The 131,361-nt window shown below is 47.2% G+C and overlaps 2 protein-coding genes across 2 annotated transcripts; one reads left to right on the forward strand and one right to left on the reverse strand.

Annotated features, from left to right (window-relative positions):
• Positions 1-64,591: 64,591 nt before the first annotated feature.
• THAP12 (THAP domain containing 12) lies at positions 64,592-88,885 on the reverse strand. Its single transcript, XM_037038436.1, has 5 exons — positions 88,498-88,885; positions 77,192-77,312; positions 72,804-72,911; positions 68,862-68,898; positions 64,592-67,440 (listed from the first exon to the last, which is right to left on the reverse strand). The coding sequence occupies exons 1-5, from the start codon at positions 88,584-88,586 to the stop codon at positions 65,507-65,509; spliced, it is 2,289 nt and encodes a 762-aa protein (XP_036894331.1). The 5' UTR covers positions 88,587-88,885; the 3' UTR covers positions 64,592-65,506.
• A 141-nt stretch (positions 88,886-89,026) lies between these two features.
• GVQW3 (GVQW motif containing 3) lies at positions 89,027-117,802 on the forward strand. The gene is given in 4 exon segments (XM_037038437.1): positions 89,027-90,064; positions 117,498-117,570; positions 117,573-117,703; positions 117,705-117,802. Coding segments are annotated over 4 exon segments (750 nt in total). The 5' UTR covers positions 89,027-89,599; the 3' UTR covers positions 117,786-117,802.
• Positions 117,803-131,361: the final 13,559 nt, after the last annotated feature.

Consider the following 131,361-nt stretch of genomic DNA (forward strand, 5'->3'; position numbering starts at 1 on the left):
GCTGTTCTGTGGAGACCAGGTCAGGTGAATTTCTGCTGATGGGAGAACTGATAGATAGTCCTGGGCTTTCCAGACCCAGAGTCACGTATTGGTCTGACCGAGTGCCCTCAGTGGGCCCTTGTCTGGCTGCATGGGATGGTTGGCTGGGGGAGGACTCACACTCACCAAGCTGAGTCCCTGCTCTGGGCCAGTCCTGATATCCCACAATGACGGGAATATCAGGGGAGCCAGACGGTCCCTAACCCCAGGGAGCCCCGAGTCTGATGGAGAAGGCAAACATGTCATTGGGTCATTGATGCCTCCCCAATCTTTTGGCTTGCCCACATCACTCCCAGTGACTTCCTATTACTAGATGCTAATGGCCACGCCTCAGTCCCCATCATCCATGACCTCTCGCTGGTGCTGTGACCTCCCTCCTCCTCGGCCCCTGGGACAGACGGCACACTTTCCCCGGGCCCAGGGCGCCTCCCTCAGAGGCAGGCTCCTGCACTCCTCCTTCGCATGACGCCACCTCAGGGAGGAGGGAATTGCCCCACTTCTCTGTCTTCCCCCAGCCCCAATACACTCCCCAGCCCCATGGCCTACAAAATAGCAAACAGCTGCTGTGACCATGGGCTGCCCAGACCCCAGGGGCCTGGGGGGAAGCGGGCCAAGGAAACTTGGAGAGAGAGCTCTTAATAACATACCTTCTCCAAGCTGCTTCCAAAGAAACTTCTCCTCACAAATCATTCCATAAACACTTAACAGGCTCTCAGGAAAGCGTGCATGGCTCTCACCCGGCTATTAGGAGGCTCCTCACAAGTAAATTGAGACCAGGCAGCAGAGACCTGTGCCAAATCCCCCTTCCTGCCCTCTTCCCACAAGATGTCCTCCTCCCCCACCCTGGGCTCTTCAGCTCCAAGGGCCTGGGTCTCCTTTCTTGCTGCTCCAGCCTCTCCTCAGGCTCTGGCCCTCTCTCCCTACTGACTAGAGGGTGCACTGTTTCCCTGGAAACCAGCCCCCTGCCCACCTCAGCCACTGGGTTTCCAGGGTGCCCTCCTGGCTGCTACGCAGGCCTAAATCCCAGTGAGACTTCTGAGGGCCATACCACCAGGCCGGGCATGGACAGAAGGGGCTGGCCCACACCCCACTCTGTCCCAGCCACCCTCAGCCGAGGCTGCTGGTGCCTCTCAGGCTGGGGCTACTCAATAGGGAAATAACTTCGGGTTCATCCAAGTCACGAGCTGGAAAATCCCTCCCATCCAACAATCCCCCTCCAGGGAGAGAGTTGAGCAACTCGCTCAGCTGGCTAATATCCAGAACTTGGCTAATATCCAGCAAGGATCGGGGGATTACTTGATTGTTCATAAGTTGACACGTTTGCTTACAGGTTAGCAGCTCACTCATGGAATGACTTCTGCGAGGGTCACTGAGAACAACAGTAGTGGCTGGCACCCCAATATCATCCTCCATCGTGGCTGGCTTTGGAAAATGCTTCAAGAATGACCGCCCCTTTTCCTAGGGTTGCCCAATATCATTTTGAAGAACAAAAAGCTCTATTGCAAACAGAAATGATTGGTGAAATAAATAAAACACTCAGATGAAAATAAACATGGGGACTTGTGGGCACTGAAATTAGCCTCAGATGGGCTTTGAGAGGCCCTCATCACAGATCTGGGGTCAAGCCAGGCCCGCCGCTTACTGGAAGGCAGATCTTGATCGAGCCTCTGTAAACCTTAGTTTCTTTGACTCTGAAATAGGGATAAATTCTCTCTCCCTCAGAGCTGCCAGGAGCAGCCACCTCCTCCCACTCTCCCTTTATGAATGTGAAGGTGTCCTCCAGGGGACTCGGAGGCTGGGGTCCTCGCCCACGGCACCAGGTGCTGCTGCTGTGCACTCCAAGGATTCGATTGTGCGCCATTCGTGCGTCCTCGCGTTCAGCAAACATTTCAAAGTCTCTTTTATGCATCAGCCTCTAAGCAAGACACTGACCAAGACAGACGTGGGCCCACCCCGTGAGGAGAACACGGAACAGGGCAGGCAAACACAGAAGGATGAGTGAGGAATTGCAACTGTGGTCAGAGCTGCAGTGACCCTGAGTCGAAAGGCTGAGCATTTCCTTCCGCAGGGTAGGAACCAGACTCCATGGAGGGCAGGCACCAGCTTCCCAAAGCTGCAGGGAAGTAGAAATCCAGGCCCAAAAGGCCCCAGGGAGAGGGATCAGCAGCCTGGTCTGGGAGAAAGAACGGAGGGAGACGTGAGTCCAGGCATGTAATGACAATGTCAATGATGATGTTGAGTACATAGTAGCTGCCATTCTCAGGGCACCTACGCAGTGACAAGCCCCATGCTTCACTTCCATTGTTGTGAACCCTCACCGCACCCCGTAACTTACAGATGAGCTATCAAGGTTCAGAAGGATGAACTGTCACACATTGTGGAAGCAGAAGGGCCCGAATGCAAGCCCAGGGCTTTCAACCTTCAGATAAGATAACGGCAGACCCCTGTCCCCAGTCTGAAACAGAGGGGTCACCTCTGGACACTGAGCAAAGTGGCGTCTCTCAGCAGTGTGTGGTCTGTGGGACTCGAGATGGACCCTCCTGCTCTCCCAAAGACGGTCTTCTCAAACACCAGAGGCCTGAATTTCCACCCGTGGTGCCTGCCCCAAATCAGGTGCCCGTCCTCAGTGGGTGCCAGATCACCCGTCCCTCACCATCACACCTGCCCATTTCCACCTCCAGGCTATTGGCTGTTTCTTGCCCCTAAATTCTCCTTCCCACTTTTTTTCTATTAGAATCCCACCTCTTCTTTGAGGCCCAGCTCAAACTCCGCTTTGTCCCAGAACTTTTTGGGATTCCTCATCTCTGGGAAGGTGTCACAGGAGGAGAGAAAAAGCCTAAGTTTTCATCTTAGGAAACAGCCAGCTCTGGAGTGGGGGGCTGGGGAGGGGCGGGGAGAAAGAATGGATGAGAGGAATGACTTCCCTAAGGCAAAATCAGATTGTTGTTACCTCAATAAAAGGGGAAAGCATGCTGATGGCAAAAAGAATAAGTGCCCCACACTGTCCACCCCTTTGATGGACCGATATCTATATACATCCTTAGTCACATACGAAAGAATGCCCTCCCATCTCCTCTGCTCCTCCCAAGGGAAGACAAACCAAAGGCTTATATCATTACTGAGTTCAGGCTAGGTGACTCCTATTCCTCTCCTTCCATTTGGAGTGTTCCGAAGGCCCTGCAGTCTGTGACCTGAATGATAGCCATCCCCACAGACCTTTACCCCACCATGGCCGACAGAGAGAATAGAGAATAGAGGAACTGCGACAACCACCATATCTGCAAGAGAAAAGAAGAGAAACAACCACAGGCTTTCAGTGCACAGCACTGACCAGGTCCTAATAGACAGTAATGGCAAGGGCTCCTGGTCCTGATGGAGGAACCAGTTACTTGAATGTGGCAATGAGCAGAAAGAATGCTCTCCCAAAGAGGTCCATCTTCTGACCTTCAGGGCTTGCAAATGTATTACACGGCAAAAGGAATTGAGATTGTAGATGAAATTAGGGTTGCTAATCAGCTGACTTGGAAATAGGGTGTTTACCATAGATTAGCTGGATGTGCCCCCTCGAATCACAGGGTCCTTGAAAGCAAAAGAAGGAGGCTGAAAAAGAACCAGTGTCAGAGTGATGGGATGCAAGGAAGACTTTCGGCCACTGCTGGCTTTGAAGAGAGAGGAGGCCATGAGCCAAGGAAGGCAGGCGGATTCTAGATGCTGGAAACGGCAAGGAAATGCATTCTCTCCCCAGAGCCTCCAGAAAGGAATGCAGCCCTGCCGGGACCTTGGTTTTAGCCCAGTGAAACCTATTTTGGACGCTTGGCCTACAAAACTGTACGAGAATAAATTTGTGTTGTTTTAAACCATGACATTTGTGGTGGTTTGTTATAGCAGCCATAGAAAATGAACGCAGACAGCAAAACAGCAAACGACACTGCCGCACTGTTCCTTCTGACCCTACTGTTTGTGCCTCTGGCCATCTTGGCAGAAGGGTGTGATCATCCTCATGTCACAGCTAGAGAAACTGAGACTCGGGTAACTGCCAGCTTGTCCAAAGCCAACCAGCTAGTGTGGAAGAGGAGGCCAAAGTCCGATCTCTCACCTGTCAGACCTTGAACCAGGCTCTGTTCCCCATATGACTTCTGGCCTAGCAGCCTCTCATCTCTCTGCCCAAACCGTCTGGTGACGAGCAGCTCGCCCCCTGCAGAGATGCCGTCCTGGCCCAGGCCGCCCCCTCCTTCCTGGCTTCACTCCCTGCATGGCCCTGATGTATGAGACAGCCCAATGGACGGCAGCTGGAAGGCCAGGCTCTGGGCCAGCCAGTGGGCAACAGATTGAGGATGAAGTTGCCTGGATAGTGGGCTGAGGGTGGTGGGCTCTTCCACGGCCAGCGGAGCAGTTCTCATCAAAATCTAGACCTCTGCTCCCCCCTCCTGTCTCCAGCCTCAGAGCTCCCCTACACTGCACCGAGAAGGGACCAGAATGCACCACTCCGTACCAAGTGGAGGAAGTGTGGAGCTTTGTCTTTCAGGATTTATTCTTCTCTCTGTTGTCACCTCCACTCTCATCTGATCCAGGAATGTCCCAGGGGTGGCCGAGGTGAGGAAGGGCAACTCCAGCTCCTCCAGTTTCTCCTTGACAAATGTGAAATGGGTCGGGGGCCACAGGGGAGGTAAACAGATTCCTAACAGTGCCGGGTGTACAATCTGGGGCTGAGAGTAAGTTCACGCACAGACAGAGCTCCGCGGGTGCGTCCCCAGGGGCTGGCGTGGCCGGCGGGGAGCCAGAAACCAGCTGCCTTTCCCCCCAACACGCCCCCTCTGGACTGTGTGGGCGCAATCAAGGGCCCCAGACCTCAGACCACAGAACCAAAACACAGACTCCAAACAGTCCGATGAGACCCAGGAGAGCATCTACTTTGACTCCTTCATTGGCCCAGAGAAGGGAGGTGACATTCTAAGGTAACGCAGCAAAGCCAGGGCTACTGCCTCATCAAGACTCAGTTTCCCCAGGGGTAAAGTACAAGCCTGTGGAGAAGCCAAATGAGGCAGAAATTGCTGAACGTGAGAGAGAAATAACAGCCCACGATGGACCGGGCACACACTGGGCACCAGACGTCGAGCCAGAAGGGTCGACGGGCTTCATCTCCTTTCACCGTCACAACGCTCTGCAGCTGTTTACCCCTTTTTGCAGATGAGGAAACTGAGACTCAACAAGGGAATTTTCTAGGGGGATGAAAATCTGTGTCTTAGTTTGGGTAATGGTTACATAGAGAAAAAGTAATTGAGATACACACTTAAGGCAGATGTACTTTATTCTGTCGGTTACCCTTTGGTATTTTTAAAAATATTTTTTATTTATTGATTTTAGAGAGAGAGCAGCAATTTGTTGTTCCACTTATTCATGCATTCATTGGTTGATTCTTGCCTGTGCCCTGACTAGAGATTGAACCCACAACCTTGGCGAATTGGGCTGATGTTTGAACCAACCTTGAGCTACCCTGCTGGGGCCACACTACAGTATTTTTAAATGATGTGTTAGGGAAAAAATACACTGGGGCTCGGGAAGGGTGAGCGATGTTTTCAAGGACATGGAGCTGGCAAGTGACAGAGCTGGGCCTTGAACTGGCTCCATTTGACCTCAGAGGCCACAGTCACTACGCTCCCCACGCCGTTGTCACACATCAGCAACGCAGAGACCCAGAATCAGAACGAGGCGGGGCAGGGCTGCAGCAAGCCAGGAGGTGCACCAGTGCACGCTAGGACAATGCGCCCGTGGCTGGCCGGATGCCTCACACCCAGGCCCAGGAGCATGGTAAGGACGGCAGCCCCAGGCCCTGGCTGGTCCTGCACACCGTGCACAACCTGGACTCCTGCACACAGCCCTGCCCGGGGTGCCTCGGGGAGGCGGAGGGGATATCACACACACTGTGGGCTTTGGAAAGGGGGAGTCACCCTTCCTGACCCACTGCCCTGTCCTTCCCGGGCATTTCTGATGTCCCTCCATCTGTCTGGAGCTTGAGGGTCTCTTCTTCAGGTTCAGGCCCTAACAGGGTGCTCAGCTGCAGGGCACACATGGGGGGTGGGGAGGGTCACTCGGTCACTCAGCAAATGCTTGGAAAGGGGCCTTTCTCTGCTGGGCTCTGGGGACAGAGATAATCAGTCCCTGTCAAGTGCAGGAGATGCGGGAAAAGACAGATGACAGGAAGCAGGGAGCTGGCACCTTTGCCTCTCCCTCTGCAGCCCATACCATTTCCTGTGCCTGCTCCTCCCCACCTGGGCTGGCAGTTTCCCACCCTGGCCTCTCTGCCTCCAGTGTATGGGTAGGGGCTAGGTGAGGGGTCCCCAAGGACCCCGCCTGCCTGGGATGGTGTGGGTTCTCTGTGTGGGAATGTGTGCAGATCTAGCCCTTGAGTCGGGGCAATGGTCCCTGAAGCTCGCAAGAGCATTCCTTCTCAATGTGAGGTGACCACAGGGATCACTTAGAGAAGGCAGGAGAAATGGGTCATGGGAGAGAGCACCGTAATGGGAACCCCTTCCCTCTGCACAGTGGTTTACCCTATGCAAAGCCTGTTTCCACACCTTGGTTCACTCAATCTGCAAAAGAATAGGGGAGGCAAGAGAGAATCAGAGTGCTCTGAGACTTGCCCAGGGTTGCACAGCCATGATGCAGCCCAGCTGAGTTGGAAATGCCAGCTGCCTCTTTGTCCCAGGCCTCCTTCCCATTGCCTGCCCTTCTCTGCCTCACACGGGTGGGCTCAGGGAGGCAGGGGGCTGAACCCTGGGGCTGGTTCCTGCCAAGCGCGCTGAGGCATTTTAGTTCCCAATGATGATGACAGAGCTGCTGTCTGCTGGGAGGGGGTCACGGTCTGCAGATGCTACGCTCTGTTGGCTTTGTGAGCAGGATGGGCTGGGGCCCACCTTGGGCTAGACAGGCCTGGCCCAGGGCTTTTACCTTGGCTAGGTTGGGGGGCTCTCCGCAGACATGGGAGACAGCAGTGCTGCCCAGGCCCTCCTGCTTCCCTCCTGTTGGAGTTGGGGGGGGGGGCAAATAGCCCATGAAAGCCTCTTTTGCTGTGGCAGATGGATGGAAAGTGAGCTGAAGAAAGGTAGAGGGAGGTGGGCTGGAGGGGACCAGGAAACTTCAGGCCAACAGCAGCATTTCCCCCGTCCCTTTGGAATGCGGCTTGCAAACCCAGAGTCAGTTCCAACCAGCTAGGACAGAGAAGCTAAGCTACTCTGGACCTCTGAAGCCACATTCTTAGGTTCAGATCCCATCTACCTCTGTATGTGACCTTGGGCCAGCCACTTCACCTTTCTGCATCTCAGCAGATATACAATGTCTTGATAGCTCAGTAGATACACAATATCTTGATAGCTGATACCGATGTTTCCCTCGTAAGATTGTCATGACAATCAGTGACTAACCCTTGTAATTGGGAGAGTCAAGGCCAGGGCTGGATAAGGACCTAGGTCCCCTTCCAACAAAGGAACAGTGTTTACATAAGAAGGGCTACCCCAGCATTGCCTCCAACACCCCTTCCCTTCTCTGAGCCACGGTCCTTCCATCTGCAAAGTAAGTGGGTCAGCCTAGTAAGTCTCCAAGTCCCTGCTATTTAGCCACACCAGACCTGTGTCCCCCTCAAGCTCTGCTGGGGAGGCAGTGGCAGCTAGAGCACACAGGTGACCAACAGTCCAGGGCCGAGGACAGCAGACCCTCCCTAGAGGGAAGGAAGGAAGGACAATCTCTTGAAGGCCATTGGGAGTGATGGCAGTGATGGAAGGGGTATTCTTGTGGGTGAGTGGGGGCCATTTCCACCATGTCACCTGCCCGGTTGACTGAGACCAAGCCCTTCCTGCCAGGGAACAGATCAGGATTGGGCACCCCATGTTGCTCCCCAGATCTACTTCCCTTTCAAAAACAAACACATGGCAGTCTTTCTCTCTGGGTGCGATTGACAAGGATTGCAGTATGGTTTGGGCCAGACACACAGAAGTTCCCACCACCTCTTCCACTAAGTGCTGTGTGAACTGGGATAAGACACTCAACCTCTCTGAGTGTCTGTTTCCCCATCTGTAAAATGGGAGTAGTGACCCCTCTCTCACAGGCAAATGTACACAGGAGCACTCCCCAACCAGGACTGGTGTTCAGAAGACAGTGGTTCTTCTTCCTCTTCTCATGATTCAATCCACCACCTGAACGCCATCTAAAATAAGCTGGACCCACACAGCCCAGCCTCGGGCCCTGTGTTTTGTGAGCCCAAGGGTCCTCAAAGTCCACGCTGTGGCCAATATGTTGGGGTGAGTGAAGGCTTCGTGCTGGGGGTGGAGGTGATTGGATGTTTATTCATATTGTTAAAGCTGGGAGTCCATTATACTACATAATTTTGTGTATGTTTTAAATTTTCCACCATTAAAGTTTAAAATTTTTTCATGAACTACCTAAAATGCTGTCAACCATGAGCTATATGCAACAACCTTCACGAAAAGCCAGCCAAGCGCACTGAGGCGTTTAGCTCCCGTGATGAAGGCGATCTCTCTTCCCCAATTCACTGCTCTTACCCTTCCATCCCGAGGTTGCCGGTCTACAGCCCTGAGCTGAATCCCACCTGCTGCCTGTTTTTGTAAAGTTTTGTTGGGACACAGCCAGACCCATTCATTTACAAGTCGAGGGTGGCTGCTCTCGCCCTACCAGAGGAGTATTGTAGTTGCGATCCAGACCTTAAGGACCACAAACTCTGAAACGTTTCCTCTTTGCCCTGTAGAGAGACGTTTGCTGACCCTGCACTAACCCCCAAACCGCCCTCCATCACTCGTCAGCAGCTTTGCTGTGGCGACTGCAATCCTCCTCTCGAGGACAAGCCCTGGGGGACCCCAGGTGAAGCCTGGACCATGTGGATGACTCCCCTTCAGCATTCACTCCCACCATCTCCTCTCAGACCCCACCCCACCCAGAAGGCTCCACCCTCAAAATTACTGATTCCCACCCCAGCTCTGCCTGCAAACACTTCCTTCCACTCGGTCTGGAGGACTAGTCCCACTGGCCAACTGTTCTCTGGCCTGGGTAGGCCTTTCTTTCCACCTTCTCCCAGTCTGGGAACTTTCTTCTCTCATTGTCTCACTCCTTATCCATAGTTCGTCATTTCCATTAGACTCTTGCTACTACCCCAAGCCCACTGATTTTTTTCTTTGTACCAAATCTTAAAAAAAAAATCCCACACTGGATGAACCCAAGTATGCACTTTTCAATGCCTAGACCCAAGCAGACAAGCTCTGTTGAAGAAAGCAAGCCACAGAGCAGGACAGACTGTTCCACTCCAGCCACACACCACAAAGGGACAGTCAGCATTAACCACAACTTCAAACACACTGACCTAATTACTCATTTCAAAGTAGCTACTTCAAACTTTCTCCAGTCTCTGGTGATGGGATTTTGACAGGCTGAGATGAGGTAGAAAGGGCATTGCAAGTGAAGGGAGCAAGGAGAGCGGGGACCAGAAGAAGGACCCTAGGAAGAAGGAGCTGTATGTGGCCAGAGGGCAGTGGGACTGAGGCTAGAGACGGAGGCCAGGCCCAGGAGACAGCTACGTCCTATAGATTTAAAAGAATGCTGTGGGCCCTGGGGAGCCACAGAAGGCTTTGGAGCAGGCAGGGGCCAGATGGGAGGTGTGCTTCAGCAAGAGCAGCACTGGGGAACTGGGGACGAGGTGTGGGGAAGGTGTGCTCCTCTGTCTCCTGCCCTGTATCCACCTGACAGGTTAAAGCTTCCTTCCAAGGACAGAGTGTGCCTGGAGGCACCCGCAGGCCCGAAAGCATGCCCATTCCCAGGGAGGCCCAGCCCACCGGCAGCACACAGCTCCCAGGTCCTTCATCGGGGGAGCACCGAGAACAGATCGCCAAACCTCTCTGAGTGTTGAAAAGCAAAAACAACATCTTCATGCATCCAGCTTTGCTGTGGGGTGAAGGAGAACTGACATTTCCAGAGCACCTACTGTGTGCTGAGCCCCATCTCATCTGCTGCCCTACAGTGTCAGAAGTAAGCAAGAAGTAAGCACCTGTCACACTTCCCGCCCAGAGCCCTTTCCTGACACCCAGCTGCACCCTGGGACTCACCAACCATGGAGATTCTATGCCCTGAGGCAGGAATTCACATTCGTGGCCTTGCATACCTTCCATGGAAGGAGCTCACCCTTTCAGGGCAGCCCCGTTCCCGCTGTGGGCCAGCTCTAGCTGGGAGAAAGTCGTTTCTCACGATTCATCCAGAGACACCTGGCAGTGCAGGCCTTCCAACTTCCTACCCTCACCTTGAAAACTGCCCTTCCCCAAGCAGGCACCCCGCCCCTCAGCCAGACTTCACAGGATGAACTTAGGACCTATCCCACTTTGCCTGTCTCCTCCGGACCAGTGTCTGCTTGTCTGTGGAGCCCTGAGGGGACAGTTCTCCAAAGCAGGACACCCCCTCCCTGGTCCTGGCCCCTGCCCCTCTCGGTGATGAACCAGAGAGGACACTGGCATCCTCTGCAGCCTCTCGCCCTTGGATCAAGACCACTCTCCCTCTGCTCCTGTCCTGGGTGGCCTGCAGGTGGGCTGAACCCCAGGTGGCAAATATTTGCTGACCGAGGGAATGCATTGTCACCCAAGACCACTCAGCAGGTGTCTGCACACCCAGAGGTGAAAGAGGGGGCAGTGGCTGGGGAAGGAATGGCCTGAAGCTCCACACCTGCGGGGAGGCCCAGACTGTGGGTGACCCAGCTGCAACCCTAGTCAAGTACAAAGGATGAGGGTGAAGACTGGGGCCAGATGGGACACCTAAACACAATGAGGCACAAGTGAAGTTGTCGTCAAAGGCTGAAATGACAGCTCGCAGCTGTGTCGTAGTGGGAATGAGCTGGGCATGAGAAGACAGCTCCAGAACAGGGCGAGAGGAGGATGCCAGCAGCTCCCAGGAAAGCCTGTGTATCCTGAGAGCCCCCAGGGGGCAGTGGTGAGCCTGAGGGGCTGCAGGGAGTGTGGGATACCAGGGTCCTCCTGGGGAAGGGGTGTGGCTCTCCTACCCCTCATCTGTGCAGCTGCAGCTGGACATGCCCTCTCTCTGAAGTCCCCCTCCCACTCCTACAAACAGGAGATCGTGCCAATCCCACGAGGTGTAGAACAGAGGTGATGAGGGACGGATGTGCAAGGGGTCCTCAGTGAGAGGAACTCAACCCTGTCTCTAAATCAGGCCCAGCTTTCAGGTCCGGGCTGCTCCTGTGTGAAGCTAGCCCTGCCCAATGCTTATTTAAAGGTATTCATGATAATACTGGCTATATCTTCCTAAGCATCTACCAAGTGCCGGCCACTTGCTAAGTGCTTTCTGAGCCCTCACACTTGACCCAAAGTCATGAAGTAGGTACTGCAACTATTGTCCCTTTAGAGATGAGGATGCTGACACTGGGAGCTGGTGGGACTTCCCAAGATGAAAAATGCGACAGGGGACTCTGGGGCCTACCGGCCAGGCTGCAGGACCCTGTCCGTCCTGTGGAAGGTCCTGCTCTGCTGCTTGCTGCCCGGGCCCAGAACCACCTACTGCCTTCTCTGTACTCAAGCAGTTCACAAAGAGGTCCTGGGGTTTGCGCTGGTCCTCTGAGTGGAGACTGTCCACTCTCCCCTGCCCTCCCACTCACAGCAGAGGGAGATGGCAGCCCTGAGCCCCTGTGAAGAAGTGAAGGCTGGGGTGTGGGAAGGGAGAATTCTGCCAGAGCCAGGGGTCCACGGAGCAGCCTAGAGTCTAAGACTCGCACAGCTTGCCGTGTCCAGGGGCTGGCGAGAGCCCTGGCCCCTTGCCTCCAGCTAGGCCACGGAGAAGCGATAGGCAGGGAGAAGAAACAGCCAAGACTTCAGCAATGGGGCTACGGCGGTGAGTAGGAAACTCCCCTGTTCAGCGTATGGGTTGGGGGCAGAGGAAGGGGTGCCAGGCAAGGGCCTTGGGACTTGACATTTGTGACTGGGCCTTGGGCCCAGTTACCTATTGGGTAACTGTTGGGACTGTTACCTATTGACAGCAACCAGAATATAAACAACAGGGGAGCCCCAACACAGGTGTTCACTCACATTGTCCCTCTGGACACTTCCAACGACGAAGGGGTCAGCAAACAGAAACTGAGTCTCCAAGAAGGTGAGAGGCTCCCTCCAGCCCACCCTCTGTGGCCTATTTCTTCACATGCCTCACGACGACTGCGCCACATGGCCTCCCAGGCTCCCTACCCCCTGCATCTGTCATACTCCCACCAGAGGGTATGGACCCTGCCCCTGACCCCAGACAGACAGGCCCACAAGGACAGGTGTCTGGGGGATCCTGTCACTGAAGAGGCACCAGGGCGATGTTCCCTGAGGGATGAACATGCGGGCAGAGGGGATGGCATGCGACATGCTCAGAGCCTGAGGAAACATGGCCCCATTGGGCCCCAGAGTGTCCCTGGTGTGGCTCAAGGACCAAGATTGGGTGGGGCCAGAAGTGGCAGGAGACAGGATTGCAGAGGGCATTTGGGGCAGACCGAGAGGGCCTTGAAGGCTGGGTTGAGGCCTGATGAGGAGGAGGCCCCTGGACAGGACACATCTGCCCCAGGAAGGAGCTCTGTGTCCCCAGCGTGGAGGGTGCAGCACAGAGCCATGAAATGAGGGAGAGACAGGGGTACAGCGCGCCTGAGAGGCAAGATCCCAGAGCCCTGACAGAGCGTCAGGATGGCCCAGAGACTAGGTGCCTGACCCTCTGGGCGGGGTCCTGCTGACCCAGGGCCTCCCACCACAGGGCAGCAATGGGGAGGGGGACCAGTGTTCAGTAGCCTAGGCATGCAAGGCCCACTGCAGCCTTGGGGGTATGGTCCGCAATCTAGGAGAGCCCACGAGGGTGGAGCCTGGGGTAGAATAGCCACCACCCACCCTGACTGGGCAGCATTCAACCTCTCTCAGCCAGAGGCTTCTCATCTCCCCAGTGCGGGCTGAGGGCTTCTGCCTCAGCTGGAGGCCAACACATCCATCTCCCCCACACCCAGTGCATACTATTTCTCCTGCCCCGAAGCTCCTGCCCACCAGTGAGCCTCCTCCCCAAGCTCCTGTGTGCTCATCTCTGTGCTTCAAGACCCCATCCATGCCATCTCTCCCAGGCAGCCTCCCTCATGCCTTCCCCACACACAGTTCCTGGGCCCCCAGCTCTGATCATGCTGTGCTGGCAACATCTGAGACTGGGCCCTTCCCCCTGTGCTCCTGGAGTTGCCTGAGGTCTGGGACCCCTGGGTGTGGCTGCATCAGGGTATGTGTCCCCTGCATGCACAGTGACTGTGGCGACCTGTGCCGCAGAGCTTAGTTTCTCAGTCTGTAGGCAGTGAGATGGTCAGCACCAAGCCTGTCCCACAGGTTGCCAGGGCCCTGCCGTGCCAGTAGGGGCAGGATATGTGGGGGGGCCCTAAACATCCTGCACAAGGAGGGAACCCACAGGGCCCGGGAGAACAGAGGCTGCTCTCTGTCTGGTCTGTGGTTACATCTGCACCACCTGCATCCCCAGGGCTTCGCCCGGCCCCAGCCCAGCCCAGCCCAGCCCTGCCCTGCCCTGCCCTGCCCTGCCCTGTCTGTTCCAAAAGCCCCCTTCTCAGGCTCCATTGTTATCAGAGACCTTCCTCCTGGGATCACTTCCCAGCCTGGTGCTTTGGAGAGAATGTGCATTCCAAGGATTCCGAAGCTCTCAGCCTCTTACAAAGAAGCCACAGGACCGGGGTCCTCCCTGCTCTACCAGCTCAGCACCTCTGAAGTTCTTCCAGTTCGCCCAGAGGTGGAGGGGACAGCTAGGGAGGCCTGGCCAAGATGGTTGAGCTCAACCCTGGCCTGAGGCCAGAAACTTCCTCAAAAATGCTGGGTGGCCCCAGTCAAGCCACTGTCTTCTTGGGAACCTCTACAAAGTGGGGCAGAGACAGCAGCAGGGTGCGATGGTCATGAGCCTGGAGTCAGAGACTTCTGGGCCCTGACCCCTGGCATTGACCTTCGAAGCTCATCAGGCCTCTACATGCCTCAGTTTTCTCCTCTACAAAGGGGGATAGTATCAGCACCTACCTCAGAGGGAGCTGTGTGGTTTGGGTGAGCTATGTAGATGATACTCCACCAAGTTCAGTGCCTGGCCGTGGTGACCTCAAAAGGGAAGAGCCATTTCTAAGGGGTCTTCCACATGTAACCCTCCTCCAAATGGGTCACCTCCTGTGCTCTTCGTACCCCATACCTGTCCATCCATGCAGTCCTATGCCCTGCTGTTCCCCACGATGTCCCCCTGCTTAACCTACCTCCCCACTCCCTGTCATAGCATTTGCCTCCCGGGAGCCTGGCCTGGCCAGCCCAGCCCACACTGACCTCTTTCACCCACCTCTGGGTGCCTGAGCGTCACACGTACTGTCTACCAGCCAGTTCCCCCGCCCCACACCAGGTCTGGGGCTCCACCTCCGAGCCCCCCACTCCCAGCAGGGCCCTCAGTTGGGTGGATGGAAGGACGGATGAACGAAGAGAGTGAAGGAACACTCTGCTCTCCGAGTGGCCTCCAGCCAGGCCTCCAGCCCCTGTGACACCCCTACTCCAGCCTCCCAGGTGGGACAGCAATGGGCCCCGCCCTCCCCTTGCTGGCCCTGATTTGTGGGGCCCTAGAGGTGCTGAAAGGAATCTGGGCCCCCTTCCCCTTCCAGCTCGGCCCACGTGCGCTTCTTCCAGTGGAGCCGAGTCTCCTTCGAGGAAAATCCCCTCTGCTGAGGCATCTCTCAACAGTGTCGGAAAGGGACGGGTCAGCTCATTTGTCAGCCCGATGGCCAACACCTGCCCGCCTTGTGGGGGAGGAGCTGGCTCTGGCCTCAGCCCCCCACCTTGCCCCACTCCATCCCATGGCTTGTTTCCCCTGGAGCCATCTCCCAGAGCTATCTGCTCCCAATGAGCAAAACTTGCTCATTTCCTTCTGAAAATACAAACCACTTCCTGGCTTTGAAGAGGACTGGGGGCCAGGGGAATGGGCGGTGGTCTCCATGAAGTCTGTGCACCCACATCTACCACCCTCTCCTCCCACCCCTACTCCCACTCACACACCATGTTGCAGGCACACGCACCCAGCTTGTCCACGGGCTTGATCCCAGGACTCCTGCCTGTTGGTTGAGCCCCACACAGAGGGCTAGGGCAGGTGCACAATGTTCTCTTATTCAGTCGACTTCCACCAAGCATCTTCCCCTGCCAGGGTCTGGGCTGGGCACGGGTGAGCATGCCCTGGCCCTACCCTAAGATTTTGCCAGTCTGGGTGGAGAAAAGCCAGATCCTGTAACCCCCAACCTGAGCTGGCATCCCAGCTTGGCCACTCGCAGTCCTGTATGGCCCTGGGCAAACCCCCGGTCCCCCTCCCTATACAGGCCTTAGTTAATATGCAGGCTACAGACAACAAATATTCAGTGCTAAGGGAACGGTTCACTCTGGGAAGGGCCAAAGGCGATGACATTGCCCAGAGCCCCCAGAGGCAGGAGCCTGGAGGTCTGCCTCTCACTACCTCCATGAGGTCCCCCAGGTCTCCCATTGTACAGAGGCAACACTGAGACCAGAGAGGGGCAGGACCTTGTCCTGGGGCCCATGCTGAGTCAGAGTGGTGACTGGTGGCTGGGCCAGGATGGGGCACAAAACCTAGGTTCACTGTGAGTAGCCACATAACTGAGATGAAGAGGAAGGGGGAGACGAGGAAGGAGGGGGAAATGCAGGGGATCAGGTCACAGGGAGGGGCGCTACTGTTTCTGTGCTGTAAATAACCCCATCATGGAGCTGACCTACCAATGTGATGTCACTGAATGCAGAGCAGGGAAGAGGCGTGCCACGGTTCCCCATCAGCCAACGCAGGCTGTGTCCCCCACACCGCTGGGCATGTCCTGCACAGATGGGCCGCAATGGCCATAGGTGCACTATGCCTCATTGCCCCAAACTGGGTGCCACTCAGTGGCCCACTAGCAGAAGGAAGTCAGCAAACTCTGCCTATCCACACAGCAGACTACCACTCAGCAGGGGCGGGAACGGGCCACCGCTGCTGAGGGAAACGCCTCAAATGACTCGTGCACATTTTGTGCTGAACCAAAGAAGCTGGACACAGAGGGGCACACACTGCCAAAAACAGCTGGCAGATCAGTCTGCAGTGACAGAAGGCGGGGGAGAGGTCACTTTGGAAGCAGGTCATGCCTGGGTGGAGCACAAGGTGCCGTTCTGTTCCTGACCTACAGGGCGGCTATTTCAGCGAGTCTACTTTCGACCGTTTCCTGAGCCGTGTATTTACGACATGTGCGCTTTTCTGTGTCATGTGGTACTGCAGTTAACACATTTTCATCAAGGGAAACAAAACAAAACACCGAAGCCTCTCGGCCGCCCCAGACCTCTCGTTCTCCAGCTCCATCCCACTCGTTTCTTCCCACGGCATGTCCGTGGTCGCAGCTTGTGTTCATTTACTTATATTGAGATATAATTGACATAGAATGTTACATCAGTTTCAGGCATGTGACTCAATATCTGTGTGTATTGTGAAGTGATCACACAATAGGTCTATTTTACATCCATCACCACACATAGTTATAGTTTTTTTCCTTGTGGTGAGAACTTTGAAGATCTCCTTTCTTAGCAACTTTCAGATATACAATGCAGTATTATTAACAACAGTGAGGCCAAACTTCTTGACATTCCTTTACTTATTCATTCATTCTGAAGATATTCCCCGAGTGTTTACTACACACCGTAAGTCACCCTCTACAAGGACTGTCATTTTGCACATGCCATTTCCTCTGCCTTATAGGCCTTCCCACAGTCCAGCTGCCCGATAACCTCATCTCCAAAATTCAGGGCAGGCCTCACCTCTCCCTCCTCCCGGGGGGCTCCCTGACCCTCCTACCCGAGGCTGTGTTAGGGACCCCTGCTCAGGGTTTCCACAGCCCCTGAGCTTCCCTTTGCCCCGGTACTAAGCATAGCTGTTTGTCATTGTCATCGCCTGTGTCCACACCTGTCTCCCCACCAGACTGTGATCCCATTCTGGACAAAGGCCAGGTCTGATTCATCTCAGGGTTCCCGGCCTCAGCTCGGAGCCTGAAGGGGAGCTGGCATCACAAATGGTGTGTGGAATGAGTGGAGGAATCGGGTAATAAATGAGCAAAGAGAGCGGAACCCAGGAGTTTTCTAGGCTGTTGCTCCCATAAGAACCCAGCTATTATCAGACCACGTATCTCAACTGATGGATTGAAAAGCACCATCCCCAGGGTGCAGGGCCTGCCTGGGTGGGTGGTGGTGGTGCACCGTGGGCTACGTGGTTGGGGTTAGGGATTGGAGCTCTGGCTCTGCTTCAGTGGGCCCCTGTTCCTTCCCCTCCCCAAGCCTCAGCCCCCAGTCTGTGAATGGAATCTGCAAGTGTCCAAGGGCCTTGCCATGCAGTCATTTCAGCCCTGGTCGTGTCTTCTCCAAGCTGCCTTGGGCCTCACACTCCAGCGCCTGCAGCTCTGGGAGGCGAGACTGACAGCAGCAGAGGTGGAACCCCCAGTGCATTAATGGGGCTTGTGTTTACTCAGGCTGGGCCCGTAAAATGCCTCAAGCAAAACTGAGCTGGCTTGGAGCAATCTGGCATTGTCCGTTCCGGCTTTGAACCTTGGAATGGACCACCTGCGTGGGCCTCTCACTCTCTAGACACCTTGGGAAACCCCAGAGGGAAACTTGGCAATGCCTCAAGAACAAAGGAGAGAACAAGAGTGAGTTTTCAGGGTGTGGGGGCCTGAGAGGTCTACTTGTCCAGCCTCCGGCCCCATGCAAGGATCCCCTGCAGGCTGCATTGTGGCCTGAAGGGAGAGAGACTCGGACTTCCCTGCACACTGTCTCTCAGCAGAACCCTACATGGGTTCCCAGCGGGCATGGCTCTCTGACACATCACCTCTGCCCACTCTGTGATTTTTTTCACACACAGTTGCTGAGCTCCTGACAGCAGGGATTTGAGCCAACTCATCCCTCTGTCCCTAACCTGGCCCTTTTCACCCTCTGGGCCCTGTCTTATGCTGAGCTCTAAAGACCAGGGAAGCATCAGACTCAATTTTTACTTTGGGGAGTTTATGTCTAGCAGGGAAAACAGCTGGGTACTCAGTGTGTCAGAGGATAAGGCAGGAATCCATCCATCCTTCCATTCATCCATCCTTCCCTCCCTCCCTCCATCCATCCATCCCTCCATCATCTCTCCCTCCCTCCATCATCTCTCCCTCCCTCCATCCATCTTTCCATCCTTCCCTCCCTCCCTCCCTCCCTCCCTCCATCCATCCTTCCCTCCCCCCATCCCTCCCTCCCTCCCTCCCTCCCTCTCTCCCTCCATCCACCCATCTCCCTCCATCCACCCTTCCATCCATCCATTTCTTGCACAGTCCTATAAGCTTCTGGAGAGCAAAGTTATCAGCGCAGGTTCTGGAGTCTCATGGTTCCAAGTTCAAGATTGTCCCCTGTTGCAGAACCTTTGGCTTCTCTCTCCATCTCTCTGGGCCTCAGTTTCCTCACCACACACACACCCTATTTCACATGGTAGTTATGAGATCCCCTGAGATAAGATGTGCAGACTGAGGAAAACACTGTCAGCACCAAGGCAAATTCACCTGGAAGAAAGTGTGCGTCTCTGAGCCTCTGTCTCCACATGAGTCCCATCTCTGAGAAATACTCCCAAAGCGAGTCCCAGTGGTCACGTATTTTTGTAAAACCCTGTAAAAAACAAGATATTTTAGCCACACAGGGTTGGTAGCACTGTCTCTTTCCACCCTGAAAAGCCTGCCTTCTTCCTGTCCTGTCAAGCGGTGTTGAGTGGCCGAGGCACTTTGGGGATCTAGCTGCAGGGCAGTTGCCTGGAAGGCAGGTTTATGGTAATTTGAGGTGAGTGCTGCGTGTGTATCCGCTTTGCCATCACTGATGGGGGTGGTTATTGCTAGTCCCCCTGGGGCAGGAACAACTTCCAGAGTAAAGACCGCTGCAGCCCGCTGTGCCGACCCCCTTGGCTCCAGCCCTGGAAGCAGCCCCAGGAGTTGGCGGCTGGCTAGTGGACAGGAAACGAGGCTGAAATGTCTGGAGCCGGAAGTGAGTCTGTGGACTATCTTTTCAAGCATCAAATGTGCCAGAGTGTAGGCAAAGAACTGGCCCTAATCAAATCGGGAACTCTCCCCTGTGGCCACTGTCACTGCTAATGAAGTCACTATAATTCAAAATTACGAATACATCTTTTTTTTCTGGATGAGAATGACGTGAAATAGAACTTACCACAAGGCCTGTATTTGTAGGGCACAGTCTTAGCAGTACTATAAACAGAAAGTACATTTCTGTGGAAAGTTGCATATTCTCTGTCTCTCAACCATCAGTAATGATAATAAACTGTTTTCAGTCCATCATACAAGAGGAAAGACTGAATTATCTTTCTATTCATTCCACAGAAAGTGTTACAAAAGTTATTGTAATATAAGCAGACAAATAAAGAGTATGTAGTCCAAAATTATAAGAAAAAATTGTTATATAATTATTTCTGGCACTTAAAAAATATTATCTTATTTTCCTGATTTGGTGATGTTTATGAAATTACTCTGCTTTAAAATTTTTTTAGTGATTGTGATTCATTTTCTTATTTTAAATAAATATAGAATTTATTCTATATTTATACTTTTCTACTTAATTTCGTATTTCTTTGTATTTTTCTTTCTTAAAGAAATTATACAAGTTTCGGGGCCTGCCCCCTAACTGGATTGGACCTGCCCTGGCATGGGGTAAGTGCTCGGGGCATTGGACATTCCCGACTTGGTCCTCCGGCTCTAGCCAGACCCCAGTCAGGGGTCCCCCTCCCCCTCCCCGCAGTGTCCTACCCAATCTACACTTACAAACAGGGCTATGGAGGCAGACATGGGGCAGATGCAAGGTCCGTGCCGGCTTAGCCCCCCAGTGTCCCTGCTACACATCTGTCTCTCCCACCTGAGGGGAGGCACCCGGGCAAGGATGTGTCTGACTCGTGTGTATCCCAGTGCCCAGCACAGGCCTGGCATGGAGGAGGCTTCCAACCCACAAGAGGAATCTGTCTTGGACTCAGTGCCAGCCCCAGCTGGGTCCCCCTAGCTTCCTTCGCTTTTCATGTGACAAAGGGGGGCGTAGCTTGATGGTGCTAACTGAGCCCTCTGGATCCTGAGAGGGGCCCCACGAGGGGCCAAGAGGGTCGAGGGAAGGCTGAGCCATTAAGCTCCCAAGTCCCCTCACCTCCCGTCAACTAGCGCACTTTCCCTTTATTGGAGATACTCACTGGGGTTCTGCACAAGAGTTCGTCTGGAAAATGTCATGTAACGCGAAAAGTGAGGTGAAAAACCGCTGGAACCACGGGTGTGTTTGCTGCCTCGTATGCATCCTAGGATGCCCAGAGCTTCTTTACACTCATGTTTGGTGAGTAGAGAGAACCTCCCAGGGGCCAGCTTGTGGTTGACCTCATCCTTTGCATCCTTGTATTGTTTCTGTCCTTACTGTCCCTTCTTTCTTTAAAAATTAGTGAACTCCATATATGTCTGCAGGCCATCTCCCTTTCAGAATGAAGTGTGCTAGACACAAATTAACCTAAAGGTTTAACAAAAGTGTGTTGAATGGAGGGTCCTCCAAACACATGTCCTCTACCCTAGCCCAGTCCTTCTCACGCTCCACCCTCCCCCGTGGAATAACGAACAGCTGCCTGCTTTTCCCACTGGATGAGGAACTCCTCCAGGGCAGGGGCCTTAGGGACCCAGCCAGGCCCCTCCCCAGCCAGTGCATGTTCTCACTTCGTGATGACAGCTGGAGGGAGCCAGGGAGGTAAGGACGTCCTCACTGCTGGGACAGCAGTAGAAGCAAGCTCGCATTCCGGAATCACACAACCAGCTTCGAATCCTGACTCCGCAGCCTGCCAACTCCGTAACCTCGGGCAAGTCCCTTCCCTCCTCTGAGCCTCGCCTCTACAATGAGAACAAACAAAACTATATCTTGCAGGTCAGTGACAAGTCAATGAGAGAACATGCGCGAAGCCCCCACTGGGGCCGGGCACACATTAGGGGCTCAGGAAAGGGCTGAAGAGTGAACTGAACAGCTTGGAAAGGGAGGGATGCTCTGCATGCAGCACCTGTCCCAAGCTGGGGCCTCCCCTCTCCCACAAGCTCTTTAGCCCGGGGGGCTCCAAGTCCAGGGGGACAGGCCCTCTTAATTGGGCCAAGCCTGGAGAGAGGGTGGAGGCAGTCAAGCCTGTCCGCCCTTGGCAGTCAATCTGGCCCCCCAAGCCTGCCTGTGTGGGTGCCAGGCCTCCAACAACTGGGCGTTACAAGGCCTGTCTGCCACCACCAGCCAGCCACTGGCTACACAACCTACTCGGCCCCCACCCTGTGGAGACCCTGAGGCTTGGTGTGCACGGGTAGGAGCCCGATGTGACAGAGTGGGCAGAGAGTGGGTCCCCAGCCAATGCCAAGTGAGGTGAACAGTCACATTCTATGGGCTATGGGCACGTCCTCATAGAACACACCGTGCCTTTGTAAAATGCAGAAACCTCTGGGCCTGCAGGGGGAAAATGAAATACAACCCCAACCACCTTTTGAGTGCCTGTAATAATGAGACAGTTTTATTCTCTCTTTCTCTCTCCCTCTACCATTTCACAGGTGAAGAAATAGAGGTTCAGGGAGGGCAAAACTTGCTCAGGGCCACAGAGTGGTGGTCAGGGTTCTAGCACCACCACCCAGTGCAGGAGCGTGGGCTGCCGCCCTACCCAGGGCCACTGCCTCCCAGTTTACCCTCACGCTGAAGCCTCCTCCACCCGGGCTGACAGTGGGGCTGGGGGTGCAGGTGAACTGCAGGGCCTGCCAGGGCAGGTTAGACCCACCCGTGCTGGGAAGAGGTAGCCATCCCCAAAGAAGGAACCAAAAGCATCTGAGCTGGGCCGTTAGAGGACTAGAAGTGGCCTTCGTGCCGCAATTTGAGGGGGAGGGAGGAACGACCATCTTCAAATCCCCCGTTATGCAGAAGGGAGGCGCGTGTGTGCCACAGAGGGAGCAGGAACAGAGCTGCACCTGTACCCGGGCCCTTCGCGCCCTGCCCGAGGCTCTGCCTGTACTCTGCCCACAGCTTCCTGTGGGTCCTCGATAAATGTTCAGAGGCGGCAAGAAGTCGGCAGCAGAGAAAGAACTGACTGGTGACCCCAGGGGAAGCCTCGGGAGGACCTTGTCAGAACGCTCATATTCCAAAGAGGCCATGAGAGCAGAGGGAATGGCAGACGCAGGCTCTGCCTGGGCTGGGTTTGCAAATATTTGCTGAAGAATGAATGAATGAATGAATGAATGAATAATGAATGAAGTCTCAATGGACAAAGCCAACAGAAAGTCAGCTCAGGGAGATAAACATTTGAACCAGGGCCTGCAAGAACCTTCTCCCAGGCAGAACAGCCCCACGCAAAGGTGCTGCCCTGGGAGGCGTGAGCTCCCTATCAGGGTAGTGGGAGAGAGGCGCTTTCTGCAGGACACTGTCCAGCACTGCAGACTTCCCTCCTGAGGACCTGGTGTCTCTGATCCTGAGACTCTTTCCATAGAGCTGCTGGGGACATGACCTGTTCCCATCTGGGAACAGGAGGAAAGTGCTTGCCAGCCAGAGATCGAGACAGCGAAAGGGTGACCCCTCTTGTGGTCCAGAGAAGGCGGGGCCTGCTGAGAGCTTGAGACCTCCACACCAGAGGCCTCGTTGCCTGAACTACCCAGGCCAGCCTGCCACCAGCTCACCGGGTGGCCTCTTGTAGGGCCTGTCCCCTCAGTGCCCTCACAGGCCCCATCTGCCTGACTCTGAAGCCTGAAAACATGTTTACATTATTCCTTGTATATCTGGTGGAGGAAAAACCCACCTCAGCTTTGGCTACAGTTCCTTAGGTACAAGCATCTCCCCCTATAGTTGGGGGTGGGGTGACCCCCAGAACAAGCTCATTCTCATCCTCATCTTCCTCAGGGCCACCCTGTCCTTCAAGTCTTCTTCCTTCTCTGAGCATTGGTTTCATATATTATAAAATGAGAGTGTAAGGTCTGTTTTACAAAACCAAAACAAATAAAAAAAAACCACTCTTAAAAAACAGGTGGCCCACCTGCCAGGGGACTTGAGAGCTGTTAAGATGCCTGGAAGGCGCCTGCACTGAAGCTGGCTCCCGTGGACGCCCAGCCTGCGCCCTGGGGCAGGCGCCAGTGTGGGGAGCTGCCCCACCAAGTGCAGCTTCCTGAGTCTCTTCGCTCCCCCCACTTTGGCCCTGGGCCGGGGAGACATGGAAACTCTGAGGGTTTCAGACTTAAGATGTGTTTTATGGGCCCTGCGAACACGGCCGCCCCATAAAGTCAGTACACACAGCCTACGAGCCCTGAGACCGCCCAGCATCCTCTGACCCCGGACCCCTGAGCTCACCAAGGAGCAACCAGGCCCCAAAACCAAAGAACAAGCTGCCAGGTTCCCAAAACAAATGGAACTAGGCCACTGAGATAAATCCCCCCCCGGCCTGCCTTGCTGCCTCAGGGGCCTGACAGACTCAAGGACTGGCTTTCATCCCAAGCAGGTCCAACCAGAAGGCACTGCGAGATTGGTCCCCTGCATGCTAGGTGAGCTGAAGGGCTGGCCTCATCCCCAGAGCCAGCTGACCCCCGTGTGGTTCTCAGAGAGGAGTAATGGGGGGCGGGATCCAGAAGCCCTCCCTCTACTTCCCCCTGTAGGGAAGCTGCAGCCAGAGGCAAAGGCCTTACCGTCAGCCCGGGTTCCATGCTGCTTCTGTCACGAGCCCTGAGACCTTCGGCAAGGCAGTTCAGCAAGCCAGCTCCCAACGCCCTCATTTCTATAGTGAGAGTAATCACAGCAGCTGTTTCTCCCTCATGTGGTGGCTGTGAGGACCAAGCAAGAGCAAGGTGCCTGGCAGGTGCTACTATTTTATCCCCATTGGCCTGCCTGATTTCCAAGGCCCTCCTCCACCTGGCCCATGTAGACCAGGGCCCAGTGTGTTTCACGACATACACAACACCACCACGACTATGAATATTAATAATAACAATAAGAACAACTGGCATATCACCAAGTTCCGTATACCAGCTCAGTTCCACGTACCGTCTCAGGTCACAGACACCAGCCTTCTCTGGTCGGTGCCCAGGTCAGCCCATGTTACAGATGGGCGCACTGAGGCGTGGGGAGAAGAAACTTGCCCACAGGTCACACAACTAAGAAGCAGCAGCACTGGGCTTCCAGCTTGTGCAGTCTGGCTGCAGAGTCCCACGTGACCATTCGTGGCACGTGCTCTCTGGACCACCTCCCTGTACCAGAAGCTCCAGGCTGTGAAAATGCAGAGTCCTGGGCCCCCGTTCCTGAACAGAATCTCTGGGGATTGAGCTTGAAGGCGAGAAGAGATGTGGGGCTAGAAAGTTCTGCCCAGACCCTGGAATCCATTCAGAGCCTGAACCAAGGACCCCTGGGCCAGTCATTGGATTTCTATGAACGTCCATTTTCTCACCTGTATTTTGGAAATGATAAAACTGACCCCTGAAAATGGCTGAGAGTCAATGACATAAAGTATGTATGACTGTCATGTGGGACAGCTGGATTCTGTGGTGCACACGTAAAAACGTTTTAATTTTTCTCTACGTCTCTCAAACCTGCTCTGCTGGCCCTTCCTCTCCAGGCCAGAAAGGGACCCAGAGTGGACCTCAGTCTTCCCACTCTGCAGGGGTCTGGCACAAAGAACACCACTTTTTATTACAAAATCTTTCATTAGAAAGTCATAAGCATGTAATTGTGTAACATAACAATATCACATTCAAGCACACCGTATGACATGTTAGGTGAAAAGTTCAAATAAAACTAGAGATTATCACACCCATGTTATTACCCCCCCAACCACACTTAAGCAGGCGTTACTTCTGCCAGACCCTGTATGTTCGCTGTTAAGGGACAGTCTCATTTTCAGGAAGTATCGGCTGCACCTGAGTAGGTCACTTTCCCACATGATTCAAAGTTCCTCCCCCCTCAGCTCGGGCCCATTTCCAGAGTTAGCCCCCGAGAAGAGGAAGGGGGCCAGTGGGTTTCCTCCACTGGGGCGCCCTCGCCTTTAGAATTGCATCTGGAATGGACAGAAGGGGAAGAGTAGACATAAAATGAGGCCAGCAGGACTTCCCTGGGACGGCCAGAATCTGGCATGGGGGTGCTCTCACCATGGCAATGTCTAAAACCCCACTTTCTCTCTGGGGGGGGTGCTGTGGATTTTTCAGTGATCCTCTCTCCTGGCAAAGAAACAATTTGTGGACATGGGTGATGCCCCCTCTTCCAGCTGCTGTCTCCCACTCCCCCTCAACCCCTGGCAGACACTGTTGGGGTCACTTGACCATGGCAGGCAGCAGCCCTGGCACTAGCCCTTGCTGAGTGATCTGCCCCATTCCTTCCAGAGCGTCCATGGGGTGCACAGAAAGCTCGGTTCTCCCTCTGCCTGCCACACTCGGGTAGGGCAGTGTTGACCCTCGCTCCAGCCTCCAGGCTTCGGGCAGTGTTTCAGGGGAGAATCCGACACACCTCCTTCTGCCCCCCAAACTCTGGGACTGGCCACGAAGCAGGAGCACAGTCCTTGCACCCCAAGCCTGTCCTGCCAGCCCCCGCCACATCTCATACTTGGGCTGGAGGTGAATGCCAGTCACAAAACTGGTTTGGGGCCACCCCTATTTCCTGTCCTGCTCGGATGGCTTCCAATGTGGAGTGCTGGGCATCTGTGGTAGGCAATTAGGAGCCTCCGCACCTGACTCAAAGAATAGTCAGGCTCAGAGTCCATAAAGAATTCCAGACACTTCTCTTCCTAAAACAAGGGGAGCTGGAGATTCCAGGGAGGAAACAGAGAGCAGAGAGCAGGGCTACAGCAAGCATCAGCAGAGCGGAACCTCTGTAGGCTCCCAGAGATGCATGTAAACCCAGGGATTGGGAAGGATTCGTTTTTAATTAAAAAGCAATCAAGGCCCAGATATAAAGTATTATGACACTAATGGTCCAGGAAATCTGGAACCTTAAATCACATCAATTTCTCCCTGGAGGGCAGGCCTAGGATCCCAGCATTAGATGGGGGCCTTGGCGTGTGCCAAGGCAGGAAATGCTGCAGGTGAGGGCAGATTCCCCATTAAAGCACTCAGATGAACAGCAGGTGAGGGCTCAGAGGCCTCGAGTCCAGTTCGGCATCATCATTTCTCAGATGGGGAAACTGAGGCTCAGCAGAGGGGATGGGACCTGCTTAGGATCACAGGGAACAGGGCCGAAGTCCGACCTGGAAGTTGAACTGGAGGCCCTCCCCCTGCGCCAGCCTTGTGATCCAACCCGACACAGGCTTTCCCATGGTCCCCTGCCAGTGAGGTCTGAGGTCTGGGACTCTGCCAGGGTCTCTGAACTCAGAGACGTTTTGGGTTTCTGCAGGGCTTGTGGGTAGTGGCGGATGGGGTTAACCGGGAGACCTTGCAAATAGGTTGAGCAAGCTGTGCCACCAGAGCCAGGGGCCACCCATACTTACATCATCCAACATGTTCCTCACTACCTGCCTGCATTGCCTTCCATCCCGGACTCCCTGGGTGACTCTGGGAAACTTTGCTGGCCTTTCTCTACTCTGGCCTTAGTTGAACTGGACCTCTGTAGAGACCCCTCAGTGCTGACAGCCTGCAATTCTATGAGTCTATTAGCCTGCCCTTCCACCCTCCACAGAGGTGTACTGTGAAGACAGAAAGCAGCCAGCAGGGTGGGGTGATGATGAATGGGGAGACAGGAAGTATTCTGAGCTCCCAAGGAAAAACTGCAACGCAGCCCCCAGCTGTGAAGATCCCTTTGTGCCCTCTAATTCTCTGGATTTCCATTCTCAGTGTTGGCCTGAGCCAGAAGTCAGACACTTCATTCATTTACCCTACAAGGATTTATTGTTTTTTCTGGAATGCTCTGTGCTAAAAATCTTGAGATGTCTGAGAACATTTAGCCAAGTGGGCGGGTCTCCCTGCTGCAGCGGAATGGAAGGCGGGCTGCCAAACAACCACTCACCTCTTTGGTCACATCAATAAAGATATTGTGCCCAAATCAAGGAAGGTGATTTTCTCAGTCTACTTCATATTGACTAGATTCCTAGGGAGTGGTAACCAGTGTGGGAGCGAAACTTTGAGGCCAGAGGAAGTGACCAGGAAGGTGAGAGTTCTGAAACCCAGCACGTTTGGAGAAGGTAGAAGTTTCTGGACCAGGCCAGCCTGGAGAAGAACAAACTCAGGGGACAAGGATGCTAGTTTCAAACCTCTACAAGGACAGCTTGGGACAGATGGCCATATGTGCTTGGTGGAATTGTAACTGGAGAGCTAGAAGATCTCAGAGGTTTCTGGTTCAAACTCTCCCCCTATAGCTTCCCTGACTGATAAAGCTAATCCATCCAGCTTGCATACCTCCTGTGATAGGGACCTTACTCACCGCCTAGGAGCTGCTTCTATAGTAAGATTTTGGCTGATAGGAAAGTCTGCTGGTTTGTGGTGCCCCCACTGGGTACATCTGCTGACCTCTGCCAGATGCTGGGCTGGGTGCTGTGCCCACCTTCTTTCACCTAATTCTTACAACCCCAGGAAGTAAAAATTACATCACATTCTCTACAAACTCGGACAAGTCAAACAACTTCCACAAAGTCCCACAGCCAGGAAGAGCAGAGCTGGGACAGATATTGGGTCTCTCTGATTCCAAAGCCATTCACTCCAGGAAGCATTCACCCCTCCCCCTCCTCCACCACACGTCCCTATCCAAAGCCACGATGCTCTTTCAGGAGTCACTTCCTTCCCTAGTGCTCCTTCTGCTTGGAATGCCTTCCCTCCAGGTCCAACATCTTTCTTCATTCTTGTTTCACACGTGTGACACCCCCAACATCCAGTAGACTTTTCTGACACACAGTAGACTCCAGTGTTTGTCCAATCAATACAGGAATGTGTCAGTAATTCCAGTCCTCAGTCCAGTCTCACCCTGCAGGCAGTCTTCCCTGCTTCAGCATAAGCGAGCTCGTGCTAGGCTCCCTGGATTTCACCCTCTGGCCCCCACCCTCCCCAAAACCACCCACACCCACTCACCCCCACACACCAGTAGGTCCCTGGCGGCTCTCTTGACCCTGGCATTGGCACAGAGGAGGGGCCCAGAAAAGAATATGAAATGCAATGGAGCATTAGACCCCCAATGAAACTTAAAGGTAACATTAATGCCCTGCTGTTACAGAAGAGGAAACTGAGGCCCAAAGAAGGGATTCCAAGCTCTGAGTCCCCATCCCATTAGATGTCCTGACCAAAGAAAGATGAAGAGGAGATCTGTGGTGGGGTAGGGCCTGAGCAGCCCAGGCTCCCCCCGCAAGGCAGACGTTTCTACGGCTCAGTTAGCAAGGCCTATCTCTGGGGCCTGGAGGGGTGAGCTGGGGGTCAGGGGGAGTCACCCAGGTCCTGCCCCTACTCCATGAAGGCCTTTCATTTTCTGGCCGTGGGCCTGCTCCTCCGGCTGGCTGGAGGAAAGGCCCTGGGTGGGTGCTGAGTGTGAGGCTGAGGTTCAAAGGCTGCCTGCAGCAGGCGCCAGCCCTCGGCTTCCGCAATAAATTTACAACCCCAAAAAGGCCCTGCCTCCTCAAGGATGGGGCGCATGGTGGGGAGGTTTTTCCACGGTTGGCCCCACACTGCCCTACAGAGCCAATGACTTGTTGGAAAGTCTGAGGGAGACAAAGTGGTTCTTCCACGCAGGGAAAGAGATGGGCCTGGCCCAGGGGTGCCAGAGCAGGAACCCCACGTGGAGGCATCTCAGGACAGGCTTACTGCCTACAGCCCCATTTGACCAGGCCATTCCTGTTTTGCCTTGACCCCTACATTTCTTGGTGGAGTCCAAGCTCCTTAATCTGGATTCAATACATGGGTGGCGTTTGGGGGTCAGAGGAGAATGGAGGTTGACTCCTAACCCCCAGGACTGTTGAGGGTTTCTCTGGGGCTCAGAGCCAAGCAGGCCTGGCAGACGTCCCCATTCCTGCAGATGGCAGCTGGAACCCCGGAGTGGAGTATCTTGGGCAGAAGTGGAGTTGGGGCCTGACCACCTGACAAACATCAGTGCAATGAGCCCCACCCACCCAGGAGAAGACAGCTCCCGGGAAATCCCTCCTGCAGCCTGCAGGCTGGCCCTCCATTCAGAGAGCCCGCCTCTGCCATCCCCAGCTTCAGGGCCTCAGCGCTGGCCTTGGCTCAGCTCAGTTATACCAGAAAATGCTGGAATCTCGAGCACCAGATGCAAGTCCCACTTTTTGCAGAATGGAAAACTGAAACTGAGGGAAAGGAAGTCACTTGTCGCAGGCCAGTGGCGGAGCCACGCAAATGAGGCACCATGCTCTTCACCCAGTGCAACCCATACAGTGGGGCCATCAGCCTGAACTGGGTTAGAGACTGTGACAGAGTCACAGCATTAGTGCTGCAGATGACGCTCCAGATTATCTAACCTCCCCCGATGCAGCCCCTGTGCCAGGCTCTCTGGTCCCCAGGCAACAAGGGTGATCGGATCTGCCCTCCTGCGGGCAAGACAAGCGACAGCCCGCCCACCACATCGGAATGTTAAGGGTGGGGATAGAGAAAGGTTAGCGCTCTCTAGGGAAAGCATGGGAAATGGATCTCTTGGGCCCAGAAACAGCTAGGGCAAAGGCCCGGGAAGGTGGGGAGGGGCAGCAAAGCATACCAGCCAAGAAACCGCAGGGTGGGAGTCAGGTGGAAGGAAGGAAGAAGGCCAGGAGATGAGGCAGACAAGGCCAGCAGGGGCTGGGTCATGAGGGCTTTCTGAGTCTGTGAGGGAGGGCTTCATCCTAAACCCAGACGGGTTCAAGTACATCCTTCACCCAGCAAGTTGCTGGGTAGCCCAGGTGCCCAGCCTCCCGCCAACCCACTCACCACGGAGAGCTACCTGTCCCCTTGCCTCAGGGAGTGAGGGGCAGAGGTCTGGGCACGGGCTGACGACCTCCCTAAATGCCCTCTCCGGGGTCTTTCCCTAGGACCTTGGGAGTCTGTCCTCAGCCAGACCCGCCAGCCCTCACCTTGTCTAACCAGGAATTCACTTCCTGCAGTCTTTGTTTAATTAGGGTAATTTTCTCTAACCTGCACATCAGACTGAAAAAAAATTAAAAAAACAAAACAGCAATCCTGGCTTCTCCCTCCATAGTGGCACCCACACCATCTCTATCAGGGTGGACTGGGCCTGGGGGCCAGGGAGCGGTGGGTCAGGCCTGCCCCACCACCAAGGGAGGGGCCCAGATCACAGAGTCCATATAAATTAATTTAATTGGGCCCTATTATCACTTTGCTTGAAGCCTGCAAGTCTAATCTAGCGTTGAAGTAATTCATTGGGTGTGAATGTTCTGGAGCCAAGACTTCCCTCTGCTCTCGGAATAAACCTCTCCATGCTTGGCCCCAGCCCCGGGCCACTGCAGCCTGGCTCAGCAGAGGGGCTGTGTGGGGAGCGGGGCAGGCAGGGGAGGGCTTAAAATAGCTCTTTGCCTTGGCTGCTTCCCCTGACTTTCCCAGAATGAGGCCGCAGTCCACACCCCCAATACATACACACTTAGCTGTACAGTCTCATGTGGGGGTGACCCTCAGACCCTCATAGACTCGAAACAGCTGGAGAGTCCCAGGGCAGCTGGGTGAACCCCAAATTACTATGAAGCATTGGACAAATCTTTTTTAAAAAAACCATTCTTTCTGTGCCTCAGTTTCCCTTCCCGAAGAATTTCCCAACTTCTCACTTTAGTAGCTGTGTCATGTAAGGCAAGTTATTAAATCTCTCTGAGACTCTCTCCCCTCATCTGTGAAACAGAGGAGCCAATAACGGTTCTCTCACAGAGTTATTGGGAGAATTCAGCGACTTAACACAGGTAAAATGACCAGAACGATGCCTGGCATACTGTGAGGGTCCGTAACTGTTCCCTCATTACTACTGTGAGACTCAGGTGGAGGCAGGAAGGAGCCGTGCGAGCAACTGTAATCGCTGAGGCCGAGGTCCACGCAGCAGTTAGAATTTCAGAAAGGTACGAGAGCTGGGCTGCGGTTCCCACAAAAGCTTTGTCCCGGGATCAGGGCACCTGAGACCTGAGAGAATGCGAGTGGCCCAGCATAGTGCTGCTGTGATTAGATTTACATACTTGATGGTGCAATTATTCACACCCTGGTGCCAGGCTCACTAAGCAATCAGGCACCATGAACAGAATGGCCAAGGTTGAGCCCTCATCTGAAGGGAAGGCATGGTCTTGTGGCCTGTGGGGACCCTGGTTCAAGGGCAGAAGCAGCACGAGCATGCGTGGATGCAAGTGTGCACACCACACACCCACAGCGGCACCCACATGCTGCTGAGGACCTTGTCAGGAAGAGGCAAGGGGTGCTAAAGGAGGCGGGGAGGCTGAGGATTCAGTGGTCCTCCTCCCCTTCCCTTTGCCGTNGTTGAGCCCTCATCTGAAGGGAAGGCATGGTCTTGTGGCCTGTGGGGACCCTGGTTCAAGGGCAGAAGCAGCACGAGCATGCGTGGATGCAAGTGTGCACACCACACACCCACAGCGGCACCCACATGCTGCTGAGGACCTTGTCAGGAAGAGGCAAGGGGTGCTAAAGGAGGCGGGGAGGCTGAGGATTCAGTGGTCCGCCTGCTCCTTCCCTTTGCCGTCCTGAAACACCAACCAACCTGGGCAGGGCCCCTCCTGGGCTCCAGGCCCTGGGCGTGCTCTAACAACACGAGAGCCATACTGCATCCTGCCAGGCAGAATTTCTTTATTAGCACTACTCCTGGTACTAATACCCATTCCATGAATGGGGAAAGTGAGGGCTAGTGGGTCCAACTAAAATCTCTCTCTCAAAAAACAAAATCTCTCTTCAAAAAGCATGAAAGCCAAACCAGAGGCTCCTGCCCACTGACACTTGCTCCCTGGCTCAGAGATTATAAGGGATGGACGTTATCTTTTGGAGAAGGAGCTAGGAAAATGCCAGAGAACCCTGGGCTGGGAGCTAGCAGATCGGAGTGAGTCCTTTGCCTCTCTGTGCTTCGGTCTCCCCATCAGATCAATGGGAGTGATCAGTTCTCTCCCCCTGGGCTGCTGTGCCGATTGGATGAGCCCATTGAGGTACAAGCTCCCAGGGGGCTGGCACACACCAGGTGCACCTGAGATAAAACAGCATCCGAACTCAGTCCCGGAGCTGCCAAGCCAGGACCACACCCAACGGGCTCCTGACCAGTCCAAACCCAGGTCAAAGGAGGCTTCTGGTAATAAGCCCCCTTCCTGCACCCAGCCCTAGAAGGAGACTCTCCACATGGGAGATCAGGCCCCAGCCTCGTTATCCAAGGTGGACCGTCCCCGGCTCTGTAGCCAGTGGCCACGCTGGGTGGTTGGGGGCCGGGGCTCTATTCCCCCGCATGCTCTTCCCTAAACTCCCAGGCTCAGGGGAAGCCAAGCTGACATGTTCAGACAAGTCCCACTTTGAACTCTGGCTGAGGCAGCTTTCACCTGCCCACCTCCAAGTGTGGACTAGAGGTGACCTGGCCGGGCCTGGGCTCCGTGGGCTTCCCCTCCAGCCTCCCCGAGCGCTGCCAGGGCTCTGGGAAAGTGGTGGCGGCGCCAGCCAGGGACTGTCCAGGCTCCCACTCCCACCCTCCACTTCGAACTCTCTTCCTCCTGCCTAGGTCCCACCCTTTGTTAGCTGGACACCCCTTGTGCGGGTCACTGGAGCCATCCAAGCCTCAGTGTCTTCATCTTTAAAATGGGCTGATGGGTTGTAACTGCTCACAGAGTTGGGAGAACTCCCCACGATACACACTGAGCACAAGTGACGCACTTGATAAACATTTCCAGGTGGCTGAGGAGTTGGGTGTTCTGTTTGTTTTGTTTTGTTGTTTAGCCTCTCTCTCCCACGATCCTGGGAACGGCAGGGCCCAGCTCTGGCTCACCTGTCTTTCCTCTGAAACGTATTACTGCATCACCTGCTGGCTGTCAGCCAGAGCCCAGGCTGTGCCTCTGCAGGGTACACGGGAGGGGGGCAGGGCAGAGATGCCACCAAGGGGCAAGTGAGGTTCTGAGGCTGTGAAACACCAGAAGGAGGCCTGAGAGTCCCCTTCTGTTTTGTCCCCCATAGGCAGCTTCTGTCACTCCCCTCCAAGCACGAGGTGAGGCCCCTCGGCAGAAGAGCCCACACACACAGCAGCCTCCATGGGTCCCCAAGGGCAAAGCAGTTGCGGGGGACAGAGAAAAAGTTGGGGAGTAGATAGATAAGCTGAGGCCAAAAAGACACACAACCATGAGAAAATCTTTGATTGTCTGTGAGCCTCAGTTTCCCCACATGTCACATGCGGGTAATGACATATATCTCATCTGTGCTGGGCCAGGCCCCCTTCGGGAGTGAAGTGCTGGGCTGCTCCCAGGAGACAGCCCCCCCGCTGTCAGCCCACGGGGGCCCTGCGCTGCTGAAGGGAACAGCCCTCTCCCACACCACAGCCCGTCCTGGGGCTGCCCGCATCCACTGACAGACTGGTGGGGGGAGGAGGCCTGGCCAGCCCTCACCCCAGATGGGGACAACTCCGAGCCCCAGTCCCAGCACTCCCCGCAGGGCCAGCTGAGGCCTCCAGGAGACGGTGTCCCAACTGCCTTCTCCCTCTGACCATCCTGTTCCTGCTTCCCTTCCACAGATGGGGACTCCCAAGGCACTCACAGCACACTTCCCGTGTGTCTTTCTGCATCTCAGAGGCCATTTCCCAAGGAGGCTGGTGTGACAGGTGCCATGTGAGGAGGGACAAATGCTTGTCCGGATTTGTCCTTATTTATTAGGTGTTTCTTTGTTTAACGAAGGCTACCTCATCACACTCCAAGTCCATAGTCATCCTTGTCCCTCACTGTATTTGTGTGTTTGCCTGGCACACAGCAGGTACTTAATAAATACGGGCAGAGAGAAGGAAGGGGGAAATGGAGAAGATGGGACCGTCCTCAGGGAGGGAGGGAAGCGGTCAGGGGTACACAGGGGGACCTAGCCCGACTCAGAGGTCAGCCAGCACAGCTCCGGGAAGCTGCTTACACTGAGGCCTCAGGCAGGAGGGAAACTGGGCCGCAGTGAACACCAGGAGATGAAGGAGGGGGACGCAAAGTGTACTCTTCAGGGCAAAGACAGCATAGGCAAAGGCTCTGAGGGGCTGCAAAAAGTCTGGGTGTGAAGGGCAGGGGGGCTCGGGGTGAGGCCAGATAGGAGGGCGTGGCCGGACACTGATGCAGAGAACACAGCTTTAGTCTGCGGGTCACGGGGAGCCCATGGGAGTTTTCAGCAGAGTGACACAGTCAGGTGTGCTTTGGAAAGACACCTGCTGTCAGGTGGAGGAGGGTAACAGAGACCTACAGGGTAGCAGTCACGCTCTAGGTGACCCGGGTGACGAGGGTTCAGTGAGCACAGGGGCTGTGGCGATGGGGAAACTGGGAATGGCAGGAGCTGGTTTGGAGGTCAGATCCTCAGAGTTTGCCGGTTGCTCATTTGCGTGTCAGAGGTGAATGAGAGGCAGAGGGTAGTCCAGAAACGTGCCGAGATTTGAGGGCTCATTAATTGACCCGAGGAAAACTGGAAAGAAAAGAAGCGGGATGTGGGTGATGGTGCTCAAGTGTTCTAGTCCGAGGAGATGCCCAAGGGGCAAGCCTCGGGCATCTGCAATCATCAATCAGAATGTGGACCGGGAAGAAATGCCCAGGCTGGGACTGGAATGTGGGGGCAGCGGGCGGCTTGGGGATCCCCTGTTGGGGTCTGCTTTGCAGTCTCAGCATAGCCTAGGACTGGGACAGGGACACTGTGGGTAAACATTTGCTGGGTGGGTGGGTGGGTGGATGGATGGATGGACTGACAGATACATTTTCCCCTGGAGAAACTCAGCTCTCTGAGGATGGGCACTGAACTGCCTCTTGATGCCCACGGCCCAGCCCAGGCCTGAAAAGTAACCCAGGACGTTGCTGTGGCCACCACCTCGCTGTGAGGCTGATGGAGAGAGAGTGAGGGGAAGGGTGTGAAACAGAACCAGGGCCCCTCTTTGCACAGATGAGGGGCCAAGTAGTTGCCAAGCAGTCCCTCTATCTCTCCGGCCACCTTCAGGAACACTGGGCAACAGTTAGCTTCCTGAAACAGATAAAGAAATGTGGCCCAGAGGACATCGCCCCCTTGCCCAGATCCACACCTCAGGCAGCACTGGGGATTACAATAAGTCAGTTTGGAGTGTAAGGCTTGATTTCAGACTTCCAGGAGAGCCACTGGGCACCGAGTGGTCAGTCCAGTCCCTCCCTCCATGGGTTGCACTTTCCTTGGTGACCAAGTGAAGATGGAAAGCCAACTGCCGGGGGTGTGGGGAGATGGCAGGCAGTGACTCAGGCTTGCTAACCTGAAGAGCATTGCAGACGCTGTCTGACCCTGAGGGTGGAATGTGGGGCCTGCCCCCAGCAAGCCTGGCTGATGTCAGTGGGACTGCTGCCCAAGCAGTTTCGTTCCGGGCGCAGATCGGAGCTGAGATGGAGTGTCTCTGTGATGACGTGATGGGAAGCTTCCATGGGGCTAAAGCAACTTGACAGGCCCTTCCCCCACCCTCCCTTGGTGGGACTTAGGGCTGAGTGGACAGGGCACCTGCCTATACACTGACCCCACTGTCACTACCAGTTTCTGACGGACAGCTGGAGGGTCCCGTAACCCCAGGAGACAAATGGGACATTTGAAACCAGAGTGGAACAGGGCTTTGCCCACATCACCCAGCTAGCTGATGGCAAAACCGAGGCTCAAGGCTTGCCAACCGGGGGTATTTGTGCTGCCTGTGTCTTGGTCAGGTGCTCATCCACTGATTCAACAACCTTCCTTCCCGCTGTGTCCTGGGAGCAGCAGACTCAGAGAAAGATCAGACAAGCCCTGCCCTCAGGGAGCACAGGGACTGATGGGGAAACAGCCACATAACTAGCCCATGACAACACAGAACTACGTGGCTACAATTCACTGCAGTGGGGTGCCCAGAGCCAGGCCCAGTCCAGGCTCAGGGGCAAGGAGGCGTCCTGGAGCCTATCGAAAAGGGACTCCCAGGGCTGTGTCCCCAGCAGAACAGGGAGCACGGAGGACTGAGAGCCTCCAGGGGAGGGTAGGCTGGGTGGGACACCCCACGGTTAATTCAGCACCACCCACATGATGGTTGTCTTCCCCACATCAGACCTGCCTGCCTACCGCTCGGTGGTGGGGGTGAGGGCAAGGAAAGGACAGCCCAGCCCGGTGGAAGGAGCCAGGGCAGCTTCGCCCTCAGGTCCCTGGGGGGCGGCTCCTCTCTGGGCTGGGGTGGAGTGCAAGTAAGGGCAGATCCTCTCACCCAGCCCTCCAGGCCCTGAGAACTAGCTCATTCATTCATTCATTCATTCATTCATTCAACAAATATTTACTGAGCCCCGACCACATGCTACCAGAAATCTACAGTTATTCTCACCAGTTACCATCACTTTAAGAAAAAAAACAATGAATGGCCTTTCCCTATCTAGCAGTGGGGACAGCCTGGGAAAGGAGCAGATCTGGATTCTGAAAGACATCCATTCATGTACTGGTTCCCGCACTTCACGGCTTGGCAGTTTGGGGGTCTCAGCTAGTCATCGGGGATGGTGACACCCACACTGCCTGGAATGACACAGGAGACATTTACACTGAGCACCAGCACAAGCTCGGTAAATCTTTGTCCCTTCTCGTCCTGACCAGCGGGGTGCACCCTCCGCGTGCCCTTCCTGGGAAGAGTGGGTGTTTCAGAGATGAGGCAGGGCCTGCAGCAGAGGCTCAGGGCCCCGCCAAGACTCCCCCAATTTCCCACTTGGGGTGGGATGATGCTTTACCCCTCTTGTCCCCTGTGGCCAGCCCCACCCCAGGGGCTGATCTGACTTTTCCCACCAGGAAACCAGCAGGCACTTCCCCGCATCCCTAAGCTGGGGGCAGGGGCCAGAGCTGGGGGGCTGGAAGAGGCGCCCACTCTAAGACCCTGACGTGGCCAACCGAGGGGAAGAGCTGCCTTCCAAACGCAGCCAGACCCCTTGCTGGGGGAGGACCTGACTAGGACCCATGGGCGCCCCTGGGAGCCAGCCTCCCAGGGAAGGATGACCTCCCCAACTGAAGGGATGCTGGAGGGCGGGCAGGCAGGCGCCACGCTGAGCCCTGTCGTCTCCTCACCAGCAACTCCTCGTAATGCCCTGCCCCAAACACACCCCCAGGCAGGATGGCTGAAGCTGGAGAGAGTGAGGAAGACTCAAGGAAGTCGCCCAGCACTGCCTGGACGGGATTTAGACTAGGAAGGCTCTGTGAACACTCCCTCCTGTGGGGTGGGGGTTGGGGGGTTGCCCAGCCACAGGGGTACACTACATGACCCCCAAATGTTTGCCCAAAGAATGACTGTAAGTCTTGGAAGATTAGGAGGGAATGTGCTTCATCCAGTCACCATTTTAGACGGGATCAGGAGACCTGGGCTCCGGGCCGGCGTGTGGGACTGGGCAGGTGCAGTTCTTCTCCAGGCCTCAGTTTCTCCTTCAGAAAATGAAGGGCCCAGGCTTAGGCACTGAATGTCCTTCTAGCTTGGACTTCTGTGTAAGTTCAAGACTGGGCACCTGGAAACAGAGGCGATTTGGGGAACTCCAGGCTAGAATTTTCCTTCTTGGTGCCTAGACACAGAGAGTTGGCATCATTGATACTGTGACCCAGAAGCCTGAGACACTCTCTGGGCCCCTTTTTCTGCCCATTCCCAGCCCTGGGTTTCTCTGCAGCAAGTATTTGCCTCTCATTACCACGTCCTGCCCGCCTGTCACATGTGGGCAGTCTTACCTCTGGCTCCCCCACATTCAGCCTGCTGACCACAGGGTTCCTTGGAAAGTCTTTGGTCTTTTGGGCCAGCCTGACCCCGCACCAAAAGCCATCTGTCCTACTGGGCCTCACCTGTCCCTGGATCACCAAGTCAGCCTCTTTCCAGGCCTGCAGCTGCTGTCTCTGCCTCACGGTCACCGAAGGAACACCCTGGCACTCAGACACAGGTCCCTGCCTGGCTCAGAACAGCTGGGGGCTCCCTAATCCCAAGACAGGAAGGGAGCTCTGCTTCTTGAGGGCCTCTTCTCCAGGCACCCCAAACAGCCTCTTGATAGCCCCACACTAGTCTTACTAGACCCTTGGGTACTGGCGGCTCCTGCTCCCTGGCAGCCCCCCTCAGCTGTGGCCTGCGGCCTTGCTGCGCCTGCAGCCTGGTGGGCTAGGTTCAACTCACTCACTCACTGGCCATGGACCTGCAGTTCTGTCCCCTCTCTCACAAAGCAAGGGTGGTAACTGCAGTCTCCAACCGCCCAGGTTTCAGTGAGGATCGAGAGGCTGTTCATGTGCAAAAGCACCTAGCACGCTGCCTGGCCCAGTGTGGAATGGTCTCCCAGAGGGTGCTTATCCTTCTGTCATTCGCCCAGAAAAGCTGTGCTGAGCTCCAACCGGTGGCCAAACATTATGTTAGGGTGCCTAGCCAGAGGCTCTGTGGCCACCCAACAGAGGAGATGGGCCCAGGGGTGCCCAGTAATACAGTGCAGTCACAGCTATGGGAGCCCAAGAGGGTGACCTGAACCCCCATGTCTCAGAAGCCACACTGAGTCACAGAGGATGAGTTAGGAGTTTGACAATACAGCAGGGAAGGGAGGATCAGCGTGGGCAAAGGCATGAGGTGCCCAGAGCAAATCTGTGTGGCTGAGGCCTGTGAGTGGGAGAGGGGTCTTGTTCCGAGGGCCTAGACTGACAGGCGAAGGCGCCCCAGGGGGTGACGGCCAGGGAAGGGCTTCATCAGGGGAGGAAAATGGTTGGATCTGTGTGCGAGAAAAGTCCTTGGGCGGGTGGGGGCTGGGTGGGGTGGGGAGAGATGCAGGCAGGCATGGCAGAGGCCCACAGTGCAGGGACGGGTGAGGAGCCTGGGACAATGGTCCAGGCCAGGCAGCTGGTGGAGAACTGAGTGGGGAAACAGCGGTGGGGTTGGCAAGGAGGAAGTGAGCCGGGGAGCAACTTAAGGGAGGAAGGGACAGGAAGACATCTGGCACGCAGGAACTACTCCTGCGTTACTAATCCACTTCATGACTCAGGCAAGCCCCCCCCTCTCTAGGCCTTAGATTTCTGGGGGGTGTAATGGGCCAGAAGAGCCCTGAGGCACTCCCTGTTCATACATCCTGTGGCTCTGTCAAGCACAGCAAGTGACCTTCCTGGCTTCTGGAGGAGGGGGAACAGGGCCCACCCCACCCCATTCCTTCTTGGAGCCTCATCAGAGATAGGGCCTCAGCACCAAGGCCAAGTAGGACATGGGGTCTTCCCCACCTAGGTAACAGGCAGGTAGCCCCACCCCTTAGGCTAGATGCACAGAGCTGCAGCGCCACCTACTGTCCACCTGGGAAGGGGCTTCCAGTCCCTGGAGCCCTGATCTGACCTACCATGTCCCAGTGGACTGAAGCATACACATAGCAAGGGGGTCCTACTGGACAGTCTACCCTGGTTTCCCCTCCCCCCGTGTCTCTCCAGGTGGCCTACTGAACACAGGGATGTGTCCATCCCTTGCTCTTCCTAGGCTCTGAGGTCCTTGAAAAACAGATGGTGTGTGACCCATTGCTTCCCAGCTTAGGATGTGACAGTGTTACATTAACTAGCATTTGTTAAGCATCTACTATGTGCCATTGAACTAGATGCTTTCTCATGCCTTACTGCACTGTGGTGACTCAGTTTACCTGTGATGAACACAGGAGCCTTGCCCACTTTACTCCAGTTCATCCTGCCAGCCCAAATTCCCTGCCAGAAGCGGGCTGCATGACCGTGGTGGCTCACCTGATTTTCACCTGGGCCAAGAGAAGGGTGAGATCAACTGGGACCTGCTCAAACCCCATAGCCCTGCCCACACATCTCACTCTACTGCTCCCAAGATGCTCACTTCCTCATCCTTGATACCTGACTCCCCTCCTCCAAGCCAGGTTCTTGCCAGTCTGTTATCTTAGATCTGCTTCTCTGGACTTGTCTTCCAGGTGCCTCTGCCTCCTAAGGAGAACCAGACCCAAGCCCACTGGACTCCAAGCCTTACTGGAAGATGAGCCCCAGGTCTGGTCTCTGGAAGTCTGTAGGAAGGCAATACTCTTGCTCTCCTTTAGGGTGGCCCTAGGAGGAAGCCAGACTCGGTGGCTAAAGGGAGGAGGCTGTGGTAGCCTGGATATAGCAGGCACTGCTCTCCCACAGTGTTCAGGGCCTTCTGGGAGCTGTGACATGCTACTGGGAACTGGATGACTGACAGGCAGCCAGGGGAACTTCAAGGACCATTCTGCCCACTCCCTGCTCACCAAGGTGGACAAGGGTTCCTGACTTGCCTGAAGTCACATAGGAAGTCCACGGTGGGCCCATGGCTTCTAACCCCTGACCTTAAAATCTTTGTTTCCCCACTTTATAGTTCTATCCAAAAGCCCCAGAGAAGTTTCAGGAGACACTCTAGAGGCCCTTGTTTGACTTCCAGGCTGACCAAATCTAGCGGGGGGGGGTGGGGTGGGGGGAGCTCACTCACTGAGCACACATCATATGCCAAGAGAGGTTATTATCTCCATCATACAGACAACAAAAGTGAGGCCAGAGCGACAGATGACTTTTCCAAGTCATAGAGCAAGCCTGTGGTAGAACCAGCATTCTATACATGATCTTAACCACCATGCTGGGCTCCCTTGAAGACGGATGCACACAGATGAGTTCTGGAACAATGCAAGACAGCAGATATTCAATATAAGCTTCGACATCTAAGATCCATAAGGGAGCCAGGAAGGCTTCCTAGAGAGGGTAGGGTGGGGCACTGTGTGAAACTCGGATCTCAGCTGAAGGACAGGGAAGGAGGATTTCCAAGGATGGACAAATAGTAGAAGGAAGCACCAGCTTCCTTCCCCTTGCTTCATTTGGGAAAGGCGGGGCCACCCCCCCATTGCCACATCCAGTGTCCCATGGAGCCCTGCCCAGTTCACTCGGAGATCTCCAGTGCTTCCACTCTCCTCCGTTCGTTCCCCTGGCGGCGACCTCGGCTCAGGTGCCATGACCTCTGTGCACAGACTCCTCGCCACATCCCTGCAAAGCCTCTACTACTCCAACGTGAAGCCAGAGTGCTCGTTCTTAAAAGCAACTGTGTCAAACCTTGGTTCTTGGACATCTTGGTTCTTGACCAGTTTGGTTCTTGACCAAGTTGTTCACAGAAAAAACTGTGTCGGTTTTATGACAAAACTTCGGGTCTCGATTCTCTACCCAACAACTCTTTCGGGCTAACGCCTATATGGTCAGTCACACATTTCCCAGGTGACAAAGAAGACTTGGTTTTCAAACAAACTGCTTCTCGAACAGTTTTCTGGAGCGAATTAAGTTGGAGAATCCAGGTTCCACTGTACTCTGGCCGTGTCGGGCCTCCTGTTTAGACCAACACTAGAGTGCCTGCCCTGAGTGGCTCACAAGGCCCTGCGTGGATTGCCCCTTGCTATGCTCTCCAAGTCCATCCTGTGACACTTCACCTTGAACTCTCAGTGACACAATACTGGTAATTTCCCCAAACGCCACCTTCTTGGCCTTTGCATATTCTGCTTCCTCAGTCCTTGGTATTCTTTCATCTTTCAGAGAGCTTAGCCTAAATATCTCCAGGAAGCCTTGTCTGATCCTTAGGTGAGTGCAGGGCAGGGAGGGTGGGAGCCCCCTGCAGATCCCTCTCCTAACCACTCTCCCCTCCCCCCCGCACCCCTCCCCCAAGCCTGTCTCCCTCAGCAGCCCGCCCCCCTGCACCTGAAGCACCTGTCTCCAGGGTTAGCCACCTGGTCCAGGACCTCAAAGGCACCCTTTGGGCTGCACGTGGAGAGCGGAGGTGCTGACTCACCTCCTGGTTTCTCTGTGCGCGTTTCTGCACAGGGAAAGGTGGGTCAAGGCCAGAGGCGCCCTACGAAGTCCATTTCTGCCCGCTTTGGGCCCACGGAATATTTGTGGCCTTCCAGGAGGCAGGGGAGCCAGGGAGGATGGGGGCGGGGCCCGACTGCTACGTGCATTGATGGGGGGGTGGGGGGGGGAGAGACGGGGAGGGGGAGGGACGGGGGAGGGGCGGGGGTGGCCCAGATCCCCCAATCTCAGGGCGCGACCACAGCTGATTAGAAGGCACCTGCAGCCTGGAAGCAGACAGTGAACCTCCAACAGTTTCCTTCCACTCCGGACAGGGCTGAGCAGAGGGAGGCAGGAGGGAGCCAGGACAGCAGACAGGGGTGGAGCTCACCGGTGCTACACCCGTGCATTTCTACCCACAGAGCCTCGAGAGACTCCGTGCACTTCACTGGCAGTAAACTGAAGCCGTGAACCTGAACCCTGTGAACTGAACCTTGGGGTCCTGCTCCCCGGCGCCATTTAACATCACTCATACAGGTGTGTCCGACCTTTTGGCGTCTCTGGACCACACTGGACGAAGAGTTGCCTTGGGCCACACATTAAACACATGACCGCCAGTGAAAACACAAACATAAACATCTCATAACATTTTAAGTAAACTTAGGATTTTGTGTTGGGCCATGTTCATAGCCATTCTGGGCCTGCATGCCACCCGCGGCTGTGGGTTGGACACCCCGCTAGACTCTGGGCAGCTCACTGTTAGGGGAGCATGGGAAGCACTAAGAAGACGTACAAGAGAAAACTATCATTAATGTCCTAAGAGATCGGGCATTGCATCCATGAGCAAGAACGGGTGCTGCAAAAGAGAAGACTCCTAGAAATTAAATATATGCTAGTAGAAAATGGAAAACTCAAAGGAATATTTGGAATGTAAATTTCAGAAAGAGAGCAAGAAGGCTAGAGAAATAAGAAATGGAAAAGACAAGAAAATTAGAGGGCTCATCAAAGGAACCTGACATGTCAATAACAGGAGTTCTGGAAAGCGGGACTGGAGAAGGTGTCCTAGAGCTGACACACTGACTTTCATATGGAAATGACCATGGAGGACTCTGCACAATGGGCGGAAGGAGACTGATTCCACCCACGCCAGCGTTTCAGAACCCTAAGAATAGAGCGATCACAAAAGCTTCCAGACAGAAGAAGAAAAAAGAAGCAGCCTTCACAAAAAGGGTGAAGAATCACATTTACATTGGATTCATCAAGAGCAAGATGGGAACCAGGAGACAACGGCAAAGAGCCTTTAAAATCCCGAAGGGCATTATTTCCATCCCAGAATTCTATGCCCGGCCAAGTGATTACCAAGGGTGAAGATAGAATAAAGACATATTTAGTCACGTAAGGTCTCTTTGCATGCTTTCTCAGGAAGCTTCTGGAGGATGTGCTTCTGCAGAAATCAGTGAGTGGACCAAGAAAGAGGAGGACGTGGCGTCTGAGGGAGAGCAGATGCCACAAAGGAGGGCAGAGGACCCCCTAGGCCGATGTTCGGCAGCAGAAAGCGACTAATCCTGATGAAATAGGATGGGAGACTCCAGCAGAGATTCTTTCAGGAAGATGAAATCAATAGATCATCCAATGGGCTTAAACCCATTGAAGAGGAGATAACTGTAATTGTCGTGTGGGAAAGCAAATGTAATCACAGACTGTTACGTGGCTCACTGTGAACAGCGTTTGTATGGACTAATAATGCAAACGGGAAATGCTGTTCCAACCAAACTTTTGATGTAATTAAACTGGGAAGATGTTGGGGGACACAAAACGGACATGTGGGTATGAAAAGAACAAGGGGGAGAGAGAGAAAGAAAGACATCTAAAATTAAAAAATCAAGAAGTAGCACTCTAAGCGAATAATTTAGACTTGAAAGCAGTTGCCTCTGTAGAGTGGTTGTGTGTGGGTATCTATGCTTTCCATTACAAGCCTCGAAAACTTTTAAAACTACGCATGTACAACTAAAGTTGTTTTTCTAAAAATATTAAGTAATGACAAGCTCCGAAGCCAAGGCCACTCGCGGCAGGTGGACATTTTTAGCAGAAGGTTTAGTCTAACACTGACCAGATCTAAAACATTAGCATGGAACATTCTCGTGACTCTGGGGAGCTTGGCTGATTAAGGGGAATGCAGTTCATCTTTTGAGGGCAGATTAAGATGCCATGCCTCGCAGCAGCCTCCCGTGGTCTCTGCAACCTCACGTGGTGCTTCCTCACCCCTCCCCTTCATTCCCCTCTTCATCGCAGTGATCACTGGCTAACTTCAACTGACGATACCTGACCTCACCTCTCCCACGAGGCTGTGAACCCAGCCACGTGGCACCGAGAGCCTGCTCAAGAAATCTTTGTTGAATGCATTCATGGTTACTGCCTAGTGGGGGCCGGGCACATCGCTTATATCCTTATCAGACGGAAAGGATCTTCCTCCTTAGAATCAGCCTCACCTCTGTTTCTGGTACAAAGCGAGTCTTGGATAAATGTGCATGGCCTTGGTGGGGCGGAGGGGGCCTCCTGGACTCCCAGCCTACTGTGTGGTTTTAAACAAATTTCGTAACCCTTCAGAGAGGTGCCAGGATTTCCTCATCAGTAAAGAGAATGAGCTCCTGGGTCTGGGAGGCATGACCTGGAAATTGAGTGAGGGGAGATGGGGTGGGGATGATGGTGCACGAAAGACATCCCAAGGATGTGTAGGTGTCCGCCAGGAGGGTGGGTTGGTGGAGGGAAGAGTAATGGCTAATGAAAAGCAGCTGGAGAGAGGCCTGGGTGGGAGGAACGATCCGTCCTTGGCACCTCTCTCCCAAAGCCATGCCTTCTCACTCTTCCTTGGCCTTGGCTTCCAGTGAGTGGCGGGTGTCCAGGCCTGCTTCCTTCCGGCCAGTGCATCACCAAAGACACCAGTTCCCAGGTCTCTGCAGCACTGCAGGGTGCTCACACCTAGACGGCACATCCGGTCATCTAGCCCTGAGGTCCCCAGTTTTAGGTTTTACAGATGAGTAGATTTTCAATGAAGAGGGGGGCAGACAAAAAGTTGCCAACTTTTTTTATCCTCACCTGAGGGCATGCTCATTGATGTTAGGGAGAGGGGAGGAGGAGGAGAGAGAGAAAGAGAGACATGGATGCAAGAGAGAAATATCAACTGGTTGTCTCCCGTACACGCCCAACTGAGTCCGAACCCACAACCCAGGCATGTGCCCTGACCAGGAATGGAATGGGTGAACTTTTGGTTTACAGAACAATGCTCCAACCAACTGAACCACACCAGCCAAGGCAAAAATTGCCAACTTTCTATTTTGCTCCAAAAGAACCATCACCCTGGCTGGAGTGGCTCATGGATGGGGCGCTGGCCTGCGAACTGAAGGGGCAGTTCGTTCGGCTCCTGGTGGGGGCACATGCCTGGGTTGCGGGACAGTTTCCCAGATGGAGGTGCGCAAGAGGCAACCAGTCAATGTTTCTCTCCCTCTCTCTCTCTCCCTAAAAAAATTGAATAAATAAAATCTTTTTTTAAAAAAGGACCATCATGACGTTTTATTTCTTGACCTGAGTGGTCCAGTGTGTTCACTGAGCGGAAAGGCAGCAGACGGACCCGTGTGAGCATGACTGCTCCATCTCCGTGCTGCGCTTTGTAGAAAACCCGCTCTGAGAACTACCACGCGTGCCCCACTTCCCCTTTAAGAAAGACATTTTAATGCTACAAATGGGAAAGGCGCAGTTTCAGTAAAGGACAATCCATGGACACTCACAACAGGAAGGTGCGCGCTCCGGCTGGGAGGGGAGGTGGGAGGGCGCTCCGAAGCTGGCCCATTCCACGGCACCGAGATCTTCTCAGATGCATCTGTGGGAGAGTGGGGCCTCCACTGACGCATTCATGGCAGATTGCATAAAAATGTTAAAAAGGGGGGCGTGCTGACTTTACAACAGCATATTTCACGTGTATAATAGTATAACAATAATAATCGTTCCGGAGGAGAAATCAAAGCTTTATTTCACAATATCACGCACACGCTGGTTTCGTCAGGGTGGGGATTCAGAGGTGACACGGAGTTCTGTTTCCAGCCAGTTCTTAAGCTTTGTCCCAGTTGCAGAGGAAGAGCCTGTTTCACTTGGTCATCTTGAGGCAAATGGAAGCCATGGAATAAGAACGCTCCGCGGGAGCTAAGGAGGCTGAGGATGAAGATGGACGTCACCAGCTCCTGCTCTTGAAGGGGCAGCAGGCGGGTGGTGGGACACGGAGGCAGCACACATCTGGTCACCCGGCACAGAGTAGTCAGACCTTTACCCGAAAGGGATGCTTCGGACCAAGGGGACTTCCGTCAGAGACCCTGGCCAGTCAGTCCATCCACAAGCTCTTAGGCCCCACCCCTCTGTCAGACTCATCTGTGTGAAACCTGAGGACCAAAAGGAGGAGGTGACTTACCCAAAGTCACACGGCAGGTCAATGAGGACTTGGGGCTGGAGCCTGGGTCTCTCGCCACCCACCCTGGCTCTGGGGCTCCTGGTCGCCGCCTCTTCAGAACCCAAAAGCTGCTCACAAGTGCTGCCGACTCACCAGGAAGCCCTCAGGGTTCCCAGGCCAAGGCCAGAGCTGGGCTGGTGCTGGGAGGCAGAGGATCGAGTTACCTGCCTGGAGAGGGTCCCCCTCAGGAGCCAGCCACTCTCCAGCTTGGCAGGAGGACAACTCAGCAAGGCTGGGCTCACGGAAGATGCCAGAGCTTCCACAATGGAGGGCTTCAGCCACCTAACACCTCCTTCAGGGCTGGGTCACCAAAACCAGGCTGACACCCTGGCTCTGGGCAGAGGGTGGGGGCGGGCGGAGGGGCGCTGTTACTTGGAAGGCTCTGCCAGGCAGCAGGGGAAAGGGTGGGGCCTCCACAAGAGGCCCCTTCCCACGTGGGGGGCTGCACTCAGGCCGCCCTCCTCCCTGCTGCTCTCTCATCAAAAACGTGCCCAGTCTCTTCAGATTCCACCAAGCCTCTTTGATGAATGACCCCACAGAGAGACGACTTTGGGAACCGTGGCCTGGTCTGCTCTTTGGGACTTTGTCACCTAACCCGTGAAATGGCCAGTTGTACATGAGTATCTCTAAGGCCCGTATCAGCACAGACACTGAGCCCTTTGGGTCAGCCCTGTGGGGGCCGGTGCCCCCGTGAGGCAGTGGACCCCTGGCAGCCCAGGTGGCCGATTCCTCCCCCGAGCAGAGGGTTAGGGACCCCGAATTTCTCTACCACACGTCAGAGTGCCACAAAGCAGAAAGGAAAATCCAGTCGACCATAGGTTCCAGGCACTGGGAAGGTCTCACAGATATTTGTTGAATGGGTGAAAGACTATTAAGGTTCAAGTTTAAGATAATTTTAAAGAAAGGTACCAGTGCTTAGAAAGAAATTCAAAGACCTGGTCTGGCTGCCTTCGTCTGACAGAAGAGGAAATAGGGTCAACAAAGGCCCTTTCTTGCTGAAGGTCGCATGTGGAGTGCGCCTGGCCAGGCAGGCCAGGGCCTAGCTTGTGAGAGCTGCTCTTCCGACGGGTGAGGGGCCACCGGAAGGGCAGGGCTGAGTATCCGGGGACCACCCTCGGGCTCAGCCCTCACATCTGTAGCTTCCAGGGACACTCCTGATCTTCAGTCCTGCACCCTGGGCTTCTTGAAAATTCCTGTTGTTCCTTGGGCTAGCTCCCTCCATCATGCCCACCCTATCCCACCCTCTGCCATAAGCTGTGTGACCTTGGGCAAGTTATTCAGCTTCTTTGGGCTTCCATGATTAAAGTGAGAGGAACATTACTGACCCTCAAGGGTTGCTGTGAGGGTCATAAGCTCTAGCACAGAAAGTGCATGATAAGGTCAGCATTTGTGAGACCACCCACCCCCACCCCAGCCAACTCTGCTGAACATGTGTAAGACACTGGGTCATTCCCCACACAGAGCGGTGTAGAGGCTAAGTAGAAATCAGCTTCTTAGGCAGGGCTGAGCTGGGTTAGAATTCTGGCGCTACCACGGAGTCACTACATGACCCTGGGCAAGTTGCTTAGCCTTTCTAGAACTCCCCTTTCTCACCTGTAAAGTGGAGATGATAATACCTACCTTGCTGGGAGGGTTAAATGTGAAGTCTATAGATGCCCAGTGCTTAGCTCCCACACATTTCTTTCTCCTCAAAGTGCCCTCTGGGCCAGTCCTGCGGCTCCCTGCTGGCCCTCAGAGGAGCACTAGCCCTTGGTATCTGGTAAGTCTGTAATTCGAGACTGTGGAATCCTACTTGGGTCTAACCGGAAGCACCAAAACAACAAGGAATGAGGAGGCCCTGGGATGGGAAGCATGGAGCAGGGTGCTGGGCTGGGCTGGCAGCCAGCAGGCCTGGCCCTGAGCCCCAGCAGCCACCTTCCTAAATCAGATCCTTCCCTCCAGGCAAGCAAGCAAGCAGGCCCTGGAGGAGGCTTGGCCAAGCACAGCGGAATCTTTGTGAGCTCTTGGCTTTCAGCACCACTCCCCCATCATCCTTGCCATTGCATGCGAGGAGCCTTGGGGGTAGGGCTTCAGGCTGGGAAGCAGCTCCGGGGCTCCTGGCCCCCATCACCTCCAGCAATCTCTGGCAGCCTTAGCCTGACACTCAAGGCCCAAGGTTTGGTCTCAGTTCCTCTTTCCCGTCACATCTCCTTCCAGCCCCTCCTCCCCTCCTAGGCTGCCACCTTCTTTACACTTTTGGTTCTCTGCCCCTTTGACACTCTGGAGAGGTGTGAAGAGGGCCAGGGCTGGGGAAAGGCTGGGAGAGGCCTTCACTCCAGGAGGGGTCAAGCTGTCCTCTTGCCCTCTCCAGCTGTTAGAGTGACACTTCACGTCCACCCTGGCCAGCCTGAACCACTCAGACTCCTAAGTGTCCACTGCCTGCTAGCTTCACCTCAAGAGTCACTTTCTTCCTCTGTTTCAAGAGACAAATTCCCTGCCTTGGGAAGGCCCTAGTAGAGCAGCTTTCTGTCTCATCAAGGACTAAAGGAGACTCCTTGGACTCTGTCCTTGCCCTGCTGTCCCCTGACACATCTGTGCCAGGTGCCTCACAGCCACCCAGGACAGCTTGGGCTTCAGGAACCAGAACTCTGAAACCTCCATCTCTCTGAGGTGCAGCCTTGCATGAGTCACTACTCAGAACTCTGTCCCTGCAGCCAGACCCTGGGTCATCCCCCTCATTCCTCAAGTCCAGCGGGGGGAGGTGGCCCTGTGACATCCTCGCTGAGCACTGCCCCACTCGTTCATCACTGGTACCCTGGCAGAGTCTCTGCCTCTCTCGTTGACCACGGGATTCCCAGTGCCCGCCCAGGGCCTGGTAGGGGCCTGAAAACAAAACTGCGGGCCTGGGTCCCCCTACCCTCCTTCCTGTTGGTGCCTGAACCCACCTTCACTTCACTAGGAAGTAAGTATTTCTGCATGAAAATAAGATGCAATAAACAAAGTCAGACAAATGACAAATGGAGGCAACACATATACAGGTCAGACAAAATGTGAATTCCTTTAATATTTTTATAAAGCAATAAAATACCTTTGCTCATCTTCTTTACCCACTTGGGAAAAAACAAAATTTACAAAAAAGAGCAAAACATTTTTACACCTGTGAAAAGACGCTTAACCTCACTCAAAACTGAAGCAAGGCCGACTAAAATAACAGTGAAATGTACTTTTTTGAGCTATGGCCCTCAGATGGGCTTAGATCAAACAGGATGATATTTATGAGAGATCTACCACACGTGTTTGCGATAACGGGTGGGGATTTTCACTGCAGCGCTGTTTAGAGTTATAAGGGTCCAGAGAGTAACTATTTTAAGCCTGAAGACCATATGAGCTCATTACTACAAAAACAGGCAGTGGGCTGGATGTAGCCAGCAGGCCACGGTTTGCCAGCCTCTGCTCTGGATGAAGAAAAGACGAGAACCACCTGCATACCCATCACCAGAGGAACGGCCAGACACAGAGGCCCTGTCCCCAGGATGGAGCACACGTGTGCAAGAGCCGTGCTGACCAGCTGCATCCATCTGCATTTTGAAAAGCAAGCACACACAGGCATCCCGCGGAGCCTAGAATCCCCGGGAGGGCACAGGAGTTGACTGCCTGTGGGAGGAGGGACGGGCCTCAGGGCATCAAGGGCGGGAGGGAAACCTGACACGCACACCCCCATTGCCCAGTCTGAAATGTATTCATACCATAAGCACATGCTAACTTAAAAAATATTCATCCCCTAGACCCCCAAATAAAGATGTTCCCTGAAACAAAGGGTCTGTGGTGAAATGAGTTTGGTCCATGCAGGGTTAAGCAAAGTTAAAGTGCCTTGGTTGCAGGATTTGGGGACTTTAATAGGCTGCTGTGCCTCCTGAATCCCGAGGAGGACACTGTACATGGTGCTTCCCATGCTGATTGAGGGACCGTGTTTCCCCCAGAGCCCCTCTGGGGGCTTGCATTCTGGAATCACCACCTCTAGGAACAAGTGCAAATGTCTTCCCCCTCATATTCCCCCCCACACACACCACACTGCAGCATTTCCTGAAGTACCCTCCTCAGGCCGCTGATTCCTTGAGATGCTCTGTGGTCAAATATTCTTGGGAGACACTGTCCTGCCAAAGTGGATGACAAGTTATTGGTCACACTTCTCCCAGATTTTACAGCTTCTCTGCCTTTGCTCACACCATTCCTTCCATCTGGACTGGTCTTTGCTTTAACACATTTCTGCTGGCCCAAGTTCTAGCTCATCTGTCAAGGCTTGGGCCTCGTGCTTTCTGGACCATGATGAAGTCTTCTTAGATGCTGGCAAAATTCTGGAGATGCCTGGCAAGTGTCCCCAGACACTTGTTGAAAGGAAGAAGATACCCCTGGCTGCAGTTGAGGGATGATGGAGGGAAGGAGGAGGGAGGGCTAGAGGGACAGTTAGGCGGAGGATCAGATTAACCAAGATTAGTGGGGGTGGCTGTGGTCGGGTCAGTGATGGGCGATGCGGTGACTTGTGTTGTGTGCCTGTGTCCACCATTCCAGTCATTGCAGGTGGCGCAGGCAGAACCTCAGCTCCACCCAGAGGGTCCCAGAGCAGCTTGTTGGCCCACTCTTGGGCAGTCCCAGGGACAGACAGGTCCCTCTCTCCTAAGCCTCTTCCTTGGGCTCTCATCCCTGCCCAAAGCCCCACCCCCCAAAATGACCTCTTCTGAATGTGGATCTGGGGGTTTCTTGCCACATCACGTGTCTTCGCCCTTTGGACCAGCTTGCAGCCCTCCAGGGGAAGCAGGCAGCCTCTCCCTGAAGTGTTTTAACTGAAGAACTGTGGGGCTCTGCACAAACTGGGCTGTCCTCAGTCTCCAGCCGGACACTGCAGCAAACCGGACAATCAACACAGCTCCACTCAGGGGCTGTATGCGGGGGGACCTGCACAGGGATCCAAAATGGAATGAGGCCAATCGACCTGTTTCTCCTTACAGGCAATTTCCTCTGGAACCTTCAGCAAATTGCCCAGCCTCTTTAAATGTCCTTTTCCCTGACTGTACAATGGATACATCTATCTTTACGGCTATTTAACAGTATTAAGTTAAACAAAGTACCTATAGATGAAAATACTGGGCACAAAATAGGTACATAGCAGCATTATCTTAATCTTGTTTTCCCAGTGCCGACTCTGAGCTGCTAGAGAAAGATGACCCCTTAGTTTTATATATGTATATAAATTATTGATTATGTTATTACAGTTGTCCCATTTTCCTCCTTCACTCCCTTCCACTTTACACGCCCCCTCCCACCCACATTCCCACCCCTTTAGTTCATGTCCATGTGTCATACTTATAAGTTCTTTAGCTTCTACATTTCTCATACTATTCTTGCCCTCCCCCTGTCTATTTTCTACCTACAGTCTATGCTACTTATTCTCTGTACCTTTTCTCCCTCTCTCCTCCTCCCATTCCCCTGTTGCTAACCCTCCATGTGATCTCCATTTCTGTGATTCTGTTCCTCTTTTAGTTATCTGCTTAGTTTTTGTTTTTATTTTAGGTGTGGTTGTTAATAATTGTGAGTTTGCTGTCATTTTACTGTACATGTTCTTTACTGTACAAGCCCCTTTAACATTTCATATAATAAGGGCTTGGTGATGATGAACTCCTTGAACTTGACCTTATCTGGGAAGTGCTTTATCTGCCCTTCCATTCTAAATGAAAGCTTTGCTGGATAAAGCGATCTTGGATGTAGGTCTTTGGATTTCATGACTTGGAATACTTCTTTCCAGCCCCTTCTTGCCTGTAAGGTCTCTTTTGAGAAATCAGCTGACAGTCTGATGGGAACTCCTTTGTAGGTAACTGTCTCCTTTTCTCTTGCTGCTTTTAAGCTTCTCTATCTTTCATCTTGGCTAATGTAATTATGATGTGCCTTGGTGTGTTCCTCTTTGGGTCCAACTTCTTTGGGACTCTCTCAGTTCCTTGGACTTCCTGGAAGTCTATTTCCTTTGCCAGATTGGGGAAGTTCTCCATTATTTGTTCAAATAAATTTTCCACTTGTTGTTCTTCCTCTTCCCCATCTGGTACCCCTATAATTAGGATGTTGGAACATTTAAAGATGTCCTGGAGGTTCCTGAGCCTCTCCTCATTTTTTTGAAATTCTTGTTTCTTCATTCTTTTCTGTTTGGTTGTTTCTTCCTTCTGGTCCACACAGTTGATTTGAGAGCCAGTTTCCTTCCCATCACTATTGGTTCCCTGTACATTTTCCTTTATTTCACTCAATGTAGTTTTCATCTAATTTGTGACCAAATTCAACCAATTCTGTGAGCATCCTGATCACCAGTATTTTGAACTGTGCATCTGATGGGTTGGCTATCTCTTCATTGCTTAGTTGTATTTGTTGGAGCTTTGATCTGTTCTTTCATTTGGGCCATTTTTTTGGTCTCAGCGTGTCTGTTACATAGGGAGGGGAAGAGTCTTAGGTATTCACCAGGGCGGGGCAACCCAGTTTCTGGGTTGTGACGCTGTATGTGGGGGCGGGGTCAGAGAGGAAACAATGGCACTTGCTCTGCTCTCTGTCAGATTTCAGTCCCTTCTGCCACTTCCCCCAAGCAAACTGGGCCTTTCTGGTGCTGATTCCCATGTGGGTGGGTTTGTGTACATTCTAGGACCCTGTGGGTCTCTCCAACGAACACTCCTGTGAGGCTGGGAGTCTCTCCTGGCACCTCAAGCCCCCACAGGTATTCTCAATCAGTGTTCTGAGGCTTTATTTCCCTTTGCCGGAGGCCTGAGTTTTGCGGTCTGTCTCACTCTCCACTTTCGCCTGGCTTATCTGCACGCGAATGTGGCACCGCCCAGTCCGCCAGCCACCTTGTACACTGAGCCCTTCCACAATTCACCACCTTGCTGGGTCCACCGCTGCTGCCTTGCAAACCTGGGGTCCACCAGCCACCACTTTGCTCCAAGCACTCTCCGCCTGGCCATCTGACTCCACCCCTCCGAGGTCTGGATGAATATGTCCACTTTAACTCCTTGGTTGTCGGACTTCCATACGGTTCAATTTTCTGTTGGTACTGCTTGTTTTTTGTTTCTAAATTGTTGTTGTCTTTATTTTGGTTTTGCAAGGAGGCACAGTGTATCTTCCCATGGCTCCATCTTGGCCAGGAGTCACGCACCCTTAGTTTTCTGTTGTGTGGAGTCAGGACACTGAATGAAGGACACATCAGGATGGATGGGAAAAGGCAGCTGTGGCCCCATCTATGCCAAATATAGGTATGCAAATTTCAAAAGCAGCCCCACCCCCGGAGAAGGTTCCCCTGAGTCTTCAAAGGTTGCTTAATTTTTTTTTACTTTTTAAAATTGATTTTAGAGAGGGGGAGGGAAGGAGAAAGGGAGAAACTGATCAGCTGCCTTCTGTACTCGATCCAGGACTGAACCTGCAAACTAGGCATGTGCCCTGACCAACTGAGCCAAACCAACCAGGGCGAAGGCTGCACTTATCATTGCCTGTGAGCTAGCTGGTGTTCTTGGCAGCTTCCCCTCTCACTGCCCTGCCCCGCCTCCCACAGATGTGGGCCCACCTCGGATCAGGTGCTGAAGATGACTCAGCTCTGTGTCCCCAACCCCTCCTCAGGCCTTGGCAGAGCAGGCTCCCCAGATGCAACAGTGGGAAAGGCTGGTCTCTGCAGCTGTCACTGAACGTCTCTTAAAACAGTTTCACTTGCTGCTAAGAGGGTGCTGGGCTGTTGGCAAGAGTGAGCTGGCTCTGGGAGCCCAGACCAGGAGAGGGGATGAATCGGTGAGAGACCTGGGTGGACAGAGCTGGAGGAGGGGCAAGCTACTTTGCGATTTGCCCTTGGGCATTCACTCACTAAACCCAATGAACAAATATTAACTGCCTAGTGTTTGCCGGGCTCTTCTCATTCTGGCTTGCAGTAATGCAGTGTGCTGGCCAAGTGATGTGGGTCTGGCTCTGTGCATTTTTGGACAAGTTACTTAACATCTCTGAGCCTCGGTGATCTTATCAGCAACATGGGCAAAATACTCAAAGTTTCACAAGGTTGTTCTGAGAATTACATGAGCTTATTTACATAACTTGCTTGACACAATCCTTCTAGATAACTGTTCCCTAGCATAATTGTTAAAGATAATAATACTCCTCACTCAGTCCTGTGTGGTTAAAGCTAGGGCTCTATCCAGCCTTGGAGTCCCAGCCAGCAATTCACATTTTCTACCTGAGAGGTAAAAAGACTGGGGCCAGAGAAGACAGAAGTAGAGCAGGATACTCTCTTTCCTTCTAAGCTGTTGTTCCGCCCCCCTCCCCCCCTCCCCCCCCCCCCNCCCCCCCCCCCCCCCCCCCCCCCCCCCCCCCCCCGGAAGGTTAGAGCCTGCCGAGCAGGCATGTACGCTGATTGGCCAAGCGCTCCTCCGGGGGAAGTGGTATGTGAAGCCTGGCGCAGTTTGCACATAACAGCGCAATAAAGGCAACTTCCTGACTCACAGCTGAGGATGTACTTAAGGCAAAACCCACTGCTGGGCCTGCAGCACGCAGCTCCGAGCACCGCCTCTCTCCCTGGCTGCCCCTGCAGCGAGCGATAGCGTGGCCCCGGGGAGTTGACTGCTTCGACCCAGATCATTCTCTTACCGCTGTCTGAGGCGGTAAGAGATCATGATCACACTTGATCATGATACAAGTGTGTTTGTAAGATTTCCTACTGTTCCCTTGATTTCATTTGATCTCCACAATGTTTTTTTGTGGAGCCACAAGAAACTGAGGCACGAAGAGTTAAGTCATTTATGAGTTCCTGGTACGGGTCATCAGTGATTTTCACGAAGCCTAGTGCTCCGTCAATGACTGAAAATCTGACACTTAACTGGGCACCTCCTCGAAGTCAGTCTCCACGGGAAATGCTCTGCCTACATTAAGTTCTAGCTACCCCCACAGCCACCCTATGTGGCGGAAACTTTATTATCCCCGTCTCAGATGACAGAGGTCAAGTAATTGATCCGAGGATACACAGCTAGGGTTCGAAACCAGAGAACTGGGCTCTATAACCAATGCTCCTAATTTCTATGTCAGGGTTTCTTAGCCTCAAGTCGTAAACATTTGGGGCGAGAGAAGCCTTTTGTTCTGGGGGCTGCCCCATACACTGCAGTAGCTTCCCCTCCCCTCCCCCCAGCTGAGAAGTTGCAACCACCAAAAAGGCCTCCAAGCATTGCCAAATGTCATGGGGGGTTAAGGGTGCCCCAGGTTGAGCCCTGGCCAGGGTGGCCCAGTTGGCTGGGTGTCTTCCTGCCGACCGAGAGGGAAAGGTCGGGGCTTGACTCCCAGGAGAGGCGCAGGCCTGCCCTGGGCATTCTTCCCCAGTTGGGCGCATGTGAAAGGCAACCAGTTGGCGTTTCTCTCACACACTGATGTTCCGCTCCTGCTCTCTCCCTCCCTTCCCCTCTCTCTAAAAGCAATAAAAAATGTCCTTGGGTAAGCATTAAAAAAAAGGTGCCCTTGGTTGAAAATCACTGCTCTGTGTTATATGATCCTAAAATGACAATACATAGGGTTTTAAAAACCTATGGCAACCCTTAATTTTAGACAAAATGTATTCTGTAGGTCTCTTTCCAAAATGAATCAATGTTCAGATTCAAACAATCTTAACTGCTCACCTTCTATGTCCGGGCACTTCATGGACCATTTAGAAAAGGAACCGATGCTCAGGGAAGCCGAGGGAGCACCAGAGCCACAGAGCTGGTGTGCGGGAGAGCAGGGACAGGAATGCCAGTCTCACGGTCCACAAGGAGCACTTGTCTTTGGGTAGTATTCATTCTGAAGTGACATATGTATTTCCCAACTCTAAGATACACTTTTGCCCCTCAATTTAATAATTTTGAAACTGAGATGCAACTTAACACAACTGTGTGCTGACAGTAGCAATGTCTTTTATTCCCCTAAAGGCTGCTATTTAATTACTAATTGAGGGTCAGAGCTCTGACTGGGGGAGATGCTGACAGAGTCGGATGCGCAGGAAAGAGAGCAGCTGCCCTCCCTGTTCTGGGACGGTGCCCAGGCCTCTGCCCCAGCCAAGCACCGAACTCTGCACCCTTCCCCAGTGCTGGCCCCTCTCCAGCCTTCCTGACCTAGCTTGCACCACACTCCTCTAAGAAGCCTTGCCAGGTCCTTTGGTGTGAAGTTCATCCTTCTTTAACTTCATCTAGAAGCTTTTTCCTATCAGAGCACTTCAGTGACATGGCAGAATATAGAGCCGACTAAACACTCTGTCTACAATTGTGGGCGACATTGGCATCCTCGCTTTACAGATGAGAAGACTGAGGCCCAGAGAGAGGCAACAACTGACCTAACCTCTTTCTCAAGCACAGGAAAGAGAAGTGTCTCCAGGTTCTTTACATCAGTGCTGCTGCTTGTGTGGGACAGTCGACCACATCCACGGCCTTGGAGAAAGTGGCATTCTGCGCCGTGGTGAGGTCTGCCATGGTTGCACCATGCGCACTGTGACATCCGAGCTCAGAGAGGTGGAGTGCTTCACCCAGGGCCCCACAGCCCCACGTGGCGGAGCTCAGATGGGGCCTCCTCATAGCAGACCTCTGCTCTTCCCCTGCTCCCTGCTGCTGGTGGGTCCAACTCTGCACCTTCTCTCTGATGCTTCCAGGTCCTACCAGGCCTGCTTCTACGCTCCCCGGCAGGAAGGGGACAGCAGCCTCTTCCAAGCTCCCCGAGAGAGAGTACCCACGTCCCTGCTCTCACTGATGTCACAGGGGTTGTGGTCTGGACCCCCAGGATAGCCACCCGTGTTCTAACTCTTCTGGAGCTGGACTCAAGTCCCCCATCCACACGTGACGTGTGATGCACACAGGCCCCTGCCCCAAGCACCAGACTCTGACTCAGAGCCATGGAGCTGCAGGAACGTTGAGTTCCAGCGGTGCGGCACTTTGGCAAGTCAGCGGGGGACGACACCACCGGTCTCACGGCTTGTTATGAAGACTGAAATGACGTAACGTCTGTGAAGACCCTAGGTGCTGCGGCGAGGGTGAGGCTGGCCTTGCGGGTAGTGCAAAGACACGGGCTCTGGTAAGTAATTTCTCAGAAACTCAGCTCTCTCCTGGAAATAACGTATCAACCTCACCCCAATGAGTCTTAAATGAGATTATACACATAACCTCACAGTGGCTGCACACTGGAGGCACTCAGTAAGTATTTAATTCCTTTCCAAGTATAAGCATCGTTATACGAAGCATAATAGAAATCAGTATCTTAGTCTATTACTCAAGCTACGGGTAGGGACTTTCATGTCACATGAGCACCGAGGTCGCTAATGATTTAAAGCACCAGCAGTCACCTTTGTGTTCCACCACCTACCTTCCAGGGGGCCTTCGAAGCCAGGAAAGGGACTGCAGTCCAGGGGAAATGCGCGGGTGCCGGAGGCGCACACATTCTTAGGGACAGTGGGAGTGCGCATCCCTGCCTCCACGCTGGCTCAGGTCCGCTCCCCTTCTCTACAAAAAGGCTGGAGCTGAGACACAAGCAGTTTCTAAAGAGGGCAACGAAAATGACATGGGTTGTGGTTTGAGAAAGGAAGAGAAGAAAAAGAAAATGATGGAATTACTTGACTTGGAAAGGAAGAGGTAAAACGGTGAGAAAAAGGAGGGCATTACATGGCAGGGGAGGGTGGTGAGTCACCTGCCAAGGTCATTACTGTGGCAGGACCTGGGGGGACCAAAGGGATCATGTCTCAAGACTTGGAATACTTCGGAAGAAGGACCATACAAATCACAGATGTTATTAGTCATAATTAACAGTGACCAATGTGGGTTTTGCTTTTTAGTTCAACCATGTTCTCATTTTCTAAATATGCCCGGAAACTTCGGCTGGACTTTGCCATACACGTCACCCTATGAAGAGCTCTGCTCCTATGGCCAGTTCGCTCAGGGAAGAGGCCAAGGCTCAGCACCTCTTGGAGCAGCCCCCGACCGCGGGTGGTGGCCAGCTCCTGAGCAGGAATTTCGAGGGTTTTCATGGGCTGGCCCCCTAAATACCTTTCCATCCTCGTCTCTAGTTGCTTTCCCCTCCTCTCAATCTGCCTGCCACTCTGAATTTCCCTTTATCCTCGAACACATCATTCGTCCATTCGCTCAACAAAGATGGAGCGCCTACTGCACGGCGGGCATCGTTAAAGGAACACAACCTCAGGGAGCAAAAGGTCTCAGCCTTCGCAGAAGAGCTTGTGCACCAGCACAGAGACAAGTCATTTCTAGTAAAGGCAGTGAAAGGCTGGTTGTGAAAGGGTGGTCAGAGGAGCTTCTCTGTGGTTAAGCACAGATCTCAGTGATACAAAAAATGAGCTATGAGCTACCCGGGTTAACATCTTTCAAGGCACAGCAAGTGTGAAGGTCTTGAACAAGGTTCTGTGGATGAGCTTGGTGAGTGGAAGAAACTAAACGACCATAACGACTGGTCGGAGAGAACAAGACCAGAGCAGATGAGGCCAGAGGCTGGCATGGACCAGATCCGATCCCACAGGGCCTCAAGAGTCACGGTTGGATCCTGGATTCTGGTCTAACACCACTGAATGGGTCTGAAAGGAAGTCAGTGTTCACTCTGCCTGTATGGTGGAAAATAAACTGGGAGGGAAACATAAAATAGGATATGGCAGTGGTCTAAACTAGGGTGGCAGCAGAAGTGGTGAGAAATAACGGGGAGAGGTGAGGGTGCGCTAGTGAAAAACACTTGAGCTGGGCTTGAAGAATCAGCAACTTAACCACTTGCCACTAAGGTCAATGGCTTATTATCTGTAGTCCCAAGACATGGGATAGTGCCTGGCATGATATGTTAAGTGGAATGGGCAAAAGTAACAAATATTCTGGAAGAAAAATATTTTCATGCAACTAATCTTGAATTTTTTAAATTTCAGAATGTTATTCTTTCCAAGATGGAAAGAATATCTACACTATAGAAAATCTGGACAACATAAATGTCAAAGGAAAATTGATAACTTGTCATTCTCCCACCACTTAGAGACAAACATTGGTATTTTGGTATACTTTCTCCCATTTTTTTCATACACATTACTTAAAAGGTAGGTATTTCCACTCCTGGTCTACCGGGATCTATTGGCCAGGGTTTGAATCCCACTCCATCCCTGAATGGCCTAGGACAAATCACTTTTGGATCTATAAAATGAAGACAGCCACACCTACTGGGTCAGGCAATTGTGAGCTTAAGTAAAATGATTCATACAAAGTACATAACGTGACACTTGGTACTTAGTAAGTACTCAACGTATAGTAGTTGCCATTAAGAAAAGGAAGTCTAAATCCCACAAGATGCGATTATATGGAAAGCTTTCAACATCTCATTTTTTAGGAAAACAGCTTTGCAAATCCACAATCTAACCGCATGTACTCTTCCAAAGAAAAATAATCATACCAAGACTAGGAATTCACCAAATAAGATGTAAGCAATACCAAATATTTTTAAAACCAAAATGTTACGGTAACTCAAAACAGAAATGTGCCAAGAACCCCAGGCCCTGGCCTGTTTAATAAATCTCTCTCCTATAAAGCTGACATAGTTATGGGATTACCGTTTACATTAATAAGTTTTAAGGGTGAACACTGCTCACTTGCCAAGAAATGATTCTTTCAGGCTTTCCATCTGCAGCTACATCTGTGAGGTTTGACAGAGCACTGTCGGGACACTTCTGCTCTCCCTGGCCACCGCCACCAGCGCGTGGTGTGGCTGAGAGCAAGCTGTCCTGATCAGCCCTCTCAAATGAGGACCTACCTACGGAACTCTACTGCTGTAAAACTCCGGTACCACGCAGGTTTTAGTTTAACATCTGTAATACTGGTTTGAAAAGGAAGTACTATGTTGAATGTTGTAATAACCATCTGGTCTTCTGCGGGGAGGAAATGAATCACATTATTCGGATATATTTCTAATACTAAGATAACAGTCACATTTTCATTGAGAAGTGAGAGACTTACTTCAAAATGTATGGGAGTGTGAAATCCACATACCATTTAAAGGTGTCAATTTCTCAGCAACTATCCCACTAGACCTCTCACTGGCAATGCTGGTGGTGAACTATATCATTCATTCATTAAATGAGTTCATATATATGAATACAAATATTGTTTTCTAGGTCTCTGCACAGGCTGCTGCCTACCCTTTGAACTCTTCTATTCAACACTGACCGTTTTAGCTACCAGCTGGGAGATGTCTCAGAACCACACAGGGTGTCACGGAGCTTACCTCTAGCAGAATAGCGAAGCAAACTTGGGAGTACATGGAAGACCACTCAACTCAGATTTCAGGGACAGGGCAGCCCCCAGAGAATGGGACACCTAGGCTGAGGTATGAAGGTGTAAGGGAAGGAAAGCACGTCTCACTTCGCAACTCTGGGTGCTGTAAGTTCTGGTTTATGTGTTGTTCTGGCACAACCAGCGTGCCTCCTTACATTCTCGAAGTACTCTGGTTGAGACGAACAATTACATGATTACCGTACCTTTACTCCTGCCCCTGGCAGATCCCGCTGCGTGTCTGGCTTCCCCTCGTGACTCAGTTCACTGAGGTATAGGCTCTCTTACCTTTGCATCCTCATATGGGCTTCATCTCATCCACCTTTGTATCTGTAACACCACCTCGTGCCTGCAGGATGCTCAACTGAACTTTAATTGAGCACCAGAGGTGTTCAATGCAGTATTTGAATTCAGAATGAAAAGCAAATGAGACAAGAAACTAGACTTGTAAATCTTTACACCACATTGGAATCAAGGTTCCCCCTTTCACTAGCTGTGTGACTTGATTCTTAGGTTTTTACATGAGAAAACAGGGATCTGAGTATGTTTCTCACAGGGTGAAGAAGTTTGAATGAGTGCACTCTGTAAGTTAGCAGCTACTCCGCAGTGATGACCATCCCTGCTGCTGTAACCCTGCTTTGCTGAAAGAAAATTAAGCAACCACCTAACAAGTATCCAGTAGGGACTCAATAAGTGCCTACTGCATTAATGCTTGGTCTCACACCAGATGCTGGCTGCAGACCAGATTCTTGGATTACCAATGCCTTAATCAAAATTACAGTTTAGAAGTCAAGGTTTGACTCTTCGAAGTCCAGTTTTAATAACATTTTTTAAAAGCCTACCTTATATTCTTAAGTAAAAAAAGCACAGAACAAAGAACACAAGAGCACTGTCTGGTAGCATCCTAGATGTGTTTGTTAACAGCATTTAAACCTCATCCATTATAATGGCAGCCTCTTTTAAAAGCTACCCTTCTATAAGCGTGCCAACTTAGATATTTGGGCCCATCTCGTCTCTTTTTGAACTGTCAGCCTCTTAAGTTTTATATGATTAATGTATAGAGAGAAAATTAGAAAGGCTTCAGATTGAGTCAACGGTAGTTCTCCGGATCCTGCAATTACAATATCCTCTTTGCGGTATATCCTCGTTGCACATTTGGAATGAATTAAGACTTTAAACTTCCAGATGTTTAAACTCCTACTGTAAATTCAAACTCATTAAAGAGGGCAAATTTACTACCTCTCTTTAGTTTTGAAGTGTTGTTCACCCTGTCTAAATAATTTATGAAACCAAATACAGTGGCAGGTAGTGTATCCTATTTATATAGTATTCATGGTGAGAAGGGGCATTTCAAAAAGTCTAGAAATTAACTGCCATTTTAGCCAACCTGTAGATCATCCTTATTGTTTCTAAGGTAATAATTGTTTCCTGAAACTGATCTAGTAGAGATTTTTATGCTAATCTGTACTAAAAATTATTTTGCTTTTTCTGGCCACCAAAAGCTGGCTACGGAGCATTTGACTGGAGCAAGACAGCTGCACCCACTCTGAAGAAAGAAAGAAACGGACTCCTTTGTGGTGGTGCCTTGGCAGCCGAACAAAGGTGGCAGCATTGCAATGCCCAGTTTGTAAAGTCTCAGAAGTTTCAGGCTTCAGTTTTATTTTTTTTTAAGGAACCCACGTGGACTATAATGAGCACGTTTCAGAGATGCTGTGCTGAAAGCTGGCATTGGATAAAGCAAGAACATAAAAGGAGCCTATCTCTTTTACAAACTTCAGAATGAAGTGGCTTTCACAATCGATTTTAAGATTGAAGGACTGAAGTACCTGGCTCTGGCACTTACTAGCTATGTAATTTGGGGCAGTTCATTTACCTCTGTGAGTCTGATTTCTCAACTGAAAGATGGGGATACTTGCCTGAGTTTCTCTGAGAACTTGAATGATACATTCAAAATGCTTTGCAGGCCCTCAACTATAACTATTAATAAACACTGCAAGTCCAATTTTCCTGTCCTATGAATTTCTCACTTTAAATAGCACCTAAAAAGTGGCTGCCCCGAATATGAAACCAAAACCACATCCAAATGTTCCTGCAAGGGAACTGCCTCAAGGAAGGTCTCTTTCAACTACTACTTACCTTACAGGGTTATTGTTAAGAATGACAATTGCAAAAAATAATTAATAAAGCATTTGAAGTTCTTGTTTATTTTACAAGTAACAAATTCTATGTTAGACTTCAACTGTGCAACTTTGTTTTCCTAAAAATGAGTGGATATGTCAAAATCAGATTCTTTCAATTAGATATGCTAAATCTTGAATATATTTCCTAGTGTATTTTGTGTTTAGGTATAAAATTTTCTTAAACTGCACAAGGTTTTTATGGATACCTATATGGTATTTTCTCTTCCTTTAATACCAATAATCTGACTCACTTAACTTTATATAGTGTGTGTGTAGTTACAAACAATCATAGTTCCAACTCTGAGTATAAGTATATCTGTCATTGCCAGCACTTAACCCAGAGGCCTGGCACACAGTAAGCATGCAACTAAAATTTGTGAAATAAACAGCCACTATACACCTACCACGTTCTAACTAATTTTGCAAAAATGACAGCCTCTGTTTCTTCTGTGAGGAGACTATCACTGGCTCAATCTACCCTCCAAGGTCAGAGTTTGTGAATATGCCTCTTAACAAATTAGGGTTTTTAAGCTTTTAAAAAGCATACAGGGATCATAAAGACAAATGATGTGCACCTTAAAATGTGCTTGCTAACCAATGACTGTTGCATGGATGTTTTGGGTACATTATTACAGAAGACTGAAAATGGGGCCGTATTTGGCAGCTCCTCCAATCAAGATGAGGAGTCTGTTTCCTCATGCTTTAAATCTGGACCAGCCTTGTGACTTGCTTTGACCAAAAGAATGTGGAGAGAGCAATGTTCTGTCAGTCCTTGAGCAGAGGCTTTGACACGACTGCCTCCGCGGTACTGAGACCGTCACACCATAAGCCCAAGTAAAGGACCACATGGAGAGGGCCAGCTGTCCCACCCAGCTGACTGTTCCACCCAATCTGCTGGCTGAATGAGGAGAGGCCAGATGCACTGAACCAAGCTGCAAAACTCTGAGAAATGATAAGCTGTTTTTCAAAGTCACTAAGCTTTAGAATGTCGTAAAGCAGTAACAAGTAACTAACGAAAAAGGCCAGCTGTGTCTCCTCCACTGTCATCCTGCCATCATAAACCTGATCAGTTCTTTCTGCTAATGACAAAGATACCTCTCAGAGCTCTGGCTACAAGATAAACGCTGACATCTTTATGACCGGCACTGGTAATGTGTCCTGATCTGACGTATCTGCCAGGCTTGTCAATGACAGGGAAATGCACCGCTAGGTATCATTAAGATGCTGCACTCAACAAATACACCCGATTCTGCTTTCTGAAACTCAGTTATCCCGACATGAAAGACCTGGGTGACATCCCTGCTGCCATCACATTCATTCATTTACATTTCAGCCAGCAGCAACCGCACAAACCCTGACAATTGGTATCAGGGGTTGTATAGCATATATATATATATATATATATATATATATATATATATATTATTTTTAAATAAGTTAGATAAACCTTATATTTAATAATTTCTTAATTAAAATGTCCCCAAGTAATAACCCATAAACCAAAAAATAAACAAATAAACTTATCTTATTGTGAAGGTACTAAATATTTGTAAAAAGGGAATTTACCAGAAGAATCTGTTTTGTCCCCACCAAAAATAAAATACTTGAACTTTAAACAAAATTCACATTTTATTTATGGTGAAATAAACTATACAAAATTGATTTTCTTCACCAAAAATAACAGCAATATTTTCTCTATTATTCCTAGATAACCACAAAATACATTTTTGTAGGTCTTCCAGGTTTTCCTTATAAATCAAGACAAGGCAGTAGATATAGTCATGGAAACAGAATAAAACAGACAAATCATTTGTCAGTCCCCATGGCCTCCAATCCTGTCTTGACCGTAAAACAGAAGTGTTCAGCATGTTTCTGCTAAAAAGCTTATGAAGACATAGGCTCAACAAAGGAATGTAAACAGCAACAACCAGATGTGGAACAATGGCAGGCTCTTCCGTTCAGTCTTTACCTGTATCTCGTCCCTTTTCAGATCATTGAATAACACCAAGATCTACACTGAAATCCTTGTTTGGCAAGCTCACTTTCACTCTGGTAATTCCCTGTCTATTGCAGTTTTTAACAGCATACTTAAAACTCCTGCTCTTCAAATGTTAGTTGTGCGCTTCACTGTAAGATTTTATAAAATGTACTCCTTCCTTCCACACTTCCTCAAAATTTACTTCTTCAAAGAACTGATAACTCACTACCAGACAACTGGATCCACAGTTGGATCCAGTAAATGGATCCAGTAAATGATAAATGTTACGTCTAAGTGACTTAATGGAAACAACTGCAAAGCGCCTCGAGCAGAGATCTGCAGGTCTGTCATGTGGCACTTTCAATGCGATCTTCTAGAACAGTTAGTTCTTCAAAGCATGAGTTCAAACGGGGGCCATTTAAATAGACTAATGTACTCAAGATACTCGGTGATTAAGTAGCCTACATACACCTTATAGCTTTTGTATAAGATGTTTTCAAATTTCTTACAGATTTTTTCAACATCAAATATAAGAGAAAACCTGGTTTGTAAAGTCTCTCAGGTATTTTCGATGGTTTCTGAATTATCTGCAGGAAGCTCTGATTTGGTTGTATATAGTTTGATGTATGTGTCCACCATTAGATCTAAATCATGTTTTATATCAAAATTTATGTTAAGCAGAGCTAAGTTACTTGACCTTTGGTCTGTCAGAGTGTTCCTCAGATAAGCTTTGAGACGCTTCCGCCCATTCTCATAGCGTTCATTCTCAACCTTCATCACAGGAAGAATACACAGGACCTTCAGCAATGCATAAACATTAGGAAAAAACTTGATGTCTGGCAGGTGGAGGGCTTCATAGATGGTGGATGGAAGCTCTATATCTTTTCCTCTGTGTTTCCACTTGATTCTCCAACAGTGCAGCTCAGCTGAGAGTGTATCAGGATTGGGTAAGTCGCTTCTGTACATGTCAGCATGGTGCTCCTCTGAAGTATTGAATTTGAGCTGTCCCATGACAGAAGGTACCAGAGATAAGCATTTAAGAGCTTTGAGATGCTGTTCTGAGAATATATCTTTCAGTTCCTGAATAATGTGTTCTACTGTTGGAACACTTAGAGCTTCTTTATAGTAACTTTCAGATGTCAGCTGAGATTCCAGGTTCCCTTGGTGAGCTCTGCGAAATTTCCCAGGGAGCTTCATCTGAATATCAAGTTTGGTTGCCAAATTGGTGGCTTCCTCAAACCAAAATTCATGATAAACTTCAATATTTTCCATCACTTCATTTAGGGAATGCAGCACTGCCGTCAAGCTACTGGCTGCAAAGAAGACATCAGAAGTTTGCCCCTGGAGATTTTTCCCAAAGGCTCTTGTAAAAGATAGAACATTTTTAAGAACAACAATAGTAACAACGAAATCAAAATCTGTTACCGCACTACAGAGTACAAACGCTCGGCCCGCTATACAGTTATTCCATCTCACATTTGTGTCACTGTTTATTCCATCTAAGCATAAAACAAGTGCTTGCAGGAGGTCTACTAAAATTTCAAAAGCATCATGCCTGCCTGTCCACTGAGAATGGCAAATTTCCTTTAGTTCCTTACCCCTTTCTTCGTTGTTCTGAAAGAGGACAGAAATGACACTGTCGAGCTCTAAAAGCAGTTGTGGTGATCGATGGAAAAAAGAACAAACTTCCTCAATTGTTCCCAATGCAACAGACACCCCCGTAACAGGGACCGATTTTGCCAACCACATATTTAAGGCACAGGAGGAGCAGAGTGTATAGACAGCTTGGGGATATTTCTCTAAAAGTCTAGAAGCAACAACTTTCATCTTGGAAGAAAATCCACTCGACACAATGTAAGCCTGGCCGCGACAATACTCCATGTTTAACCCCCACTTCTCAGTAATCGTAGTGTGAAATTTCATCGCCAAAATTTCGGCATCGGCTTCGTAAGGCAGGAAGCCCACAAATTCCTCTCTCAGGTTATGAGCGTCGTCAACAAACCGCACCAACACGGGCAGGTGCTCTTCGCCTGCTATGTCCACTACGTCGTCAGTGATGATGGAGAAGAAGTGCGAGTCTCTCACTTCCCTGAGGGTTTCTTCCCGAATGCAGCTCTCGCAGATCTCCAGCATCTGTTTCTGCTGCGTTTTTGAACAGAACAACGTGTTGACTGCTGTGGCCTCAAAGCGCTTCCTCAGAACCTCTTCGCCAGAATTTATCCGGCACTCCAGCAGTGCCTGAAAGTTATCTGGAGTGAAGAGACCTTCTGGGACCGCATCAGCTTCGTGTCCATCCAGAGGTATGTTTTGTTTTCCCATAAGGATCAAAATTTCAAATAGAGATTTTAAATACTCTTTGTTTTCCTTCTCTTCAAGGGTTAGAGGTAAAATATCTTCGTCGTGTTCTTCAGCCCCTTCTTCTGCACTGGGATTCTGAGCATTGCTGTTGTTTATTTCTTTATGTTTTTGTTCCTGTTCAGAAGTTTCCTCAACTGGAAAACAAAGAATTAATTTTATAAACACGCTTATAAGGAACTATACAAACAAAAAAACTCATTCTTGATTGGCTAAATATTTAAAATCTACAAACTAATTTATTTAACATTCAGAGCACAGACTAGAACAGAGATTAAATAAGACACATCAGTGCTGTTGTAACAGAAGAACACTTTCTTACACACCTAACAACAAGGCACATCACATACAGGGTAGTGAGACAGTCCCTGCCCCCAGGAAAAGGGACAGGAAGAGAATCAGTTTGTACGAGGTACTGTGTTGACCTTCCCTGTGTATCCCATTACCCTTCTATAGACAGGTGGTACCAACCCCATTTGACAAATAACTGCTCAAGGTCACAGATGCAGTTGGAATGATGGAGGTGAAATTTAAATCCAATCTTGTCTGGCTCCAAGGCCCATGCTGATGCTGTTTCTATAAAATCATTAAGCTATATTTTTATATGGGAGATAAGATACCTTTTAAAAACAAATATAGTATCAGGTATATTCATGCATTTTTTCACAAATCTTAGTCTAATCTCTCCCATTCGGATGGGCAAACTGAGGTCCTGCCCAGTCGTGCACACATCCTGCAAGTCCTGCCTCTGCGACCCCTCTGGGTCCATTCCTAACGATCACGAGTTATTAGAGGCTCTGACAACAAAGTTAATGTAGTTCCTCAAACCTGGCACCCTGTTTCAAGCCACTCACTTCTGCACAGGATACCCTTCCCTCCTTTCTCTGCCTGAGTCATGTCTCCTCATCTATAAAGGGGGAAAATCACAGTACTTACTTCAGGGTTATTGTGAGAATTAAACGAATTGATACAAGTAAGGCAATTAGAATCACGACTCGGTACACAGTCAGCACTCAATAAAAAGTTATGTTAGTGATACTAGGAGGAGAAGGAAGTAGAGGAGGAAGAGTAACAGTAATAACCAACAAGAACAAAAACAACTTCTAGTCCTCAGCCCTTAGTGACACAGCTCGGGCATCAGGACCTGCAGAAAGGCTACTCGATTCCCACCCTCTGTAAGGCTGGGTGTCCCCACAGCATTTATTCCTTAAACAATTACCAAGAACTACTACGCACATCAGATGGACAGAGCTTCTGCTTCTGTCCTGACTGCTGCCTTTCCTTCCCTATCCTGGGACACTGTCTGTGAACCTGCCACCCCCACCACGCCGAGAGCACCTCGTGAGCCAAGTGCAGGGCATAGCGGCACTCAATCAAAATGAACTAAACTAAGGGTTTAGTTGACAAACAATTCCAAACCGCAGGACAATGCCTACCACACTCCTATATCTTTCTCACAGTAGGTTTTGGACATAAAACATACTTACTTGTCCTTACCAGGTTAAGGCCTTTTTAAAAGGCATTCAGAAATTGAGTCATTAACACTACTAGCACTTACTTTTTTTCTGTTTCAGTGTCCTGATTTCGTCTTCACTCTAAATGACAAGTAAAAAGAAAAAAACATCTTTAAGAAAACTAAACTCTGGTATATCATGTAGACTCACAAGTAGAAAGCAAACTTGGAGTCATATTTAGTTCTGCCAAAAGCAAAAATTTTTTTATAACAAAACATTCTTTAAACAGATAGATGTGGGTTGCAGGCCAGTTCCTGGCAGGGGACACATGATACATTGTGTGTCCCTGGGAGAGGCAACCATACATTGATATTTCTCTCCCTCTCTCCTTCCCTTCCCCTCTAAAAATAAATAAATAAAATCTTTAAAAAAACAACCAAAATAGATGATGGGAAAACCGGAACAATTAATTTGCTTAATGACTCTAATTTTACAATAAAATAACAGAAAAAAAGAATACATCACCTAACTTACTTTATACCTAAATCATCTTAAGTTTGGGTTATAAGTGTTTACTGGCTAACAGAAGGCACAAATTATACCACGGCACTTGAGACCAAACCCAAAGGGACAAATCATGCACCCACTGCCTGCCCCATTCTAACCCAGGGAGATGACGCATGACAGGGAACTGCTGGATTCCAGAACATAACACAGTTGCTACAAGAAATCCCCGGGAAGCAGAAAGCGACACAGCGCCAGTGTGGAAAAGAAGTGAATGCCTACAGCACAGACAGCCAAGCACACGAGGGTTAGAATGAGGAAGAACTTTCTAGTTGTGTCCTTTTCTCTCCCTCTTTACTCCATTACAATGATTAGATCACAACACACCCCATTACTATTTCAGGGGACAAAAGCAGCAGTATCAGTGACAGCTGGAAACAGCAGGGTACCTGCTGGGCAGCATGGGACATGATTCGATATGAAGAAATATTTCAGCAGGCTAGCCAACCTGAAACTATCCCTCCTTATCCTACGGGCTGCGGAGTCACATGGATGGCAGATCGGGAACAGCGTGCCTCCTGTGAGGCGCGTGAGGTTCCCTGGGGGGGCAGAGCACAGAGAAACCACAGCTGCAGGAAGGGAAGCGTTGCGCTCCTCCCCGCTGGGACACAGTACTAAGAAAACAGAGTGGTGTCATGTCGGCATTCATCTGCAAGAAGTCCCAGAAAAACAAACGGCACAGAAATGTAGCAAGAAATAAAAACTGAGGACCTCTCAGAACTTAACAATGTTCAAGTCTGAATAAGAAAAAACCCTCCCATCTAGATCTAGTTTAGCAAAACTTAAAATGTTAAAAATTAAAAAAATACTAAAGATTCTGAGGAAGAAAAGGCAAGTCACCTAAAAATGAACAAGAATCAGGCTAACAACAGATTTCAACAGCAATAATAAATGCAAAAAAAAAAACCCCTAAAAAATCAACATCACATACACTGTATATATTCTCTATGTATCATCTAATAACATTTGAAATAAAAAATACAAAATGATTTTTAAAAACATACTCATGTCTGGAAACTAAAAACAAGAATTATGCTATGTTAGCCCCAGCTAGTGTGGCTCAGTGGATTGAGTGCTGGCCTGTGAACAAAAGGGTCGTGAGTTCGATTCCCAGTCAGGGCACATGCCCAGACTGCGGGCCAGGTCCCCAGAAGGAGGCACACGAGAGGCAACCACACACTGATGTTTCTCTCCCTCTCTTTCTCCCCCCGAACCTTCTCTCTAAAAATAAATAAATAAAATCTTTAAAAATTATCCTGTTTAAGAAATATGGGAAATTACAAAATAACTCACAGCTAACTGACCAATGAAAACAGTACATGTCTAAAATTGAGATATAGCAAACAGACACTTACAGAGACATTTATAACTTTGATATACATAAATTTCAGCTAAATATTCAAGAAGCTGGAAAAAAGAGCCAAAAAGTAAATCCCTCAACTCAAAGAAGAAACCAATAAAATAGCTCACAAGTACTGCATTTGCTGATAAAACTAAGCACTATTTCTTTGAAAAGACTATTAAAATAATTTTAGGAGCAGAGAAAGGTAATCATTCCAAATCCTAAATAAAGTTCATAAACTTTTGGGAACATAAAAACACAGAAGAAAGAGAAAACCAGTAAATAAGCTGAAATGGCAGTCAACACATCTCCCACCCACATAAGCCCTCTAATGGTTTTACAACATTCGATCTAATTTTCAAGAGCAGACAGTATCTACCTTATACAAGTTTTACTAGAAAAATTAAGAGATTTTTAAAAAAGGAAAGCTATTCAACTCATTAGTCTAACAGAATCTTGATATTGTAACTGAATAAACAGAGTGCATAAAAAAACTACAGGCCAACATTTCATGGGAATGTTAAGATGGTCCAACATTAAAAACCCATCAATGCTGGTCACCCCATTAAAGAATGAAAAAAAATCGTAAACTTTTCTATACAACAGATGCAATGAAAGAATTTAATGTTTAATGAGTTCAGAAAGTTAGGACAAAACCTCTGACTATAAAGGGAATTGTGTTAGCTTGACAAAAACCGCCTGACACCACGGCAAACATCAGACTCATGGGACGAGGCAAGAGTACCAGCTGCAAAACCACCGGGCTGTTCGACACAGCAGTAGGATCTCAACCAAACACAGAACAGAAATGATAAAGTTAAAAGAAAGAACTGGAATGAGAGGAAAATTTGCCCTTATTTGTAGCTGATATAATCACCTAAATAGAAAACCAAGGAGGCTATTAGGATTAATAAAAAAAGGGTCTTCCAACTTGCTGGAAACAATTTCATACAGAATACATAATAGTCTTTTCAAAGAACTAGTACTTACTTAGTTTTATCAATGATTAGTGTTACTTGATAGCCATTTTATACACACACACACACTTTTTTAAAATCCTGTTGATGACTAGGACCACAACTTTGAAAAAGGAGAGTTAAAAAATAACCCCGTCTGCAATTAAGATAGGTTATAAAGTCACAGCTATAAAATCAGTGTGGTACAGCTGCAAACAACCGCTCAGACAGGACAGAACAGAGGCCCCAGAAACAGCCCTGCATGTACGTAAACTTGTAAATGACAGAGGTGGCATGTTAAACCAGTGGAAGGAAGAAAGGATGGAGTAACAGACCATGTTGGGAAAACTGATTCTATAAAAAGAAAAGTAAAATTCTGTCTCTATTGGACACCATACATAAAATTCCAAATGGACGAAAGATCTAAATGTGAAAGGAAAACAGAGGAAAATTACATAAATGTTAACTGAAAAAAGCACATAACAGGTAGACTGAAAAGACAGATATTAAAAGACACTAGCATGGATACCAACAGGGAGGGGAGGAATGGCAACAGAAACAGAGTGAGGGCCCTACTGGCAGTAACGATAAGAGAAAGCCATGCACTAGGAGTCTGAGTAGTTTAATTTTGTTGGCCTAAGGTCAACAAAAGGCAGACAGGTTTCAAAGATCAGAACTAAAGGATATCAAAGGAATATAAAAACACGCATAAATGATGCCATATACAAAGATTTAAAAGCTTTTTCTAAACCTTGTCAGTACTTAACAGGTAAAACTACCCATGTCTTTACTTTTACATTTTCCCTCTCTGTATCCATTCGCACTGAATTCTGGAAACATACCTCAGTTCCACTTCCTTTACTACAAAATAAAAAGTAGTATTTTGTGTTTTGTTTTTGTTTTCTTCCCAGGAAGGGAATAAGCTAGTGGCCTGTAATTAACAGCACACTTTTGCCCAAGTCAATGAGTATCAAGTGGCTAAATTTGAGAGATCTTCCAATTTAAATACTAAAACAAACTAATCATTTGACATGCCAGCTACTTCAACAAGAGCCATAGCATTCACCTCCCATACTAGTATCTTTGAAATAGAGAACAACTTGGTCCAACTTTAACATGAATACATCTATATTTGATTTCACAGTATAATGGGGAGGGGGAAAGCTGAAAGCACATTGACATACCAATTCTTTTATTCGTTTTCTGTGTCTACTATGTGGATTGTTCAAATGACTGGTAAGATCGAATATTGTTGGTATTGCATTATCTCGAAGAACTGTCCTATAAGGACTCTGAAAAAGAAAAATGTGTTAATCCAGAGCTAGTCTTTAAGAATGTATTACACATAAGTAAAATTCTACGTTAATGATTTCCCCAGTACTCCTCCAATCCAGCTCTACCATGTAGAGACAGACTTGAAGAACTGAGGATGTCAATCCAGATCAGCTTATTATTTATAACTTTTTATATTTGCTCTTTTGGCAATATTACTATTATAAATTAAGAAACGGAACTAATGATAGGCATAAAAAACAAAATGTATTTTCATTCTGCACATATATTTTTAATTCAGACTCCCAGCTGCTTTATTTATTCTGCCCTTCCATGAGCCCACCAAATCTATGGCAGGCACAAATTTCTCAAATAATCGATCTAGCCTCTCGCATTTTCTATAATAATTCTTCTTTCCTTTACCGGCTGTTCAGTCCACATTTGCCACTATTTTTGAGAGGCATCAAGGCACAATGAAATAACATTGGACTGGGACCCATGAGACTTAGAAACTAGTCCAAACTGTATCAGTGACTCGCTGTAAGACCCTAGTCAAATAATTTCCCTTCTGGACCTCAGTTCCTCTTCTGAATAAAATTCAGGTATTAAACTAAAACAGCAATTTTCACCCGTTTACTTCTCTTATGGCACACACAAGCTAGCTGCTAAAATTTTACAGCACCCCCAAAAACAGATTACAGTTTTTGTTGGTCTGACAAAAAATAGCTATAACTTTGATTCATTCACACCAGATGGCTACTGTTGTGTTGGCTGTTTTATTTCATTTTAGAATGTAAGGGACAAAGAGGTCCTGGCCCCAACTAAAGAGTCAGGCATCGCCTGTTTTAAAAAACCCTTGCGGCACACGGGCTGAACGCCGCTGAACCAGACCCGCATTCCCTCACGGCCGCCAGGCTTGCCGTTTCAGTGTTGCCATCCGCACTTTTACACGACCCACCCACTGTTTTAGTTGCCATTGTCTCAAGCAAGAAAAATGACAAAATTATGGTTTGATGGGCTGGTTATATTTTTAACACATATTACAAAACTTGTCAAATAAAAATTGATTCATGTGCCACCTGAAATCACTCATACCGCAAGTGATATACATAATCACACTTTTGCAAACACTGAACTAGGTATCTTTCTAAATCCCCTTCTAATTCTAATGTTCTTAGCACTGAAGGATGATTACATGCTCTATCCTAATTCCTGTTAACCCAATCCAACCTGGCTAAAAGGTCGATGCACACTTAGTGACAGTTTGGCCGAGTGCCTCAGCTGTTGGCTTTGTCCGGTATAACAAAAGGTTGCGGGTCTGATACCTGGTCAAGGCACATACCTTGGTTGTGGGTTCAATCTCCTAGTTAATAAACATACCCTCGGGTGAGGATTAAAAAAAAAAGGAGGTGGAGTAGCAGATGAGTAACAGCTACTACATTCCTCCCTCCCCTGCCACCTGGCTCATCCAAAGTAGTAGTGCTGTTCATTTCTTCCCCAATTTGTACTGATAAAGACTAAACATACTTCATTTTTTAAAGCTTTCTTGGGGGCAGTGATTGTGTGAAAACTGACTATTAAAGCCTGGTCAAAATATATGCCAAAGAAAAATAACGACTTCCACATTTTTTCACCCATGGAAGGTTGGTTCAGAAGATATGAAGGAAGATAACAGTTTATCCTTGAACAACATCGGAGTGAACTGCGCAGGTACACTTACATGTGGATTTTTTCAATAAATTCTGTAAATGAATTTTCTCTTCCTTATGATTTTCTTTGGAAAATTTTTTCTATAGTTTACTTTATTGTAAGAATACAGTATATAATACATATACACCACAAACTATGTGTTGTTTATGTTATCAGAAAGGATTCTGGTCAACATTAGGCTACTAGTAGTTAAGTTTTTGGAGAGTCAAAGTTATATGCAGATTTTCGATTGCAAGGGGTAACAGCACCCTTGACCTCTGTGTTGTTCAAGGGTCAACTCTATAAAACTAAAGGAAACACACTACCTTAGGTTTTATCCAAAGAGCTGTTAAACACATCGGGGAAGAATTTCTATTCAGATTCAGTACTTTTTAGTTCAATCCAATGCCTCATAGAAAACACAAAGAAAAAAATCTATTTCTTAGTGATACCCAACTTATAACGCTGGGCCAATTATTCTGACTACTAGGGAGTTTGAATCAAGGATTGATTCAGGACACAATCTCTGAAGAGAGCAAAAACTGTGTAATACCCACAAAGTGCCCCATCTTTCCCACTTAGCAAACATCTCAAAAAAGCAAACATACACACATACACAGTCAACTCTTGGTATCCTACCGGTTATTAAACAAGGAGGCAAAGGATAAAGCATTCTAATGAATTTTTAAAATTCAAAACAAACTAATTTTCTATTAAAAATATTCCAGACCAGAAAACAGAATATAAGAATGAAAAACATGCAACTTTTAAAAAATATTTCTTTATAAGTATGCATGCCAAAAAGGGCTATATTCAATTCATGTGCATGATAATTTTAACTCAGTATCAAGATTTAATCTTTAATTGCTGAACTAAGGTTTGAGCATAAAGCAGTAACCCTATATACTCTAGCATTAAAAATAACATGTGGTTTTGGCCAAACTAACCACAAATGTTTACTGATGAGATTTTATCAGGTAATCCAGCTTTTAATAGCCTATCTTCTATATGAGCAGAAAAAACATTTTCTCACATTTGCATTAATTTATTCAAGACTGAAGAATCATGTGGAAATTTAAAAAGCAAAAATAACTCATCATCCTGTTCTATGCTCTGACTAAACAAGAATATGAAAGTGAACTATATTTTAAGTTTCTCTTTAATTAAGTTTCTCTTTAAGTTTACTTAAGTTTCTTTAATTAACTTTACTGGAATTATATAATTAAGAAACCATATTTATTACTAAAATAAAAATATAAAAATGTACATGGCTTATGTATTTAAAATAATAATTTGGGATATTTTTACTTATTGTCAAAACAAAGAAGTAGTTTGCCTTTTAACATATGAAACCTCTTATGTTGGTTGATCATTATTCCCCTCTTAACAAAGCAAGGCAAAATTATCCCTCAAATATTTGTGATTAAACTGTTGAACCGGAATTGGCTCACCTCCCAATGACTTCACAAGTATCTGCTTCAATTAATTTTGAGAAATAAAATAACCCAATCATTCTTTAGTTTTCTGATGCCTCTGCAAAATGTATCTGAAAAAAATATCAAAATAAATTGCTGCATAACAATATACAGTGTACCTTCACATCAATTTTATGTCTATTCTAATATCTGGGATGATATAGTAGTTACACCTAAACAATCTTGTTCAACAAAACTGTCTTCCTAACCAGTTTCTAGTGTTTCAAGTCTGCTCCATTTCAACCAAATCTGCCACATGTGTGCCTTTTATGAATCCCAGCAATAACAAAACAAAGACGGTTAAAAACTTAGCCATTAAGAATAACAATGTCTGATTTCATTCAAAATTAGGGCCTAAGAGGGGAAGTGACTCGGCTAAATTCAGTTAATAGTCGTAAGAGACATCCAGTTCTTGATATGAAATTTCAAATTATTGATGGAAATATTTTCTTACATTAATTGTGTGTGATCTGCTTCCCGCTGTACCTAGCACATAAAAAGTAAGGGTTGGTTCTAACTGTTACACACAAAAGCAAAAACATGGAAACAAAGAGCTCCATTCCTCAATGAAGATTTCACTCATAAAAAAGCTCTAGTGAAGCTGCACCAAAGAAAAACATCAACTTTACCTTAAACAAATACACACTTCCATAATAGTGTAAATTTTCTGAAGGCTACACAGGTTTAAAAGTGGCCACCTCAGACCTGGCTGCTGTGGCTCAGTGGATTAAGCGCCAGCCTGTGAAGTGAAAGGTCCCTGGTGCAACTGCAGTCAGGACACATGTCTGGGTTGCGGGCCAGGTCCCCTGTTGGGGGCGTGCAGGAGGCAACCATTGGATGTTTCTCTCCCTCTCTTCCTCTCTCCCCTTTCTCTGAAAATAAATAAGTGAAACCTTAAAAAAAAAAGTGGCTACCTCTGGTGAGTAGGAATGGGGCATCAGAAACGGGGTTTAAAAAAAAAAAGCATCAACAGCTTCTTAAGAACAAAATAGATACTATTCAGCTCCAAATTTGTCTTCAATTTAAAAAAAGTGCCAGGGCATAAAGATACCCCATGACATTAACAGAGAAAGGTTCACACCTCTAACCAAATACTGAGTGAGAAAACAAAGAACCCAAGCCCTCCTCTTACTTACAGTTCTACAGATCATAGAGGTCTCAAAGTGCTTGGCACACAATCGATAATGTTTATTTAGTTGATCAGGTGTTTTATCTTCTAAGTCTGCTCTCCTACAATTTTCCACCCACTTCTGGCATCTACAAATAAAACCAAAATACAATATGGAATATGAGTTCAACGTTTAAATTTCAGCATTCAGTTTCAAAGCAAACACATACTGTGGACCACGGATTCCCGCTCCCTACTACTCACAGAACATAATTCAGTGAAGTTGATTACTAACAAAATGAGAGCTGGAAGATACCTTACATATCATTTAGTACATTCAATTACAGGCAAGATTAAGAAGTAACTTGCTCAGTCATGTACAAAATCAGCAGCAAAATTAGAAGTTAAACTTGAATCAGAGGAGACTCCATCACCAGCAGTACAAGGAAAAAGCTGCACGCCCATGAGGCCAATGGCCTAACACTCCCCTCGGATTTCAACTTAAAGAATATAAAGCAGCACTGTCACTGTAGGGAATTAGTAAGTAGGTGTTCTATGAACTAACTCCAGTTTCTTATGGAAGCACGACAGTCTTATTACACACGTGATTTAGTGTTTACAATGACATGTACAGACTAGATTTCGAGCTCCACGAATGCAGCGATTGGTGCCTACACAATCTAGTTGAACACTGAACAAGACAAGATCCATGTCCTCTTGGTGCCTAAATATCTGCAGAAAAACAAATAATAAGCACTGATTATGAGCCAGACACTATTCTAAGCCCTTTCCAAAGGGGTTACTATTCTTATCCCCTTTGTGCAGATGAAGAAATGAAAGCACAAAATTGTTAAGTAATTTGCTAAAGGTTTTAACTAGATCTTCCTCTCATTCCTCAAGTTTCTAAGAATAAAATTCTGCCATGAGTAAGTGCTACAACTTTGAAAGCATTTATCTTATAGTTATTTATTTTATATTTTCTTACGTCTCAACACTACACTTCACCCCTCCACACTCTCTCTAATATGTAACATAAAACCATGGTGAAATGTTATCTAACCTAAACTAAAACCATACCTACATTGTACAGCATTTCATTGGGCCAAGAAGCACTGCTACATACAGTAAAGATGCCTAAAGTGTCTGTATTCTAATCATATATTTACATGGTTGTGCAATACCATATGCGTCTTTCATATTTCAACACCCAAATATTTGGTATAAAAACTGTCTCACACAGGCTGGTACACTGAATTCCAAAGATATCAATTCTCCCCAAACCGATTTACTCACTCAATACAATCACAATCCCAAACAAGCTCCTTTTTGCATAGTTTTGTGTGTGTGTGTATGTGTATATGAAATGACAAGATGATTCTAAATTTTTTTAATACAAAAATTCAAAGGACCAAAACAATACTGAAAAAAGAAAAAAAACAAAACATTGAGCCCTGGCTGGTGTGGCTTAGTGGATTGAGCGTGGGCCCGTGAACCACATAATTGCGGTTCGATTCCCAGTCAGGGCACATGCCTGGGTTGCAGGCTAGTTCCCAACAGGGGACTCATGAGTGGCAACCATACATTGAAATTTCTCTCCTTCTCTCCTTCCCTTCCCCTCTAAAAATAAATAAATAAATAAATCTTAAAAAATAAAAAAATTATTTAAAAAAAACATCGAAAGACTTCTACCACCAGACATTAAGCTGTATTATACCATTTATTAATGAGAGAATGTGGTATTAGCATAGGACTTAACAATGGAACAAAATGCAGAGGTATGGACACTTAAGATAAAGACACCATTTCACAGCAATAAAGACAATTTTTTATAGTGCTCAGTCAAGTTGGATATTAATATGAAAAAGAGAATCTTGACCCCTATTTATTTTTTAACCCTCATCTAAGGACATTTTTTCACTGCTTTTATAGAGAGAGGAAGAAAGAGAGAGAAACACCAATGTGAGAGAGAAACACTGACTGGCTGCCTTGCCTCCTTATGTACCTGGACTGAGGATCAAACCTGCAACCTTTCAGTTATGGGATGATGCCCCAACCAATGGAGCCACACACTGGCTGGGGCTCTTGCCCCCTATTTTTACACCATATATACAAAAATAAATTTCAAATGCACTGTAGATATAAATAGGAAAGGTAAAACAATAAAGCTTCTAAAAGACAATCTTGAAACAGACAAAGATCTCTTAAAGATGACAGCACACACACAGGTCAAGAGGAAAAGGTGAATTAATTAGGCTACTTTAAAGTTAGTAACTTTTATTTTATTAAAAGAAGCCATTTAAAATGAAATGGCAATCCACAAAATGGAAGAAAGTACCTGAAACACATATATCCAACAATGGACTCATAGTCAAGATACATATGAAGAACCCCTACAAAAAACCAGACAACCCAATGCAAAAATGAACAAGGGACTTGAACAGGCATTTTGCAATTATTCAGATGGCCAATACACATTTAAAAATGCTCAAAAAATGTTAAGAAAAAAAAGCTCAATCTCATTAGGCATTAGGGAAATATTAATTAAAACTGTAACAAAATATTACTACATACTCGGAAGAATGACTACAATGTAAAAGAGATTATACCAAATGTTGATGAGCGGCGGGACAACTCTGCCTATCAACAGTAGAAGGAATTAACTGTGGTGCACTGTTCTATACGAATGTTTGGCAATGGGAATGAATGAACTTTGTGGTTCTCACAAACATAATGATGAGAAAACAAGCCAGACGTGCACACTATGTGATTCCTTTTATATTAAATTCAAAATAGGCAAAATTTCATCAATGGTGATTGTGCAGAGAATTAACAGAGCAGGCCTGTGATTGCTATCCTTAGAAAGACTTGTTTATAAGATTGGCCTTTTGGTTGGTGTCTGGCAACTTGTCTAGTAAATAGTTTCCTATGCTGACATAAAACTTGCCCTAGCTGATAAGGTGGCTCACTGTACCTAGACTGTGCAAACAACAGGATTTATACAGAACACCTGCCTTCCTCCCAAGAGTCTGAAATCTTAGTACATGCTAGGCAGGAATGCTATGTGATCAGACTCCCAACAAAATGTTCAGGTGCTGGGTGTCTCTAATGGTTCTCTCCAGGAAAGACATAGCACACATGTTGCTGCATTTTCACTGCTGAGGAAAGTGGGCTCTGGGTGACCCCTAACCCCGGCCCCTGAGAAGGAGAGAACATAAGGCAGCCTACAGACGGATGCCTCCATACTTCACCTGTGTTTTCTCCCTTTATGATCTGATGTGTGTTCTTACTACACCGCTGTAATATATCTTAGCTGTGAGTCCTTCTAGTCAAATCTTTGAATATGGGGATGGCCTTGGAGACCCCCAACACAGTGATGATAGAATAGTAGATACATTTGGGAAGGGGTAACAAGTAGGAGTGAACACAGAGAAGACTTCTGAGGTGCTGGTAATGTTCCATATTTTGAACATTATCTGGACATGTTCATTCTATAAAAAGTCAAGTTCTAGACTATCATTTCTATACTTTTCTCCATGTATGTCATATAGCAATAAAACAGCTTCCCCTCACCCTTCTCCTTCTCCTCAATAACTAACTAATCTAATGTGCGTGAAGTCTGACAATGAAGTCAGACAACTGGGGAGATAAGAGTTAGGATGTTAATATTCTTCATTTTTTTTTTAAATCAGGAATTAGTTTCATGGACATGTCAATCTGAAAATCCAACAGATCATGCACTTATAATTTGTGTTCTTCTGTGTATACGTTTTATAGTAATACAGTTATAAAAATTATATATATGATCACAGTGTCTTTTTTACATGTGAGGTCTGTCCAGAAAAGTCTAGCCATTTATAATATAGCGAGAATAGTTTGTGCAAAATCAGTACAACCTAGCAGCCATGGAGAGTGGACTGGAATGTGTATGCGTGAACAATGATGGCTTCACTGGACTAGTCAGTGGGGACGGTAGATGGAACTGAATGAGCATGTGTACTATGTGGCTGTCATATTAAAAATGACTGAGCAAGTAGAGCAACGAATCTGTTGCTGATTTCAGATGATTCGGAAAGCCACAGCTACGAGCAACTGGTGATTGGCAGCTTCATTACGACAATGGGCCTGCTCATGCATCACATTGTGTGCAGAGTTTTTTAGCAAAACATCTAATCACCCTATTGACTCAACTCCCCTACAACCCAGATGTGGTGCCCTGCAACTTCTGGATTTTCCCAAAACTAAAATCACCTTTGAAAGGGAAAAGATTTCAGACTATCAATGAGATTCAGGAAAATACAATGGGGTAGCTGATGGCAACTGGGAGAACTGTGTGAGATCCCAAGGTGCCTATTTTGAAGGGGACTGAGGCGTCACTGTCCTATTACAATGTTTCTTGTATCTTCCTTCCTCAATAAATGTCTTTGTTTTTTCATTAATTTGTGGCTGGATACTTTCTGGACAGTCCTTATATTTATATACATGTATATGAATATATACATACTTAAACAATTACCTCTTTCTTTCTTTTTTTTTTTTTTACCAATGTTACCCCTTTCCTAGCTTCTCCTGTTGCTGTTCTGTCCTGTCCTCCAGATTCTGTAGCCTTTTCCTTTAGCAGAACAGAATGACTTCCCAAATTTATCTACTTCCCAAATACCTTTTGTCCTTCTCTAACCCCTTCTCCTTGCTGCAGAGTAAACTTTTTAAAAAGCTAATTTGAGAATATCTTTCTCTGCTTTGCAGAGTAGACAGTGGTTTCCCACTACTCTTAGGATTAAAAACCAACTCCTCATATGTCGTAGACCCTGCACAGTCCGGTCCTTATCCACCACTCCACCTTCATATGACACCACCTTTCCCCTCTGCCATCCTCACAGGCCTTACTTCATTTTCGTGAGTGCGCTCTGATCACTTCCACTCTAGGGCTGTTCTCCATGCTGTTTACTCAGCCTAGTATCCTCCTGTATTGCTTTTTCACTTCTTTTGCACAAAAAAGCCTATGTAGAGATCAGCCTTCAGATCTTAGCTCAAATGTCAACTTCTTTAGGGAAACATCTGATTTAGGTGCGTATGTGTATACCAGTATTTACACACACATCCAAGGAGATAAGCCTTCCCCCACATTTCTCTGTATATGGTCTCTCAACATCCTACACTTATCCTACCAGTTTATCACCATCAGTATAAACATGTCCTAGTATCTCCCGTCTTAAAAACTTCCGTAATCCATTCTCTACATAGTGAAAGCAGTTGAGTCCATTTTCACTGTACCCACTTTCTCATCTCACAGTTTCGACCCAAAGCTTCCACTTATCCCTTTTCCACTGAAATGCTCAAGATTATTAATGACTTCCATTCTGCCAAATCCAATGGTCACTCTCTATCCTCATCTTAATCACACTTCAGCACTATTCAACTAAAGCTGACTATTCCTTTTTAAGTTTTGTTTGAAATTTTTTCCTTCAATGGTCTCACAAATACACAAAAATTCTAAAAACATATTCCAAGGACCATTTAAAAAAAAAGGTTTAATGGTCAAAAAAGTTTGTCTAATGTTATATAATTATCCTACTCTTGGGGTTTTAGATATTCCTGTGGGACTTTGAACAAATTAGCTAACCTTTCTGTGCCTGCTTTGGTTATCTAAAAGCAAGGGCTATCTCAAAATTTACTGCAAGTGTTATATGTTTGGAGGATTAAGAGATGATATAAAAGTATTTTAAGATCCTATTTTATACAAGTAATTCTCAAACTTTATAATCTTAGGACCTTTTTACATTCTTAAATTATTGAGGACCTGAAGAGCTTTTTTGTTTGTGTGGGTTTTATCTATCAACACTTTACAATTACAGAAACTAAAACTGAGAAAAACTTTTAATACTTATTAAATAGTAATCCCATTACATGTTAACACAGACAACAGTTTAATAAAAAATAACTACATTCTGCCCTGGCTGGTATGGTTCAGTGGACTGAGCACCAGCCTGCAAACCAGAGTGGCCAGTTCGATTCCCAGTCAGAGCACATGCCTGGGTTGTGGGCCAGATCCCCAGTAGGGGGCGTGAGAGGCACAACCACACATTGATGTTTCTCTCTCTTTCTCCCTGCCTTCCTCTCTGTCTAAAAATAAATAAATAAAATCTTTACAAAAAATAAGCACATTCTCCAAAACAAACACAAAATATTTACCGAAAATGTTTAGCTTAGTGAAAAGAATGGCATTGTTTTCCACCTTTCCAAAACTCTTTTAATGTCTAGTTTAATAGAAGGCTGCTAGATTCTCACAACATAAGTTGTATGTTGGATTCTGCTTTTAATCTGTTGTCATGTTGAAATATATTAAGAAAATCTGCTGTTGCACTGACATACAACTTAAAAGTTCATTAAAATTTTCTTCCTTTTTCACAAAATTGTGGATATTTTTCTTTGATACTACACCAAAACTCCACCAAAAATCTTTCTTAAAATTTAGGTGCAATGTGAAAACAGACCAATGAACTTTTTCACACTCTAGTGGTTACATTAAAGTCCATTTGTCTATCTTGTACTCTGAATAGAGCTTGTATCCATTTATGTCTTTGTAAAATCAATGATTGGTCAATTTGGAAAATATTAGTTCAATGAGTTATGCAAACCATCGAAATGGTAACACATTTCATTAGTCAATGTATTTAAAAAGTCAGAGCTATCAGAATCACCACTGACCTTGTCAAAAAAATCTGTATTATAATAGAGAGCTGCCAAATTCAAGGTCATGCATATGTTTTCCAAAATTCTAATTTTTGCTTGAATGCTCGATGTCAGTTTTCCTTGGAGTGGCAGGCTTACTGCACTCATTTCTGAGAAACCACCATAGCTGAACACCTGAATCTGAATAATAATACTTAGAAAATTTTAGAAAATACAATATACAACTTATCAGAGCAATGATGTTATTATATAGGATATAGCCCTGAAATACTCCACTGTATACTTCTGAGGGAATGAGCATGAAAAAGGCAAGTAATGTCAGAGTGTTACTATAAAAATAGGTTTTACCTTGTAGATTCTTTGAAAGGGTCTTGGGGACCCTCATTAGTCCCTGGAAAACCACTGTTTTACATTTTACAAGGTAGAACACATTAACTCTGAATTATCTTTAATTAAATTGGTAAGAATCTTGGAAGATTTCACTACTTCTGGGATGAACTAGTACTAACTGTCTGAGGAGGCAGAGGAGGCTTCAACTGCCCAACTCACTCTAAGAGGAGCAACTCCTTAGGTCTACTTACACCTTCTCATCTGGTCTAGGGGTGAGCCGCTGCAGACCGTCCCAGGTTCCTGCCAAGTCTTGGCATTAGTCAAGCCATTCTGCAGCAACCAAAATTTGGGCAGTTTTTCTTTTTTTTTTTTACTTAAATTTTAGGTAATCTATGACTTTCATGCTACTTCACTGAGCTGATTCTATTATTTTATATTAAAAGAAAAAAAGAGCACATTAATGCCACTTTTTTTAAACCAGTAAGAGATATTATGGTATGAAAGTAGTGTGTCTTTTATTGATTATACTCTTGAATTTTAAATTACTTCTAACCAGCTGTTTCTAAAAGTATGCTTGGAATTTATAAATGACAAATGGGAAATGTATTAATAATAACATTAAATATATTTATCATTATTACTAGTTAAAAAATGTTAGTTAACCTTCAAATAGGTTACCAATGTCACCTTTCATCCCTACAACTCATCTATAGAAAAAACCTAATTATAACTGATAACCCTAAAATACTATTATTAATTTAATAAACATCTCTAGAAACTACTTCTTTATCATAATTAATTCTAGGCATGGTAAAAAAAAGAAATCCTGTTAAATGCAGTAGAATTTGAAGTCCTGTAGTATGAGGAGATTTGGTCTAGATAAAAAGTTAAGACCTTGAAGCCATTGTGTTAAGTAAAATGAGCATGACATAGAAAAACTATTATTGTATCGTTCCACTTACACGAAATGCATAAGACAAATTCATGGAGGGAGACTGAAAGTAGATCAGAAGAATGGGGGGGGCAGTTATTGCTTAATGGTTACAGAATTTTTGCTTGGGGTAATGAAAAAGCTTTGGCAATATACAGTGGTGATGGTCATGCAACAATATGAATGCAATTAATGTCCCTGACTTACCCACTTAGAATGGTTAAAATGGCAAATTTTATGTTATGTGTGTGTGTATATATATGTACCACCAAAACTTTTTAAAAAATTGATAATGTAATATACTTAAAACCACTGAATTGTACCTTTTTAATGGGTAAACTTGTTGATATGTGAATTATATCTCAACAGAATTTTTTTTTAATTTTAAAAGTTCATGATTTGGTCTTCAATACTCAAAAGACTTGTTACATGAACAGGGCACAGACGTGCATAGTGTGACTCTGGGGACAAAATTAAGGCCTCCAAAACATCAATTATAGGGAGGAATATATTTCCACTGGAAACAAGGAAGAAACAACAGCCAAAGCTGTCCGAAATCTTCAAATGTTCCCTCACAGAGCAGAGAACCATCACTGGTGGATTTGTTTTAGCAAAGGTCCACCTGTCAGGAATGCACAGGGTCCCTAAAGGGATCATAAATAACTTGAGTGTGGAAATAACTTGAGCAAAAGTGTGTGTCTATATTTTTTTTCTTAAGAGCCCTTATGTTGAATTCTCAAAGGGACAATGACCCCGAAAAAGGTTAAAAAGCCACTACTATTGAGAAAATTCCAGCATTTCAAGGGATAGTCAATAGATCTGAAAACTTCCAAATCTGAGGCTGTAAACCTCTACAGCCACACTCCCTGCTAAGGAGTGTAATAAAACAGCACTTAACTGCACAGACACAAACGGCCTGTGGTCCAGAACTGAGTAGCAGAGCCCTCATTAGACAAGTGAAATGCACTACCCAAAATGCCCTTGGGCTAAAATTTAGGTGAAGTGAAAATAATGCTTATTGGGGTAAGGTCTAGTCAGATTAAGATGCTCTTCTCTGCTCTCATAGAACCTGAACATTAAACACTGGAAACACCCCAGGACACAATCTTCAGCTTTGTTTAGCTGATACCATGGCTTTAAATACCCACTATAAACTGAGAACACCCATATTTACAACATTCGGGTGGAAGTCTCTAAATCCCGAACTTGTATATCTTTTTATGTAGTTTTAGCTCTTAAATATTTAGGTCACTGATCTAAATATGGGCCATTTTGAGTTTATTTCTGGATGTGGTATGAAAAAAGACATTTATTCTTGAATGCGTCTATCATATTTCTTAAACGACACATGTCTCAAACCAAACTTAATAATCCTCCCCCATGCCTAGCCAGGTGGCCCAGCTGGTTAGAGCATCATCTGGATATGCCAAGGTTGAGGGTTTGATTCCTGGTCAGGGCATATACAAGAATCAACCATATGAAACAACAAATCGAAAATACACACATATATTCCTCCATCAAACCTGCTCCTCCCAAGCTCAGATTAAAAATCTTAGAGTCATTCTTGACTTCTCTTTTTCTTTTGTAATGTACATCTCAATCATTAACGAATCCTGTTGGATTCGCCTTCAAAACAAATGCAAAACTTACTGCCTCCTCTTTTACTAACCTGAATTACTGCAATTGCCTCTAACTGGTCTTCCTGCTCACCTCTATTTCCCCACAATCTATTTAACAAGCAGCCAGTGACCCTGTGTAAAAGTATGTCTCTGTTCTAAATCCTTCTGACTACTTCCTATCTCACTTAGAATAAATACCCAAAGTGCTGTCCATGGCCTACAATGTCCTATTCAATTTGCTCTTCCCCTCCACCCCCTGCCTGCCCAACACACACTTTTCTGGTCTCATCTTTTTCCCTCTCCCTAACCCTTAAACCAGCTCTAGTAGTCCATGGACTTCTGGCTGTATCTCTAACAAGCATTCCCTTTGCATTTACTGTTTTACAGACTGGAATGCTCTTCCCCTAGACACTTTCCTGGCTAGCCTGCTCACCTACTGCAGGCCTTTGCTCAAATTTACCTTCTTTCTTATTAAGACCTTCTCTTATTGCCCTATTTAAAATAGAAATTATGCCCTGGCTGGTGTAGCTCAGTGGATTGAGTGCGGGCCTGCAAACCACACGAGCTCGGTTCGGTCAGGGCACTTGCTTGGGTTGCAGGCCAGTTCCCAGCGGGGGACTCAGGAGAGGCAACCATGCATTGATGTTTCTCTTCCTTTCTAAAGATAAATAAATAAAATCTTTAAAAAAATAAATAAAATAGAAAGTATGCCTTCCCTGCTACTTCTTATTCCCCTCTCCCATGACATGTGCCTTTTCATCATAGCACTGTATTTATTCCGATCTGACACTGCATTTTTGTCTATTCCCCCCTCCCCAGACTGTTAGAGAACAGTCTGAGGACAGGGACTTTGTGAATTGTCCATCTGTACACTCCCAGTGCTCAGAACAATGCCCAGCACATAGTAGGCCTTCAATATGTATCTGTGGAACTAATAAATAGCATGTTATATAACAATCATCTGCTTATAGTCAATGGACTATGAGCTTTCTGCAGGCAGCAACACTCATTCATTTGTGAATTTCCAGCATCTAACACACATAGTAGGCGTGTTGATCTGAAATGACTAAATCAAAGAGAGGCCAAGAACCCTCAGCGTTTCAAACACAGCCCCTATGCTATCACTCTCTCTAAGAGCGTGTTAAGTTACTTCAAAGAAGGTTTCAATACTAATTTTCATGCCTTCATGCGTACTTCCCCCACCCCTACCTCCTCCCCGCTGGCTCCTCTGTTATCCCCACAATAACCAAGCAGATAATGAGTAACAGCCTGAGCCAGAATTTGAACCAGGAGCAAGTCCGAAGGAGACAGCAGTTGTGACGTGACTTGAGATCAAACAAGGTGGCCGGACTCCAAAAAAGAAACACTGTCCCGGAGGTGGTGGCAAGGAGAGAAAAGAGCCCCGGCAGCCACAATCATAGACTCCAAGTCCCTCTTTTGACAGCTGGGGAAACGAAAGCCCAGCGAAGAAAGCGACTTGCCCGAAGTCACGGAGTAAGCTAACCAGGACAAGAACCCATTTATCCCTTCTGCCCGCCACCCTAGTTGCCTCTTATTTAGGGTGATGCCCTCGGCGCCGAACCTCCGCCGGCGCACGTGCTGAGAGATCCCCGCGTGCCCACAAGTCCACTGCTCGCGGCCCGGTCCCCACCTGGATCTGAGGCTGGGGTCGAAGACTGCCCCCATCCAAACACACCCCTCTCAACCCCGGACCCGGGCTCCGCGGAGGTGGGCCCAGGTGCCAGCTGCGCGCCCGCCGCTTACCGGGCCGGATCCCGCGGGAACCTGAAGAAGGCCAGGTCCGACTGCGTGCTCTTCCGCGTGCAGTTGGGGGCCGCGCAGAAATTCGGCATCGTCGCCCGCCCGCAGGCGGGCCCACCGCTCCCCTCCCCGCCTCCTCAGGGCAGCCCACCCGCCCGTCGGGGCAGGGGAGGGGAGCCAGGCCGGCCGGCCGGCCGGCTCGGCAAGCCGGCGCGCCGGGGGGAGGGGCGGGCGGGCTAGAAGCCGCGAGGGGCAGGAGGGGCGCCGCGGTCCGAGGCCGAGCTGGGGATGCGGCTCCACAGTGCTGTGAGCGGCCTGGAGGATTTACCGCCGCCGCCGCCGCTGGTGCACCTCCCGCCCGCCCGGGACGCTGCCGCCTCCTTCCCACAATGCACCCTGGCGCCCGGGGGTGCCCTCTCTTCCCTTAGTCTTCCTCCCCCGCCCCTTCCTTTCTGCCGACTTCGCAGGCCGGCAAGCGCAGGGAAATGCGCCTGCCCGGGTGTGGCGAGCTGGAGGCTGGGGCAGGCGCGGGCTGCCTCAGTGCGCCTGCGCAGCTCTACTGTGGGCGGGAGGGAATTGCTTATGCGGGCGTGTCTCTTGTACTCAAGAGCTGGTGAACCCGGGGCTGCTTCGGTAGGTTTGGCGTTCGCGGGATTCTGTATATCTGGGGCGAGCTTGCACGTTACATCACTGGTGTATGTCTCCTTGCTTGTTTAAGATACCACCACTTAGGCCTCTGCTGCAGAAATCGCAATATACCTTTAAGCGCCACGGAATCGGGACAACTTTGGTTACTGATTTGTACACTCCTGGCAGATCTGCGTGCACTGTGTTGGACGCAGAGGTGGGTTATAGGAGATTTCATTTTCCCCAGCTTTGCGGCTACTCTTTAGCCCCATTAGCTTCTCAGAACGGGCTTCTCCACCAGCTTTGATTGAAAGCTGAGGGCCGAAAACTCAGAAAAGCAATTACTCTTTCCTGGTGAGGCTTCCAGAGGATCAAGAATAGCGAGCGACCTGATTCCACCTGCAGTCGTATAGAGAGATTGGTCCCTCTATCTTCCCCGTAATTGTAGCCTGTTAACGTTCCTGTGTTAAGTGCCAAAATGAGTGACCGCTATCTAGAACAAAGGATTAGTATAAAATTTTGCGTGAAATTAAACAAGTCTGCAAGTGAGACCCACCATCTTTTAAAAGAAGCATATGGGAATGAAGTCATGTCTAGGGCCAGAGTTTTTGACTGGCACAAAAGATTTAAAGAAGGGCGGGAAGATGTTCGAGATGATGCCCGAAGTGGCCGTCCAGTTACCCACCGGACAGATGAAAATATCCAAAAGGTCAAGGACTTGGTTTGTTCAAACAGGCAGTTAACAGTGAGGATGATGGCCGAAGAATTAAATTTAGATAAAGAAACTGTCAGACTCATTCTGAAAGAAAACTTGAACATGAGAAAAGTTTCTGCCAAAGTTATATCTGCTATTTTGAAGGATGACTCTAAACCTCGAAAGCTGGACTCTTGTTCTGATCTTTCCAAAGAAACCAGGAAAAATAGGTTGTATGTGAAGAAAAGGGTAACAGGCTCTGAAACATGGAGGCATCTTCAGTGTGAAGCTGGTAGGGAATCGCCTCCGCCTGTCTCCCACCCCAGAATCCATTGTGCCGCCAGCCAGCTNTTCTGAAAGAAAACTTGAACATGAGAAAAGTTTCTGCCAAAGTTATATCTGCTATTTTGAAGGATGACTCTAAACCTCGAAAGCTGGACTCTTGTTCTGATCTTTCCAAAGAAACCAGGAAAAATAGGTTGTATGTGAAGAAAAGGGTAACAGGCTCTGAAACATGGAGGCACCTTCAGTGTGAAGCTGGTAGGGAATCGCCCCTGCCTGTCTCCCACCCCAGAATCCATTGTGCCGCCAGCCAGCTTCTGCAGGCCTCATCTTCAACAAGCCTTCCTACCAGGGCAGCTCAGGATTGGTTCACACTTTGGTGAAAGGATTGTGAGGTAGCTGAACCTGAGCTAAAAAGCTACCTCACTGCTAGGCACCTTCATTTGCTGCTGGTCTGTTTTCAGTCATCTGTACCACCCCTCCCTCCGTGCCATGGCTCTCCTAGGTTACTCTGCTGGACTGTTGTGCCATATCTTCCTTGCTGTTCTCCACAACTTTGAAGAACCTCTGGCTGCTGACTTCTGGTTCTTGCTTGTTCTTGATTTCTTTTGCTTAACAAGTTTGGATTTCTTCACTGCCCACACCTTAGATCGTTGTGGCTGTCCTGTTCCTATGTTCTCAACATTCTGCCTCAGGGGATCATACCAGTGAGAGGTGGGAGCAGAATTTCCTGGAGTCTGTATGTCTGTGCCCAGGGAGGCGTACTCTTCTGGGAGGACCCCCAGAGAAGGCCTCCAGTTCCAGCCTGCTTCACAGTCAGGGCCAGAGGTGTGGTACAGGAGGCAGTGGCATGCTGACATAATGAGCCATGCTAAGGGTCAGCCCGACCCAAATGATTCAGTAGGAGCCTCTCAGAACTTGGGTTGGCCTACCCATACTGAGCTCACAGACCTAAACCTCACAAAAGAGCTGGGTTTGTTTCATTCTAGTCCTGTGCTTTGGACCCCACCCCGACAATATGCACATGCTCATTTGGGTATCTTTGCTGGAAGAGGAGAATCGGGTCCCTGAAAATATAAACCAGGGGACGCAGACCCAGGCTGTGCTGTGTGGGGAGGGAGACCAGGTGACGCTAGACCCTGCATTAAGGGAGCCAGCTGCCTACGTGCTGACTCCTACACCGCAGCCTGATTTTAGAAACTATTGCCAACATTGTCAGGTACTTTTTGGATACCTGCAGTTTTTAGAACACTGCTGGGCATTGACAGTGTGATGTTGTGAAACAAAATCACTAAGGGCTGGGTGGACTTCATGGATGAGGTGGTTCAGGAGCTAGATTCATAAGGAACGATGGGGCAAGAAGCTAGGAAATTAGGGAAAGCTTCCCAGGCAGGTGGAACAGCATGAGGCTCTGAACCTGCAGCAGTAAGAAAATGATGACACTTTTGTCTGGAGAGCAAGATAATGATGTTGCAGAGGATGAACAATTTGGGATCCTTTGCTTCCTCTTCTCTCCCCCCAACTCTATGCCAGTTGTTCATAAGTTGCGGCTAGTTTTTTTTAAGATTTTATTTATTTTTTACAGATGAGGGGAGGGAGAAAGGGAGAGAAACATCAATGTGTGGTTGCCTCTCTCTTGCATGCCCCCTACTGAGCCCCTGGCCTGCAACCCAGGCGTGTGCCCTGACTGGGAGTTGTACTGGCGACCCCTTGGTTCACAGGCCAGCACTCAACCGCTGAGCCACACCAGCCAGGGCAAATTGTGGATAGGTTTATAATAACTCACTTATTTAGTTATCTAAAATTCCCATCAACCCCTGCTCCTCCCCTCAAAAAAAGCAGTCTGTGTTAAGTTCAGATTCTTTTATGTCTTTCTGCCTCTTCGCCAGGATTTATGGGATGGAACTTTCCCCAGGTGTGATCCAAGTAATACCACATAGACTGGAAACATCTCAGAATGACTGGTGGAGGAGCAGGGAGGGGGGTGGTTATTAACAGCATTTCACAGGGTTTGCCAAGGTCTGTGCTTCACCCAAGGATTTTTATACATAAGAGCTCCTATTATTTCCTTAGTAAGTTAGTAAACAATGTCAGTTGATAGCAGAGGCCTGACACTTACTTATTCAACAGTTATTTTTAGTTCCATTCTTTCACTGAATCCCCTCTAAAAAACTACAGGTTCCCCACTAATCCCTGTCAGTTTTGAGGCACCCTGAAACCTAGATCTGATTACATAAATAAAAGATATTGTGCAAGAAAACTCAAACCAAGCAACAGCTTACAGACTTTTTACCTACTTAGCAATTTCTAGACATTCCATTTCAGGACCAGTACATATTCCTACATCAGATGAAACCCTGGTTTCCCACAGGCACTCCACATTGCACGCTGAAGCAAAAGTCCCTGTGGCTGTCTGTTGCAACTGTGACTGACCTCATTAAATTTTTTTCATTGAATTTATTGGGGTGACATCAGTTAATGAACCTCATACCACTTTAGCAAGCCCATTGGTAACTTGCAGAATTGTGTATTCCTGGGCCAGGGCCAGGATCCCTTCACAGTCATTCCTTCAACCTGTTATGACACAGAGGTCCTGAGAGGACTTATTTTTGGACTTATTCCCATCCAAAGTCCTGTGCACAGGACTTTGGACTTATTTTTGGACTTATTCCTGTGCACAGGGTTGGAGTGACCCTTCCAAAGGTGCTGGACTAAGACCGTGCTGGTGTACAGGTTACGAAGAGCAGTGTTGGCCCTTACAGGGTTTGGACACAGCATTTGGAAACAGGTAATCGGGACTGAATTATGAAAGGGGCTTAATTTATTATCTTAGATCCTGTCCCGAGTAGAAGTCAGGTGAAATGACTACTTGAACCCAATGCAAGTTTTCCCAGAAAATATTCAATGACATGGTAACTCTGATGTACCTCAGATTTTGGGGAAGTAAAATTACTGACCAAACACTCATCCAGAGCAAACCACACATGGCTGCTCAGAATCACTAAATCCCGGGCTCAAGCATGATCTAGGATGGGAGAGTTCATATTTAACAGTACCTTATGTGCCTACCACCAAAGCTCTTTTATTGCTGACATGGATTTTGCTCTGTCTTGCACCTCGCTGCCTAGGGCTCCTGAACCTATAGTCTCACGGATCTACCCATCATCACGCCCCAGGCTCTTGTCCTTGGCTTTGCTCAAACATCTCTCAGTTTATTTTCTACCAGTTTGCTCTTGCTCCTCTCTTTCCCTGGTTCTGACCACACCTCCCTCCAGTAGCTGCTTCTGGTCACTTGGGTGTGATGCTCTTGAATTGCCCTTTTGGTCATGGTTTTTCACTCAACTCACAGTTAACTCCTCTGATTTACAGATCCCTCTTCCAGCTCCTAAGTCAGCCTATAGCCCTCAGTAAGGAGACTGTCTGTTGCAGCCCTGGCTCCAGGTTGCCTTCCTATCTTTAGGAAGTGGGGTGGGCAGTATGGTTGGGCGGGTGGGGTTCTTGTTTTTGTTTTTGATAAGGGGCATACAGAGAAAGAGAAAAACTCCCTTTTTCACCCTTAGCCAACGGGGGTTCCACACCCCGGCAGCAACCAGTAATACCAGTTCTTGTGGAGGCAATTTGGTTACCTCATGAAAGTTTCTCTGAGATAGAAAATCCCAATCCCATTCTCCCAGCAATTATATTTTTCCCCCTACAAGAGAAGCTCCACCTAATGGTAGTAGATGAAGCCTAGTTCTCTGTAGAATGTCAGGAGGTGAGCTGGCAATCTGCAAGCCTTGACCATAATTCTCGAGCTCAAAACAATCGGTTAATGAATCTCTTTGGCTTTTGGGCTGATCTTCCCCTCCCCCATTCTGGTTCAGAATCCACATGGGGTGTTACATGCCACAGCTGGAAGTCCTATAGGAACAGAAACCTTCCAGGGCAGATCATCCCATCACTGATTTTATTTAATTTTTCCTGCATCCGTTATCCCACCCTGCCTTACTCTGCCTGTCCCACTGGTAATACTCAAATCAAAAAGAACAAAATGTCCACCAATCTTTGATTTTGAAAAACACGTGGAAAGTTCTGCAGTCTTAGAAAGTCTGCCCCTGGCTTTGAATCCTCATTGAAATGTGATTGTTTGGGAAGAAGGTGCACCTGGGACCTGCTTTCCAGAGCCCTCCTTTCAGCCACTTAGTCAGCATTCACACGTGCCATTGGAAATGCCCCGAGAAATCTGGATGTTAAATGGTTTGAGGACATCTAGTAAAGAAGTGTGGCACTACTGGGGAGTCATCTCACTGTATCACAGTGACAGCTGTTCAGCCAGCCTGCTCTTCGCAAACATAATTGCCAGCGAGTCTCACTGGCCGTAGGATTGCATCTCACCAGGGTCCCATGTGGCTCAATTAGTAAGAGCTTCCTTTGCTGCTGGAACTATATATGGAACCCTGTGTTCTTCCGCTTTTTAGTGGAGTCACACCTCTCAGAGCTACAGGCTTTCCATCCTGTCCGAGGCAACCCTCGTGTATTTATCTTCTCTACTTTCTGCCTTATTAGATCCTTGCAAATAACTGTCCCAAATGCATCACCCTTCTACTACTGATATTCAGAAACCAAAAAAATCTGTAATGGGAAACTTCAGTACCTTCACTTGGGTCTAGTGAAAGGGTCATAAAGGAAACGTCTTAGGATTTGTGGGCCACGCAGTCTCTGTTGCAACTATTCACTATTTTATTGCAAAAGCAGACATCTAACAAGGAAACAGATGAGCGTGGCCGTGTTCTAAAAAAAAAAAAAAAAACTTTACAGACATGGGAATTTGAATTTCATGTAATTTTTACATGTCACAAAATATTTTTATTTTTTCAGCCATTTAAAAAGCTAAAAAAAATCGTTCTTACATTTCTTAGCTTGTACACTATACAAAAACAGATGGCGGGCTAGGTTTGGCCCGTGGACCATAATATGCTGACTCTTGGTCTAGTGTTTATAAAGTGTATATATAAAAGGACAATGATTGATTCTTTTCCATCATTAACTTGTTAATGCTAAATTGATCTGGTGGTGTCTGACAATTTACTGTATAGAAATTGTGGAATATTAAAGGGAATCTTTATGGTGCCAGGAACATGGAGTAGAGTTGAATAAGTAAGTGTTTTATCTTGACCCTATTCTGGTTCATGAAATGAGTTTTGTGCTCTTTTTGACTCAAAATATTACATGAACCACTACCTATATATGCCCTCTAATATCTCAAAAACAATTTTGCCAGTATTACAACCAGTGATAATAGAATGAACTGAAGTTGGTTCCAAAATCACCTTGATCTTGGGCAGCATTTGAACAAGTTTGTTGCTTATGAAAGTAACTACTATGGAGGTGACAAAAGTCACTGAATTTTTGCATGCTTGTAAAAGTCTATATGTATATATTTGCAGTTGATGCCAAGGTATGTCCTTTTAGATGTGTGTGCTAGTTTTTTCCTCTAATGAGGACTGTATTGGGTCACCTTCATTTAAACCGATTTTCCAAAGTTGAAATAGACTGTCAGGCCTGAACAGACCTTTACAAGGGTAACCCAGCTGGTCACGTTTCCCTTGCATCGAGGAGTGACTAAATTCTGCAGTTGCTGAAAAGCTGCATGTCCAAAGAAGACTCTGTGTTAATTTAACACATTGTTACTGAGTGATTGTATGTGCCAGGCACTGTCCTGTGTGCAGGGGCACAGCAATGCACAAAACAGACGCAGTTCACAGATCGGTCAAGTCTAAAATCTGATTATATTGCTCCGCTTCCGGGAAACTTGTTCCGTGAGCTCACACTAACTCATTGTTAATTGCATACCTGAAATAGGAATGACTTTTGCCATAGGCCTCTGTATGTTCCACTTAAATTTTATTATCCTTTAGTTAGGTCCGTGTTGGTAGAAAAACACGCTGGCAATCTTGGAAGTGTAAATTGGCAACAGCTTTCTGAACAGCAATTTGGCAGTATCTTTTAGGGGCTTTAAAAATGTTTATATCTTCTGATCCTCTAATTCCAATTCTGGGAGTCTGTCCTAAAGAAATAGTCTAAAATGTGGGTGGAATTTATGCTTAACAATCCAGAAGTCCAACAGTAGAAAATCGGTTGAATAAATTAGAGTATGACTCTACAATAGACTATAATGCCATCATTAGAGTTAATGTTTATGAAGAATTAACACTGCATGGAAAATGTTTATCGTGTTAAAAGAATGATATAAAAAATTACATGTATAAATCCGAAAATGTTTTTTAAATGACTAACATTGTTGGAGAATGAGTATTGTCTAAAATTTTGTATTTCTTTTAAAAACATTTCTGAAGTATTATTACTTTAATATTAGAATATAACAATAGCACCAAAAGTTGGCAATGCAGGAAGTGAAGCCAAAGCACTAGTTTGCTCCGTGAACAACAGACGGGCTTCATCGACACAGGCTGTGCGGTAACCGTGTCGGGAGCCAGAGTGGGACAGAGGAAAAGGGCCTGCCCCAGAGGAGAAGTGGACGTGACCAGAATCCCTAGAGAAAACTAAGGTGGCGTGAGAAGACACCGCAAGTGGCGTGCTCCTGTTACGTAGTCCTGGGTAGGTAAAGGAGCGTGTAGGGCTCAAGTATATTCTGACAAATGGAAAAGGATATGAAATACTCCCCTGGGTGAAATTCTCCTTGGCTGGATTTTGTTCTTACATTCTTTCATACAAAGGGAATATTCTCGAGATGGATTTTGTTACAGCCGACTCACTAAGAATCCTTGAGCCTTCCATACAATTTCTTTAGGATGGGAATGGCTTTTAATGTGCCAGGTGTACCTCCTCCCATACCTGGACACTCAAGCAACTCGGGTGCACCCCTGAATAATTGGCATTCCACACTGAGAATCCTACACGCTTGTCATGTTGGAACTTACAAAACTCTAAGGTTTGCAAATGTTATTTTGTCGATGTCCAGGATGACTGTGCTTTTTATGTATGTCTGAAGAGTTATTATGTTATAGGATTTTAAAATGAGAAGTGATATAGACCATGCCTATCCATAGATGGAATTGTTATGTTGGGAAAATGTGTCCTTTATAGTTGCTTTAGCAAAACATTATTAAAGTGCCAAATGTATCTCCTTGGTGAAATTTCAGACTTTCAAATGAACACACAAGGTAAATACAGGTTTATAGGCATGTAGACTATGAGTTTGTCAAGCTGAAAGAGTTCTTCAATATTTAAGTCTAAGTCTAATTATGACCTTTGGTCATAAAAAAGGATGAAAGCGCGAGAATTGGGTTTTAGTCCCACTTCCTTAACAAGGCCTGTGGTGTTGGGCGTTTCACGTGCACCCTGGGAACACTTGCTTATTCGTCCCTGAAAGGAGAGTGAGAACACCTGTCCCACGGAGCTGTTCAGTTTGTTTATTCAACAAGTATTTAGAGTGCTTATATGTGCCTGCCACTGTCCTGGACACTGAGTAATAAGTGACAAAAAAGTTCCTCATGAGCATACATTGGGGAGGTGGACAGAAAATAAGAGAAGTTAGTCAAAATATAGTATATTAAATAATGACTCGGATGTGAGGCTCACATTAAATAATGGGTATGACGGGCCCAGCACAAGACCTGGCATGCAGTGAGCACTCAATAGATAGTAATTTCCTTTGCTTCTTTGGTCTTCCTGAATTATTCTACAAGGTGGTGGTAAATTGGCAAAAAGCCCGACCCATTGCCTTCTATCTCTTGCCAGTTAATAAGGCCTAAACCTGTTTTTGCTTAAGAAGACAAAGGAATTCTTACAGTGTGTTTTGTACTTCCTGTATGGCGGATTAGTCAAGGTGGCGCCTAAACACCATTGGTAAATGGCCTTTCCCGCAGCCAGTTGGCAGGGGTCCTTGCCTGAAGCTAGATTGCAGGTGTTAGGTCCACAAAGGCAAATGCAGAGTGTCGTTGCTGTTTAAGCAAAACAGACTAGGAGACTGTAATTGCTGTTTCCTTTAAAGAAAAGATGTGTGCCCTGTGTCCTGTTCCAAGCATTGGAGAACCGGGAAAAGATTGTATTATTTATGAGAGACCAGGGCATTGACAAAAAGCCAGGAAAAGGAGAGTTTAATGCTTGTGGTATGTTTATGTTTCTGCCCATTGTAGAAATTTGGAAAGTTCAGAAATGTTTAGAGCAGCTGCCAAAAGTTCACCCCTAGGGTTCAGGTATCTCAGTAGACCCACCTCTCTGCCTCAGCTTCCTCATTCAGTGAACCGTCACTTGTTGAATTTCTTCTCTGCCCCTGGGCTTGTACCAGGCAGGGGGTATAGCCCTTGCCCTTGGCAGTGCCCTGTCTTGTGGAATAGGAACAGGACCAGAGGTGGAAAGATCACCAAGAATGGGCTCCTACCTTGAACTGTCAGTTTTTCCCAAAGGACAACTCTAAAGAACAAACTTTTGTCAAGAATTTGGAACGAAAAATGGGAATGATTGCACTTTGGGTGATTGTGGGAATGACAAAGTGGGTAACGAAGATGCAGAACACAGAATGAATGGTAACTGGCCTGCTGGTGGTACCGACCCGAGCTCCTCTCATGTAAAAGGGCCCTGAGCTCTGTCCACTGGCTTCAGTGTGCAGCTTTACCTCCCAGAAGACATTAGGCTGCGGGCCAGTACCCCGCACCTTGCTTTAAGAAACTAATAAGTGAAAATTCAGAATTACAACCCAGATTAGATGAGGAAATTGGCCCAGGGAGGTTGACTGACTTTTCTTGAATCACACATTCAGTTGGCAGAGCCAGTATAATAATGAAGGACCTTGAATTTCACTCAGTCCGGTGAGATTTTTCCGTTGTTCCACTGGTAATAATTTCCCTTACTGAAATGTACATTCTTAAGATATCTTTAAAATATCGGTCACCGTTACGTTTGATAAATATGATTTACCAACAGTTGATTTACATGCAGTTTTTAGGGATCATATTTATGGCACAGAAGGTGCTACAAAGGTTTTTCCAAGTTTCCATGGGGTGTCCCAGCTCCCCCCAGCCCCCGGTCCTTCTTCCAGAGGTGTGTATTCATAAGTAAATGTTGGCATTCTGTCGTTCATTTTTTCCAGATGTTCTTCCCAACTAGTGTGTTATGTTTTGTGTTTTTAATATTTCTCATATACTCCGAATCTGGGCACATAAATCCTAATAAAGTTCTCAACTATCTCCTCTATGCTGTCTAAAATTTCCGGGTGTGTTTATATTTATAACACAGTGTCTGAAGGCATGAGCACTATCACATCATTAGGGCTTATATTCCTAAACCCTAGACTTGTGTTTCGAGATGTTCTGAAAATTCTTTACACCTCACTTGTAAATGCCACTTTACTGTGCCATGGCATTTCCATAGTAACAGATACTTCAAACAGGAAAACAGAGGCAGCCCAAGGAAAAGGGAAGTGGTTTTCAAATGCAAAAAAATTATATATATTAAAAATAGGAGAATACATAAGAAGGCGGGGGGGTGTTCATTTCTAGTTTGATGTCCCCTGAGTACAAAACGTCCTGTGGGCCTACCTTAGGGACAGGCAATAACCACCTCCCACCAGGTGGCCCAGTCTTGGAGTCACACTTTGAGCCTCATGTCCCATCAGGTCTTTGCCACCCCCCTCATATATCTTAGTGTCCCTTACTGTAGCCAGACAGGGGTGGGTGGTCATCTACTTGCCACCTCATTGTCCTGAAGTCCATCCTCTACACTGCTGAACACATGCTATTTGGCTTGGGGTTTGCTGAGAGCCAGGAGCTTTCTAACATCAGTTTTTGAGCTGGTTCGGGTCACACCTTCTGCCTGAAGATTTCTGCCTGAAATCTTCCCACTGCCGTCCGCCAAGCAAACTCCTGCTCTTCACTCAAGGCTCAGCCTTGGCGTTGCTGTTCTCCACGCCCAACCCCTCTGAAAAGCAGCCCCCACAGTGTATGGTGCACATTCAAGGAAACTATAACACTTTACTGAACGTGTTTGTAGGGTGATTTTCCTCCCTTTCCAACCCAGAGAACCCTCCAGGGCCAAGACCATGCCTGATAAGTCTCCATATTCCCTGCATCGAGAATAAACTTGTCAGGAACTGCTCAATACATATTTGATAGATGAATGAAAGAATAGACTTTTATAGTAATTGCTTTTTTTTATTGCAGTGAAATTCACCATCTTAACCATTTTAAAGAGTGCATTTCCATGACACTTACTACATTCACAGTGTCGTGCAGCCATCACCACTGTCTAGTTCCAGAACATTTTCTTCATCCCCAAAAGAAAATTTGTATCCATTAAGCAGTCACTCCCCATTCTCCTACTCCTGGACCCTGGACACCACTAGTCAACGTTCCATCTGTATGGATCTGCCTGTTATGGAAGTTTCATGTTAATGGAATCATGCAATCAGGCCTTTTGTGTCTGGCTTCTTAGCATACCGTTTTCCAGATTCATCCATATTGTAGCGGGTATCTTCATTCCTTTTTATGGCTAAACAATATTCCAATTTATTGCTATATTGCATTTTGTATATTCATTCCTCCACTGTTGGACATTTGTCTTTCCTCATTTGAATGTTGTGAATGGTGCTGCTATGAACATGTACGAACAAGTTTTGTTTGAACACTTGTTTTTAATACTTTCATATGTATACCTACAAGCGGAATTGCTGGGTCCTATAGTAATTCTGTTTAACTTATTGAAGAACCACCAAACTGTTTCCACAGTGATTGCACAATTTACATTCCCTCCAGCAATGCATAAAGTGAGGGTTCCAACTTCTGCAGATTCTCGCCAACACTTATTTTCCCTTCAATTTTTTTTAAGTTGTATCCATCCTGCTGAGTATTAAATGGTATGTCATTGTGGTTTTGATTTGCATTTCCCTACTGACTAATGATGTTGAACATCTTTGCATCTTTCCATGTGCTTTTTGGCCCTGTGCATACTTTCTTTGGAGAAATGTCTGTTCAAGTCCTTCGCCCATTTTTTCATTTGGGTTGTTTGTCTCTTTGTTGATGAGTGGTAAGAGTTCTTTATAAATTCTGGATACTAGACCCTTATCAGATATATTAGTTGCAAATACTTTCTGCCATTTTGGGGTTATCTTTTCCCTTTCTTGATAGTGTCTTTTGATGCACAAAAGTTTTGCATTTTGATAAAATGTAATTTATCTTTGGGTGCTTGTGCTAAGAGATGATCGTCAAACCCAAAGTCATAAAGATTTACCCCTCTATTTTCTTCCAAGGGTTTTATATTTTTAACTATTATGTTTAGGTCTTTGACTCATTTTGAGTTTGTTTTTCTATATGGTGTGAAGTGTCCCACTTTTTTTGTGTGGCTATCCCATTGTCTCTCCACTATTTGTTTAAAAGGCTATTCTTTCCTCATTGTCACATATGCTTTTTAAAAACATTTTTTAAAAGATTTATTTTTTTATTTTTATTTATTTTTTAAAATATATTTTATTGATTATACCATTACAGTTGTTCTATTCCCCCCCTTCATTCCCCTCCACCCGCACACTCCCTCCCCCACCATTCTCCTCCCCTTAGTTTATAACCACGTGTCTCAACTTCTTTAGATTCTATATTTCCCCCACTATTCTTGCCCTCCCCCTATCTATTTTCTACCTACTGTCTATGCTATTTTCTGTGCCTTCTCCCCCCTTCTCCTCCTCCCACTCCCCTGTTGCTAACCCTCCATGTGTTCTTCATTTCTATGGTTCCACTCCTGATCTAGCTGTCCTCTTGGTTTGCTTTTGTTTTAGGTGTGGTTGTTAATAACTGTGAGTTTGCTGTCCTTTCACTGTTCATATTTTTCATCTTCTTTTTCTTATATAAGTCCCTTTAGCATTTCATATAATAAGGGCTTGGTGATGATGAACTCCTTGAACTTGACCTTATCTGAGAAGCACTTTATCTGTCCTTCCATTCTAAATGAAAGTTTTGCTGGATAAAGCAATCTTGGCTGTAGGTCTTTGGATTTCATGACTTGGAATACTTCTTTCCAGCCCCTTCTTGCCTGTAAGGTCTCTTTTGAGAAATCCGCTGACAGTCTGATGGGTACTCCTTTGTAGGTGACTGTCCCCTTATCCCTTGCTGCTTCTAGGATTCTCTCCTTCATTTTAGTCTTGGCTAATGTAATTATGATGTGCCTTGGTGTGTTCCTTCTTGGGTCCAACTTCTTTGGGACTCTCTGAGCTTCCTGGATTTCCTGGAAGTCTATTTCCTTTGCCAGACTGGGGAAGTTCTCCTTTATTATTTGTTCAAATAAGTTTTCCACTCGTGGCTGTTTCTTTCCCCCTTCTGGTACCCCTATAATCCGGATGTTGGAATGTTTAAAGGTGTCCTGGAGGTTCCTAAGCCTCTCCTCATTTTTTTGAATTCTCATTTCTTCATTCCTTTCTGGTTGGATTTTTCATTCTGCCTTCTGGTCCACTCCATTGATTTGAGTCCCAGTTTCCTTTCCATTGCTATTGGTTTCCTGGACATCTCCCTTCATTTCAATTAGTTTAGCCTTCATATGTTCCTCTAATTTGTGACTATAATCAACCAGTTCTGTGAGCATCCTGATAAACAGTGTTTTGAATTGTGCTTCTGAGAGGCTGGCAATTTCTTGGTCGCTGAGAGTTATTGGCTCTGGGACTTTCAGTTCTGCTTGCGCCATCTTTTGGGCTGTTCGTGCCTGTTAAGTAGCAGGATCGGAGCCCTAAGGTGTTCACTAGACCAGGGCAACTAAGTCGCTGGGTTGTGACGTTGTATGTGGGGGCGGGGTCAACACGGAACTATGGCGTCCCTGTCTGCCACCTGCAGCCTCGGCCCCCACAGGTGCTGCAGCTGCCACTGTTACAGGGCCCGAGCGTTTCGTCCCACTGCACGCGAGTGTGCCACCGCCGTCAGCCCTCGCCCCCTGGTGCCTGTCTGGTCCGTCTCACTGTGCGCGAATGTGTGACCACGGTCAGTCTGCCCTGCACCCCAACTGGTTCCGGGCTGCCTGCTCGCCGAGGTCGGGGGATCTGTCCTGCCCCACCCTGCTCGCTGCTGGCTCCGCCCCTCTTACCGTCCCGTTGAAAGGTTAGTGGTTGTCGGACTTCCGTATAATTCAATTTTTTTGTCTTTGGGTGTGTCTTTCTTCTCCAAACCTTTGTTGTATTCAAACTTGGTTGTGGGAGAAGGCACAGTGTTTCCACCTATGCCTCCATCTTGGCGGAAGTCCCCTTATTTGTTTATTTTTAGAGACAAGGGAGTGGAGGGAGAAAAAGAGAGAGAGAGACATCGGTGTGTGAGAGAAACTTTGATCAGTTGCCTTGCACATGTGCCACAGCCAGTCCCTGGTCTACAACCCAGGCCTGAGCCCAGACTTGGAATTGAACTGGCGACCTTTCACTTTGCTAGATGACACACTTTATTTATTTATTTTTAGAGAGAGGGGAAGGGAAGGAGAAAGAGAGGCAGAGAAACGTCAATGTGTGGTTGCCTCTCACATGCCCCCCACTGGGGACCTGGCCCACAACCCAGCCATGTGCTTTGACTGGGAATCGAACTGGAAACCCTTTAGTTCACAGCCCACACTCTATCCACTGAGGTATACCAGCCAGGGCTTGGCCAGGGCTTTTGAAATATGTTTTTAAATAATAAGTTGATCATTCTTTTTTAAAAAATATTTTTATTTATTAATTTTAGAGAGAGGGGAAGGGAAGGAGAAAGAGTGGGAGAGAAACATCAATGCGTGGTTGCCTGTGATGTGTCCTCTACTGGAGACCTGATCTGCAACCCAGGCATGTGCCCTGACTGGGAATCGAACCGGCGACCCTTTGCTTCACAGGCCCTTGATCAATCCACTGAGCTACACCAATCAGTGCTATAAGTTACTAATTCTTTTCTTTCTTTCTCTACATTAAATACTTTGCTCCACCATCTTCTGTCTTACATTTTTTCTGATTGAAAGTCTGTTATGATTCCTATCTTTGTTCTTCTGTATGTGCTGTTTCCTCTCTTGGTGCTCTTAAGACGTTTTCTTTATCACCGACTTTAGCAATTTGATTAAGAAATGCCTTGGTATAGTTTTCTTCATGTTTCTTGTACTTGAGGTTCATTGACCTTCTTGGATTTGTGGGCCTAAAGTTTTCATCCAATTTGGGAAACTTATGGCCATCATTTCTTCAAGAATTTTTTGACCCCTTCTTCCTCTAGGACTGCAATTACACTCGTATATGAGGCCTCTTGAAGTGGTCCTACAGCTCATTATGGTGGGTCCAATTTTTTCTGTCTTTTTTTCCTCTCTTTGTGCCTTCTTGTTTAGTTTCTAGTGCTGTGTCTCTAGATTCACTAATCTTTTCATCTGAAATGTCTAATCTATTTTTATCTCATTTTGTATATAGTTTTTGTCTCCAACATTATAATCCCTATCTCTAGAAATTCAGTTTTTTAAATAGGTTTTTATTTTGGAAAAATTTTATGTTTTTAAAGATTTTATTTATTTATTTTTTGAAAGAGGGGAAGGGAAGGGCAGAGAGGGAGAGAAACATTGATGTGAAAGGGAAACATCAATTAATTGCCTTTCACACATGCTCCAACAGGACACTGGGCCTGCAACCCCAGCAAGTGCCCTGACTGGGACTCAAACTGGTGACCTTTTGCTCTGCAGGATGACACCTGACCAACTGAGCCACACCAGTCAGGGTGAAACAATTTTAGATCCACAGAAAATTTGCAAAGATACCACAGAGCATTCCCATATGTTCCTCATCCAGTTTCAGTTTCCGCTAATGTCATCATCTTACATTATTATGACATACTTATGAAAACTAAGATACCAACACTGGTTTGTTAGTATTAGCCAAACAGCACACTTTCTTCAGATTTCAACAATTTTTCCATTAATGTCTTTTTTGTTGTTGTTCCAGGAACCAATTAAGGACCTCCCATTTTATTTAGTTGTGATGTCTCTTGAGTCTCTTCTGACCCATGACAATTTCTCAGTCTTTTTCTTATGTTTCATGGCCTTGAAAGTTTTGATGAGTACTGGTCATGTGTTTTACAGAATACCCCTTAATTTGGGGTTTGTTTGATGTTCTCATGATTCTTAACCTGGAGTTAGGAGTTTTGGAAAAGGATGGCATAGAGGTAGAATGTCCTTCTTATTACATCAAATTAGAGGGCACATGATAGCATTGGTGATGTAAACTTTAGTCACTTGGTTAAGGTAGTTTTGCTAGATTTTCCTACTGTGAAGCTCCTGTTTTTCCCTTTCTATACTGTTTTTGGAATCAAGTCATTAAGTTTAGCCCATAGTCAGGGCATGGGGAGTGGTTAAGTTCTATCTCCTGGAGAGGGGGGAGTATCTACATACATTATTTGGAATTCTGTGTGCAAGAGTTATTTTTTTCTCCCTTTTAATTTATTTATTTAATCACTTAGTACCAATTTGAATGGGTGTATATTTATTTTATATTTTGGATTATAATACAATATTATGTTTTTATTTTGTTGCTCACATTGTTCTGCATCTGGCCATTAAATGCTCTGTGTGGTTGGCTTCTGCATCTCTTTGACGTACTCCTTCCCATCCTTTTTTTTAAGCATTGTTTACTTTCTAGTACTACAGCATGCTCCAGGATCATCTTGTATTTTCCCTGCTCCTTATTTGAAACCAATCATTTCTCTAAAGACCTATGGTTCCTTTTATTGGAAAATGGTATTTAGAAACCAAGATATGGACACTGAGTATGTTTGCTGTTTCTGGGACTTTGGGTCTTTTTTATACTTCCGTTCTTTACTGAACAAGCTCAGACTTTTCCCTAGCATCTTGATCACACCGAAAAACAGTTATAACTTCAAATGTCTTTATCTATCCACTGTACTTATCTTCATTAGTTTCAGTTGACTGATTTTTCTCCTCATGTGGGTCCTTCTATATGGGTCCTTTAGCTTTTTGGAAATAGTTTTTGACTATTACTTTTAGCTTTGTTAGACGGGACCAGAGCAACATTAGTCCAGGGCTAATTTGGCCCCACTATTAGGGCAAAGCTCACGATGCCTTGTGAAATATGCCTTGCCGCTCTGAATGCTGGGAATAGAAACTAGACTTATGTGATCCCCTGTGTAAATTTGCTCCTTCTAGTCCTTTTAGGTGGTTCTCTCTCTGGCCTCACATAACTTCCTCATATGCGTGCTGAAGACTCAGGGGGACCCTCAGCAGATAACCAGAGGCTTCTTCCTGTGCAGTGCTCTTCTCTTCAGTGTTCTCCCCTCTGAACTCCTGCCACCTTGACCTCCCCAGGTTCCTAACTCCCTCGCCTCAACCCAGGGAAATGACTGGGTTCTGCCTGGGTTTACTCCCTCAGCCTTACAGCCAAGAAACTCTCCAGGATGGAAGCAGGGACATTTGGAGGGCTTCCTTTATTTGTTTTCTGTGTCTTGGGGATCACTGTCTTTAGTTTGATATTCATTCAATGTCTTAAAAACTGTGTTTCATATATTATGTCCAGATTTTTAGTTGCTTCAGTGGGAAGGTCAATGAAGTCCCTATTAATATATCTTGGCCAGAAGTGACAGGATAAGCATAGGAAATTTATAAAGCCAGAGGCTAGGATTAGCACACAGGCATGCATGTCATAAAGTTTAAAGAGGTAATGTTGTATAGTGATTAAAAGTAGGGGCTGTGGAACCAGGCTGCCGGAGTTCAAATTTTCCCCCTCCCTTTTACTAGCTGAGTGCCCTGTGCCAGTTATGTGACCTTTCTGGGCCTCAATTTCCTCATCTTAAAATGGGGACCGTAATGGTCCTATTGAGATGAAATGAGGGTCAAGTAGATTAATAGATGAAAAGCATTTGGAATAGTGCTTGCTTCATAGCAAGCATTCATTAAATATTAGCTATTATTCTACATAGGTATTTAAGTGGCCAGTAAATTTGGCTGAGTTTTCTAGTGACCTTCGCGAAGTAGAAGCAGCAGTACATGATTTGTTGTCCATAAAATATATACAAACTGGTTGTACAGGAGAAGTCCAGATTTCAGCATACTGCTTCCCCAATATTCCTCATAAAGAGGATACTGTATGTGCCTGAAATAATATTCCAGCCAGAGAGTTTCCCAGGATTTTGTCTTGACCATCCCTGCAGATAGCCAGTGTCTTTACACCAGAGCTCAATTCAGTAAAAGTGATTCCACAGTGACTGAAATATTGCAGTACCTTGGGTCTGGCTTAATCCAAAAATAAAATTCATAACATCAGAATGGAACTACTGAACCACATGCCCTTTGAGCAATTCTCTATAATATAGGAGGGTCAATTAGGAGACAATTACAGTGATTCTGGCAAGAGGCAACTGAAGCCTGACCCAAAGAACTAGCTACAGGATGAAAGTGCCTTGGCATGGAACCCACCCACTGTACTGTGAGAATCCGAAAGGCTTTGCAACTGACTCAGTGTGCAGCAACAGGGAGGAAGAACTTTCAAAGCCTAAGAATGTAAGTATGGAAAGATGGGAAGGAAAAAAAACTTGATTGTTGTATTTATGTTGGTCAAATCTTCTATACTCTTACAAGTATTTTGTCAATCTATCAACTACCAAAGAAGATGTCTTAAAATCTCCCACTGTGACAGAAGAGGCCATCTGGCCAAATCCCATTTTACAGATGAGTCTATATTTTCTATGCCTTTGCTCAGGGATCTCAAATGACTTATGTGTGACCTTTGCCTTGTATCACCATGCCCTTGAGATGAGGGGCAATTCACGTCCTTTTAGTGCCAAGTCTCCTTTAATGAAACACAATCCTGGACTGGGACAGTCATCTAGTTTTTTATACCCAAAACGAGTTTTGCATGTTACTTAGCAGTGTTTCAGATAAAAACAAAAGGGAGCAAGGGAGGGGGGCAGGAAAGGGGCGTGTGCTTCAGCCCCTCCATTCTTTGGCCTGCCTGGGAACCCTGCGCCTTGGCCTTCAGTGAGAGCCTCTCCGTTATTCTGGGCGACTGCTCTTGGGAAGGTAAAACCAGAATCATTATGTAAATATTATGTATAGAAATCTAGTCAACATATTTTAAATTTCAGCTTTCTTAATATTTAAGTACTGACCAAGAAAAGAACATGAAATTTTGTTTATTCCTACTTTAAAAAAACTCTCACTGTGTAAAGTTGTCCATTTCTCCTTATGATTTTGTCTTACATATTTGGAGGCATTGTTTCCAGTTGATTCAAAGATGTTCTGGATCAGAGTATCTTTCTGATGAACCATCCCTTCTATCATTCAAGTATATGACATTCTTCCTAATACTACTTTTTGCTTTAAAATATATTATTACTGTATTATTTTGTTTCGAATTTGCCTAGCATGTTTTCTCCCATCCTTGTAACATTTCCGTGTTATGAATTTATTCATGTAATTGACACACAGCTGGATTTTTAAAAATCCAGTCAGAGCATCTTTGTCTTTTCTTAGGCATGTTTATACTTCTTATTATGCTGATATGCTGGGCCTATTTTTCCCCATTATTTTGCTTTATCTATATGCCATGTTTTTTTTTTCCTGCCACCTTTTGAGCTGGTTGTTTTCTTTACTCCTTTTTTATTCTCACTTGTGCTTTGAAAGGTATACATATTAATTTTATTGTCTTAGTGGGAGTTCTTACATTATTAATGTGCATACTTGCCTTGCCATTGTTAATAACCATCCCTAGTCATTGTGAAGATTTTAGGAACCTTAGAATTCTTTAATTCTGATCTCCGCCCTCTTCTATCTTTAAAGTACTTTGATTTTTAGTATTTTAGTTCCAACCTAGTTTTGATCACTAATCCTTACTTTAGATGTTTTAACAGACCATATTTATTTAGATTTACAAACCTGTATACCAGTTTATTTGCCTAACTTTCTTTTTATTAAAATATGATTCATATACAATTAAATTCACCCTTTCAAAGTGTACAATTAAATCATTTTGGGTAGATTCACAAAATTATGCCACTATCACCACTAATTTTAGAACATAATTTATCATCATCTTTACCCATTACCTCTCCATTTCCCTCTACCCCCAGCCCCTGGTAACCACTAATCTATTTTCTGTCTCTATGGATTTGCCTATTTTGGACATTTCATTTATTTTTTTAAATATTTTGTTTATTTTTAGAGAGGGGAAGGGAGAAAGGGAAAAACATCAATGTGTGGTTGCCTCTCTCATGCCCCCTATTGGGGACCTGGCCCCCAACCCAGGCATATGCCCTGACTGGGAATTGAACCTGTGACCTTTTGGCTCACAGGCCAGCACTCAATCCACTGAACCACACTAACCAAGGCTGTATATTTCATTTAAATGAAATCTTACAATATGTGGTCTTTTGTGTCTGCCTGGTTTCTTTCGCGTAGCATAATGTTTGTAAGTTTCATCCATATTGGAGCAAGTATCAATACTTCATTCCTTTTTATGTCTGAAAACTACTCCATTGTATGTATATAGCAATTTATTTATCTACTTATATAGATAAGTGATGCTCGAACACAGGCCCGCAGTGTCCTCGTCATTATGGATGAAATGAGACATTCACACAGACTACTGAGTCCGGTGGAGGAAAAGGGACAGCATGACTTTTCTCTCAAGGGGAACAAAAGCCACAGCCCTTGCCATGACCAGCCTTTATTGGGTTTCTCCACACATTACATGCTGGTCCTCATTTACTATGCACAGGTTGCTTTAGGTGGTTACCTTTTACAGAAAACAAAGGAGCCAATACTGCTAATCACATCCCAGAAGAGGGATATCTGCAAATGAAAAGGGAAAAGTGGTTGGACTGGTTACACTGCTCCTAGGAAGGTTTATCATGGATTTTAGGAAGTTACTTTGCAGTAAATGTTTGCCACTGGGGGTTGGGCCCACTCCATGCAGAATGGTCTCCTACAGATAAATATCTACTTACTTATTTATCTAGATAAATAATTATTAGTTTATAGGCATTTGGGTTGTGTCCACCTGTTACCTATCATGCATAATGCTGTTATGAACACTCATTAAAAGTGGTTTTGGTGGACATATGTTTTCACTTCTCTTGGATGTATACCCAGAGTGAAAACCAATTTCTTGTATTCAGTGGTGTGTTTGTGGATAAGTGTTTAACAATCAGCTTTCACGTGGTAGGGGGTAGTGGAGACCTGATTTGCAGCATTTGTTGTTCTCAGAGGTCTAAGTACTCGAGTTACCAAAGTGCAGAATGCAGGGATGGGAGGAGGTGCAGAGTGGCACACCGTTGCCCGGTAGCTCTGCAGTCCAGATACAGCAGATGTGAGTGAGCTCAAGGGCACAGATGACAGAAAAATTATAGTAAAATAGTTAAGAGGTAATGCATAGTGAGGGTTTTGTACTTTGATTTTTTTAAAGGATTCATTTAATTGTAAGTTTATATAATTTAATTTCTTATAATGACCATGTTTAACAATCAGTTTGTAAAATTCCTGAAATTTTAATAGTCCGCTCTTTGGACTGATGTGAGCTGGCTATCTGTGTTTTTCCAGCAAGATTTATATGAGGTAAACTCATTGTCTTTGCTTTTCTGAAAATGTCTGAAAGTTGAGCTTTCCCTCAGAAATGTAACTGTGTATAGAATTCTGGATTGAGGTTTATTTTCTTTCCACACTGTGAAGATGCTACCCTCCTGCCTTTTGGCTCCCACTGTTGCTGATGAGATGGCTGCTGTCGCTGTACTTACCATCCCTTTGGGAATCTGTCCCTTTTCACTGGAAGCTTTTGTATTTTTCTCTTGACTTATGATTTGGCAGTTTTGTTGAAGCATGACTAGTTATTAAATTGTTTATTGATCATCTTGGTATGTTTCTTCAATTCCAGAAAATTATCAACTTTTGTGATGGTTGATTTTAGGCATCGACCTGGCTGGGCCATGGGGTGTCCAGATATTTGGTCAAACATTAACTGGTACGTGTCTGTGAAGATGTTTTTGGATGAGATTAACATTTGAATCATAGACAGAGCTTAGCAGGTTGCCCTCCATAACGCAGTGGACTTCATCCAATCAGGCCTGAACAGAGCAAAAGAGTTGACCCTCCCAGGAATAAGAAGGAACTCCTCCTACCTGGCTGTTTGAGCTGGACATCAGGCTTTTCCTGCTTCCAGACTCAAAGTGGAATATCAGTTCCTCCCCGGTCGGTCTTGAGCCTGCTGCTGGCTTTCAGCTGCAGGCTTAGACCACGGGCTCTCCTGGCTGTTGGTCCTTTACGCTCAGACTTGGAAGTACGTCGTTGGGCTCCCCGGGCTTTGGCTTGCCAGCTACAAGTCTTGGGACTTGTCAGCTTCTGTAATTGTGTGAGCCAATTCTTTATAATCAATAAATATATATATAAATTTATACATATATATATATAGTATAGATATTAGATTTTTCTCATACACATGTGTTGGTTCTGTTTCTCTGGAGAACCCTGATAAATACAGCTATAATATTTTAAAAAATGATTTCCCACTATTCCCCCTGTTAAATCTTTCTGGAACTCCTATCAGATACATGCTTGACTTGCTCATTTTATCCTTCATATCTTTTTTAAATTTAATCTTTATTGTATTTTTTCCCATTACCATTTGGTCCCCTCCGCCCAGCAATCACCACACTGTTGTCCATGCCCATGAGTCCTTTGTCCTTTTTGCTCAATCCCTCCTCCTTCATATCTTTTAAATTCTTGTTAAGATATTTTTTATTTCTTTCTGTTTCTTTACTCCGTTTTGATTGATTTCTTCCAGTGTCTCTCATAATGACCTCTTCAGTTAGATCTAATATGTAGTTTAACTCATCCTTTGAGTTTTTAATTTCAGTGACTATGATTTCATTTCTGGAAGCTCTGTATGATTCTTTTAAAAAATCTTCCAGTTCTTTTCCCCTCATACTATTTTGTTCTTATGGCTCTCATTACTTTCTTATCTTTCTAATGTAATCACCCTACTTCACAGTTTTTTTCATCCTTCTTTTTCTATCCTTCTTTTCTCTAGCTGGTTGTGTTTGTTGACCCTTCATCTTAATCATTTCTTTCCTCATGTGATTTGTTACTTTTTGTGAGCATCTTTATCAGGGATTGTTATTTCTGCTAGTCCTGGATTGTTAAGTATCCCTACAGAGCAATTTCAAATTTGTTTCAGCCCTAACCTAAGAATTTTAATAGGTCTTACTTCAGCCCTAACCTAAGAATTTTAATGGTCTGGACCAATTTTTATGTTAAGTTATCTCAGTAGGTGCCTACATATACAGGAAGAGAACACTTAAACCTACCTATGCATTTGGCAGAAATTGAGGTTTCCATTTCTCGTGAGTGCCATTCCCCCCACTCCCCACCCAAGGCCTTCAGACATCAAGATTCCTTGCAACTTTTCTAACCCTGGGGTATAGTTTTTCCAGTCTCCTTTTCACAGAATGGGGCAGAGCTGCCAATGTCAGGGCTTTATGCAGGGGCTCAGCGCAAGCTTCCTCACCTGGCGGGGACTTCAGCCCCGCATCCTACTCCTTAGTGTACGGTGGAACCCGGCCTGCAGCTCTCAGGATCTATAGGTAATTTGAATCCCGTGCATGGTGCTAAGGCTCATCACCTGCACCCTTTTTCATTTCTGACATCTGGGGACTTCTCTTTATAGTTTTCAAATTTGGCAATAGAATGTAACTTTTCAGGTATAGTTCATGCAGCATCTCTATGGGTCTGTAGAAGCGGGTGGGGTGGGAGAATCATCTATACTAGAATAACGGTCATGTTTCTGGAAGTGGCCAGATTGGAAATAATAATATTGTGAGAAAAACATTTATTATCTCCATTTTATAGATAAGGAAACTGAAGCTCAGAATGTTTGTTTAAATTGCCACAGCCATAAAAACTTTAAACGGGGAAATGGTTTTTTTTTTTAGTCTGTCTACAAAATCTCATGCAAGATATGTTGGTATCTTAAAGGTAGCTTGGTACCTCTGGGTCCTCTCCATTGTTAGCCTTCATGGACAATTCATGCGTGGCATTTTGCTAAAATAACTACTCTGGAAAAGACTCCTCCTACTAGTAGGTAAGTCTGTTTGGAGGTAAGGGGAGGGGGCTGAAAGTAAACTGGGAGCCTGAACCTGAGAGCTGCTGGTAGGGCATTTGGCTGGGAGCAGGTGGAAACCAACAGGCATTTCTGCCACCGCCTGGAAGCGTCTCCCACTTGTGCAGTGGTCAGTGAACAGGGCATACTAAGGGTGCTGCCCATGGTTTTTGGCTTGCCTCTGGAAGGAGGAGGAAGCCCAGGCTATGGCAGGATTTACCTGTAAATTCTGGGGGGTTTAGAGATGTCTCAGTAGAAACTGGCATACGTGTGTGTGTGGTTATATGTGCTCTCCATGTCTCCTAACAACCCTGTGAAGTAGGACGCTCTCAAATGAGGCCCAATACACAGCTGGAAATAGGTAGGGCCAGACTCCAGACCCAGTTCTTTCTGACTTCAGTCCGAGGGCTCTTTCCATTACCACGTATGCCCCGCCCGCCCCTAAACTGGCCCTCCTCAGTCTCGGTCTTGGAATCACACCAGGCCCAAGTGGGCTTGATGAAAAGTGTAGGTGGAAAGGGATCAGCTCTGAAATAAGTTGACGCCTGTCCCTGGGGCTATACACAGAGTAACGATGCAGTCCTGAGAAGAGATTCCATAATTACTCGAGCAATACCTGAGTGTAGTCACTTTGGCACGGTCATGCTGGGAGGCGCGGCACTCCTTCTGATGATACCACTACTGCCCGAAACTCCGGTGGGACTTTCCCTTTATAAGTCGTGAGAAAACTTCAGTCCCGTTACTGTAAAATTACACCTCATTTCTGGTCCCAAACCCAGCTGCAGCTCCACATCTGACTTACCGCGAGTTCCAAATGGCTTTTGGCTGTTGCCAAAAATAAAAAATCAGTCCCCAGAGGTGGAATTGTATTATAATTTAGATGCAAAAGAATGGGTTGAGTGCTCTGCAGACAATTTTCAAATCAAGATTATAGAAATGTGTAAAGTAGCAGAAGCACTGTTGAAATAAATATATCCTCCCAGGCTGATATCTTGGAAGAAGACAACTAAGTTTTGTTGTATAATTTCTGCTGTTTAAGAAAAATTGCTCATCTTGAGGGGGCATTGTGAAAAGAACACTGGCTGTAGTCAAGATGCCAATGGGATAATACTGAATGCAGGCCTGGGCACTATGAGATGGCCCTACTGAGCGTGGTGGAATTATAAGTTGGTACCACTTTGTCAGAGCAGTTCAACAGTAAACACCAAGAACTTTTGCAGAGTTTAAATCATTTGACCTAAAAATTCCACTCCTAGGAATCTTTCTTAGAAAAATAGGCAAAGAGGGGGACAAAGATTTATGGATACAGATATTCATTTTATTTGTAAAATAGTAAAAAGGAAGTGAATAACCCCACAATGGGGAAATTGTCAGATAACTTTCATTGTACTCACTAAGTGAAATAAAGCATCCATTCAAAATGATGTTTTTGAAGAATTGCCAGTGTTTGAAAATGTTCATGATAGAGTTGGTGGTAAAGTAAGACTATAAAACTACATACATTATAGCCCCATGTTTACTTTATGTATGCTTAAAAAAAGTCTCAAGGTAGATTCAAAATGTTACCAGTAGTTTTATCTGGGTGATGAAATTACAGGTGACTTTGAATTTTCTTCACTATATGTTTATATAAATAATTTTGATCATCATAACTATAAATAATACTTTTATAATTAAAATTATGTATAATGAAAATTAATTTTAAATAACTGAAATAGAGAATAGGCTGACAGTGACCAGGGGGGAGAGGGGAGGGAATTTCAGGGGAAATAGGGGAGAGATTTAGAGGAACATATATAAAGGATACATGGACAACAACTGAGAGGGTGGAAATGCAAGGCAGGGGGAGCACGGGGGTGGGATGGGATGGGAGTAATAGACAGAAAACTGTACTTGAAAAATAACTTGAAAAAAAACTGTACTTGAAAAAAAAATTAAAAATTTGGGAAAAAAGAGAAATAAACATGTTTTACTGGAAGAGATCTGCCCCCCAAGAAGCTGATGGCTTAATGGAGGAAGTGAGACACATACACAAGTGAATTTATTAAGAGATAATAAGGACTATAATGGAGCATTGACAAAGTGTAGAGGGGAAGATTAGCTTTTTCTGGGAGGGTTGAGAGTTAGTGAAAACAGGTAACATTTAAGCAGGGTCTTGAAGGTTGAATAGGAGTTCTCTAGGGCTCTGTAAATTGTCAAGTGCTATAGAAGTGTACGTTACTTTAGGGCCTTTATTATTGCCGTCAAAGTTTACCTCGTATAAAGCTCTCTTTCTTGTCTCTTTCCCATGCTTCCTAAGACCCAGGATCCCTGGGACAGGAAGCAGCAGCAGTTAAACAGTTCCACACCAGCGCACTAGCAAGTGAACTGAAGTGCATCCAACGGAGGAGCAGATCCAGGACCAGAGGACATAAAATTATCTGGGAGCGGGGCCAGGAAGGTGCTGGTGGGTAAACAATTTCCCTTTATTTGCCACCCTGTGAAAAGGCTGGCTTTGCTTGGGGCCTCCACCCTGAGTCATGGGGCCATCTCCACCTGGGGGATGGTAAAAACGGAGAACGAGCATCACACATCAGGTCATGATTTACGTTGGCGGGAAATGGTGTGTCAGATGTCCTTACAGCCTCCAGACAGGGTGGAGTGGAAAGGAGGGGTGTGAGTGAGGGGACCAGGAAGGGTGGCAAGAGATGATTTGTTTGGGAGAAATTGTTAGAAGCTCAGGGTTGGAAGGGATTTAAAACTTACGTGATTTACCCCTCCCGATCCCCTCCCCACCATCCTTTTCATGTTGCCATCCTCTGCTTTCAGGGCACAGCTCAAGCCTGCCTCTTCTCTTACCTCCCACCTCAATTCTTATGCTTCAGGCATTCCTCATTATTCGATTTCATAGGAAAATATAACACATATGCCCTTCTGTGCCTCCTGTTGCCTATTTATTTATTCAAGCAACAAATATGTGTTTAATAGCCACACTATGCCTGCAGTGTTTTAGAATCTAGATGTTGTAAGAGTGAAGAAAAAGACAGCCCAGCTCTCTTGTCCCCACGGACCTATCATTAGATCCATGGTTCTCATGGACCATTCATTGTAGTGGGGAAGACATACAATAAACGAAGGAACATGTAAGAAAATACCAGGCTATAAATGTCAAGGAGTCAGCTTTAGGAAAATGTAGGGGAAGAACTTCCCATACAAGGAGAGCAGCTGGTTCCAAGATCCGGGGAGATAAACTTTGTTTGCTCTGAGAGCAAAAATAAGGAACCTGGCATTGTGCACAGAATACACTTTCTTGCTTAATATGCAAATAAAAATCTTTTCCTGTTTTAGGACTTGATGTAAGCGTTGCCTCTTCAGGCAGATCTCTCCTGATTTCCCCAGGTAGAAGTGACCACTGTCTCCTTTCCTCACTCGCTGCTGACTCTGAGTGGGCTTCTGCAGACAAACTTGTAACAGTCTGCCACTCTTACCCTAGCAGAGCATCACTGCTCCCTGGTGGACCTCAGGGCGGAGCTTCCTAACTCAATTCCTAAGGCCCAGCACAGAGCCCGGCACAGAGTCTGTGATCTGTATGCATTTGTTCCTTGAATATGTGAACTCTCTCTATTCACTCTATCAGAATCTCCTTATTGACACTTATCCAGAATTAGCAACCATTTATTGATCAGCGCCAGTCCCTGTGTTAGGTACTTTCAACTCTGCTAACTTGTACAAGGCTCATAGGCTCATGACCACCACGTGCAGTGTTCTTATCCTATTCTGCAGTTAAAACTCAGAGAATCAAAGTGAATTCCGAGGTGACTCAGTAATAAGAATCAGAGCTGAGATTCGAACGCAGGTTCTCTTGGCACCAAATTCCGATGCTTCATCCTCTTTGTGACGCACTTGTCATGCGCTAATCTGCGGAGCCGCCACCTCCTTTCTCCTAGATAGCCATTTCCCTGAAGGAAGGGTCTGTACTTGACTTCACGCTGTGTTCCGCATGATACCCAAACAGCGATTTGTATTTGAACATATGCAGTACGTGTTTCTTAAACACCCAAGGAGTGGAAAAGAAAGTGTAAATGTGTAAATGAATGCTCCACCCAAAGTGAACCAGCATCCGATATCACTTCATAGGATGGTGGTGGGCTGGAGCAAGGAATATTTTTGAGGGGAGGGGCCTTCCCAGTTACCTCCGCGCCCATCTGGGAAAGTGAGCGTGCCGTCTCCGTTGGAAAGCCCTCGTTTCTTAGAAATCACACCTTTTGCTCAGTTGTACATCTCAGCAGGCAGGCAGGGGCACAGAGGGGAACATGCATGGCTTCCAATGAGTTGGGAAAATGAGGTTAAGTTTCGATTCAGATAGTTATTTGTGTTTTCTGGGTCTGCACGGTCGATAAATTTTCAACGAGCAGTGATTCTGTTCCTCATCTTTCACGCTTTATGGGACTTCGGGGAATGAAAGCATAACATCCTGCTTTCCCATAAGTTCTCTGGCCGGTACCCTGGCACCAATTAAAGACATGTCTATGCAATTAATCAAAACCAATTTGGAAGCACTCCCGGCACTGCTCCTCTGATGTGCTGCCTGCTCCGTGTACAGTAGTTCCTCAGCTGCAGCCATCGAACCAGGCACATAGGAGCTTTTGATGAACTGGCTGAGCCGGCCCCAAGTGTTAACTATGTCATCTGACATGACTAATGAGGCTCCCAACTTGATTCGCGTGAGCGGAGCAGCCCTGCTGTCTGGAGGAGGCTCAGTTTCCGCAGCCAGCCTTGGAAGAGGCTGCAACGTGCATGGTACACACTCCATCATGTCAGCAGGAGTCCTGGAGGCCTCTAGTGTTAGAGCTGGGAGTCGTCCTCTGGGAGGGTGGCGGAAACTGTGGGCCAGGCTCTGAGCTGGGCTCTGGAGGGACTGTGACCCAACTGAAACTTGTAGCTCAGCCTCCTCATTTTAGAGACACGGAAAACAAGACCCAGCAGAAGTGTGGGGCTTTCTAGACACCAGAGTTTCGCAGATAGAAATAAAGAGAAGGGATGGTTGCTATCCTTGAAGAGTTAAACCCCTTAACGAGCATATAAATGCTCTCAGGAGTAACAACTGGGGCCTGATACAAGTACGCTTTATCAAGGGTTAAATCATGGGTTTCTTTCCTTTATTCTGCAAACAGGATAAGGGGAGGAGAGTGTGTGTTCTTGTCACCTTCGCAATCCCCAAAGCATGGGATTTGGAGTCAGCAGATTGAGGTTTGCGTCCCAGGTCTACTTTGAGTTGATGTAATCTTGAACAAATCACTCCATTTTTCTGAGCCTTGGTTTCCTCACTTGTAACACTGAGACAAGCCAATTACTTCTGCCCACCCAGCCTACTTCCTAGAGTCCTGGTGAGACCCAGCAGAGTTAATGTGTGTGAAAGTGGAAGTGAGGGTCTCTGCACATGTTAGTTATTCTTCATACTATTACAGCCTTTAAGAACCCCTGGCTGAAATCTTTGAAATAAGGATCCACAGCTAGATTTAACTCTCTTTCTCTTCCTGCCTCTTCCAAATGCACAGGAAAGAGATGGATATAAAACCAGTTGGTCATCTGCCTACAATTTTAACAGCTTCCCCAGAGAGTCCATGACACAGAAAGGAGAAGTGCTCAGCCATTGTAATTTAATGTCATTCCGCACATTGATCGAGCACCTACCATATGCCAGACATTCACCACGCTGTGTGGGGAATCAGAGTTGGATAAGACACGTCCCTCGGCCACCTTGAGAAGCTCACCAGTTAGTGGGAGACACAGACATGGACGTAAATAACTGTAACACACTGCAGAAAACACAATTGCCATTGGAAAGATGCAAATCAAGTGCTGTGGGAGCCAGAGGAGACTGGGAAATGTTTCCTCAAGGCAGCATTCCTGAAGGATGGGCAGGTTCAGCTCTGTCAAGAAGCAGGAGAAACCGTGCTCCAGACTGAGGAAACAGCACAGGCAAATGCGTGGAGTCCTGCAAGGAATGGTCAGCATAAAATCCACCAATGTATGGGGTGTGAGTGTGAACAAAGGAAAGTCACTGGGCCCCGGCTCTGAAACCCAGGCATGGATGCTGCGGTTTCGTGCTTCTCTTTGCTGCCTGGGTCCCTTTGGCCTCTGCCCCTCAGTCAGAGAGAATGCCACACTGCCCCTAACTCCAGCATGGCTGAACCCAAGCCCCAGGCAGAAGAGCCAACAGCGAGGTGACAGCCACAATCTTAAAAGCAGAGCAGCGGCTAGGGCTGGGAAATGCCAGTCACAGCCACACCTCCCCCACCCAGGTGAGAGCTTCACGTGAATCCAGCAATGACACTGTGGAGCATGACGACAAAGACCCGAAGCCTCTTGGCATGTGTCCCATGCTCTGTGTCTCTCCTTCCGTGCTTTGTCTAGAAGAAGCCAACTTCTTTGTGAGCACTGCCATCAGAACAGCTTTGGAAGGCCTGGAGCTGCAGCTGGACTCAAGGCCCAGCCATGAGCCACCCCAGGGGCTCCTATTGTCTCAGCCTTCCCATTTTTCACTGTAAATCATGTTTTATTGTGCAAATAATACAGTGAAAAGGACATCAACCCTGAAAATAAGAGACAGGAAAGAGAACGCCTACTCGTACATTATCTGTCTCCTTTTTTCCTTGCTCTTTCCTTGCGGTTGACTGTGAGCATAACTTTTTTGTCTGCTTTCATCACTGACACAATTATATATTCTATTTTTATCACTGACAAGCACATCATACAGCTTTTTGCATTTAGCTACTGCCAACCGCTAGTCTCCACACAGGCCTGGCCCTGCTTCCGCAGGACTGGAGAAAAAAGCAAGGGCTGTGTAAAAGTGCCCCCCCTACACACACACACAGATGACATGGGTGCCACTGACAGTTGGCATGGGGAAAGTTGCCAAGGAAAACCACCAACTGCTCTGCCGTCATGTAGGCTTGGGTGGGAATCTCAGCTCCTCTACTTTGAAGCTGCGTGGCCCTGGGCCAGTCACTCTCTCTTTGAGCCTCCGGCCTTTGTCTGTGAAATGGTTAGGGTGTGGTATCAGTGCCATCCTCGTGGACTTGCTGTGAAGGTTACATCAGATACCAAAAAAGAAATGCCCAATACAAAAAATGGTAGCTCCCCTTCCTGTGCCCTCGCTGGGCCAACCTAGGGTGCACTCTGCTTCTACCCTTCCTTTCTTGCCCTGTCTTGGCCTGTCCCTGCCCCCCGGGGCCCAGCAGGCCTCCTGGGTGAGCCCAGCTAAATTCTGATAGGCACACCAATGTGTATATTTATTATTTATTGGATGAGTGCACTCTCTTTTACTTAAAAATTCTCCTCTGATGGAAATGGGTTTTTTCCCAATTTTCACTATTTCTAATAATGATGCAATAAATCTTAATGTAGACCACTCATTGCATCCTTTGAAAAACACGTTTTCTTCGAAACAATCCCCAAGAATAGAATCACTAGGACAGAGGTTAGAAACATCTTAATGGCTTCTGATGAGTATGTCCCAGCGGTTTTTCAGAAGTTTGTGCCTGTTGTTCTGCCACCAGCGGGAGGGAGGGACCATTTGGGCTGCATTATAGGCTCTTGGGCTCTGGCCACAAACTCCCTTCTTGTTTTGTTTCCCACCGTTCTCTCCCCCAACCTGCCTCCCGCATTGCAGTCACGTGGGATGACTCACTATTTTCCCCTAAAATGATGCTCCCACACGTTTGTGCCTGTGTACGTCTTACCGTTCTCCATCACCCTCACATAAGAACATCCTTACATCCTTCCCCTCAACACACCCTTCAGTCAGTTGCCTCTCAGATGCACCCTATCTGGGGACTGCACCTGAAACCCAGGCATAAGTGCAATCAAACCACTGACCCTCTGCTTTGCAGGATAATGCCCAGCCAACTGAGCTACACTGATCAGGGTGAAGAGTGAGTCACTCTTGCTACATGTGATGCCTGGAGGAACCGTTAGTATCCAAGTGGTCTCATGAAACTACTGTCCCCCTAACCTGAGCTACATGCCCAAATCTGCGTGATTCTCCTCCCTCCCCACTGCCTCGACCTTTGCAGAAGGTGATTACCAAGTTACACCAATTCATAGCCTGAATATTCTTGGATCCATTTATCTCCATCTCATTGCCATCACTATTGGCCATCACTTTTCACCAGGGTTCCAGCAATAGTCTCCTAAAAAAGAAAAAAAGAGTAATATGTACATGGTTCAAAAGTCAAATTTTTCTTGAAGGCTTTTAGTAAATAACAATAGATTCCTGTCCACGTGCCCCACACCACACCCTGCTCCTCAGAGACAACTAGCCACTTTCAAGTCTCTGGGCTGTTTCTTTTGGTATTTACTTGTCTTTTCCAACAGTACCTATACTGTTGTTCTTGATTTTTAAGTTTAGAAATTATCTACTGACTTTGAACAATGGGAGATTTTTCTAACACCACTTCCCTGCCCTGTCCTTCAGGGTAACTATCATAATGTTTGGTTAAACTATTGTGTGGTATTTACATATTATGACTAGGAGTGTCATTATAAATATTTGCCCTCTGAGATGCCAGCATCCCCTCCAGGACCTTCCTGGTGAGGCCTGATGGCAGAGGGTGGAACACTGGGGGCAGGAGCTGTTGCAGGGGATGTGGGGCAGGCTGGCCATTGGCTGGCAGGTGGTGGGCACCAGAACAGTCTCTGAATGGTTCCCATGCAGGGCTCTCTGGGCCCAGGTAGGTGTAGCAAACAAGGCTGAGGTAAGCCTTCAGAGAGAGCCAAAGGCAGTGCCGAGGAGGGGCTACAGGCTGCTGATGGCACAGGCACCCAAAAGGGTGCTGCCTTTTCTAACAGGGTTCTGGAGACGTTGCCTGTGCCAGGGCTTCCCTCTTTAGATGATGGACCCTGGGAAGGTTCGGGAAGTTCTAAGGCAGGCAGCAGGGGCAGCTGAAGCAATGATGCTCAGGGAGCTTCCGGGTAGCTGCTGTTTACCAACCACTGTAGAAAAATTTCAACACTAACAACTAGTACAATCTAACAGAATGAATACAGTCCTGTCGACTCTGATTATGACTATGTATTTATTATTCACAGCCAAGCGTGTACGGCTTTGTGATTATATTTACATTCTTGGTCAGATTTTAGTTTTTCCTAGAATTAATAATTGCCTTGTTGTTTTCTTTGGCTTACTTCCTCTATACCCATCACTAAAATTTCTTCAGACTCTTGGATAGAACAATATCATAGCCAAGTCAGGTAATTTCTCACTTCTGGCTACATACGAGGCACTGTGCTGAGCACTGGGGACTCAACTGTGAACAAGGTAGATATGTCCTTGCTTTCATTAAGTTTACAGGTTCATAAGGGATCAGACACAAAATAATTATAATTGTTTTAAGTAAGTGTTACAAATAAGAGTAGTATGGCTTCTATGGGAAAACAGCAGAAATACCTCATCCAGTTAGAGAGACAGCAAAGGTTTCAGACTGGAAGGATGGATAGAAACTATTTACTCAGACAAAATACATTTACTGATTGTCTGCTACTTGATGGGCACTGTTCTAAATGCTGAAAGCATAGTACTGGACTGTGGCGGACTCCAGCCAGCAGAGTCCGCCTGTTGTGACTGAAGACGAGAATAAATGCACAGGCGACAGCAATCCTGTGGAGAAAAAAGGGACGGCACAGCTACTCTCTCAAGAGGAGGGCACCCCGACCCTTGCCTAGACAGGCTTTTATTGTTTGTCTTGGGCCTTACATCAGAGAAAGATTTATCATCTATTACATAGAATATTATTGTCTACATTTTAGGTACAATCAAGGAAATGAAAGTAACATGCAGAGGGGAATGGCAATGAGCTGATTAGCTCTGTCCTTGGGAAAATTCACACAGGCTTTGGAAATTACCTTGAAGACAGACAATATACATTTGTTGTTCTAGACCAGGGTGATGGAGTTTTAGCAAGAGCAAGCCATAACAGTCTCTATGCATTTTCTAGGCCTGATTCCCACAGGAAAACTCAGTTTGAAGGTCTGGCTCCTGCCCACCACCTTGCTTCTGTAGGTTTCCCGTACAGAGCTGAGTCACATTTGCCAGCCTGAAACAAACCAGTCCCCTACACTGGACAGCCTAGGCAAGGCCTCTGCCTTCCTGGGGCTTAGGTTCTAGTGAGGAGAGGCAGATAATTAACACAGAAGATAATATTCAATAGAAACAAAACAAAAACCAGATGGCATAATGGGGAATGGCCAGGGCAGATGGTGGGATGGGGCGAGGCTATTTAAGGCAGCTTGGCAAGGTCACAGAGGAGGTGACATCTGACTTGATATCTGAACTATGTGAAGATTAAAGAAAAGAGGGTCCCGAGCAGAGGGATGGCTCAGTGCCAGATCTGAGGAGGAGCAAGATCATGAGCCTTTAGAGCAGAATTGGAAAGCAGTTCCGTAAGGCTGGAACAGGAAGGGTAGAGGGCAGTCGCTAAGATAAGGGAGCTGTTGTTACAGAGCAGGAGCCCTGGCACCTCCTAATAATACCATGACCAATAAAATCCCAACTCTGCCGTTACGTTGTAAGATACATTCCCCATCTGCTTTTCCTCTCTTTAGTATTACAGGAGGTGTGGAAACTTGCAAGTTCCATTTTGGTAGACCCCCTTGCCAGGTGGATGGTGACTGAAAGGCACGTGGAGGGAAGAAGCCGCTGTTTCATCCAGCCTTTTGGTGGGAGTTTAAGCAGCGGCTGTGGCAGCCCTAATAGATCAGTACCTGCCGGGGGCTGGCTTCACCCAGCAGTGGCCGCACCTTCCTGATTTCCCTTTTTTCCTTCTGACCCTTCCAACCCTTTCCTCCTTGGGCAACTCCCATATGCCCAACATCTCTGTAAACTGTGTCCTGCTTTAAGTCTCTGTTTGATAGGGTCTGGAGTAGTGCCGTCACATAGAACGTTCTGCAGTGATAGAAATGGCCTGACTGTGCTAACCGGTGCAGCGTCTACCCACTGGCTGTGACTTCTGAGCTTTTGAAATGTGACTGATGTGATTGAGGAACTGAATTTTTCATTTCGTTTCATTTCAATAATTTAAATGTAAATAAGCCGCGTGTGGTTAAGGACAACTGCACTGGACAGCACAGGTCTAGGATGATTTGTTTTGCTGACAGGACCCTGGCCGATGTGGTCGCTGATGCAAAAAGTTGTCATGGAAAACTGACCCTCAGAGATGGGACTGTGGGGTTGTTACATGACCTGACTGGGCTTGAGCTCAGTGCTGACCTCATTGCCAGTGGAAAACAGAATACTGTATCATGGAAGAACCCCAACCTCATGGAAGATGGCGAGGAGTAACAGGACTCCAAGTTGGCTTGCCGCACTCCAGAGGTGCTGGAAGTAGACAATGAGACTCCAGATCGGAGCAAGAGAGTTTATTTCTCAGCACAGCAAACAGCAGGAGCTACAGTGTGGTGCAGCTGGTTTCCTTGCCCACCGGCCCCATGGGGCAATACACTGGGCCCAGATGGCAGCAAGGCACGCAGTGGGGTTATACTGTCACTGAGGGGCCCTGTATCGGGGCTCAGAACCATTTACAGCAAGCAGTCAACAAGCCAACCTCCTTTCCCTGGGGCGTGATCAGTTGTACAGTAGTCATGCTGTGGTCACCTTACCTACTTAATTGCCTCTGTGACTAGCTGCAGAAATGACTCAGGGTCAGAGCATGGTTAGACCTTGCAGTTTGGCACACTCGACAAAGACGTACAGGGACCCCCGGGACCCCTGGTGGACTGTCTTTCCCAATAACTAGCAGTCCATGGCCTGCAACAGCAAGAATTACTTACTTGTAAATGCCTGGGACAGGGTGCCTATTGAAGGCAAGTCTTTGGGAGGCCAAATTGCCACTAAAATAGACTTTTATGGTGGAAATTGTGATTACAAAGTTTTTGAGATGGGTTGGCTGCTTTTGACTGTACTGGAGAGATTATTGAAAGAAAATTACAAGCTCAGAGTTTTAAACTTGCAGTTCTAGACAGATTTAGAGAATTGGAGAGCTTCTACTATGGCCCTATAATCATTTTCTTAAAATCTATTATAGCTATAGGACTAATGTAATTGAAAATCCGATCCAAACTTGGATCGTGTGGCTACAGAATTATAACATTAGTAGAATTTACAGCTTCTCCAGGTTTCTTGGATGAAAGGGCGTGAATGGAGGTGAAGGGGACCCTGACCCTCATAGTGAAGACAGCCGGTCTGATGCAGACAAGTAGGAGACTCTGGAATGCCTAAATCTTCTTGAACTCAGGAAAAAAAAAACTTTTAAAAGAAGCTATGGGTCTCTTCTCTATCTATTTTCTTTCCTGGGGAAGCATGAGTGTGTGACCAGGTTTTTTAAAAAATTATATCTTCAGCCCTGGCTGGTGTGGCTCAGTGAATTGAGCACCAGCCTGCAAACCAAGGGGTCACCAGTTCAATTCCCCGTCAGGGCACATGCCTGGGTCGCAGGCCAGGTCGAGCCCCCAGTAGGAGGTGAGCGAGAAACAACCACACATTGATGTTTCTCTCCTTCTCTTTCTCCTTCCCTTCGCCTGTCTCTAAAAATAAATAAGTAAGATATTTTTTAAAAAATCAGTCTTCACATACAGAAGTGTGTGTGTGTGTGTGTGTGTGTGTGTGTGTGTGTGTGAAAGACAGAGAGAAAGACAGAGAGAGACTGAGAGAGCAGAAAGAGAGCACATGTGTGCATAAAGGCACCTGTTCCCCCAACACCATTCAGGACCCTGTTGTTTGAAGACAGAAAGTAAATATTCAAGCCTCTTTCCAAGTTAAACGAGTCTAGATCTCCTAGCACCTCCAACACACTTTGACTCTATGTCCAGTCCTTGCCTGTTAGTATACTGGACGCAGGCAGGATAGAAAATTCCCAGACATAAATCCATCCACCTTGGAAGCATTCACAGCCCCTTGCCAACTCCAATTCCTATTCTCCTCTTGGGGACCTGTATTTCCCTCTCCCACTTGCCGCATGCTATTTTTATTTGTTTATTGAAGTACTCTAATTGCTGGAAATCTCCCAAGGAAGTAAGTCATCATGCTACGGTCTGTGGGGTTGTTTGGGGCTCCACACAACCCCCATGGCAGATGTGTATTTGTTGCCATCGTAACTTCATTGTAAATTGCAGGGTTCCCTTCACTGATAAGATTTCAATGCAGTAATGATACTTCAACACTCTACTCATCTGAGGGTGGAACAATGAGTAATGTGGGGAACCCTGATCTCAACTCATGGTCTTCCAACGTAATGGTAAAGACAGGGAAGGAAAAGACAGTTACAATCCAGGGAGATCAATGCAATGATAGAAAGAAGTATAAGGATCACTTGAGCTGTGGGTAGGAGGTGGAGAAAGAGAAGACGCTTTCCTAAACCATGCCTGGAACGATGAGGAGGGATTTTCCAGGGAGGGTGGGAGTGGGATTGGCAGTGAGCCTGGCACAAGAAAGCAGCACATGAAAAGGCGTGGAGGGTAGAGACAGATGGTCTGTTCAAGAACAGCAGCTCATTCATCCCCAGTGACCAGAATTTGAGGGGAAGGTGATGAAAGATGAAGCTGCACAGGTGAGGACAGCCACCTGTTCCGGAAGAGTTTCGAGCACATGAGTGACATGATTAGTTTTCTCAGTCAGCAACGTCAGTCTGGAGAATGGCATGGGAGCAGACAGAGTAGTTAAGAGGCTGCTACGTTATTCCAGACAGGAGATGTTTGAGGCCTGAAGCAGGGAGGTGAGTGGGCGGCAGAAGCATGTAACAATTTGAGGGTTATTTAAAAGGTAGCATTGATAGAACTTAGTAACCAATTAGACATGAGGAGTGTGGGAGAGGGAGGATCAAGGGCGAGCCCAGGCTTTCCGTCTGGCTAGCTGGAAGTACTCAAAAGTGTGAACCCATGAGAACTTCAAGTAAGTATTCTAGGAACTCAGAGGCTAGCGAGACCACAGCGCAGGGATGTGGAGGGTGTAGTCAGTGAGCACCTCTGCCTTTAGAGGAGAGGTTAAGCCAGTAGATTAAGAAAGAAAATGGGTCAGTGGAAGAGTCTGAGGCTTTGGCATCACAGATACATGAGACCAAATCTCTGCTCTTCCACTAACTTGCTGTGTAGCTCAGACCAAGCTCTTATTCTCTGAGGTTTAGTATCATCATGTGCAAAAATTAAGATAAAGCTGATTTCTATTATCTCTCCAGGGAAAACTTAGTTTGTAAAAGTGTAAGTACTGGACCCATGTTAATTGTCACCATCTTCATGTTCTTCAATTGTGTATGTGCAAGGATTCACCCGTTGTAATTATCCCCAATAGTTATTGAGTGCTTATAAGAACTCAGACACTGTTTATCAAGACTCACTCAATTTAACAAGCATTATGTATAGCTACCATCTAACTTAATCTCTACCATAACTCTATGAGATGGATATCATATTATCATCCCTATTTTACAGGTGAGGGAAGTGATACCGGAGAGAGGTAAAGAGCTTTGCCTGGGGTCATGCTGCTGTAAGGCCCATCGGTGTGAGTGGTAGAGCTGGGGTGGGAACCTGGATCCGACACAGCTATAGTCCTGGGTGCTGCGGAGGAGCAAATGAGACAGAAGATGGTGCCTGCCCCTCAAGCTCCCATCCTAAGCTGAGGACTCAAAGGCCAAGAAATGATATCAAGTCTTGGTGGTGGATGGGTTGTTGGTATTAAGCCGTCTGATCCTTTAGTAAGAAAGGTGGGATTGCCTCTAATTCATCTAGGGACAAGGGCACAAGGGCAGTGGGCTACCTCAACGGAATCACTTTCTTACTGGGTCTCCTGACACAAAGGAAAACCTACTGAGCATGGGCAACTATTCCTGAAGGATTAGGGTCTGGCAAGTTAATCTCATATAATCACAATTACAGAACATTAAGTATGAACTGTTTTTTGTGCTCATGCTTTTGAGCCTTTCAGGCTGAGGTCAAGCCCAGGAACCTTCGTTAGAGACATCAGCCTGCTGCCCAAGTACTCTGGCAATAATTGTATACAACTATAATAAGTAGCTATCATTTACTATGCACCAAAGACTTTATATATGTCATCTCATTTAATTTTATAACCATCCAGCAAATCGATAATCGTATTCCCATTTTACAGATGAAGAAATTGGTGCTCTTACAGTGATGTGACTTGAAAAGGTCACAAAGTGAGGAAGAGTTAAAAGCAATAGCTAACATGTATTTAATGATTACCATGTGCCAGATGCATCCTGCCCCTTTTCTTCTCACAGAATCCTAATTTTGTTCAGATATCCATCTCTCAGGAAGGAAGACTCTATATCCAGTATGACTGGCCAATCCAGTCACGGTGATGCTACTCTTCTTTGTAAGTGATTGGGTTAATGGCAGGTTTGTGACCCAGCTCAGGCCAAAGACATGGGAGGGGGCGTCCGTGATGAAGTTGCATACGCAAAGGCTTTGAGAGGAGAGATTGTGTGTTCTGTGAGAACACCTGGGAAAGGTTTTCTCACTCTTACAGAACAAAAAAGGTGACCCTCTTCTGCTGCTGCATGAGGTAGTGTCTGGATGTGATGCCTGGAACTGTGGAAGCCATCGTGTGGTCAGGAGGAAGGCCAGCCGAGGAAAGCCTACATTTGGAAGCTGGAAGAGCATGAGGGTGGAAAGGACTCGGAACCTTGATGAACTAATTAATCAATCCTGAAACTTCCCTATTTCTAGACTTCTTATTATATGAGATAATAAATTTTCCTTATTGTTTCATCCATTTTGAGTTTTTATTTGTTACTTGTAGCTAAAGACATTCTAACTGATACACATGTTCTTTCACATTTAATTGTCATTAGCAATCAATGAGAATGGTGTTATTGTCCCTATTTTACATATTAGAAAGTGAAGGCTCAGAGAAATTAGGTCATTCATCCAAAGTGGCAGAGATAGGAAATGGCAGAAGAGTATTTGAACCTAATTCTGCCTAACTCCAGAACCAGCATTCTTATCCACAGCATACTAAGCAAGACGATAAGAATTGAATCTGGTTTGACTGGCTCCAAGACCATATTCTTTCTTCTATATTTTGCTACCTTCCAATTTGTGGAATTAAATTCCCAGAAACTTGAGTCCATGATGTTTGGTACTTAACGTTTGGTGGCCCCTACTAAGATGAGGAGGATGCAGGGCAGAGTGATTGCAAGTGCGAGGGAGCCAGATACATAAGTTGGCTTGGCCTTAGTACCCAATTACTAGCAGACTGGGCCCTTCCTGCTCCCAGGGCTTGGGAACATCTGTTGACAGGGAGAAACTGGTATTCAATGAAACACAACTGAAATAACTCTCATTCCTTTGTACATGAAATTCCTGTCTTGCCCAGGTATTTAATCTCACTTTTCCAACTGCCTCAGGGGGAAATTACTCAGCATCGTCCCCTGTTAGGGGTGTCAGGAAGACAGATTTCTATCATCAAAGGCAGGATTGGACAAAATCACAACTAAGATCCATTTCTTTGCTAGAAAGTCTAGGATTACATGAGAGGTCTGAGGAGACCTTTTTTTCTGAATCTACCCCCAAAAATCACAGTAACAAGGGACACAGTCAGCTCGAATGTTTCTGAGCAACTTGTTCTCACTAGACCCTGTCTGGGACATGGTGATACGGATGAACATACATGACCCCTGTTGTCTAAGCTCAGCCTAGCAAGGAGGCTGAGGCGTGGGGCAACATAATTAAAATGAGGAGGCTATGCCCAGGGTTTAACAAGGAAAACACAATGTGTGGCAGGAACCTCAGACAAGAAGTGACCTGTGACTGGAGCCAGTCAGGACATTGAAGATAGCCTTGAGATGCAATTTGTGGAATGGGCGGGCTTTGAAGAGGTGAGAATAAGCAGGGAGAAATGCAGTACCAAGGCAAGAAGACTCACTATCTGCAGAGAACGGCAGGTATCCTTCTGGATGAAGTATTTGGTGTTTATAGTGGGGGACAAGCCTAGAAAAGACATTTGGGCTTGTCCTTGGAAAGGTCCAACATACAAGGGCAGATGACTTGGTTTGAATTTGGTAGGAAATGAGGAGCCAATGAGACTTGCAATCTGAGACATAACACCCTTAACATTATGCTTCACTGTATGTTAATTCAGTAGGTACACACAGAATTGATGTGGGAAAAGATGCAGAGCAGGGAGATGAATTTAAAGACTTCGGGAATCCCTTCTCCCTGACCACCTAGTGAAGGCACTACTTTCTAATCAGTGGAGCCCAAGGATCCAGCATACTGCAGAAAGGCAGCTTCAGAGTCCTGGGGAGAAATGCACGCCTCACTCCGAGGGTTCCTGCCCGGTTTGAGGCTCCTGCACATCACGATGCACACTGTGGAGGTGCTGACAGAGTCAGAGGACTGGATCAGTTACACAGGGAGGAGAGATAAGACTGCCAAGGACAAGTGCGGAGAATCACCACTGAAGAAAGAAGGCCCCGAAGGAGCCCAGGCAGCTCCTTTTCAGCCAGCAGCAAGTCTCTCAGAGCAGGAGTTCCAGGCTTTGCGAAGACTGGAGGCCTTAGGTACTTGGAAGTACAGTGTAGTCTCCAAAAGTTCCTGCAGGATCCAGTAACCCTTTTGCTGAGAAACTGAGCCAGTTCTGCATGATTTCTGGGAGCAGCTCTGTCTTTTAGGCCTGGATCTAGAAGTGGGGGTTGCATTTCCTCCAGGCTGTCACTGGCTGCAGAGAACTCCTGCCATTAGCTGCCTTTTGGCCACAGACAGGCCCTGTTCTGAGTCCTTTCAATTACTTTGTACTCGATTCATCCCCTCTGTGAGGCTCTGACAGTCAGTGTTGGCTCCTCTCTGACAAGCTGTGGCCAGACATGTACATGTTTCTTTCTTACACCTTCTTTAAGACCGGCATTCCCAGCACACTCCTTGGTTTTAGTACATTGCCATCAGATTTTATGAAAACTAAGGTGGCCCCATGAAGTCATCACTCTTTGCAAAGCAAACCCTGCAGATAAGTCAAACAAGGGAAGGGGATAGGTTTAAGAGGAAGTTATAGCTCTCCAACAGACACACTCCTTTCTTTACTTTTGCAAAGAAATATGCTATTCCCCACTTTTCGGGATGCCTGGCTCTTGTGGGGTAACCTCCATTTCCCAGGTTTCCACAGACACGCAGGTACTAAAAACTATTCTCCATAAGAATGCAAGTGTAATGGCAAAAG

This window comes from Sturnira hondurensis, unplaced genomic scaffold, assembly GCF_014824575.4.
Source record: "Sturnira hondurensis isolate 20B ecotype Veracruz unplaced genomic scaffold, ASM1482457v3 Scaffold0024385, whole genome shotgun sequence".
NCBI classification, from domain to species: Eukaryota; Metazoa; Chordata; class Mammalia; order Chiroptera; family Phyllostomidae; genus Sturnira; species Sturnira hondurensis.

Excerpts from the sequence above, each read along its gene's own strand:
- THAP12 (XM_037038436.1), bottom strand. The coding sequence starts at position 88,586 with ATGCCGAATTTCTGCGCGGCCCCCAACTGCACGCGGAAGAGCACGCAG. Across the intron at positions 77,313-88,497 it reads TTCCCGCGGGATCCGGCCCG|ATGCCAGAAGTGGGTGGAAA; the intron begins GTAAGCGGCGGG and ends TTTTATTTGTAG. Across the intron at positions 67,441-68,861 it reads GACACTGAAACAGAAAAAAA|TTGAGGAAACTTCTGAACAG; the intron begins GTAAGTGCTAGT and ends TTTGTTTTCCAG.